This window comes from Pleurodeles waltl, chromosome 8, assembly GCF_031143425.1.
Source record: "Pleurodeles waltl isolate 20211129_DDA chromosome 8, aPleWal1.hap1.20221129, whole genome shotgun sequence".
Classification (NCBI taxonomy): domain Eukaryota; kingdom Metazoa; phylum Chordata; class Amphibia; order Caudata; family Salamandridae; genus Pleurodeles; species Pleurodeles waltl.
Window position 1 is genome coordinate 478,783,101 of NC_090447.1, and position 144,179 is coordinate 478,927,279.

Consider the following 144,179-nt stretch of genomic DNA (forward strand, 5'->3'; position numbering starts at 1 on the left):
CCCTTCACATTCAGGAAGATCAGCCCTTCATGGTGACCAGCTGCATTATTTTGTCTGAAAATGTATACATATGTGTCTAAGGGTGTGTTTGTGGGAGGATATTGCCTTTTTCCGAAGGACAAATTGATAGCTTCAGAGATAATGATGCAGACATTAAGGCGGTCATTCTGACTTTGGCGGGCGGCGGAGGCCGCCCGCCAAAGTCCCGCCGTCAGAATACCGCTGCGCGGTCAAAAGACCGCCGCGGTAATTCTGAGTTTCCCGCTGGGCTGGCGGGCGACCGCCAGAAGGCCGCCCGCCAGCCCAGCGGGAAACCCCCTTCCATGAGGATGCCGGCTCCGAATGGAGCCGGCGGAGTGGAAGGGGTGCGACGGGTGCAGTTGCACCCATCGCGATTTTCAGTGTCTGCTTGGCAGACACTGAAAATTTTGGTGGGGCCCTGTTAGGGGGCCCCTGCAGTGCCCATGCCATTGGCATGGGCACTGCAGGGGCCCCCAAGGGCCCCACGACACCCGTTACCCGCCAGCCAGGTTCTGGCGGTCAAAACCGCCAGAACCAGGCTGGCGGTAAGGGGGTCGGAATCCCCATGGCGCGCTGCCTGCAGCGCCGCCATGGAGGATTCCCTAGGGCAGCGGGAAACCGGCGGGACACCGCCGGTTTCCCGTTTCTGACCGCGGCTGTACCGCCGCGGTCAGAATGCCCATGGATGCACCGCCAGCCTGTTGGCAGTGCATCCGTGGTCCCCGGCCCTGGCGGTAGTCAACCGCCAGGGTCAGAATGACCCCCTAAGTGTCATGACAACATGGTTGTAGATCTGTGACAAGTGTGGGTGTGATCTATTATAGTAGTAACACTGTAGTGTGTATGAGAAGGTATTCATCACCTGCAAAAAATTCACTCAGATAACACACAACAGCACCTTTCAACATACAGTCAAATTTACAAGGAGCAGTGCTAAATGTGAATGAAGTGTCAATATAGATATTGGTAAGTATTTCTGCAGTATCCCATTTGAAATATGGGGATGTTATACCTGTAACAGTACCAGTATATCATACATAACTGCACTTTGTATAGACATTTGTTACAGTATCACCAGGTTAGCAATCACATTGCCATCATTGCACAACAGATAGATGCTGGAAATGTGACAGTAACATCCAAAATGTATGTATATTCTCATAACAACCAATAAACAGTACAATAGATATGTCACCTTGTGTTGCCAGAGAGGTGTGAGATATTTCTATGTCATCCAAATATTCTCTTAGTATAACCACTTACCTGAGGTATAGCTATTGTAATCCTGTCTCAGGGGTGTCTGACCCTCCATCATAGGTGCCCATGTCAGACATATGTAGAATGGAGTGGACCCAGTACACTGATGCCCTGGAGGATGTATGAATGTAGGGCAGCTAATGTATTGATACAAGGTTTGCTTCAAACGCAATAGTTCTCAGTCAGTCCAATGCACATTGTGAGAGTAGATGTCCACATGGCAGGGAACTTGTGCTGTGGCCTAGCAGTTGTAAAGTGGATGTCAGCTTATATATCTCAGTTAATTATGTTTCTGTAAAACACAGAGTAGCAATATCTAGAGGTCACCAGGGGTCGCTTGCCCCTTGCGACCCCTGGCACTGCCTTTGTAACTCCTGGCCTAATCAGTACTGGAAGAACAGTGGTAGCTCGTCCTTGCAAACACCTTAGGCATAAGTTATAGTGTCTTGAGAAACGTATACCTATAACTGGTGGATTTCTCTGGTTTTGTGCATGTGAAATCTGAACCTAACTATAACATCCATGTAACCTTTGTTTTTAATGGATTTCTACATTTTCAAAATGTTGTTTCCTAACTATAACGTCCCTGTAACCTTTGAATTGTTCAGTGAATTCCTATGGCTTTTATTGCTGTTTCCTAACTATAAGGTCCCAGTAACATGAATGGGTGTATGAGTGGTTGTGTGGGTATGTGAGGGTGTGGTGGGTATATCAGTGTGTGATTGGGTGTGTGAATGGTTGTGTGGGTGTGTTTGTTGGTGTGTGAATGGGTGCGTGAGTGCCTGTGTGGGTCTGTGAGTGAATGTGTGAGTGGTCCTCTGTGTCTCTCAATGGGTGTATGAGTTGCTGTATGGCTGTGTGGGTAGGTGTTTGAGTGGGTTCTGGGTCTGTGAGTGGGTGTGTAAGTAGGTGTGGGACTGGATGTGTGAGTGCATGTATGGCTGACTGTGTGGGCGTGTGAGTGGGTATGTGAGTGGAGTTGTGGGGCTCTGAGTGGGTGTATGAGTGGGTCTGTAAGTTATGCTTTGCAGCTGGGCAATCTGTCACTGTCTTCTCTATGGAGATGCAGGGTGTGTTGCTGATTTCATCACATGGGTGACCGTATCTGAGGGGTGATTCACTGTTTTTACTGCAGAGGTGTGGAGACAGTCCCTGAATAAGTGTAAAGAAGAGGGGTCTTGTTCTGAGTCTGTTGTTAGTATGAGAAGGTGCATGTCTACTTTTTCTATGTCTACTTTTTATGTGAGGATGTCCTGAGAGTCTGACTGTGATAGAAAACAGGCCCAGGCACCAAAAGAAACATGGTTCCAGTTAATGAGTTAGAAAGCTAAAAAAGTGTTCCATGTTTGGAAAGTGGAATAGTTTTGAAGTTGCAATGACATGCAGTATGATTGTGTTTTAAGGTATGGAAGGCTGCATAAATTTTAGCTTGCTTCAGGCAATATTTCTGGCAATATTAGGAAAATCAACAGTAAAAACTGTCCCACAAGCCATAAAACAGGCCCACCAACAGCCTGATCTACACTCTGACCTGTCATATTAGCTCTTCGTTCACTGCCTGATTGCCCTATAGGTCACTTCTACCTTGAGGGTCATGTCACTCACACTGGAAATGAGGGGTCTTCCTTTGACTTCATTACAGAGATCAGGTCAACTGTCTCTTGTCTACTACTGAAGTCTAGCCCACAAATGATTACAATCTGTCAATTTCACTACGGAAATGTTGGTTGTGCCCCTGATTACACTCTGGATGAGAGTCCTGCTTACAATTTCCCAGGCTTTGCGTCTTGGACTGCCTACCCCTGCAGAAACCCTGCCTCCTTTTCTCTGATGCATTTCTCAGTGGAAGCGAGCTGCATTAGAATACTTTTGAGGCTTTTCTCCCTATTTGTAACTAACAATATTATGGTTGCTCTTCCTCTCCATTCCCAGTGCTCCAGGTTCTGTCCTTTTACCTTGTTTCCCTAGTTGTAATCAGTTTCAACTATGATAGCATAATTTGCGCTGATGGATAGATGCCATCAAACAGCAGATAAAATCCGCCCTCCTCCTGTTTTCTCGCAATGTTCAGGGTGAGTGGGGGGGTTTGTATAGCATCTGACAGGGCACAGCAACTATATTGAAAGTGAAAAAAGTACCATAAAATCTAAATTACTCCCTCCATTAGCTGTCACCTTAATTTGTTCCTCGGGCCTTGTTCCAAGCAGCAGCACTAAAACATTCCCCACTTCCTTGGAAGTTGGAGTATTCTGTCATGTCACAGGGCCATTTGTGGAGAACGACGTTATGGTTGATTTTCCGCTCAATGCTCGGCACTCCCGGTCCAGTTCTTTACCTTGTTTCCCCAGTTCTAATCAGTTTCAACTACAACAGCTTAGTTTGCTCTGATGGATGGGAGCCATCAAACAGATGAAATCATCTCTCCTGTTTTCTAGCAAAGTGCAGGGTGCACGGTTGGTTTCGACAAGACACAGTGAGCAGCATTAGCATAGTTTTGAGACTTCTCTACCTGTTTGCCGCTAACAATGTTATGGTTGCTTTTCCATACTGTGCACGGTGCTCTTGGTCCTGCCCTTTACTTCATTTCCCCATTTCGAATTGGTTCTGACTATGACAACTTCATTCACTCACATGGATGGGCACCATCAAACGGCAGATGAAAACTGCTCTCCTCCTGTTTTTCTTGCAATACACAAGGTGAGCGTCTGACAGGGCATGCTGACGCTATTGAAAGTGGAAAAACAGTGTAATACATTTTAAGTGACTCTTTCATTAGCTGCCACCTTGACTTATTCCTGAGGTCTTGTTCCATGCAGCGGTGCTGAAACATTCCTTGCTTCCTTGCTCGCTCCCCCTGCCGCTGCAGCTCCTCCAGGTTCCTGAGTTCCTGAGACCCACCTCACAGTAAGTAACCCCCACCTCCCAGTCCCTCGCTCTGCCCCGCGCTACTCACCCTCTCTCCTGCTCCTGCTTCTTTTCTTCTTCTCTGTTCTTCCTCCTCGATCCTCGTCTGTAATCTTCTTCTGTACTCTTCTTTTCCCCGTCTTCTCTCTTCTTCTGTGTGCTTCTCAGCCTCTCCTGTCGCCTCTCTTCTTCCTCATCTTCTTCTGTGTTCTTCTGTGTTCTTCTGTGTTCTACTGTGTTCTTCTGTGTTCTCCTGTTCTTCCGGTCTTCCTTTCTTCTGTTCTTCTGTTCTTCTGTTCTTCCGGTCTTCTGGTCTTCTGTCTTCTATCTTCTGCCTTCGGCTCTTCTGCCTCCTCCGTCTTCTTCTCCCCGCGCCTGCCCTCCTGCTCCTGCTCCTGCCTCATCCCCCTCCCTCACTCGCATCCCCCTCTCTATCTCCCCTATCTAACCCGTTCACTATCTACCTCCCTCACTCCTCCTATCTACCTATCTCTCTATCTCTCTATCCCACTATCTAACTCCCTCTCTCTCCACCTCCTCCTATCTTCCTATCTCTCTATCTATTTCTCTATCTATCGATTTCTCTATCTATCTATTTTCTCTATCTATTTATCTATCTCTCCCCCCTCCCGCCACCCCCTCTATTACCTATCTTCCTATCCTCTCACTCTACCTCTCACCCTCACCCACCTCTACAATCCCCCCTCCCCTATCTTCACAACCCTACTCCTATCTTTCTCCCTAATCTCCTAAACCTCCTAACACTCACCCTCCTCCACCCTTAAACCCCCCTTCCCCAGCTCTTCTCACTCTACCTGTACCCCCCTCCCTCGCGCTTTCCCGCCGCGACCTCCTGCACGCCCCCGCCCCCCAGCTCCCATTCGCCCCCAGCTGACCCCTCCCCCACTCCTACCTCATATGGCGGCCGCTGCGCGACAGTGGTAGCGACCCTTGACCCAAGGGTAGGTCGCTCCCCCTGCCGCTGCAGCTCCTCCAGCTCCTCCAGGTTCCTGAGTTCCTGAGACCCACCTCACAGTAAGTACCCCCCACCTCCCAGACCCTCGCTCTGCCCCGCGCTACTCACCCTCTCTCCTGCTCCTGCTTCTTTTCTTCTTTTCTTCTTCTCTGTTCTTCCTCCTCGCTCCTCGTCTGTAATCTTCTTCTGTACTCTTCTTTTCCCCGTCTTCTCTCTTCTTCTGTGTGCTTCTCAGCCTCTCCTGTCGCCTCTCTTCTTCCTCATCTTCTTCTGTGGTCTTCTGCCCTCTGTTCTTCGTTTTCTGTATCTTCTTCTGTGTTCTTCTGTGTTCTTCTGTGTTCTTCTGTGTTCTTCCGGTCTTCCTTTCTTCTGTTCTTCCGGTCTTCCTTTCTTCTGTTCTTCTGTTCTTCCGTTTTTCTGTTCTTCCGGTCTTCTGGTCTTCTGTCTTCTATCTTCTGCCTTCGGCTCTTCTGCCTCCTCCGTCTTCTTCTCCCCGCGCCTGCCCTCCTGCTCCTGCCACATCCCCATCCCTCACTCGCATCCCCCTCTCTATCTCCCCTATCTAACCCGTTCACTATCTACCTCCCTCACTTCTCCTATCTACCTATCTCTCTATCTCTCTATCTCACTATCTAACTCCCTCACTCTCCACCTCCTCCTATCTTCCTATCTCTCTATCTATTTCTCTATCTATCGATTTCTCTATCTATCTATTTTCTCTATCTATTTCTCTATCTCTCCCCCCTCCCGCCACCCCCTCTATTACCTATCTTCGTATCCTCTCACTCTACCTCTCACCCTCACCCACCTCTACAACCCCCCCTCCCCTATCTTCACAACCCTACTCCTATCTTTCTCCCTAATCTCCTAAACCTCCTAACACTCACCCCCCTCCACCCTTAAACCCCCCTTCCCCAGCTCTTCTCACTCTAACTGACCCCCCCTCCCTTGCGCTTTCCCGCCGCGACCTCCTGGACGCCCCCGCCCCCCAGCTCCCATTCGCCCCCAGCTGACCCCTCCCCCCCTCCTACCTCATATGGCGGCTGCTGCGCTACAGTGGTAGCGACCCTTGACCCAAGGGTAGGTCGCTCCCCCTGCCGCTGCAGCTCCTCCAGCTCCTCCAGGTTCCTGAGTTCCTGAGACCCACCTCACAGTAAGAACCCCCCACCTCCCAGCCCCTCGCTCTGCCCTGCGCTACTCACCCTCTCTCCTGCTCCTGCTTCTTTTCTTCTTTTCTTCTTTTCTTCTTCTCTGTTCTTCCTCCTCGCTCCTCGACTGTAACCTTCTTCTGTACTATTCTTTTCCCCGTCTTCTCTCTTCTTCTGTGTGCTTCTCAGCCTCTCCTGACGCCTCTCTTCTTCCTCATCTTCTTCTGTGGTCTTCTGCCCTCTGTTCTTCATTTTCTGTATCTTCATCTGTGTTCTTCTGTGTTCTTCTGTGTTCTTCTGTGTTCTCCTGTTCTTCCGGTCTTCCTTTCTTCTGTTCTTCCGGTCTTCCGTTCTTCTGTTCTTCTGTTCTTCTGTTCTTCTGTTCTTCCGGTCTTCTGGTCTTCTGTCTTCTATCTTCTGCCTTCGGCTCTTCTGCCTCCTCCGTCTTCTTCTCCCCGCGCCTGCCCTCCTGCTCCTGCCTCATCCCCCTCCCTCACTCGCACCCCCCTCTCTATCTCCCCTATCTAACCCGTTCACTATCTACCTCCCTCACTCCTCCTATCTACCTATCTCTCTATCTCTCTATCCCACTATCTAACTCCCTCACTCTCCACCTCCTCCTATCTTCCTATCTATCTATCTATCTATCTATCTATCTATCTATCTATCTATCTATCTATCTATCTATCTATCTATCTATCTATCTATCTATTTTCTCTATCTATTTCTCTATCTCTCCCCCATCCCGCCCCTCCCACCACCCCCTCTATTACCTATCTTCCTATCCTCTCACTCTACCTCTCACCCTCACCCTCACCCACACCCTCACCCTCACCCACCTCTACAACCCCCCCTCCCCTATCTTCACAACCCTACTCCTATCTTTCTCCCTAATCTCCTAAACCTCCTAACACTCACCCCCCTCCACCCTTAAATCCCCCTTCCCCAGCTCTTCTCACTCTACCTGTCCCCCCCTCGCGCTTTCCCGCCGCGACCTCCTGCACGCCCCCGCCCCCCAGCTCCCATTCGCCCCCAGCTGACCCCTCCCCCCCTCCTACCTCATATGGCGGCCGCTGCGCGACAGTGGTAGCGACCCTTGACCCAAGGGTAGGTCGCTCCCCCTGCCTCTGCAGCTCCTCCAGCTCCTCCAGGTTCCTGAGTTCCTGAGACCCACCTCACAGAAAGTACCCCCCACCTCCCAGCCCCTCGCTCTGCCCCGCGCTACTCACCATCTCTCCTGCTCCTGCTTCTTTTCTTCTTTTCTTCTTCTCTGTTCTTCCTCCTCGCTCCTCATCTGTAATCTTCTTCTGTACTCTTCTTTTCCCCGTCTTCTCTCTTCTTCTGTGTGCTTCTCAGCCTCTCCTGTCGCCTCTCTTCTTCCTCATCTTCTTCTGTGGTCTTCTGCCCTCTGTTCTTCGTTTTCTGTATCTTCTTCTGTGTTCTTCTGTGTTCTTCTGTGTTCTTCTGTGTTCTCCTGTTCTTCCGGTCTTCCTTTCTTCTGTTCTTCCGGTCTTCCGTTCTTCTGTTCTTCTGTTCTTCTGTTCTTCTGTTCTTCCGGTCTTCTGGTCTTCTGTCTTCTATCTTCTATCTTCTGCCTTCGGCTCTTCTGCCTCCTCCGTCTTTTTCTCCCCGCGCCTGCCCTCCTGCCCCTGCCTCATCCCCCTCCCTCACTCGCATCCCCCTCTCTATCTCCCCTATCTAACCCGTTCACTATCTACCTCCCTCACTCCTCCTATCTACCTATCTCTCTATCTCTCTATCCCACTATCTAACTCCCTCACTCTCCACCTCCTCCTATCTTCCTATCTCTCTATCTATTTCTCTATCTATCGATTTCTCTATCTATTTTCTCTATCTATTTCTCTATCTCGCCCCCCTCCCGCCACCCCCTCTATTACCTATCTTCCTATCCTCTCACTCTACCTCTCACCCTCACCCACCTCTACAACCCCCCCTCCCCTATCTTCACAACCCTACTCCTATCTTTCTCCCTAATCTCCTAAACCTCCTAACACTCACCCCCTCCACCCTTAAACCCCCCTTCCCCAGCTCTTCTTACTCTACCTGTCCCCCCCCTCGCGCTTTCCCGCCGCGACCTCCTGCACGCCCCCGCCCCCCAGCTCCCATTCGCCCCCAGCTGACCCCTCCCCCCCTCCTTCCTCATATGGCGGCCGCTGCGTGACAGTGGTAGCGACCCTTGACCCAAGGGTAGGTCACTCCCCCTGCCGCTGCAGCTCCTCCAGCTCCTCCTGGTTCCTGAGTTCCTGAGACCCACCTCACAGTAAGTACCCCCCACCTCCCAGCCCCTCGCTCTGCCCCGCGCTACTCACCCTCTCTCCTGCTCCTGCTTCTTTTCTTCTTTTCTTCTTCTCTTTTCTTCCTCCTCGCTCCTCGTCTGTAATCTTCTTCTGTACTCTTCTTTTCCCCGTCTTCTCTCTTCTTCTGTGTGCTTCTCAGCCTCTCCTGTCGCCTCTCTTCTTCCTCATCTTCTTCTGTGGTCTTCTGCCCTCTGTTCTTCGTTTTCCGTATCTTCTTCTGTGTTCTTCTGTGTTCTTCTGTGTTCTTCTGTGTTCTCCTGTTCTTCCGGTCTTCCTTTCTTCTGTTCTTCCGGTCTTCCTTTCTTCTGTTCTTCTGTTCTTCCGTTCTTCCGTTCTTCTGTTCTTCCGGTCTTCTGGTCTTCTGTCTTCTATCTTCTGCCTTCGGCTCTTCTGCCTCCTCCGTCTTCTTCTCCCTGCGCCTGCCCTCCTGCTCCTGCCTCATCCCCCTCCCTCACTCGCATCCCCCTCTCTATCTCCCCTATCTAACCCGTTCACTATCTACCTCCCTCACTCCTCCTATCTACCTATCTCTCTATCTCTCTATCCCACTATCTAACTCCCTCACTCTCCACCTCCTCCTATCTTCCTAGCTCTCTATCTATCGATTTCTCTATCTATCTATTTTCTCTATCTATTTCTCTATCTCTCCCCCCTCCCGCCCCTCCCGCCACCCCCCTCTATTACCTATCTTCCTATCCTCTCACTCTACCTCTCACCCTCACCCACCTCTACAACCCCCCTCCCCTATCTTCACAACCCTACTCCTATCTTTCTCCCTAATCTCCGAAACCTCCGAACACTCACCCCCCTCCACCCTTAAACCCCCCTTCCCCAGCTCTTCTCACTCTCCCTGTCCCCCCCTCCCTCGCGCTTTCCCGCCGCGACCTCCTGCACGCCCGCCCCCCAGCTCCCATTAGCCCCCCGCTGACCCCTCCCCCCCCTCCTACCTCATATGGCGGCCGCTGCGCGACAGTGGTAGCGACCCTTGACCCAAGGGTAGGTCGCTCCCCCTGCCGCTGCAGCTCCTCCAGCTCCTCCAGGTTCCTGAGTTCCTGAGACCCACCTCACAGTAAGTACCCCCCACCTCCCAGCCCCTCGCTCTGCCCCGCGTTACTCACCCTCTCTCTTGCTCCTGCTTCTTTTCTTCTCTGTTCTTCCTCCTCGCTCCTCGTCTGTAATCTTCTTCTGTGCTCTTCTTTTCCCCATCTTCTCTCTTCTTCTGTGTGCTTCTCAGCCTCTCCTGTCGCCTCTCTTCTTCCTCATCTTCTTCTGTGATCTTCTGCCCTCTGTTCTTCGTTTTCTGTATCTTCTTCTGTGTTCTTCTGTGTTCTTCTGTGTTCTTCTGTGTTCTCCTGTTCTTCCGGTCTTCCTTTCTTCTGTTCTTCCGGTCTTCCGTTCTTCTGTTCTTCTGTTCTTCTGTTCTTCTGTTCTTCTGTTCTTCTGTTCTTCCGGTCTTCTGGTCTTCTGTCTTCTCTCTTCTGCCTTCGGCTCTTCTGCCTCCTCCGTCTTCTTCTCCCCGCGCCTGCCCTCCTGCTCCTGCCTCATCCCCCTCCCTCACTCGCATCCCCCTCTCTATCTCCCCTATCTAACCCATTCACTATCTACCTCCCTCACTCCTCCTATCTACCTATCTCTCTATCTCTCTATCCCACTATCTAACTCCCTCACTCTCCACCTCCTCCTATCTTCCTATCTCTCTATCTATTTCTCTATCTATCGATTTCTATATCTATCTATTTTCCCTATCTATTTCTCTATCTCTCCCCCCTCCCGCCACCCCCTCTATTACCTATCTTCCTATCCTCTCACTCTACCTCTCACCCTCACCCACCTCTACAACCCCCCCTCCCCTATCTTCACAACCCTACTCCTATCTTTCTCCCTAATCTCCTAAACCTCCTAACACTCACCCCCCTCCACCCTTAAACCCCCCTTCCCCAGCTCATCTCACTCTACCTGTCCCCCCTCCCTCGCGCTTTCCCGCCGCGACCTCCTGCACGCCCCCGCCCCCCAGCTCCCATTCGCCCCCAGCTGACCCCTCCCCCCCCTCCTACCTCATATGGCGGCCGCTGCGCGACAGTGGTAGCGACCCTTGACCCAAGGGTAGGTTGCTCCCCCTGCCGCTGCAGCTCCTCCAGCTCCTCCAGGTTCCTGAGTTCCTGAGACCCACCTCACAGTAAGTACCCCCCACCTCCCAGCCCCTCGCTCTGCCCAGCGCTACTCACCCTCTCCCCTGCTCCTGCTTCTTTTCTTCTTTTCTTCTTCTCTGTTCTTCCTCCTCGCTCCACGTTGTAATCTTCTTCTGTACTCTTCTTTTCCCCATCTTCTCTCTTCTTCTGTGTGCTTCTCAGCCTCTCCTGTCGCCTCTCTTCTTCCTCATCTTCTTCTGTGGTCTTCTGCCCTCTGTTCTTCGTTTTCTGTATCTTCTTCTGTGTTCTTCTGTGTTCTTCTGTGTTCTCCAGTTCTTCCGGTCTTCCTTTCTTCTGTTCTTCCGGTCTTCCTTTCTTCTGTTCTTCTGTTCTTCTGTTCTTACGGTCTTCTGGTCTTCTGTCTTCTATCTTCTGCCTTCGGCTCTTCTGCCTCCTCCGTCTTCTTCTCCCCGCGCCTGCCCTCCTGCTCCTGCCTCATCCCTATCCCTCACTCGCATCCCCCTCTCTATCTCCCCTATCTAACCCGTTCACTATCTACCTCCCTCACTCCTCCTATCTACCTATCTCTCTATCTCTCTATCCCACTATCTAACTCCCTCACTCTCCACCTCCTCCTATCTTCCTATCTCTCTATCTATTTCTCTATCTATCGACTTCTCTATCTATCTATTTTCTCTATCTATTTCTCTATCTCTCCCCCCTCCCGCCCCACCCGCCACCCCCTCTATTACCTATCTTCGTATCCTCTCACTCTACCTCTCACCCTCACCCACCTCTACAACCCCCCCTCCCCTATCTTCACAACCCTACTCCTATCTTTCTCCCTAATCTCCTAAACCTCCTAACACTCACCCCCCTCCACCCTTAAACCCCCCTTCCCCAGCTCTTCTCACTCTACCTGTCCCCCCTCCCTCGCGCTTTCCCGCCGCGACCTCCTGCACGCCCCCGCCCCCCAGCTCCCATTCGCCACCAGATGACCCCTCCCCCCCTCCTACCTCATATGGCGGCCGCTGCGCGACAGTGGTAGCGACCCTTGGCCCAAGGGTAGGTCGCTCCCCCTGCCGCTGCAGCTCCTCCAGCTCCTCCAGCTCCTCCAGGTTACTGAGTTCCTGAGACCCACCTCACAGTAAGTACCCCCCACCTCCCAGCCCCTCGCTCTGCCCCGCGCTACTCACCCTTTCTCCTGCTCCTGCTTCTTTTCTTCTTTTCTTCCTCCTCGCTCCTCGTCTGTAATCTTCTTCTGTACTCTTCTTTTCCCCGTCTTCTCTCTTCTTCTGTGTGCTTCTCAGCCTCTCCTGACGCCTCTCTTCTTCCTCATCTTCTTCTGTGGTCTTCTGCCCTCTGTTCTTCGTTTTCTGTATCTTCTTCTGTGTTCTTCTGTGTTCTTCTGTGTTCTCCTGTTCTTCCGGTCTTCCTTTCTTCTGTTCTTCCGGTCTTCCGTTCTTCTGTTCTTCTGTTCTTCTGTTCTTCCGGTCTTCTGGTCTTCTGTCTTCTATCTTCTGCCTTCGGCTCTTCTGCCTCCTCCGTCTTCTTCTCCCCGAGCCTGCCCTCCTGCTCCTGCCTCATCCCCCTCCCTCACTCGCATCCCCCTCTCTTTCTCCCCTATCTAACCCGTTCACTATCTACCTCCCTCACTCCTCCTATCTACCTATCTCTCTATCTCTCTATCCCACTATCTAACTCCCTCACTCTCCACCTCCTCCTATCTTCCTATCTATCTATCTATTTCGCTATCTATCGATTTCTCTATCTATCTATTTTCTCTATCTATTTCTCTATCTCTCCCCCCCTCCCGCCCCTCCCGCCACCCCCTCTATTACCTATCTTCCTATCCTCTCACTCTACCTCTCACCCTCACCCTCACCCACCTCTACAACCCCCCCTCCCCTATCTTCACAACCCTACTCCTATCTTTCTCCCTAATCTCCTAAACCTCCGAACACTCACCCCCCTCCACCCTTAAACCCCCCTTCCCCAGCTCTTCTCACTCTACCTGTCCCCCCCTCCCTCGCACTTTCCCGCCGCGACCTCCTGCACGCCCGCCCCCCAGCTCCCATTCGCCCCCCGCTGACCCCTCCCCCCCCCTCCTACCTCATATGGCGGCCGCTGCGCGACAGTGGTAGCGACCCTTGACCCAAGGGTAGGTCGCTCCCCCTGCCGCTGCAGCTCCTCCAGCTCCTCCAGGTTCCTGAGTTCCTGAGACCCACCTCACAGTAAGTACCCCCCACCTCCCAGCCCCTCGCTCTGCCCCGCGTTACTCACCCTCTCTCTTGCTCCTGCTTCTTTTCTTCTCTGTTCTTCCTCCTCGCTCCTCGTCTGTAATCTTCTTCTGTGCTCTTCTTTTCCCCATCTTCTCTCTTCTTCTGTGTGCTTCTCAGCCTCTCCTGTCGCCTCTCTTCTTCCTCATCTTCTTCTGTGATCTTCTGCCCTCTGTTCTTCGTTTTCTGTATCTTCTTCTGTGTTCTTCTGTGTTCTTCTGTGTTCTTCTGTGTTCTCCTGTTCTTCCGGTCTTCCTTTCTTCTGTTCTTCCGGTCTTCCGTTCTTCTGTTCTTCTGTTCTTCTGTTCTTCTGTTCTTCTGTTCTTCTGTTCTTCCGGTCTTCTGGTCTTCTGTCTTCTCTCTTCTGCCTTCGGCTCTTCTGCCTCCTCCGTCTTCTTCTCCCCGCGCCTGCCCTCCTGCTCCTGCCTCATCCCCCTCCCTCACTCGCATCCCCCTCTCTATCTCCCCTATCTAACCCATTCACTATCTACCTCCCTCACTCCTCCTATCTACCTATCTCTCTATCTCTCTATCCCACTATCTAACTCCCTCACTCTCCACCTCCTCCTATCTTCCTATCTCTCTATCTATTTCTCTATCTATCGATTTCTATATCTATCTATTTTCCCTATCTATTTCTCTATCTCTCCCCCCTCCCGCCACCCCCTCTATTACCTATCTTCCTATCCTCTCACTCTACCTCTCACCCTCACCCACCTCTACAACCCCCCCTCCCCTATCTTCACAACCCTACTCCTATCTTTCTCCCTAATCTCCTAAACCTCCTAACACTCACCCCCCTCCACCCTTAAACCCCCCTTCCCCAGCTCATCTCACTCTACCTGTCCCCCCTCCCTCGCGCTTTCCCGCCGCGACCTCCTGCACGCCCCCGCCCCCCAGCTCCCATTCGCCCCCAGCTGACCCCTCCCCCCCCTCCTACCTCATATGGCGGCCGCTGCGCGACAGTGGTAGCGACCCTTGACCCAAGGGTAGGTTGCTCCCCCTGCCGCTGCAGCTCCTCCAGCTCCTCCAGGTTCCTGAGTTCCTGAGACCCACCTCACAGTAAGTACCCCCCCACCTCCCAGCCCCTCGCTCTGCCCAGCGCTACTCACCCTCTCCCCTGCTCCTGCTTCTTTTCTTCTTTTCTTCTTCTCTGTTCTTCCTCCTCGCTCCACGTTGTAATCTTCTTCTGTACTCTTCTTTTCCCCATCTTCTCTCTTCTTCTGTGTGCTTCTCAGCCTCTCCTGTCGCCTCTCTTCTTCCTCATCTTCTTCTGTGGTCTTCTGCCCTCTGTTCTTCGTTTTCTGTATCTTCTTCTGTGTTCTTCTGTGTTCTTCTGTGTTCTTCTGTGTTCTCCAGTTCTTCCGGTCTTCCTTTCTTCTGTTCTTCCGGTCTTCCTTTCTTCTGTTCTTCTGTTCTTCTGTTCTTACGGTCTTCTGGTCTTCTGTCTTCTATCTTCTGCCTTCGGCTCTTCTGCCTCCTCCGTCTTCTTCTCCCCGCGCCTGCCCTCCTGCTCCTGCCTCATCCCCCTCCCTCACTCGCATCCCCCTCTCTATCTCCCCTATCTAACCCGTTCACTATCTACCTCCCTCACTCCTCCTATCTACCTATCTCTCTATCTCTCTATCCCTCTATCTAACTCCCTCACTCTCCACCTCCTCCTATCTTCCTATCTCTATATCTATTTCTCTATCTATCGATTTCTCTATCTATCTATTTTCTCTATCTATTTCTCTATCTCTCCCCCCCTCCCGCCACCCCCTCTATTACCTATCTTCCTATCCTCTCACTCTACCTCTCACCCTCAAACACCTCTACAACCCCCCCTTTCTTCACAACCCTACTCCTATCTTTCTCCCTAATCTCCTAAACCTCCTAACACTCACCCCCCTCCACCATTAAACCCCCCTTCCCCAGCTCTTCTCACTCTACCTGTCCCCCCTCCCTCGCGCTTTCCCGCCGCGACCTCCTGCACGCCCCCGCCCCCCAGCTCCCATTCGCCCCCAGCTGACCCCTCCCCCCCTCCTACCTCATATGGTGGCCGCTGCGCGACAGTGGTAGCGACCCTTGACCCAAGGGTAGGTCGCTCCCCCTGCCGCTGCAGCTCCTCCAGCTCCTCCAGGTTCCTGAGTTCCTGAGACCCACCTCACAGTAAGTACCCCCCCTCCTCCCAGCCCCTCGCTCTGCCCCGCGCTACTCACCCTCTCTCCTGCTTCTTTTCTTCTTCTCTGTTCTTCCTCCTCGCTCCTCGTCTGTAATCTTCTTCTGTACTCTTCTTTTCCCCGTCTTCTCTCTTCTTCTGTGTGCTTCTCAGCCTCTCCTGTCGCCTCTCTTCTTCCTCATCTTCTTCTGTGGTCTTCTGCCCTCTGTTCTTCGTTTTCTGTATCTTCTTCTGTGTTCTTCTGTGTTCTCCTGTTCTTCCGGTCTTCCTTTCTTCTGTTCTTCCAGTCTTCCTTTCTTCTGTTCTTCTGTTCTTCTGTTCTTCCGGTCTTCTGGTCTTCTGTCTTCTCTCTTCTGCCTTCGGCTCTTCTGCCTCCTCCGTCTTCTTCTCCCCGCGCCTGCCCTCCTGCTCCTGCCTCATCCCCCTCCCTCACTCGCATCCCCCTCTCTATCTCCCCTATCTAACCCGTTCACTATCTACCTCCCTCACTCCTCCTATCTACCTATCTCTCTATCTCTCTATCCCACTATCTAACTCCCTCACTCTCCACCTCCTCCTATCTTCCTATCTCTCTATCTATTTCTCTATCTATCGATTTCTCTATATATCTATTTTCTCTATTTCTCTATCTCTACCCCCCTCCCGCCACTCCTGCCACCACCTCTATTACCTATCTTCCTATCCTCTCACTCTACCTCTCACCCTCACCCACCTCTACAACCCCCCTCCCCTATCTTCACAACCCTACTCCTATCTTTCTCCCTAATCTCCTAAACCTCCTAACACTCACCCCCCTCCACCCTTAAACCCCCCTTCCCCAGCTCTTCTCACTCTACCTGTCCCCCCTCCCTCGCGCTTTACCGCCGTGACCTCCTGCACGCCCCGCCCCCCAGCTCCCATTCGCCCCCAGCTGACCTCTCCCCCCTCCTACCTCATATGGCGGCCGCTGCGCGACAGTGGTAGCGACCCTTGACCCAAGGGTAGGTCGCTCCCTCTGCCGCTGCAGCTCCTCCAGCTCCTCCAGGTTCCTGAGTTCCTGAGACCCACCTCACAGTAAGTACCCCCCACCTCCCAGCCCCTCGCTCTGCCCCGCGCTACTCACCCTCTCTCCTGCTCCTGCTTCTTTTCTTCTTTTCTTCTTCTCTGTTCTTCCTCCTCGCTCCTCGTCTGTAATCTTCTTCTGTACTCTTCTTTTCCCCGTCTTCTCTCTTCTTCTGTGTGCTTCTCAGCCTCTCCTGTCGCCTCTCTTCTTCCTCATCTTCTTCTGTGGTCTTCTGCCCTCTGTTCTTCGTTTTCTGTATCTTTTTCTGTGTTCTTCTGTGTTCTTCTGTGTTCTCCTGTTCTTCCGGTCTTCCTTTCTTCTGTTCTTCCGCTGTTCCGTTCTTCTGTTCTTCTGTTCTTCTGTTCTTCCGGTCTTCTGGTCTTCTGTCTTCTATCTTCTGCCTTCGGCTCTTCTGCCTCCTCCGTCTTCTTCTCCCCGCGCCTGCCCTCCTGCTCCTGCCTCATCCCCCTCCCTCACTCGCATCCCCCTCTCTATCTCCCCTATCTAACCCGTTCACTATCTACCTCCCTCACTCCTCCTATCTACCTATCTCTCTATCTCTCTATCCCACTATCTAACTCCCTCACTCTCCACCTCCTCCTATCTTCCTATCTCTCTATCTATTTCTCTATCTATCGATTTCTCTATCTATCTATTTTCTCAATCTATTTCTCTATCTCTCCCCCCCTCCCGCCACTCCCTCTATTACCTATCTTCCTATCCTCTCACTCTACCTCTCACCCTCACCCACCTCTACAACCCCCCTCCCCTATCTTCACAACCCTACTCCTATCTTTCTCCCTAATCTCCTAAACCTCCTAACACTCACCCCCCTCCACCGTTAAACCCCCCTTCCCCAGCTCTTCTCACTCTACCTGTCCCCCCCTCCCTCACGCTTTGCCGCCACGACCTCCTGCACGCCCCGCCCCCCCAGCTCCCATTCGCCCCCAGCTGACCCCTCCCCCCCTCCTACCTCATATGGCGGCCGCTGCGCGACAGTGGTAGCGACCCTTGACCCAAGGGTAGGTCGCTCCCCCTGCCGCTGCAGCTCCTCCAGCTCCTCCAGGTTCCTGAGTTCCTGAGACCCACCTCACAGTAAGTACCCCCCCACCTCCCAGCCCCTCGCTCTGCCCCGCGCTACTCACCCTCTGTCCTGCTCCTGCTTCTTTTCTTTTTTTCTTCTTCTCTGGTCTTCCTCCTCGCTTCTCGTCTGTAATCTTCTTCTGTACTCTTCTTTTCCCCGTCTTCTCTCTTCTTCTGTGTGCTTCTCAGCCTCTCCTGTCGCCTCTCTTCTTCCTCATCTTCTTCTGTGGTCTTCTGCCCGCTGTTCTTCGTTTTCTGTATCTTCTTCTGTGTTCTTCTGTGTTCTTCTGTGTTCTTCTGTGTTCTCCTGTTCTTCCGGTCTTCCTTTCTTCTGTTCTTCCGGTCTTCCGTTCTTCTGTTCTTCTGTTCTTCTGTTCTTCCGGTCTTCTGGTCTTCTGTCTTCTATCTTCTGCCTTCGGCTCTTCTGCCTCCTCCGTCTTCTTCTCCCCGCGCCTGCCCTCCTGCCTCATCCCCCTCCCTCACTCGCATCCCCCTCTCTATCACCCCTATCTAACCCGTTCACTATCTACCTCCCTCACTCCTCCTATCTACCTATCTCTCTATCTCTCTATCCCACTATCTAACTCCCTCACTCTCCATCTCCTCCTATCTTCCTATCTCTATATCTATTTCTCTATCGATTTCTCTATCTATCTATCTATCTATCTATCTATCTATCTATCTATCTATCTATCTATCTATCTATCTATCTATCTATCTATCTATCTATCTATTTTCTCTATCTATTTCTCTATCTCTCCCCCCCTCCCGCCACCCCCTCTATTACCTATCTTCCTATCCTCTCACTCTACCTCTCACTCTCACCCACCTCTACAACCCCCCCCTATCTTCACAACCCTACTCCTATCTTTCTCCCTAATCTCCTAAACCTCCTAACACTCACCCCCCTCCACCCTTAAACCCCCCTTCCCCAGCTCTTCTCACTCTACCTGTCCCCCTCCATCGCGCTTTCCCGCTGCGACCTCCTGCACGCCCCCGCTCCCAGCTCCCATTCGCCTCCAGCTGACCCCTCCCCCCTCCTACCTCATATGGTGGCCACTGCGCGACAGTGTTAGCGACCCTTGACCCAAGGGTAGGTCGCTCCCCCTGCCGCTGCAGCTCCTCCAGCTCCTCCAGGTCCCTGAGTTCCTTAGACCCACCTCACAGTAAGTACCCCCCCACCTACCAGCCCCTCGCTCTGCCCCGCGCTACTCAGCATCTCTCCTGCTTCTTTTCTTCTTTTCTTCTTCTCTGTTCTTCCTCCTCGCTCCTCGTCTGTAATCTTCTTCTGTACTCTTCTTTTCCCCGTCTTCTCTCTTCTTCTGTGTGCTTCTCAGCCTCTCCTGTCGCCTCTCTTCTTCCTCATCTTCTTCTGTGGTCTTCTGCCCTCTGTTCTTCGTTTTCTGTATCTTCTTCTGTGTTCTTCTGTGTTCTTCTGTGTTCTCCTGTTCTTCCGGTCTTCCTTTCTTCTGTTCTTCCGGTCTTCCTTTCTTCTGTTCTTCTGTTCTTCTGTTCTTCTGTTCTTCCGGTCTTCTGGTCTTCTGTCTTCTATCTTCTGCCTTCGGCTCTTCTGCCTCCTCCGTCTTCTTCTCCCCGCGCCTGCCCTCCTGCTCCTGCCTCATCCCCCTCCCTCACTCGCATCCCCCTCTCTATCTCCCCTATCTAACCCGTTCACTATCTACCTCCCTCACTCCTCCTATCTACCTATCTCTCTATCTCTCTATCCCACTATCTAACTCCCTCACTCTCCACCTCCTCCTATCTTCCTATCTCTCTATTTATTTCTCTATCTATCGATTTCTCTATATATCTATTTTCTCTATCTATTTCTCTATCTCAACCCCCCTCCCGCCCCTCCCGCCACCCCCTCTATTACCTATCTTCCTATCCTCTCACTCTACCTCTCACCCTCACCCACCTCTACAACCCCCCTCCCCTATCTTCACAACCCTACTCCTATCTTTCTCCCTAATCTCCTAAACCTCCTAGCACTCACCCCCCTCCACCCTTAAACCCCCCTTCCCCAGCTCTTCTCACTCTACCTGTCCCCCCGTCCCTCGCGCTTTCCCTCCGCGACCTCCTGCATGCCCCCGCCCCCCAGCTCCCATTCGCCCCCAGCTGACCCCTCCCCCCCCTCCTACCTCATATGGCACCCGCTGCGCGACAGTGGTAGCGACCCTTGACCCAAGGGTAGGTCGCTCCCCCTGCCGCTGCAGCTCCTCCAGCTCCTCCAGGTTCCTGAGTTCCTGAGACCCACCTCACAGTAAGTACCCCCCACCTCCCAGCCCCTCGCTCTGCCCCGCGCTACTCACCCTCTCTCCTGCTCCTGCTTCTTTTCTTCTTTTCTTCTTCTCTGTTCTTCCTCCTCGCTCCTCATCTGTAATCTTCTTCTGTACTCTTCTTTTCCCCGTCTTCTCTCTTCTTCTGTGTGCTTCTCAGCCTCTCCTGTTGCCTCTCTTCTTCCTCATCTTCTTCTGTGGTCTTTTGCCCTCTGTTCTTCGTTTTCTCTATCTTCTTCTGTGTTCTTCTGTGTTCTTCTGTGTTCTCCTGTTCTTCCGGTCTTCCTTTCTTCTGTTCTTCCGGTCTTCCTTTCTTCTGTTCTTCTGTTCTTCTGTTCTTCTGTTCTTCCGGTCTTCTGGTCTTCTGTCTTCTATCTTCTGCCTTCGGCTCTTCTGCCTCCTCCGTCTTCTTCTCCCCGCGCCTGCCCTCCTGCTCCTGCCTCATCCCCCTCCCTCACTCGCATCCCCCTCTCTATCTCCTCTATCTAACCCGTTCACTATCTACCTCCCTCACTCCTCCTATCTACCTATCTCTCTATCTCTCTATCCCACTATCTAACTCCCTCACTCTCCACCTCCTCCTATCTTCCTATCTCTCTATCTATTTCTCTATCTATCGATTTCTCTATCTATCTATTTTCTCTATCTAGTTCTCTATCTCTCCCCCCCTCCCGCCCCTCCCGCCACCCCCTCTATTACCTATCTTCCTATCCTCTCACTCTACCTCTCACCCACCTCTACAACCCCCTCCCCTATCTTCACAACCCTACTCCTATCTTTCTCCCTAATCTCCTAAACCTCCTAACACACACCCCCCTCCACCTTTAAACCCCCCTTCCCCAGCTCTTCTCACTCTACCTGTCCCCCCCTCCCTCGCACTTTCCCGCTGCGACCTCCTGCACGCCCCCCGCCCCCCAGCTCCCATTCGCCCCCAGCTGACCCCTCCCCCCCTCCTACCTCATATGGCGGCCGCTGCGCGACAGTGGTAGCGACCCTTGACCCAAGGGTAGGTCGCTCCCCCTGCCGCTGCAGCTCCTCCAGCTCCTCCAGGTTCCTGAGTTCCTGAGACCCACCTCACAGTAAGTACCCCCCACCTCCCAGCCCCTCGCTCTGCCCCGCGCTACTCACCCTCTCTCCTGCTCCTGCTTCTTTTCTTCTTTTCTTCTTCTCTGTTCTTCCTCCTCGCTCCTCGTCTGTAATCTTCTTCTGTACTCTTCTTTTCCCCGTCTTCTCTCTTCTTCTGTGTGCTTCTCAGCCTCTTCTGTCACCTCTCTTCTTCCTCATCTTCTTCTGTGGTCTTCTGCCCTCTGTTCTTTGTTTTCTGTATCTTCTTCTGTGTTCTTCTGTGTTCTTCGGTGTTCTTCTGTCTTCTCCTGTTCTTCCGGTCTTCCTTTCTTCTGTTCTTCCGGTCTTCCGTTCTTCTGTTCTTCTGTTCTTCTGTTCTTCTGTTCTTTTGTTCTTCTGTTCTTCCGGTCTTCTGGTCTTCTGTCTTCTATCTTCTGCCTTCGGCTCTTCTGCCTCCTCCGTCTTTTTCTCCCCGCGCCTGCCCTCCTGCTCCTGTCTCATCCCCCTCCCTCACTCGCATCCCCCTCTCTATCTCCCCTATCTAACCCGTTAACTATCTACCTCCCTCACTCCTCCTATCTACCTATCTCTCTATCTCTCTATACAACTATCTAACTCCCTCACTCTCCACCTCCTCCTATCTTCCTATCTCTATATCTATTTCTCTATCTATCGATTTCTCTATCTATCTATTTTCTCTATCTATTTCTCTATCTCTCCCCCCCTCCCGCCACCCCCTCTATTACCTATCTTCCTATCCTCTCACTCTCCCTCTCACCCTCACCCACCTCTACAACCCCCCCTCCCCTATCTTCACAACCCTACTCCTATCTTTCTCCCTAATCTCCTAAACCTCCTAACACTCACCCCCCTCCACCCTTAAACCCCCCTTACCCAGCTCTTCTCACTCTACCTGTCCCCCCTCCCTCGCGCTTTCCCGCCGCGACCTCCTGCACGCCCCCGCCCCCAGCTCCCATTCGCCCCCAGCTGACCCCTCCCCCCCCTCCTACCTCATATGGCGGCCGCTGCGCGACAGTGGTAGCGACCCTTGATCCAAGGGTAGGTTGCTCCCCCTGCCGCTGCAGCTCCTCCAGCTCCTCCAGGTTCCTGAGTTCCTGAGACTCACCTCACAGTAAGTACCCCCACCTCCCAGCCCCTCGCTCTGCCCCGCGCTACTCACCCTCTCTCCTGCTCCTGCTTCTTTTCTTCTTTACTTCTTCTCTGTTCTTCCTCCTCGCTCCTCGTCTGTAATCTTCTTCTGTACTCTTCTTTTCCACGTCTTCTCTCTTCTTCTGTGTGCTTCTCAGCCTCTCCTGTCGCCTCTCTTCTTCCTCATCTTCTTCTGTGGTCTTCTTCCCTCTGTTCTTCGTTTTCTGTATCTTCTTCTGTGTTCTTCTGTGTTCTTCTGTGTTCTTCTGTGTTCTCCTGTTCTTCCGGTCTTCCTTTCTTCTGTTCTTCCGGTCTTCCTTTCTTCTGTTCTTCTGTTCTTCTGTTCTTCCGGTCTTCTGTTCTTCTGTTCTTCTGTTCTTCCGGTCTTCTGGTCTTCTGTCTTCTATCTTCTGCTTTCGGCTCTTCTGCCTCCTCCGTCTTCTTCTCCCCGCGCCTGCCCTCCTGCCTCATCCCTCTCCCTCACTCGCATCCCCCTCTCTATCTCCCCCATCTAACCCGTTCACTATCTACCTCCCTCACTCCTCCTATCTACCTATCTCTCTATCCCACTATCTAACTCCCTCACTCTCCACCTCCTCCTATCTTCCTATCTCTCTATCTATTTCTCTATCTATCGATTTCTCTATCTATCTATTTTCTCTATCTATTTCTCTATCTCTCCCCCCCTCCCGCCCCTCCCGCCACCCCCTCTATTACCTATCTTCCTATCCTCTCACTCTACCTCTCACCCTCACCCACCTCTTCAACCCCGCTCCCCCATCTTCACAACCCTACTCCTATCTTTCTCCCTAATCTCCTAAACCTCCTAAAACTCACCCCCTCCACACTTAAACCCCCCTTCCCCAGCTCTTCTCACTCTACCTGTCTCCCCCTCCCTCGCGCTTTCCCGCCGCGACCTCCTGCACGCCCCGCCCCCCAGCTCCCATTCGCCCCCAGCTGACCCCTCCTACCTCATATGGCGGCCGCTGCGCGAAAGTGATAGCGACCCTTGACCCAAAGATAGGTCGCTCCCCCTGCCGCTGCAGCTCCTCCAGCTCCTCCAGGTTCCTGAGTTCCTGAGACCCACCTCACAGTAAGTACCCCCCACCTCCCAGCCCCTCGCTCTGCCCCGCGCTACTCACCCTCTCTCCTGCTTCTTTTCTTCTTTTCTTCTTCTCTGTTCTTCCTCCTCGCTCCTCGTCTGTAATCTTCTTCTGTACTCTTCTTTTCCCCGTCTTCTCTCTTCTTCTGTGTGCTTCTCAGCCTCTCCTGTCGCCTCTCTTCTTCCTCATCTTCTTCTGTGGTCTTCTGCCCTCTGTTCTTTGTTTTCTGTATCTTCTTCTGTCTTCTTCTGTGTTCTTCTGTGTTCTTCTGTGTTCTCCTGTTCTTCCGGTCTTCCTTTCTTCTGTTCTTCCGGTCTTCCTTTCTTCTGTTCTTCTGTTCTTCTGTTCTTCTGTTCTGCTGTTCTTCCGGTCTTCTGGTCTTCTGTCTTCTATCTTCTGCTTTCGGCTCTTCTGCCTCCTCCGTCTTCTTCTCCCCGCGCCTGCCCTCCTGCTCCTGCCTCATCCCCCTCCCTCACTCGCATCCCCCTCTCTATCTCCCCTATCCAACCCGTTCACTATCTACCTCCCTCACTCCTCCTATCTACCTATCTCTCTATCTCTCTATCCCACTATCTAACTCCCTCACTCTCCACCTCCTACTATCTTCCTATCTCTCTATCTATTTCTCTATCTATCGATTTCTCTATCTATCTATTTTCTCTATTTCTCTATCTCTCCCCCCTCCCGCCCCTCCCGCCACCCCCTCTATTACCTATCTTCCTATCCTCTCACTCTACCTCTCACCCTCACCCACCTCTACAACCCCCCTCCCCTATCTTCACAACCCTACTCCTATCTTTCTCCCTAATCTCCTAAACCTCCTAACACTCACCCCCTCCACCCTTAAACCACACTTCCCCAGCTCTTCTCACTCTACCTGTTCCCCCCTCCCTCGCGCTTTCCCGCCGCGACCTCCTGCACGCCCCGCCCCCCAGCTCCCATTCGCCCCCAGCTGACCCCTCCCCCCCTCCTACCTCATATGGCGGCCGCTGCGCGACAGTGGTAGCGACCCTTGACCCAAGGGTAGGTCGCTCCCCCTGCCGCTGCAGCTCCTCCAGCTCCTCCAGGTTCCTGAGTTCCTGAGACCCACCTCACAGTAAGTACCCCCCTCCTCCCAGCCCCTCGCTCTGCCCCGCGCTACTCACCCTCTCTCCTGCTTCTTTTCTTCTTCTCTGTTCTTCCTCCTCGCTCCTCGTCTGTAATCTTCTTCTGTACTCTTCTTTTCCCCGTCTTCTCTCTTCTTCTGTGTGCTTCTCAGCCTCTCCTGTCGCCTCTCTTCTTCCTCATCTTCTTCTGTGGTCTTCTGCCCTCTGTTCTTCGTTTTCTGTATCTTCTTCTGTGTTCTTCTGTGTTCTTCTGTGTTCTCCTGTTCTCCCGGTCTTCCTTTCTTCTGTTCTTCCGCTGTTCCGTTCTTCTGTTCTTCTGTTCTTCCGGTCTTCTGGTCTTCTGTCTTCTATCTTCTGCCTTCGGCTCTTCTGCCTCCTCCGTCTTCTTCTCCCCGCGCCTGCCCTCCTGCTCCTGCCTCATCCCCCTCCCTCACTCGCATCCCCCTCTCTATCTCCCCTATCTAACCCGTTCACTATCTACCTCCCTCACTCCTCCTATCTACCTATCTCTCTATCTCTCTATCCCACTATCTAACTCCCTCACTCTCCACCTCCTCCTATCTTCCTATCTCTCTATCTATTTCTCTATCTATCGATTTCTCTATATATCTATTTTCTCTATTTCTCTATCTCTACCCCCCTCCCGCCACTCCTGCCACCACCTCTATTACCTATCTTCCTATCCTCTCACTCTACCTCTCACCCTCACCCACCTCTACAACCCCCCTCCCCTATCTTCACAACCCTACTCCTATCTTTCTCCCTAATCTCCTAAACCTCCTAACACTCACCCCCCTCCACCCTTAAACCCCCCTTCCCCAGCTCTTCTCACTCTACCTGTCCCCCCTCCCTCGCGCTTTACCGCCGTGACCTCCTGCACGCCCCGCCCCCCAGCTCCCATTCGCCCCCAGCTGACCCCTCCCCCCTCCTACCTCATATGGCGGCCGCTGCGCGACAGTGGTAGCGACCCTTGACCCAAGGGTAGGTCGCTCCCTCTGCCGCTGCAGCTCCTCCAGCTCCTCCAGGTTCCTGAGTTCCTGAGACCCACCTCACAGTAAGTACCCCCCACCTCCCAGCCCCTCGCTCTGCCCCGCGCTACTCACCCTCTCTCCTGCTCCTGCTTCTTTTCCTCTTTTCTTCTTCTCTGTTCTTCCTCCTCGCTCCTCGTCTGTAATCTTCTTCTGTACTCTTCTTTTCCCCGTCTTCTCTCTTCTTCTGTGTGCTTCTCAGCCTCTCCTGTCGCCTCTCTTCTTCCTCATCTTCTTCTGTGGTCTTCTGCCCTCTGTTCTTCGTTTTCTGTATCTTCTTCTGTGTTCTTCTGTGTTCTTCTGTGTTCTCCTGTTCTCCCGGTCTTCCTTTCTTCTGTTCTTCCGCTGTTCCGTTCTTCTGTTCTTCTGTTCTTCCGGTCTTCTGGTCTTCTGTCTTCTATCTTCTGCCTTCGGCTCTTCTGCCTCCTCCGTCTTCTTCTCCCCGCGCCTGCCCTCCTGCTCCTGCCTCATCCCCCTCCCTCACTCGCATCCCCCTCTCTATCTCCCCTATCTAACCCGTTCACTATCTACCTCCCTCACTCCTCCTATCTACCTATCTCTCTATCTCTCTATCCCACTATCTAACTCCCTCACTCTCCACCTCCTCCTATCTTCCTATCTCTCTATCTATTTCTCTATCTATCGATTTCTCTATCTATCTATTTTCTCAATCTATTTCTCTATCTCTCCCCCCCTCCCGCCCCTCCCGCCACTCCCTCTATTACCTATCTTCCTATCCTCTCACTCTACCTCTCACCCTCACCCACCTCTACAACCCCCCTCCCCTATCTTCACAACCCTACTCCTATCTTTCTCCCTAATCTCCTAAACCTCCTAACACTCACCCCCCTCCACCGTTAAACCCCCCTTCCCCAGCTCTTCTCACTCTACCTGTCCCCCCCTCCCTCACGCTTTGCCGCCACGACCTCCTGCACGCCCCGCCCCCCAGCTCCCATTCGCCCACAGCTGACCCCTCCCCCCCCTCCTACCTCATATGGCGGCCGCTGCGCGACAGTGGTAGCGACCCTTGACCCAAGGGTAGGTCGCTCCCCCTGCCGCTGCAGCTCCTCCAGCTCCTCCAGGTTCCTGAGTTCCTGAGACCCACCTCACAGTAAGTACCCCCCCACCTCCCAGCCCCTCGCTCTGCCCCGCGCTACTCACCCTCTGTCCTGCTCCTGCTTCTTTTCTTCTTTTCTTCTTCTCTGGTCTTCCTCCTCGCTTCTCGTCTGTAATCTTCTTCTGTACTCTTCTTTTCCCCGTCTTCTCTCTTCTTCTGTGTGCTTCTCAGCCTCTCCTGTCGCCTCTCTTCTTCCTCATCTTCTTCTGTGGTCTTCTGCCCTCTGTTCTTCGTTTTCTGTATCTTCTTCTGTGTTCTTCTGTGTTCTTCTGTGTTCTCCTGTTCTTCTGGTCTTCCTTTCTTCTGTTCTTCCGGTCTTCCGTTCTTCTGTTCTTCTGTTCTTCCGGTCTTCTGGTCTTCTGTCTTCTATCTTCTGCCTTCGGCTCTTCTGCCTCCTCCGTCTTCTTCTCCCCGCGCCTGCCCTCCTGCCTCATCCCCCTCCCTCACTCGCATCCCCCTCTCTATCACCCCTATCTAACCCGTTCACTATCTACCTCCCTCACTCCTCCTATCTACCTATCTCTCTTTCTCTCTATCCCACTATCTAACTCCCTCACTCTCCATCTCCTCCTATCTTCCTATCTCTATATCTATTTCTCTATCGATTTCTCTATCTATCTATCTATCTATCTATCTATCTATCTATCTATCTATCTATCTATCTATCTATCTATTTTCTCTATCTATTTCTCTATCTCTCCCCCCCTCCCGCCACCCCCTCTATTACCTATCTTCCTATCCTCTCACTCTACCTCTCACTCTCACCCACCTCTACAACCCCCCCCTATCTTCACAACCCTACTCCTATCTTTCTCCCTAATCTCCTAAACCTCCTAACACTCACCCCCCTCCACCCTTAAACCCCCCTTCCCCAGCTCTTCTCACTGTACCTGTCCCCCTCCATCGCGCTTTCCCGCTGCGACCTCCTGCACGCCCCCGCTCCCAGCTCCCATTCGCCCCCAGCTGACCCCTCCCCCCTCCTACCTCATATGGTGGCCACTGCGCGACAGTGTTAGCGACCCTTGACCCAAGGGTAGGTCGCTCCCCCTGCCGCTGCAGCTCCTCCAGCTCCTCCAGGTCCCTGAGTTCCTTAGACCCACCTCACAGTAAGTACCCCCCCACCTCCCAGCCCCTCGCTCTGCCCCGCGCTACTCAGCATCTCTCCTGCTTCTTTTCTTCTTTTCTTCTTCTCTGTTCTTCCTCCTCGCTCCTCGTCTGTAATCTTCTTCTGTACTCTTCTTTTCCCCGTCTTCTCTCTTCTTCTGTGTGCTTCTCAGCCTCTCCTGTCGCCTCTCTTCTTCCTCATCTTCTTCTGTGGTCTTCTGCCCTCTGTTCTTCGTTTTCTGTATCTTCTTCTGTGTTCTTCTGTGTTCTTCTGTGTTCTCCTGTTCTTCCGGTCTTCCTTTCTTCTGTTCTTCCGGTCTTCCTTTCTTCTGTTCTTCTGTTCTTCTGTTCTTCTGTTCTTCTGTTCTTCCGGTCTTCTGGTCTTCTGTCTTCTATCTTCTGCCTTCGGCTCTTCTGCCTCCTCCGTCTTCTGCTCCCCGCGCCTGCCCTCCTGCTCCTGCCTCATCCCCCTCCCTCACTCGCATCCCCCTCTCTATCTCCCCTATCTAACCCGTTCACTATCTACCTCCCTCACTCCTCCTATCTACCTATCTCTCTATCTCTCTATCCCACTATCTAACTCCCTCACTCTCCACCTCCTCCTATCTTCCTATCTCTCTATCTATTTCTCTATCTATCGATTTCTCTATATATCTATTTTCTCTATCTATTTCTCTATCTCAACCCCCCTCCCGCCAACCCCTCTATTACCTATCTTCCTATCCTCTCACTCTACCTCTCACCCTCACCCACCTCTACAACCCCCCTCCCCTATCTTCACAACCCTACTCCTATCTTTCTCCCTAATCTCCTAAACCTCCTAGCACTCACCCCCCTCCACCCTTAAACCCCCCTTCCCCAGCTCTTCTCACTCTACCTGTCCCCCCGTCCCTCGCGCTTTCCCTCCGCGACCTCCTGCATGCCCCCGCCCCCCAGCTCCCATTCGCCCCCAGCTGACCCCTCCCCCCCTCCTACCTCATATGGCACCCGCTGCGCGACAGTGGTAGCGACCCTTGACCCAAGGGTAGGTCGCTCCCCCTGCCGCTGCAGCTCCTCCAGCTCCTCCAGGTTCCTGAGTTCCTGAGACCCACCTCACAGTAAGTACCCCCCCACCTCCCAGCCCCTCGCTCTGCCCCGCGCTACTCACCCTCTCTCCTGCTCCTGCTTCTTTTCTTCTTTTCTTCTTCTCTGTTCTTCCTCCTCGCTCCTCATCTGTAATCTTCTTCTGTACTCTTCTTTTCCCCGTCTTCTCTCTTCTTCTGTGTGCTTCTCAGCCTCTCCTGTTGCCTCTCTTCTTCCTCATCTTCTTCTGTGGTCTTTTGCCCTCTGTTCTTCGTTTTCTCTATCTTCTTCTGTGTTCTTCTGTGTTCTTCTGTGTTCTCCTGTTCTTCCGGTCTTCCTTTCTTCTGTTCTTCCGGTCTTCCTTTCTTCTGTTCTTCTGTTCTTCTGTTCTTCTGTTCTTCCGGTCTTCTGGTCTTCTGTCTTCTATCTTCTGCCTTCGGCTCTTCTGCCTCCTCCGTCTTCTTCTCCCCGCGCCTGCCCTCCTGCTCCTGCCTCATCCCCCTCCCTCACTCGCATCCCCCTCTCTATCTCCTCTATCTAACCCGTTCACTATCTACCTCCTTTACTCCTCCTATCTACCTATCTCTCTATCTCTCTATCCCACTATCTAACTCCCTCACTCTCCACCTCCTCCTATCTTCCTATCTCTCTATCTATTTCTCTATCTATCGATTTCTCTATCTATCTATTTTCTCTATCTAGTTCTCTATCTCTCCCCCCCTCCCGCCCCTCCCGCCACCCCCTCTATTACCTATCTTCCTATCCTCTCACTCTACCTCTCACCCACCTCTACAACCCCCTCCCCTATCTTCACAACCCTACTCCTATCTTTCTCCCTAATCTCCTAAACCTCCTAACACTCACCCCCCTCCACCCTTAAACCCCCCTTCCCCAGCTCTTCTCACTCTACCTGTCCCACCCTCCCTCGCACTTTCCCGCTGCGACCTCCTGCACGCCCCCGCCCCCCAGCTCCCATTCGCCCCCAGCTGACCCCTCCCCCCCTCCTACCTCATATGGCGGCCGCTGCGCGACAGTGGTAGCGAATCCTTGACCCAAGGGTAGGTCGCTCCCCCTGCCGCTGCAGCTCCTCCAGCTCCTCCAGGTTCCTGAGTTCCTGAGACCCACCTCACAGTAAGTACCCCCCCACCTCCCAGCCCCTTGCTCTGCCCCGCGCTACTCACCCTCTCTCCTGCTCCTGCTTCTTTTCTTCTTTTCTTCTTCTCTGTTCTTCCTCCTCGCTCCTCGTCTGTAATCTTCTTCTGTACTCTTCTTTTCCCCGTCTTCTCTCTTCTTCTGTGTGCTTCTCAGCCTCTTCTGTCACCTCTCTTCTTCCTCATCTTCTTCTGTGGTCTTCTGCCCTCTGTTCTTTGTTTTCTGTATCTTCTTCTGTGTTCTTCTGTGTTCTTCGGTGTTCTTCTGTCTTCTCCTGTTCTTCCGGTCTTCCTTTCTTCTGTTCTTCCGGTCTTCCGTTCTTCTGTTCTTCTGTTCTTCTGTTCTTCTGTTCTTCTGTTCTTTTGTTCTTCTGTTCTTCCGGTCTTCTGTCTTCTATCTTCTGCCTTCGGCTCTTCTGCCTCCTCCGTCTTCTTCTCCCCGCGCCTGCCCTCCTGCTCCTGTCTCATCCCCCTCCCTCACTCGCATCCCCCTCTCTATCTCCCCTATCTAACCCGTTAACTATCTACCTCCCTCACTCCTCCTATCTACCTATCTCTCTATCTCTCTATCCCACTATCTAACTCCCTCACTCTCCACCTCCTCCTATCTTCCTATCTCTATATCTATTTCTCTATCTATCGATTTCTCTATCTATCTATTTTCTCTATCTATTTCTCTATCTCTCCCCCCCTCCCGCCACCCCCTATATTACCTATCTTCCTATCCTCTCACTCTCCCTCTCACCCTCACCCACCTCTACAACCCCCCCTCCCCTATCTTCACAACCCTACTCCTATCTTTCTCCCTAATCTCCTAAACCTCCTAACACTCACCCCCCTCCACCCTTAAACCCCCCTTCCCCAGCTCTTCTCACTCTACCTGTCCCCCCTCCCTCGCGCTTTCCCGCCGCGACCTCCTGCACGCCCCCGCCCCCAGCTCCCATTCGCCCCCAGCTGACCCCTCCCCCCCCTCCTACCTCATATGGCGGCCGCTGCGCGACAGTGGTAGCGACCCTTGATCCAAGGGTAGGTTGCTCCCCCAGCCGCTGCAGCTCCTCCAGCTCCTCCAGGTTCCTGAGTTCCTGAGACCCACCTCACAGTAAGTACCCCCACCTCCCAGCCCCTCGCTCTGCCCCGCGCTACTCACCCTCTCTCCTGCTCCTGCTTCTTTTCTTCTTTACTTCTTCTCTGTTCTTCCTCCTAGCTCCTCGTCTGTAATCTTCTTCTGTACTCTTCTTTTCCACGTCTTCTCTCTTCTTCTGTGTGCTTCTCAGCCTCTCCTGTCGCCTCTCTTCTTCCTCATCTTCTTCTGTGGTCTTCTTCCCTCTGTTCTTCGTTTTCTGTATCTTCTTCTGTGTTCTTCTGTGTTCTTCTGTGTTCTTCAGTGTTCTCCTGTTCTTCCGGTCTTCCTTTCTTCTGTTCTTCCGGTCTTCCTTTCTTCTGTTCTTCTGTTCTTCTGTTCTTCCGGTCTTCTGGTCTTCTGTCTTCTATCTTCTGCTTTCGGCTCTTCTGCCTCCTCCGTCTTCTTCTCCCCGCGCCTGCCCTCCTGCCTCATCCCTCTCCCTCACTCGCATCCCCCTCTCTATCTCCCCCATCTAACCCGTTCACTATCTACCTCCCTCACTCCTCCTATCTACCTATCTCTCTATCCCACTATCTAACTCCCTCACTCTCCACCTCCTCCTATCTTCCTATCTCTCTATCTATTTCTCTATCTATCGATTTCTCTATCTATCTATTTTCTCTATCTATTTCTCTATCTCTCCCCCCCTCCCGCCCCTCCCGCCACCCCCTCTATTACCTATCTTCCTATCCTCTCACTCTACCTCTCACCCTCACCCACCTCTTCAACCCCGCTCCCCCATCTTCACAACCCTACTCCTATCTTTCTCCCTAATCTCCTAAACCTCCTAAAACTCACCCCCTCCACACTTAAACCCCCCTTCCCCAGCTCTTCTCACTCTACCTGTCTCCCCCTCCCTCGCGCTTTCCCGCCGCGACCTCCTGCACGCCCCGCCCCCCAGCTCCCATTCGCCCCCAGCTGACCCCTCCTACCTCATATGGCGGCCGCTGCGCGAAAGTGATAGCGACCCTTGACCCAAGGATAGGTCGCTCCCCCTGCCGCTGCAGCTCCTCCAGCTCCTCCAGGTTCCTGAGTTCCTGAGACCCACCTCACAGTAAGTACCCCCCACCTCCCAGCCCCTCGCTCTGCCCCGCGCTACTCACCCTCTCTCCTGCTTCTTTTCTTCTTTTCTTCTTCTCTGTTCTTCCTCCTCGCTCCTCGTCTGTAATCTTCTTCTGTACTCTTCTTTTCCCCTTCTTCTCTCTTCTTCTGTGTGCTTCTCAGCCTCTCCTGTCGCCTCTCTTCTTCCTCATCTTCTTCTGTGGTCTTCTGCCCTCTGTTCTTCGTTTTCTGTATCTTCTTCTGTCTTCTTCTGTGTTCTTCTGTGTTCTTCTGTGTTCTCCTGTTCTTCCGGTCTTCCTTTCTTCTGTTCTTCCGGTCTTCCTTTCTTCTGTTCTTCTGTTCTTCTGTTCTTCTGTTCTGCTGTTCTTCCGGTCTTCTGGTCTTCTGTCTTCTATCTTCTGCTTTCGGCTCTTCTGCCTCCTCCGTCTTCTTCTCCCCGCGCCTGCCCTCCTGCTCCTGCCTCATCCCCCTCCCTCACTCGCATCCCCCTCTCTATCTCCCCTATCCAACCCGTTCACTATCTACCTCCCTCACTCCTCCTATCTACCTATCTCTCTATCTCTCTATCCCACTATCTAACTCCCTCACTCTCCACCTCCTACTATCTTCCTATCTCTCTATCTATTTCTCTATCTATCGATTTCTCTATCTATCTATTTTCTCTATTTCTCTATCTCTCCCCCCTCCCGCCCCTCCCGCCACCCCCTCTATTACCTATCTTCCTATCCTCTCACTCTACCTCTCACCCTCACCCACCTCTACAACCCCCCTCCCCTATCTTCACAACCCTACTCCTATCTTTCTCCCTAATCTCCTAAACCTCCTAACACTCACCCCCTCCACCCTTAAACCACCCTTCCCCAGCTCTTCTCACTCTACCTGTTCCCCCCTCCCTCGCGCTTTCCCGCCGCGACCTCCTGCACGCCCCGCCCCCCAGCTCCCATTCGCCCCCAGCTGACCCCTCCTACCTCATATGGCGGCCGCTGCGCGACAGTGTTAGCGACCCTTGACCCAAGGGTAGGTCGCTCCCCCTGCCGCTGCAGTTCCTCCAGCTCCTCCAGGTTCCTGAGTTCCTGAGACCCACCTTACAGTAAGTACCCCCCACCTCCCAGCCCCTCGCTCTGCCCCGCGCTACTCACCCTCTCTCCTGCTCCTGCTTCTTTTCTTCTTTTCTTCTTCTCTGTTCTTCCTCCTCGCTCATCGTCTGTAATCTTCTTCTGTACTCTTCTTTTCCCCGTCTTCTCTCTTCTTCTGCGTGCTTCTCAGCCTCTCCTGTCGCCTCTCTTCTTCCTCATCTTCTTTTTTGGTCTTCTGCCCTCTGTTCTTCGTTTTCTGTATCTTCTTCTGTGTTCTTCTGTGTTCTTCTGTGTTCTCCTGTTCTTCCGGTCTTCCTTTCTTCTGTTCTTCCGGTCTTCCGTTCTTCTGTTCTTCTGTTCTTCCGGTCTTCTGGTCTTCTGTCTTCTATCTTCTGCCTTCGGTTCTTCTGCCTCCTCCGTCTTCTTCTCCCCGCGCCTGCCCTCCTGCTCCTGCCTCATCCGCCTCCCTCACTCGCACCCCCTCTCTATCTCCCCTATCTAACCCGTTCACTATCTACCTCCCTCACTCCTCCTATCTACCTATCTCTCTATCTCTCTATCCCACTATCTAACTCCCTCACTCTCCACCTCCTCCTATCTTCCTATCTCTATATCTATTTCTCTATCTATCTATTTTCTCTATCTATTTCTCTATCTCTCCCCCCCTCCCGCCACCCCCTCTATTACCTATCTTCCTATCCTCTCACTCTCCCTCTCACCCTCACCCACCTCTACAACCCCCCCTCCCCCATCTTCTCAACCCTACTCCTATCTTTCTCCCTAATCTCCTAAACCTCCTAACACTCACCCCCCTCCACCCTTAAACCCCCCTTCCCCAGCTCTTCTCACTCTACCTGTCCCCCCCCCCTCCCTGGCGCTTTCCCGCCGCGACCTCCTGCACGCCCCGCCCCCCAGCTCCCATTCGCCCCCAGCTGACCCCTCCCCCCCTCTTACCTCATATGGCGGCCGCTGCACGACAGTGGTAGCGACCCTTGATCCAAGGGTAGGTCGCTCCCCCTGCCGCTGCAGCTCCTCCAGCTCCTCCAGGTTCCTGAGTTCCTGAGACCCTCCTCACAGTAAGTACCCCCACCACCCAGCCCCTCGCTCTGCCCCGCGCTACTCACCCTTTCTCCTGGTCCTGCTTCTTTTCTTCTTCTCTGTTCTTCCTCCTCGCTCCTCGTCTGTAATCTTCTTCTGTACTCTTCTTTTCCCCGTCTTCTCTCTTCTTCTGTGTGCTTCTCAGCCTCTCCTGTCGCCTCTCTTCTTCCTCATCTTCTTCTGTGGTCTTCTGCCCTCTGTTCTTCGTTTTCTGTATCTTCTTCTGTGTTCTTCTGTGTTCTTCTGGGTTCTTCTGGGATCTCCTGTTCTTCCGGTCTTCCTTTCTTCTGTTCATCCGGTCTTCCTTTCTTCTGTTCTTCTGTTCTTTTGTTCTTCCGGTCTTCTGGTCTTCTGTCTTCTATCGTCTGCCTTCGGCTCTTCTGCCTCCTCTGTCTTCCTCTCCCCGCGCCTGCCCTCCTGCTCCTGCCTCATCCCCCTCCCTCACTCGCATCCCCCTCTCTATCTCCCCCATCTAACCAGTTCACTATCTACCTCCCTCACTCCTCCTATCTACCTATCTCTCTATCCCACTATCTAACTCCCTCACTCTCCACCTCCTCCTATCTTCCTATCTCTCTATCTATTTCTCTATCTCTCCCCCCCCCGCCCCTCCCGCCACCCCCTCTATTACCTATCTTGCTATCCTTTCACTCTACATCTCACCCTCACCCACCTCTACAACCCCCCTCCCCTATCTTCACAACCCTACTCCTATCTTTCTCCCTAATCTCCTAAACCTCCTAACACTCACCCCCCTCCACCCTTAAACCCCCCTTCCCCAGCTCTTCTCACTCTACCTGTCCACCCCCTCGCGCTTTCCCGCTGCGACCTCCTGCACGCACCCGCCCCCCAGCTCCCATTCGCCCCCAGCTGACCCCTCCCCCCCCTACTACCTCATATGGATGTCGCTGCGCGACCCAAGGGTAGGTCGCTCCCCCTGCCGCTGCAGCTCCTCCAGCTCCTCCAGTTTCCTGAGTTCCTGAGACCCACCTCACAGTAAGTACCCCCCACCTCCCAGCCCCTCGCTCTGCCCCGCGCTACTCACCCTCTCTCCTGCTCCTGCTTCTTTTCTTCTTTTCTTCTTCTCTGTTCTTCCTCCTCGCTCCTCGTCTGTAATCTTCTTCTGTACTCTTTTTTTCCCCGTCTTCTCTCTTCTTCTGTGTGCTTCTCAGCCTCTCCTGTCGCCTCTCTTCTTCCTCATCTTCTTCTGTGGTCTTCTGCCCTCTGTTCTTCGTTTTCTGTATCTTCTTCTGTGTTCTTCTGTGTTCTTCTGTGTTCTTCTATGTTCTCCTGTTCTTCCGGTCTTCCTTTCTTCTGTTCTTCCGGTCTTCCGTTCTTCTGTTCTTCTGTTCTTCTGTTCTTCTGTTCTTCCGGTCTTCTGGTCTTCTGTCTTCTATCTTCTGCCTTCGGCTCTTCTGCCTCCTCCGTCTTCTTCTCCCCACGCCTGCCCTCCTGCTCCTGCCTCATCCCCCTCCCTCACTCGCATCCCCCTCTCTATCTCCCCTATCTAACCCGTTCACTAGCTACCTCCCTCACTCCTCCTATCTACCTATCTCTCTATCTCTCTATCCCACTATCTAACTCCCTCACTCTCCACCTCCTCCTATCTTCCTATCTCTATATCTATTTCTCTATCTATCGATTTCTCTATCTATCCATTTTCTCCATCTATTTCTCTATCTCCCCCCCATCCCGCCACCCCCTCTATTACCTATCTTCCTATCCTCTCACTCTACCTCTCACCCTCTCCCACCTCTACAACCCCCCTCCCCTATCTTCACAACCCTGCTCCTATCTTTCTCCCTAATCTCCTAAACCTCCATACACTCACCCCCTCCACCCTTAAACCCCCCTTCCCCAGCTCTTCTCACTCTTCCTGTCCCCCCCTCCCTCGCGCTTTCCCGCCGCGACCTCCTGCACGCCCCGCCCCCTAGCTCCCATTCGCCCCCAGCTGACCCCTCCCCCCCTCCTACCTGATATGGCGGCCGCTGCGCGACAGTGTTAGCGACCCTTGTCCCAAGGGTAGGTCGCTCCCCCTGCCGCTGCAGCTCCTCCAGCTCCTCCAGGTTCCTGAGTTCCTGAGACCCACCTCACAGTAATTACCCCCCACCTCCCAGCCCCTCGCTCTGCCCAGCGCTACTCACCCTCTCTCCTGCTCCTGCTTCTTTTCTTCTTTTCTTCTTCTCTGTTCTTCCTCCTCGCTCCTCGTCTGTAATCTTCTTCTGTACTCTTCTTTTCCCCGTCTTCTCTCTTCTTCTGTGTGCTTCTCAGCCTCTCCTGTCGCCTCTCTTCTTCCTCATCTTCTTCTGTGGTCTTCTGCCCTCTGTTCTTCATTTTCTGTATCTTCTTCTGTGTTCTTCTGTGTTCTCCTGTTCTTCCGGTCTTCCTTTCTTCTGTTCTTCCGGCCTTCCTTTCTTTTGTTCTTCTGTTCTTCTGTTCTTCCGGTCTTCTGGTCTTCTGTCTTCTATCTTCTCCCTTCGGCTCTTCTGCCTCCTCCGTCTTCTTCTCCCCGCGCCTGCCCTCCTCCTCCTGCCTCATCCCCCTCCCTCACTCGCATCCCCCTCTCTATCTCCCCTATCTAACCCGTTCACTATCTACCTCCCTCACTCCTCCTATCTACCTATCTCTCTATCTCTCTATCCCACTATCTAACTCCCTCACTCTCCACCTCCTCCTATCTCTCTATCTATTTCTCTATCTATCTATTTTCTCTATCTATTTCTCTATCTCTCCCCCCTCCCGCCCCTCCCGCCAACCCCTCTATTACCTATCTTCCTATCTACTCACTCTACCTCTCACCCTCACCCCCCTCTACAACCCCCCCTCCCCTATCTTCACAACCCTACTCCTATCTTTCTCCCTAATCTCCTAAACCTCCTAACACTCACCCCCCTCCACCCTTAAACCCCCCTTCCCCAGCTCTTCTCACTCTACCTGTCCCCCCCTCCCTCGCGCTTTCCAGCTGCGACCTCCTGCACGCCCCCGCCCTCCAGCTCCCATTCGCCCCCAGCTGACCCCTCCCCCCCTCCTACCTCATATGGCGGCCGCTGCGCGACAGTGGTAGCGACCCTTGACCCAAGGGTAGGTCGCTCCCTCTGCCGCTGCAGCTCCTCCAGCTCCTCCAGGTTCCTGAGTTCCTGAGACCCACCTCACAGTAAGTACCCCCCACCTCCCAGCCCCTCGCTCTGCCCCGCGCTACTCACCCTCTCTCCTGCTCCTGCTTCTTTTCTTCTTTTCTTCTTCTCTGTTCTTCCACCTCGCTCCTCGTCTGTAATCTTCTTCTGTACTCTTCTTTTCCCCGTCTTCTCTCTTCTTCTGTGTGCTTCTCAGCCTCTCCTGTCGCCTCTCTTCTTCCTCATCTTCTTCTGTGGTCTTCTGCCCTCTGTTTTTCGTTTTCTGTATCTTCTTCTGTGTTCTTCTGTGTTCTTCTGTGTTCTCATGTTCTTCCGGTCTTCCTTTCTTCTGTTCTTCCGTTCTTCTGTTCTTCTGTTCTTCTGTTCTTCTGTTCTTCTGTTCTTTCGGTCTTCTGTCTTCTATCTTCTGCCTTCGGCTCTTCTGCCTCCTCCGTCTTCTTATCCCCGCGCCTGCCCTCCTGCTCCTGCCTCATCCCCCTCCCTTACTCGCATCCCCCTCTCTATCTCCCCTATCTAACCCGTTCACTATCTACCTCCCTCACTCCTCCAATCTACCTATCTCTCTATCTCTCTATCCCACTATCTAACTCCCTCACTCTCCACCTCCTCCTATCTTCCTATCTCTATATCTATATCTCTATCTATCGATTTCTATATCTATCTATTTTCTCTATCTATTTCTCTATCTCTCCCCCCCTTCCGCCACCCCCTCTATTACCTATCTTCCTATCCTCTCACTCTCCCTCTCACCCTCACCCACCTCTACAACCCCCCTCCCCTATCTTCACAACCCTACTCCTATCTTTCTCCCTAATCTCCTAAACCTCCTAACACTCACCCCCCTCCACCCTTAAACACCCCTTCCCCAGCTCTTCTCACTCTACCTGTCCCCCCCTCCCTCGCGCTTTCCCGCCGCGACCTCCTGCACGCCCCCGCCCCCCAGCTCCCATTCGCCCCCAGCTGACCCCTCCCCCCCTCCTACCTCATATGGCGGCCGCTGCGCGACAGTAGTAGCGACCCTTGATCCAAGGGTAGGTCGCTCCCCCTGCCGCTGCAGCTCCTCCAGCTCCTCCAGGTTCCTGAGTTCCTGAGACCCACCTCACAGTAAGTACCCCCACCTCCCAGCCCCTCGCTCTGCCCCGCGCTACTCACCCTCTCTCCTGCTCCTGCTTCCTTTCTTCTTTTCTTCTTCTCTGTTCTTCCTCCTCGCTCCTCGTCTGTAATCTTCTTCTGTACTCTTCTTTTCCCCGTCTTCTCTCTTCTTCTGTGTACTTCTCAGCCTCTCCTGTCGCCTCTCTTCTTCCTCATCTTCTTCTGTGGTCTTCTGCCCTCTGTTCTTCGTTTTCTGTATCTTCTTCTGTGTTCTTCTGTGTTCTACTGTGTTCTTCTGTGTTCTCCTGTTCTTCCGTCTTCCTTTCTTCTGTTCTTCCGGTCTTCCTTTCTTCTGTTCTTCTGTTCTTCTGTTCTTCTGTTCTTCCGGTCTTCTGGTCTTCTGTCTTCTATCTTCTGCCTTCGGCTCTTCTGCCTCCTCCGTCTTCTTCTCCCCGCGTCTGCCCTCCTGCTCCTGCCTCATCCCCCTCCCTCACTCGCATCCCCCTCTCTATCTCCCCTATCTAACCCATTCACTATCTACCTCCCTCACTCCTCCTATCTACCTATCTCTCTATCCCACTATCTAACTCCCTCACTCGCCACCTCCTCCTATCTTCCTATCTCTCTATCTATTTCTCCATCTATCGATTTCTCTATCTATCTATTTTCTCTATCTATTTCTCTATCTCTCCCCCCCTCCCGCCCCTCCCGCCACCCCCTCTATTACCTATCTTCCTATCCTCTCACTCTACCTCTCACCCTCACCCACCTCTACAACCCCCCTCCCCTATCTTCACAACCCTACTCCTATCTTTCTCCCTAATCTCCTAAACCTCCTAACACTCACCCCCCTCCACCCTTAAACACCCCTTCCCCAGCTCTTCTCACTCTACCTGTCCCCCCTCCCTCGCGCCTTCCCACCGCGACCTCCTGCACGCCCCGCCCCCCAGCTCCCATTCGCCCCCAGCTGACCCCTCCCCCCCTCCTACCTCATATGGCGCCCGCTGCGCGACAGTGGTAGCGACCCTTGACCCAAGGGTAGGTCGCTCCCCCTGCCGCTGCAGCTCCTCCAGCTCCTCCAGGTTCCTGAGTTCATGAGACCCACCTCACAGTAAGTACCCCCCACCTCCTAGCCCCTCGCTCTGCCCCGCGCTACTCACCCTCTCTCCTGCTCCTGCTTCTTTTCTTCTTTTCTTCTTCTCTGTTCTTCCTCCTCGCTCCTCGTCTGTAATCTTCTTCTGTACTCTTTTTTTCCCCGTCTTCTCTCTTCTTCTGTGTGCTTCTCAGCCTCTCCTGTCGCCTCTCTTCTTCCTTATCTTCTTCTATGGTCTTCTGCCCTCTGTTCTTCGTTTTCTGTATCTTCTTCTGTGTTCTTCTGAGTTCTTCTGTGTTCTTCTGTGTTCTCCTGTTCTTCCGGTCTTCCTTTCTTCTGTTCTTCCGGTCTTCCGTTCTTCTGTTCTTCTGTTCTTCTGTTCTTCTGTTCTTCCGGTCTTCTGGTCTTCTGTCTTCTATCTTCTGCCTTCGGCTCTTCTGCCTCCTCCGTCTTCTTCTCCCCGCGCCTGCCCTCCTGCTCCTGCCTCATCCCCCTCCCTCACTCGCATCCCCCTCTCTATCTCCCCTATCTAACCCATTCACTATCTACCTCCCTCACTCCTCCTATCTACCTATCTCTCTATCCCACTATCTAACTCCCTCACTCGCCACCTCCTCCTATCTTCCTATCTCTCTATCTATTTCTCCATCTATCGATTTCTCTATCTATCTATTTTCTCTATCTATTTCTCTATCTCTCCCCCCCTCCCGCCCCTCCCGCCCCTCCCGCCACCCCCTCCATTACCTATCTTCCTATCCTCTCACTCTACCTCTCACCCTCTCCCACCTCTACAACCCCCCTCCCCTATCTTCACAACCCTACTCCTAACTTTCTCCCTAATCTCCTAAACCTCCTAACACTCACCCCCTCCACCCTTAAACCCCCCTTCCCCAGCTCTTCTCACTCTACCTGTCCCCCACTCCCTCGCGCTTTCCCGCCGCGACCTCCTGCACGCCCCGCCCCCCAGCTCCTATTCGTCCCCAGCTGACCCCTCCCCCCCCTCCTACCTCATATGGCGGCCGCTGCGCGACAGTGGTAGCAACCCTTGACCCAAGGGTAGGTCGCTCCCCCTTCCGCTGCAGCTCCTCCAGCTCCTCCAGGTTCCTGAGTTCCTGAGACCCACCTCACAGTAATTACCCCCCACCTCCCAGCCCCTCGCTCTGCCCCGCGCTACTCACCCTCTCTCCTGCTCCTGCTTCTTTTCTTCTTTTCTTATTCTCTGTTCTTCCTCCTCGCTCCTCGTCTGTAATCCTCTTCTGTATTCTTCTTTTCCCCGTCTTCTCTCTTCTTCTGTGTGCTTCTCAGCCTCTCCTGTCGCCTCTCTTCTTCCTCATCTTCTTCTGTGGTCTTCTGCCCTCTGTTCTTCGTTTTCTGTATCTTCTTCTGTGTTCTTCTGTGTTCTTCTGTGTTCTTCTGTGTTCTCCTGTTCTTCCGGTCTTCCTTTCTTCTGTTCTTCCGGTCTTCCTTTCTTCTGTTCTTCTGTTCTTCTGTTCTTCTGTTTTTCTGTTCTTCTGTTCTTCTGTTCTTCTGGTCTTCTGGTCTTCTGTCTTCTATCTTCTGCCTTCGGCTCTTCTGCCTCCTCCGTCTTCTTCTCCCCGCGCCTGCCCTCCTGCTCCTGCCTCATCCCCCTCCCTCACTCGCATCCCCCTCTCTATCTCCCCTATCTAACCCGTTCACTATCTACCTCCCTCACTCCTCCAATCTACCTATCTCTCTATCTCTCTATCCCACTATCTAACTCCCTCACTCTCCACCTCCTCCTATCTTCCTATCTCTATATCTATATCTCTATCTATCGATTTCTATATCTATCTATTTTCTCTATCTATTTCTCTATCTCTCCCCCCCTTCCGCCACCCCCTCTATTACCTATCTTCCTATCCTCTCACTCTCCCTCTCACCCTCACCCACCTCTACAACCCCCCTCCCCTATCTTCACAACCCTACTCCTATCTTTCTCCCTAATCTCCTAAACCTCCTAACACTCACCCCCCTCCACCCTTAAACACCCCTTCCCCAGCTCTTCTCACTCTACCTGTCCCCCCCCTCCCTCGCGCTTTCCCGCCGCGACCTCCTGCACGCCCCCGCCCCCCAGCTCCCATTCGCCCCCAGCTGACCCCTCCCCCCCTCCTACCTCATATGGCGGCCGCTGCGCGACAGTAGTAGCGACCCTTGATCCAAGGGTAGGTCGCTCCCCCTGCCGCTGCAGCTCCTCCAGCTCCTCCAGGTTCCTGAGTTCCTGAGACCCACCTCACAGTAAGTACCCCCACCTCCCAGCCCCTCGCTCTGCCCCGCGCTACTCACCCTCTCTCCTGCTCCTGCTTCCTTTCTTCTTTTCTTCTTCTCTGTTCTTCCTCCTCGCTCCTCGTCTGTAATCTTCTTCTGTACTCTTCTTTTCCCCGTCTTCTCTCTTCTTCTGTGTACTTCTCAGCCTCTCCTGTCGCCTCTCTTCTTCCTCATCTTCTTCTGTGGTCTTCTGCCCTCTGTTCTTCGTTTTCTGTATCTTCTTCTGTGTTCTTCTGTGTTCTACTGTGTTCTTCTGTGTTCTCCTGTTCTTCCTGTCTTCCTTTCTTCTGTTCTTCCGGTCTTCCTTTCTTCTGTTCTTCTGTTCTTCTGTTCTTCTGTTCTTCTGTTCTTCCGGTCTTCTGGTCTTCTGTCTTCTATCTTCTGCCTTCGGCTCTTCTGCCTCCTCCGTCTTCTTCTCCCCGCGCCTGCCCTCCTGCTCCTGCCTCATCCCCCTCCCTCACTCGCATCCCCCTCTCTATCTCCCCTATCTAACCCATTCACTATCTACCTCCCTCACTCCTCCTATCTACCTATCTCTCTATCCCACTATCTAACTCCCTCACTCGCCACCTCCTCCTATCTTCCTATCTCTCTATCTATTTCTCCATCTATCGATTTCTCTATCTATCTATTTTCTCTATCTATTTCTCTATCTCTCCCCCCCTCCCGCCCCTCCCGCCACCCCCTCTATTACCTATCTTCCTATCCTCTCACTCTACCTCTCACCCTCACCCACCTCTACAACCCCCCTCCCCTATCTTCACAACCCTACTCCTATCTTTCTCCCTAATCTCCTAAACCTCCTAACACTCACCCCCCTCCACCCTTAAACACCCCTTCCCCAGCTCTTCTCACTCTACCTGTCCCCCCTCCCTCGCGCCTTCCCACCGCGACCTCCTGCACGCCCCGCCCCCCAGCTCCCATTCGCCCCCAGCTGACCCCTCCCCCCCTCCTACCTCATATGGCGCCCGCTGCGCGACAGTGGTAGCGACCCTTGACCCAAGGGTAGGTCGCTCCCCCTGCCGCTGCAGCTCATCCAGCTCCTCCAGGTTCCTGAGTTCATGAGACCCACCTCACAGTAAGTACCCCCCACCTCCTAGCCCCTCGCTCTGCCCCGCGCTACTCACCCTCTCTCCTGCTCCTGCTTCTTTTCTTCTTTTCTTCTTCTCTGTTCTTCCTCCTCGCTCCTCGTCTGTAATCTTCTTCTGTACTCTTTTTTTCCCCGTCTTCTCTCTTCTTCTGTGTGCTTCTCAGCCTCTCCTGTCGCCTCTCTTCTTCCTTATCTTCTTCTATGGTCTTCTGCCCTCTGTTCTTCGTTTTCTGTATCTTCTTCTGTGTTCTTCTGAGTTCTTCTGTGTTCTTCTGTGTTCTCCTGTTCTTCCGGTCTTCCTTTCTTCTGTTCTTCCGGTCTTCCGTTCTTCTGTTCTTCTGTTCTTCTGTTCTTCTGTTCTTCCGGTCTTCTGGTCTTCTGTCTTCTATCTTCTGCCTTCGGCTCTTCTGCCTCCTCCGTCTTCTTCTCCCCGCGCCTGCCCTCCTGCTCCTGCCTCATCCCCCTCCCTCACTCGCATCCCCCTCTCTATCTCCCCTATCTAACCCATTCACTATCTACCTCCCTCACTCCTCCTATCTACCTATCTCTCTATCCCACTATCTAACTCCCTCACTCGCCACCTCCTCCTATCTTCCTATCTCTCTATCTATTTCTCCATCTATCGATTTCTCTATCTATCTATTTTCTCTATCTATTTCTCTATCTCTCCCCCCCTCCCGCCCCTCCCGCCCCTCCCGCCACCCCCTCCATTACCTATCTTCCTATCCTCTCACTCTACCTCTCACCCTCTCCCACCTCTACAACCCCCCTCCCCTATCTTCACAACCCTACTCCTATCTTTCTCCCTAATCTCCTAAACCTCCTAACACTCACCCCCTCCACCCTTAAACCCCCCTTCCCCAGCTCTTCTCACTCTACCTGTCCCCCACTCCCTCGCGCTTTCCCGCCGCGACCTCCTGCACGCCCCGCCCCCCAGCTCCTATTCGTCCCCAGCTGACCCCTCCCCCCCCTCCTACCTCATATGGCGGCCGCTGCGCGACAGTGGTAGCAACCCTTGACCCAAGGGTAGGTCGCTCCCCCTTCCGCTGCAGCTCCTCCAGCTCCTCCAGGTTCCTGAGACCCACCTCACAGTAATTACCCCCCACCTCCCAGCCCCTCGCTCTGCCCCGCGCTACTCACCCTCTCTCCTGCTCCTGCTTCTTTTCTTCTTTTCTTCTTCTCTGTTCTTCCTCCTCGCTCCTCGTCTGTAATCCTCTTCTGTACTCTTCTTTTCCCCGTCTTCTCTCTTCTTCTGTGTGCTTCTCAGCCTCTCCTGTCGCCTCTCTTCTTCCTCATCTTCTTCTGTGGTCTTCTGCCCTCTGTTCTTCGTTTTCTGTATCTTCTTCTGTGTTCTTCTGTGTTCTTCTGTGTTCTTCTGTGTTCTCCAGTTCTTCCGGTCTTCCTTTCTTCTGTTCTTCCGGTCTTCCTTTCTTCTGTTCTTCTGTTCTTCTGTTCTTCTGTTTTTCTGTTCTTCTGTTCTTCTGTTCTTCCGGTCTTCTGGTCTTCTGTCTTCTATCTTCTGCCTTCGGCTCTTCTGCCTCCTCCGTCTTCTTCTCCCCGCGCCTGCCCTCCTGCTCCTGCCTCATCCCCCTCCCTCACTCGCATCCCCCTCTCTATCTCCCCTATCTAACCCGTTCACTATCTACCTCCCTCACTCCTCCTATCTACCTATCTCTCTATCTCTCTATCCCACTATCTAACTCCCTCACTCTCCACCTCCTCCTATCTTCCTATCTCTCTATCTATTTCTCTATCTATCGATTTCTCTATCTATCGATTTTCTCCAACTATTTCTCTATCTCTCCCCCTTTCCCGCCCCTCCCGCCACCCCCTCTATTACCTATCTTCCTATCCTCTCACTCTACCTCTCACCCTCACCCACCTCTACAACCCCCTCCCCTATCTTCACAACCCTACTCCTATCTTTCTCCCTAATCTCCTAAACCTCCTAACACTCACCCCCCTCCACCCTTAAACCCCCTTTCCCCAGCTCTTCTCACTCTACCTGTTCCCCCCTCCCTCGTGCTTTCCCGCCGCGACCTCCTGCACGCCCCCGCCCCCCAGCTCCCATTCGCCCCCAGCTGACCCCTCCCCCCCTCCTACCTCATCTGGCGGCCGCTGCGCGACAGTGGTAGCGACCCTTGACCCAAGGGTAGGTCGCTCCACCTGCCGCTGCAGCTCCTCCAGCTCCTCCAGGTTCCTGAGTTCCTGAGACCCACCTCACAGTAAGTACCCCCCACCTCCCAGCCCCTCGCTCTGCCCCGCGCTATTCACCCTCTCTCCTGCTCCTGCTTCTTTTCTTCTTTTCTTCTTCTCTGTTCTTCCTCCTCGCTCCTCGTCTGTAATCTTCTTCTGTACTCTTCTTTTCCCTGTCTTCTCTCTTCTTCTGTGTGCTTCTCAGCCTCTCCTGCCGCCTCTCTTCTTCTTCATCTTCTTCTGTGGTCTTCTGCCCTCTGTTCTTCGTTTTCTGTATCTTCTCTTGTGTTCTTCTGTGTTCTTCTGTGTTCTTCTGTGTTCTTCTGTGTTCTCCTGTTCTTCCGGTTTTCCTTTCTTCTGTTCTTCCGGTCTTCTGTTCTTCTGTTCTTCTGTTCTTTTGTTCTTCTGTTCTTCTGTTCTTCTGTTCTTCCGGTCTTCTGGTCATCTGTCTTCTATCTTCTGCCTTCGGCTCTTCTGCCTCCTCTGTCTTCTTCTCCCCGCGCCTGCCCTCCTGCTCCTGCCTCATCCCCCTCCCTCACTCGCATCCCCCTCTCTATCTCCCCTATCTAACCCGTTCACTATCTACCTCCCTCACTCCTCCTATCTACCTATCTCTCTATCTCTCTATCCCACTATCTATCTCCCTCACTCTCCACCTCCTCCTATATTCCTATCTCTATATCTATTTCTCTATCTATCGATTTCTCTATCTATCTATTTTCTCTATCTATTTCTCTATCTCTCCCCCCCTCCCGCCACCCCCTCTATTACCTATCTTCCTATCCTCTCACTCTACCTCTCACCCTCACCCACCTCTACAACCCCCCTCCCCTATCTTCACAACCCTACTCCTATCTTTCTCCCTAATCTCCTAAACCTCCTAACACTCACCCCCCTCCACCCTTAAACCCCCCTTCCCCAGCTCTTCTCACTCTACCTGTCCCCCCTCCCTCGCGCTTTCCCGCCGCGACCTCCTGCACGCCCCCGCCCCCCAGCTCCCATTCGCCCCCAGCAGACCCCTCCCCCCCTACCTCATATGGCGGCCAGAGGCAAGCCCGTCTGTGCCCGTCCGCGCCTGGCCGCGCCCAGCGCCATGACCCCTGGTCCCCAGCTCTCCCAAGCCCCGCTGATCCGCTACGACCCCACCACCCTCCACGCCCTCAACCCAGGACGCTCCAACACCTGCTTCCAAGCTCACCCCAAACGCACCCATGGACCCTTCGCCTGCAACTCCTGCAAACGTATCTTCCACCATGCAACTACCACGACCACAAGCCCACGTGCCATCAACCACCTCAAGTGCATCCTAGTCAACGCTCGCTCCGTTCACAAACACGCCGTTGAACTCTGGGACCTCCTGGACTCCACAGCACCGGACGTCGCCTTCATCACGGAGACCTGGATGAACGCCTCCTCTGCTCCAGACATCGCCACCGCCGTCCCCGAAGGCTACAAGATCTCCAGGAAAGACCGCACCAACCAAGCAGGAGGAGGTATCGCCATCGTCTTCAAAGACTCCATCAGCGTCACCACCTCCACCGAAGACACCCCTCTCGCCGCTGAACACCTGCATTTTCAGATTCGCACCGACCCGAGGACCACCCTCAGAGGATCCCTCGTCTACCGTCCTCCCGGACCACGCGCCCCTTTCAGCGACGCCATCGCCGACTTCATCTCCCCGCACGCCCTCGCCTCACTGGACTACATCCTCCTAGGCGACCTCAACTTCCATCTGGAACAAAACAACGACCCCAACACCACCACCCTGCTCGACAATCTCGCCAACCTCGGCCTCAAACAACTGATGAACACCGCCACCCACATCGCCGGACACACGCTCGACCCTATCTTCTCCGCCAGCAAACACGTCTTCTTCAGCCACACCTCCGCCCTACACTGGACCGACCACAGCTGCGTCCACTTCACATTCCGACGCGAGACCCGCCACCTCCGCACTCAACCTATCCCTCGTCGACAGTGGAACAAGATCCCTGAAGAGCAACTCCTCTCCGCACTCGCCGCCAACCAACCCACCCTCACCACCGACCCCAACGACGCAGCCCTCAACCTCACAAACTGGATCTCCAACTGCGCAGACAACCTTGCTCCCCTCAAACGCAGGCATCGACAGACTAACACCAATAAACCTCTCTGGTTCTTTGACACCCTCAAAGAATCAAAGAAAACTTGTCGCGCCCTTGAGAAAGTCTGGCGCAAGGACCACACCGCTGACAACATGACCGCCCTCAAGAACGCTACCCGCGAACACCACCACCTGATCCGCGCTGCCAAAAGGAACTTTTTCACCGACAGACTGGACAAAAACAGCCACAATAGCAGAGAACTCTTCAGCATCGTCAAGGAGTTCTCCAACCCCAGCGCCAACGCCGTCACGCCCTCACAGGATTTGTGCGAATCCCTCGCCACTTTCTTCCATCGCAAGATCAGTGACCTCCACGACAGCTTCGGACACCAGACCCAACCAAACACCACCGAACCCGCATCCCCGACCATCACCCTCAACAACTGGACCCACATCAACACGGAAAAAAACAAATCCATCATGAACTCTATCCACTCCGGCGCCCCTTCGGACCCCTGCCCGCACTTCATCTTTAACAAAGCCGACGACATCATCGCCCGTACCTCCAGACCGTCATCAACTCTTCTTTTTCTTCTGCTACCTTCCCCGAATGCTGGAAACACGCCGAAGTCAACGCCCTACTAAAGAAACCTACGGCTGACCCGAGCGACCTGAAAAACTTCCGCCCCATCTCTCTTCTGCCTTTCCCAGCCAAAGTAATAGAGAAGACCGTCAACAAACAGCTGACCACCTTCCTGGAAGACAACAACCTGCTCGACCCCTCACAAACCGGATTCCGAACCAACCACAGCACTGAAACCGCCCTCATCTCAGTCACAGACGACATCAGAACCCTGATGGACAACGGTGAAACAGTCGCCCTCATTCTTCTCGACCTCTCGGCTGCCTTTGACACCGTCTGTCACCGCACCCTAATCACCCGCCTCCGCTCCACCGGGATCCAAGGCCAGGCCCTGAACTGGATCGCCTCCTTCCTCGCAAACCGTTCCCAAAGAGTTTACCTCCCTCCGTTTCGCTCAGAACCCACCAAGATCATCTGCGGCGTACCTCAAGGCTCATCGCTCAGCCTGACACTCTTCAATGTCTACATGAGCCCCCTCGCCAACATCTTACGCAAGCACGACATCATCATCACCTCCTACGCCGACGACACCCAACTTATACTCTCCCTCACCAAGGACCCCGCCAGCGCCAAGACCAACCTACAAGAGGGTATGAAGGACGTCGCAGATTGGATGAGGCTCAGCCGCCTAAATCTGAACTCTGAAAAAACGGAAGTCCTCATCCTAGGCAACACCCCGTCCGCCTGGGAAGACTCCTGGTGGCCCACGGCCCTCGGCACCGCACCGACCCCCACAGACCACGCCCGCAACCTCGGCTTCATCTTGGACCCTCTTCTCACCATGACGAAGCAAGTCAACGCTGTGTCCTCCGCCTGCTTCCTCACCCTCCGCATGCTCCGCAAGATCTTCCGCTGGATCCCCGCCGACACCAGAAAAACCGTGACCCACGCCCTCGTCACGAGCCGCCTGGACTACGGCAACACCCTCTACGCCGGGACCACAGCCAAACTCCAAAATCGCCTGCAACGCATTCAAAATGCCTCGCCCCGCCTCATCCTCGACGTACCCCGCAGCAGCCACATCTCCGCACACCTGAGACACCTGCATTGGCTCCCAGTCAGCAAAAGGATCACCTTCCGACTTCTCACCCACGCACACAAAGCCCTCCACGACAAGGGACCGGAATACCTCAACAGACGCCTCAGCTTCTACGTCCCCACCCGCCTCCTCCGCTCCTCTGGCCTCGCACTCGCTGCTGTCCCTCGCATCCGCCGCTCCACGGCGGGTGGGAGATCTTTCTCCTTCCTGGCGGCTAAGACCTGGAACTCCCTCCCCACCAGCCTCAGGACCACCCAGGACCACTCCGCTTTCCGGAGACTCCTAAAGACCTGGCTGTTCGAGCAGCGATAACCCCCCCTTTTCCCCTAGCGCCTTGAGACCCGCACGGGTGAGTAGCGCGCTTTATAAATGTTCATGATTTGATTTGATTTGATTCCTTGGAAGTTGGAGCGTTCTCTCACAGCGTGGAGCCATCATGACTTTCTCAGAATTGCACGACGGGGCGCACCGTACAAGATGGATCTGCTAGCGCTCCCGGTTCTTAGTAAGTAAACTTACAAGGGGACGCGTATAGGTCCATGAACCTTTTGAATCGCATGGTGTATCCTAGTCATGCAGTGACCACTGAAATGGTAGCTAACATCAATAATCAAGGAACATTCTATGAAAAACAACTTTAAACCATGATACTCAAGAATAACCACTACTCAGGAAAAGGGTTAACAAGTTTTATTCCTTATTGCTTATAATTCTAAGTCATCTGTTAGTTCAACCTTTATTCAAATCAATTCTTTATTAATTAATCAGTTAAAAGACATTGGACCTGATTACAACCTTAGGGGATGGGACACTCCGTCACAAAAGTGACGGATAACCCTCCCCCCGTTTTACAAGTTCCATAGGATATAATGGAACTTGTAATATGGCGGACGGGATATCCGTCACTTTTGTGACGGAGTGTCCCATCCGCCAAGGTCGTAATCAGGCCCATTATCTCTTAAAGGAAACATATGCGGCAAAGCAACACCATGAGCTATGAATATCAGCATTAATAATGTAATTCAGCAATTAGGTTTGTCAGTAATTTGTCACCGTCAACGTCACCCCTAACAGCCTACCTAACGAAGATTAGATTTAGCATGTGGGTCTTCATGCAAAAACAATTTAGAGAAAACATCAATTTAGAAAAGTTCTACCTAAGTGAGAATCTCTATAAAACAGTGCAGTTTTTACCTAGAAGAAAAGGCGCAAAATTGTCAGTCACATTTTCATAGCTACCTATCCAGGATGGATCAGCAACAAGTCAATCTTTATCTTCAGGTCATCAATCAGTCAGCTACAGATCAGGCTCACAGAGTTTGAGCCCAGCACCTCGGACAGCGTCTCCTGACGTCATCAATTTCTTCCCAGATTCGCCTAAATTATGAAGTCTTAACCCCTTGTCATGACTTTTTATTAGTGTCTCCCAGTCCATCCCACTAATTGCTAATTGGTCAATCAGTCGGAAGATATGACTCTAACCTATAGATTTTATTTACCAAATCGCATTATTATATTTCACAAAACGCTGATTGGTTCTTCTTGTGATGAGGACATCATCCGGCTCTTCGGGTATCAAAATTGTTGCACATGGTTCTCTAGTCACTGCTTCCATTGCTTAAGTCCTGGGAAAGTACATGTAGCCTACACTACACATAATTGTTTCAAATTGCCTTCTCCATCTCCTGTCCATCGGTACATTGCAGAATATTCTAGCTAAGCGACTTGAACTCTGAGCGGTTCAAGGTCTCTGTCCCCAGTTACCGGTCCTTTGCCAGACGATCGAATTCTCCATGTTCAGCACGAGCAAGGCCCAGTGGAACTAGGCCTCTGGTTCAGCTAACTTAAGACTATTGAATTAATACAAAACATAGGTCATACATCTCATTATGACATTTTAGTAAATTTTTCTCATATGTTTTCATTATTTCGCATATTTTATTTTATTTTAGTACACATGTTGATCATACCCCGAGGGCACATTTTCAAACGCACACATTATTTTCTGTTATTAATTTGTCAATGCATTTTTCTCATTTAGTAAACACACAAATAAGTCATTAATAATTTCTTAATTAACATATCTGCCCCAACAGATCGGACTCAGGGACATTCAGCTGTTGGCTCGGGGATGGTATAGGTTTGTGCTAATCAAAGTTCCAGTTGGGGTGCAATTATACAAGCATACTCCCCCCGAGACCTGCCCCAACCAGGTGGCATTACAAAAAACAAGGGCAGGAGACCACACTTGTTTTTTTTAAAATGTTGTTGAAATTTGCAGATCCTCTGCGATTATCATGTCAAACCTTTTTTTAAAATGATTTTTGGCCCTGTGGGACCCTACCATCAAGCCTTGGGGGTCAGGGTATTCCTATCCTTCCCCCTTCTGATTTGTTTTTCTTTTGTTTTGGGACTAGGCTGAGTCAGAGCCTCAAAATAGCTGGCAACACTTGCTGTTTGAAGTATATGCAGAACAATCTGATCTCAGTATGAGATCTGTTAGATCGCAAAGGATCTGTGTCCCTAAATATGCAAATTTCTTTTTTCTTTATTAGCTCTAAAACTACTGAAGGGATTTACACCAAATCACAAAAAGGACTCTGTCTGGGCCAAGAGCTAGTTTCAGAGGTTCGGGATACAGTCATGTCTAAACCAACTAAGGGAAATTGTACTGGAAAAAACATGATCTGGGACCCCACCCGGAATCTTTTTGTTATTTGGTGTAAATCTATTCAGACGTTTGAAGTTATGATTGGAAACAAAAATGTGATATCTAGAGGCACAGATCCTCCTCAGATCTGGAGGAAAAGTAAGGGCCTGATTAGTTGGCTGCAACCTGACAGAAAAGTTGAGGCCACCATTTTGTTTCTTGCATTTACTGGGGGTGGGAAAAAACTGTGTAAAAACATATAAGGGGTCAGGATACACCCTTCATGTGCATAAAATTCCCATTTTTTTCAGCCCATCAGCATGTGCATAAAATTCCCATTTGTTTCAGCCCATCAGCAGATCCTTGATTCCTCCTTGGATCTTTGGATCTAAGAGAAAACCAGGCCTGATTCACTGGATGGAACATGACAGAAATGTTAACGTGCGTGGTAAAAAGCCATCGAAAATCAGTGAAAAAACCCAAAGGTTACAGGGACATTATAGTTAGGTTGAAGTTTTGCCTGTACAAAACCATAGAAACTCAGCAGTTATAATTCTACTTATAGTTATACTCATCTAAAGATCTACAACTTGTTCTAGAAAGTAACTTTGGGCAACAAGTTATAGTTTCTCAACATAAGTATAACTATAACTTCTGAATTTGTATGGTTTCGTGTGGGTAAAATATCAACTTAGCTATAACTTCCCTGTGATATTCATTTTTTTCAGTGAAAAAATATATGTATATATATATATATATATATATATATATATATATATTTACTAGTGGAGGTCGCCACTAGATAATTATAGCTAGGACCTAGTTTCTTTATGAAAATGTTTTTTTTACTTGCCTATATTTTTGGTGCCGCTGGACGAATCTTCACAAAACTTTACAAAACAATTTGCCAGTCCCATCACTTGCTGCCTGGAAAGTTTCATGGTGATCCATCCAGTGAGGCGGGAAAAAGGGGGGATCCCAAAAGCTGTTTTGACCATTATTTTTTCCATGGGGGTTTGAACAACAATAGCGCAAAAACTACTGGACAGAATTACACCAAATTTGCTGCACTGCTCCTCTTCCCTTTTGTACATGTGAGCCCCAGGGAGGGGGTGGTCCTTCGGGTCCTTTATGGTCCTGGAGGTGGGGCCCTCCCATAAAAATGTAAATGGCTCCGGGGAGCTGGTGGCCCCCAGGCCCCCCTATGCCACAAAAAAACAAAACAAATATTACTTACCTGAACTTACCTTATGTTCCCTGGGATGGGTCCCTCCATCCTTAGGCGTCCTCCTGGGGTGGGCAAGGGTGACAGGGGGTGTCCCTGGGGGCATGGGAGGGCACCTCTGGGCTCCTTCCGAGCCCACAGGTCCCTTAACGCCTGCCCTGACCAGGCGCTAAAAAACGACGCAAAAGGGGCTGGACGTCATTTTCTTTGACCCGCCCACTCCCGGGCATGATTTTTGCCCGGGATTGTAAATACGGCGCACATGCCTCGGAGTCAATTTTTTAGACGGGAACGCCTACCTTGCATATCATTAACGCAAAGTAGGTGTTCACGCTAAAAAGTGACGCAAACTCCATGAACTTTGGCGCTAGACACGTCTAACGCCAGAGTATAAATATGGAGTTAGTTTTGCGTCTAATTTGCGTTAAAAAAAACTATGCAAATCCGGCGCAAACGGAGTATAAATATGCCCCTTGGTATCTTGATTTTCTTCTGGACAATATCTTCGGATACCTGTGTGTGCTGCAGTCTAGGCATAAAATTTACCAGGGGACTCGGAGTCAGGCTCTAAAATCAAGGGAGAATGCTGAAAGCCTATCCCTTAACTTACACAAACTATAGTTATTGACCCAAGTGAGTGTCAGTGGCAGTATACTGTGTTTGAATCTATAGGGGTTGGGCAAACCTTTTTCTTCTTTCTAAGAAAGAACACAAAGCCCACTAACCCACTTGCAAAATATTCTGCTTGTGTGTCATGCCCAGGCCCTACACTGACAGCCCCATGTGTATGCTGAATGTGAATTGTTTGTGTGGTGAGTGCCTATGCTTTAGCTAGAGGGAAACATTATGGAAACCCCCTCCTTTTGACATAGTACATGTTGGAGGTGTGGGCACAGCCTTCCAGTCAGTGGAAGTGCTTTACTTGCATTCCTGAACAGAAGGGACAGATCTGGACTTTGAGGTGTTGAAGGGAAGGAGCAGGGCTGCCATTAATTCGCCATTGGGCTCAGGCACATAAAATGTGGATGCTACTGCTGGCAAAGTAGAGTGTCATATAAACACGTTGGCTTGGCTTTCCAAATCATGTTCTAAAATTATTTTTCTTTGCTTTGATTGAGAAAATATATTGAATCATGAAAACCCATACTCCTGGGACTGAGTTCATGGCACAGTGGTAATTTCTGGGTGTTACTAATTTTTCTGCACCCTTCTCACAAAATATGTCTGCTAATTCTTGATGTGCCTGGAGTAAGTCAGAACCATTCTAATTATCAGCCTCATTACTAGAAATAGTTACAACATGAGGCAACAATGTTACAGACATCTAAGAGAGGAGAAATTCAGTGTCTCTTTGAACAATAAATTGCAGAATTGTGTTGCCAGTTTTTACCTAATAGGATGCTAAAGGAAGGTGCAAAGATGACATCAAAGGAAATGCATGGTGGAAGCTTAGCAGGGAGACCAGGGTGATCTTAGGAGTTGTGAAGGTTTGTCAAAAGACTAACCAGCATTCCATTGGACTGTGTCCAGGAATCCAGGGCCACTGTGGAATCAATTGGGACCATGCTTATCTACCGTGGTGACACAAGGAGTAGCTGATGGAGATTAGAGAGAAGATGAAAGGGTCCATTCATGGAAAATGCCTACTATCAACAGAATTTACAGTAGTTCCGTTTATTATTTAAATGTCCTATGTCAAAAATCAACAGTGCATTCTCTATTGTTGCAACTTGAAGTTCTGAAAATTAATCTTTCTTTAGGTTACCACTCACCTGTTGTCTCAAATTTTAAAAAACATATATTTCACAATTATTGAGTTCAGTGGTTGATATTCATCTTGACTCCTTTTCCTAGATTTTCTCTACTGTAATTTCATAAAGATACTAACAAGTAAATCCTCTTTCAACTCCGTTTCTACTTAAGTAGACCTTCTCATATCACTTGATCATTCTTTTAAAGCCTGCTGTCAATTTGCTCCAGAGCACACTGACCTGGAGTGTGGTTGTTTTTCTAGAAGACCGGAGGACTGAACAGTGCCAGCAAGATGCTGTGAACATATGTTTTAATAAGCACTCTCTCTTGTGGTGAACTAGTATCAAGGCTGAACATCGAATGAGCTTTAGGAGTGGTTTATATAGAACTGCACCCAAAATGGCAGCCAAATCTTGTAGAACTCATGCAATTCATATTAGAGTTTCTGTAAGTTCCCATGAGTCAACACCATGCTCCCTAAGATCCAGGTACAAGAATAACTTTCTACTAAAAGACACCAATGGATTCCTTGACTGTTTTGCCCTGAAATGACTTCCCAGTGCAAATCAGGCTGGTACCCAAACAAGACAATGTTAGCACACATATCCCCGTGAATACCCTCACCTTGCCTGAATGCAGCCCCTGTGATGAGGGAAGGATTTGGAGTCAAGTGGGATCAATGAGATACAAGTCTGTGGGAGTTTGTGTGTAGGATGTGGAAAACACAGACCTAAGCAGTCTGCTGGGAATAGGATAGGCAGACTATGGCAGCAGTCTTGTATCCTGACATGAAGAAGGTTCTATTAACTCCTAAGAATAGTTCAGCTTGTTAGTTCTGAACTTAATGACATGAAGCCATGTGAAGAAGTAATTAGTACAATTACCCATGACCTCAGAGTAAACCAGGAGAGATACAGAGAGTGGTCCTTTTGACAAATGGAGAATCATCTCTATATAAAAATGATTTGATTTTTCAGCCGGTCTGCATTGTAAACCATTCAGTACTAGCATGACGTTTAAGACAGAGTGTTACATTTTTCCAGCTGCTGAAAGCAATGCCAGACAAGCACACTGATTGACCACAATAGAGATGGAGTTGATTTTTCCTTTGCTGTTCCTTTTCCTTTAAACTAAGTAATCTTCTGGTAGTAGTGATCTGCACTGATGTTTCTGCTGAGCTTCCAGTGACTGGGATGAACGAGGACTTTTAGATGTTGAAGAATGAAAGAACATTTTGGAGCGCCAAGTTTCTTGTATCTTTTCTTTCCAGCAGTTAGCTAATTATTGGTCAATCTGCAGAACCAGGTCAAGGAGAGCAATGTAGTAGTGGATCTGTTAACCACTGAAGACACAGCATCTTTGAGATCCTCTCTCAACCTGTGGAGAAGGACTAACTGACTGCTTCATCTATCCATGAAGCCTCTGATAAATACCTTTGAAACTGAGTGATTCATATTCCTGATAACCTTGCCAGAATGCTAATAACTCCAAATGGCTTTCTTGCTTAGTTTGCCATTATCTCAACCCTTCCCCCATCAAAATCAAGTTAAAAAGTCCTCATAACGCATCAAGCAAGGACCATCTTTTAAGTTCAATTGTGATGTCCCTGTTCAATGTATTCTTGATCAAATAAACCAGCATAACAAGACCTTTGCTACACATGTTGAGAAATACAGAAGGCTCTATATAAAATGCAATTCACATTGTGTAAGAAAGGATGAAAATTGTTTCAGACTACCCCATTATTTTTCAGAAACAGCCATGGGTAATTCTGGGATAGTTGATATCTAAAAGGGGATATCCGAATAATCAGTATCATTATTGTGAGAGGGAGTGAATGAACTAAGTGACCAGTCCAATTGAAAGGCCCATTCTGACTTAGGGTCATATTTATACTTTTTTGCACTGCATTTGCGTCATTTTTTGATGCAAAAGTGCCACAAACATACAAAATGTAATTGTATTTTGTAAGTTTGTGCCGCATTTGTGTCAAAAAGTGATGCAAACGCGGCTTAAAAATCGTATAAATATGGACCTTAGTGAATCTGTGTTCCCATAGTATACTTTCTATGATTTGCAGCAGGGTAGCTAAAGAACTATCTTTGATCCAACCTTTTGTCTGGCAAACTGTATGAGTCTAAAGTAGGAGTGGAATCCAAGCAAAAGCCTCTAACTGTTGGTAGTTACATTAGCAACACAAGCACTTGAGATCAGACCCTGAGGAAACAGCATACAATGGACAGGAAGTAAGAACCACTGCAGTACAGGATGTTCAGAGCCTCTCTCATGACCTGTAATCAGGAGGCATTACACAATCATATTATGCACTGGAGGAAGCTGAGCATAGTGGTGCGTGGCTGAGGGGGATGCTGCAGCACAGATGTAGAGACTCAGCAGAAAGCCACAGCAAAGAGACAGCATGGGCAGAGGAAGGGAGCTGGGCAGGCAGACAGCAGGTGGGTAGCAGGTGGTGAATGTGGTGAAACTGTGAGGGTCCCCCATTCCAGCTACACCCTGCCAAGTGCCATAAGTGGAATGCCATGTGCTGCATGTTGACCATGTTGGAGCCGGCAGTTTCATCAGTCAGCTATCGGACGGTGGTGTTAGCATGTTGGTGAGGGCTCTAAGCATGCAGGCTCCTCACGTGGTGCGGGGGTAGCTGGTGTTAGGCCTGTGGGGCTTGTGTCTTTATGAGGAGTCTGTTTCACCCATACCTGCTTGCTGCTCCCTCACTCATCTGCTGCCACATTGCCTAATTGCCTATTACTTGCTGCTCTGTTGCTTTGCCCCCTGATTCCTTGGATACCTTTCCACTGTACTGGCAGTATCGCCTGCTAGTCTAAAGGCACCTAAAGGCTCTGTATGGTCTTTGTTTGGCTTTATATATCTCAGCAAACCCCTGGCATGCAGATCGGACTGCTGGGCATTGATGGTTATTGCTTCTGTTTCGGCACATAGCACAAAGAACAATTACAGCCACTGTCTGTAAGCCCTCAGAAATGTGTGAAGTGCTGAGTTTTTAGGCTGCTTCTCCACTCCTGACCCATTCCTCCTCCTATTTGAACCCTGGATCTCTGGAGGTAACAGGTGACAACTAAGAGGCACACAAACCTCAGGACTATAATTTTGATTTCAGTTCAATAAGCTCATTAAGGCCAACTTGGTCAATCAACATTAACTTTAGCAGGTAGCAGCTCAGGGGAATCTCAAGAACTGTCTGCGTTATAAAGAATCAAATAATGGAAACAAACTAGAATTAATTAAATGTGCATTCCTCTGCAAAAGGTGATCTGTTAAAACCAGGGGACCTGTGGTGAATCAGAACCACAGGAGGAAAAGAGCACAGATGGTGAATGGAAATAGGAATAAAGCACAGATTTTGCCAACCACAAAAAACACTCCACACCAGTCAAGTATGATTGACATACCAGTAATAGCACAGCTCAACCTAGAATCTAGTCCACTGCAGCTCAAAATCACAGCAAAGTTCAAATACTTGAGGGATGCTATGGCAGTAATATAGTCAAGCAAGAAAGATATTACAGCCCTTCCCTCCCCGTTTAGCCCCATTATAGTCACCCACCCACAAAGAGAGATTGAAGGTGACCCTCTTGCCACTGAAGAAGTTGCAGAGATTTCTAGTTCAGAGACTCATAGCTCAGCAGATTTTAAGGCCAAAGGGGGTGGGGAGTAGGAAACAGCAATAAGAGAGGCCAGAAATGTAGGTGGGAGTTAGTTTTCACCCATAATATAAAATTAAAGCATAACACCCTACGATAAATGACTGAGCAAGGAGCCCTAAACTAAAGCTGACTCTGCACAGAAATGGATCAAATGGAGCTGGTAAAGCAGAGCCCCTAGACTTGTCTTTGGGAAATGACAATCTGTCCCACTTGATATGGTGACTGGAGAAAGAGGAGGCCACGTAGCAAACGTTAAATGAAACAAGGACATCAAACATGGAGCTGGGAGGCCTTGTGAATCCCAATATAGACCTGCAACTGACAGTTTTGTGAGGGGAACTGATATCACTAATGATGTAAGAGGGTCCCTGTCCTTGCAAGTCACACACAAAGAGACCTCACAGCTTGTCAACTACACACTTGAGCCAGCAAAATATTTCTCATACTTAAGCACTCGAATGGGAGAACATGGTGGTCGCATATGCAAATGGTAATGCAAACAATCCCCCTTCACACAGAAAAGCCATCAGAGCGACACAAGAGGAGGAATCTGGCCATCCTTTCTCAAAACCTTTCATTGTTCAGTGGAAGCAATGAACTATCAAGCCAATAAAATGGACCTTCAAATTACTCTTTTAAACACCATGGCTGCTTACATTCTGGGGTTCAGGAAAATAGCTGATCTAAACTGTTTGATAAGAATGCAGACAGAGGTTTCTGGCATGAGGTCAATTTGTAGTTGCTTACCAGTTTTGAAAGGACTCACAACTCTTCCAGAGATCCTAAATTTGCTTATTACTGAGATCAAGGAAGTCTCACTACAAAGGAGATCAAACAGCGAGGGGCAAAACTCACGTACTTCAATAGATCTTCCTGCCATTACCACTGGTCCTCCTGTTAAGTCAAGGGAGTCAACACTCAACAAAAACATTGTAGAAGTTGTCTAGGGAGAGAATCAATAGCAATATAATATCAGCAATAGACACAATAAAAGAGAGCTATATGCTCAAGAATCTATGTCAAAGAAGCCAGAAACAACTAAGGCTACCCCAAAATGGGACCTTTCAATTACAGGGACAAAGTGAAAATCAAAAAGAAGTGAGAAAAGAAAACCATACAATACATAAAACCCTAAACACTAACCAAATAGCTGTATACCCCATTTTTAATATGCCCAAAAATGCCCCGCACCCACCCGATCTCCAGAATTGGAATCTGAACCTGACATACCAACTGATCTTGGGCCTTCGGACATGATCTTAGATGAGGTCATGAAAACAAGTAAAGAGTGCAAAGCATCCAGGAATAGGGTGGGATGGGCACCTTTGGGTAATGAAAACACCTCTACCCAATCAATGTCAATGCCTCTCCGGATAGGTCTAAGAAGAGATCATATAGTCAATACAGCAACAAGAGGAACAAGGGATGTGAAAGTAATTGGACAAATGGGTCTTTCAAATCAACTAAATCTCAAGACTCACAACCAGGGGCAAAACTGGTTATCACAAATATGGAAATTTGTGGAAACCAATCCTGCTCTCTCTTTTTATTCAGAAAATTCTACTTTCTCAGAGGCTGACACAGAAGCAAACCTAATAACGGAGGGTGTGGTTGCACTCTATTGCACCCCGAGTATACATCCATGGGGCTTTTTGATGTCTTGAACTGAGGCAATATTTTGAAAATTACTTGACTGATTCCAAACTTAGCTGGAATCACAACTAAGGACATAGCTTTAATTGAGTTTCTTGATCTTGACCCAGGGGAATTAAACACAACCACAAAAGCTACGTGGAGCTCTATTGACCTGCCTTTCAAAGTATTAAATGAGGCTGATACTTTCAAGCAACAGGGCATAACATTAACTGCCCACAACATATATATTATCCTTCCTTACTTGTGTCATCCAGTATAGACGGCAAGTCACTTGGCCAAACAATTAGAGTCTATTCCATTTTGAGGAAAGATCAGAGCATGTCCACAAGAACTATAAACAGAAGGGCCAGAAAGGAAGGTGTTGAACTGTGCAATTCAAACAGTCTTATAGAAGACTGGTGCTGGCTATCTGGTGCCCTCTGCAACTTGAAAGGTCATATAGAAGAGCTGGGCTGCCTATTAGGTTCCCTGAACTCAACAAGCAATCCCTGATGAACTGAAAGTGATCAACAAAATAGGGGAGCAACAGTGACAGAAACATTCCTATTATGTTCTTGGAACCTCAATGGTCTGGTCTGCAAAATGAATGATCTTGAGTTTCCTAAAGTATCTTCAAACTTTCCAAGAGACATGAGCCCTTGATTCAGTGCCCATACAGGGCTTAACAAATTACTTCATTGCTGCGACAAGGCCCTCAAACGTAGACACTGCAAGGGAGGCCTTGCAATCTTTATATTGATCACCCTAGCAGCAGAGAGTAAAGAAATCTAAGGTATGAAAGAAGGCCCTTAATCTATGCAACTTATCATGGATTCATCAGAAGGCTCTTTTAAAATCACCATAATAAGGGTCATGTTTAAGAGCCCCTAGTGCCACTTTAGCGCTGCCATAGCAGCATTTTTTTATGCTAAGGCGGCGCTAAAGTGGCATTTTACCTGCACCATATTTACAAAATGTTGCAATTTATTAATTGCTCCATTTTGTAAAGCCTTCTGCCACATTATGCCTGCACCGGGCATAATGTATACAATGGGGGGATTTCTTCCGTTAGAAGGGGTGAAAAAATCATGCAAGGAAATCTAAGAGATTTCCTTGTGCCATTTTTTCCGCTCTTTTAATGCCTGCTTAGAGCAGGCATTAAAAGAGCTGAAAACAATACAGCGCACACATGGTGGTGGTAGGGATGCATTAAGGGGTGCAAGGAAAGTGGCGCTGCGCTTTTCTTAAATCTGTCCCTGAATATCTACATCCATCCAAACAAAAATGGAGGTATCAGACTTTTAGTATCGGGAAAGTTAATTTCAACGTGCACCATGACATGATCACATATATAAAAAAAATCACATCACTATTAGCTAATCCACCCAACATGAACTCGCCATCAACCCTCTCTCCTAGATACTTGGTCAGGCAGGCTCTAAGACCTATGCCTGAGATTAATGACTGACAGGTCACAGGTGGGGCAGCATGTAGCCAGCAGACAAAAGTGCAAACAGGAAACTCAGAAAACAGATAGACACAGAGACACCACAATGGTCGCAGGAGATTTGCTCCCATAAAACACACATGGCTGGAGGGCTGCTCACATTCCTAAACACCATAAAGTCAGATGCCAAATGAAGTTGTAAACACACAGCCAATCAGACCACAGCATTCATAGAAACACACAGCAATCATGCACCCCTCAGGCTGGACATCTGGACACATTACTGGCTGGCCCACATTGTGTCAATGCAAGGTCGAGGTCCACCTGCATTGTTATCAGGACCTTATTTAGAACTCCATGACAACTGTTCACATTCTTCACCCTAAAAGGAATGCTGTAATTGTTTTATAGTACGCAAAGAAATGTGTAAAACACTGTGCCGATCAAATGTAGTGCGAGACAATGCTCAGATAACGGGTCTGTAACTGTTCTCCAGGCAGTGATGTTTAAATAAACGAACTGTTCGTGTTTTGCCAAATGCCTCTTGCCTTTTGTTTTTTCAAGGCAAATTTGAATTCAAGCAATATTCAGATAGGAGCTGATTGGTTCCTTAGACACGACTGCGACCAAAGGCAGGGGACTCTGCCTGGTAGGATTCACATTTGCGCAACAAGGAAAGGTGAGCAGGTGCCGCTATATAAGTTCTGCTGAATCCAGGGGCACAGATCCATTCTGAAGCCGCTGTCAGGAGGGTAAGAGACTACATCAGAGCCTTAGTCCTAGCATTTGGCATAGGCAAACTAGGAAAAAGCCTGACCCAAGGAAGTCACCATTTTCGATAGAATGCCAGGAAAGCTGAATACTGTTTTTTTTTTTGCTGCTTATACTACTGGCCCTGACACAGATGGTACGCTTGTCCCCTGGGTGTAACACAGGGTTGATTGTTTGGCCGCTGGGCATGACACAGGTCGTAGGCTTGTTCCAGAGGTGTGATACAGGATTGAGGCCTTACCACTTGGATTGTTGGGTGTGGCACAGCTGGTACGCAAAGGCCCTGGGTGTGATATAGGGCTGGCATCTCAATTTTGAGAGGTGTCTATTGCTTGGACTATTGGGAGTGAGTAGGAAAGTACCATCTTGCCTGGCATGTTACCCCCATTTTTCACTGTATATATGTTGTTTTAGTTGTATGTGTCACTGGGACCCTGTTCACCAGGGCCCCAGTGCTCATAAGTGTGCCTGAATGTGTTACCTGTGTAGTGACTAACTATCTCACTGAGGCTCTGCTAATCAGAACCTCAGTGGTTATGCTCTCTCATTTCTTTCCAAATTGTCACTGACAGGCTAGTGACCAATTTTACCAATTTACATTAGCTTACTGGAACACCCTTCTAATTCCCTAGTATATGGTACTGAGGTACCCAGGGTATTGGGGTTCCAGGAGATCCCTATGGGCTGCAGCATTTCTTTTGCCACCCATAGGGAGCTCTGACAATTCTTACACAGGCCTGCCACTGCAGCCTGAGTGAAATAACGTCCACATTATTTCACAGCCATTTTACACTGCACTTAAGTAACTTATAAGTCACCTATATGTCTAACCTTTACCTGGTAAAGGTTAGGTGCAAAGTTACTTAGTGTGAGGGCACCCTGGCACTAGCCAAGGTGCCCCCACATTGTTCAGGGCCAATTCCCCGGACTTTGTGAGTGCGGGGACACCATTACACGCGTGCACTACATATAGATCACTACCTATATGTAGCTTCACAGTGGTAACTCCGAATATGGCCATGTAACATGTCTATGATCATGGAATTGCCCCCTCTATGCCATCCTGGCATAGTTGGCACAATCCCATGATCCCAGTGGTCTGTAGCACAGACCCTGGTACTGCCAAACTGCCCTTCCTGGGGTTTCACTCCAGCTGCTGCTGCTGCCAACCCCTCAGACAGGCATCTGCCCTCCTGGGGTCCAGCCAGGCCTGGCCCAGGATGGCAGAACAAAGGACTTCCTCTGAGAGAGGGTGTTACACCCTCTCCCTTTGGAAAATGGTGTGAAGGCAGGGGAGGAGTAGCCTCCCCCAGCCTCTGGAAATGCTTTCTTGGGCACAGATGTGCCCAATTCTGCATAAGCCAGTCTACACCGGTTCAGGGGACCCCTTAGCCCTGCTCTGGCATGAAACTGGACAAAGGAAAGGGGAGTGACCACTCCCCTGACCTGCACCTCCCCTGGGAGGTGTCCAGAGCTCCTCCAGTGTGCTCCAGACCTCTGCCATCTTGGAAACAGAGGTGCTGCTGGCACACTGGACTGCTCTGAGTGGCCAGTGCCACTAGGTGACATCAGAGACTCCTTCTGATAGGCTCCTTCAGGTGGTAGTAGCCTATCCTCTCTCCTAGGTAGCCAAACCCTCTTTTCTGGCTATTTAGAGTCTCTGTCTCTGGGGAAACTTTAGATAACGAATGCAAGAGCTCAGCCGAGTTCCTCTGCATCTCTCTCTTCACCTTCTGCCAAGGAATCGACTGCTGACCGCGCTGGAAACCTGCAAAACTGCAACATAGTAGCAAAGATGACTACTGCAACTCTGTAACGCTGATCCTGCCGCCTTCTCGACTGTTTTCCTGGTGGTGCATGCTGTGGGGGTAGTCTGCCTCCTCTCTGCACTAGAAGCTCCGAAGAAATCTCCCGTGGGTCGACTGAATCTTCCCCCTGCAACCGCAGGCACCAAAAAGCTGCATTACCGGTCCCTTGGGTCTCCTCTCAGCACGACGAGCGAGGTCCCTCGAATCCAGCAACTCTGTCCAAGTGACCCCCACAGTCCAGTGACTCTTCAGTCCAAGTTTGGTGGAGGTAAGTCCTTGCCTCACCTCGCTAGACTGCATTGCTGGGAACAGTGACTTTTGCAGCTACTCCGGCCCCTGTGCATTTCCGGCGGAAATCCTTTGTGCACAGCCAAGCCTGGGTCCACGGCACTCTAACCTGTATTGCACGACTTTCTAACTTGGTCTCCGGCGACGTGGGACTCCTTCGTGCGACCTCGGGTGAGCACTGTTTCATGCATCCTTGTAGTGCCTGTTTCTGGCACTTATCCGGGTGCTACCTGCTGCTAAGAGGCCTCCTTGTCTTGCTTGACGTCCCCTCTACCTCCTGGTCCAATTTGCGACCTCCTGGTCCCTCCTGGGCTACAGCAGCATCCAAAAACACTAACTGCACGATTTGCAGCTAGCAAGGCTTGTTGGCGTTCTTTCGGCGGGAAAATACTTCTGTACGACTTTCCACGGCGAGAGGGATCCGTCCACCAAAGGGGAAGTCTCTAGCCCTTTTCGTTCCTGCAGAAACCTCAGCTTCTTCTGTCCAGTAGAAGCTTCTTTGCATCCACAGCTGGCATTTCCTGGGCATATGCCCATCTCCGACTTGCTTGTGACTTTTGGACTTGGTCCCCTTGTTCCACAGGTACCCTAGATTGGAAATCCATCGTTGTTGCATTGTTGGTTTGTGTCTTTCCTGCATTATTCCTCTAACACAACTTCTTTGTCCTTAGGGGAACTTTAGTGCACTTTGCACTCATTTTTCAGGGTCTTGGGGAGGGTTATTTTTCTAACTCTCACTATTTTCTAATAGTCCCAGCGACCCTCTACAAGGTCACATAGGTTTGGGGTCCATTCGTGGTTCGCATTCCACTTTTGGAGTATATGGTTTGTGTTGCCCCTATCCATATCTGTCCCCATTGCATCCTATTGTAACTATACATTGTTTGCACTGTTTTCTAAGACTATACTGCATATTTTTGCTATTGTGTATATATATCTTGTGTATATTTCCTATCCTCTCACTGAGGGTACACTCTAAGATACTTTGGCATATTGTCATAAAAATAAAGTACCTTTATTTTTAGTATAACTGTGTATTGTGTTTTCTTATGATATTGTGCATATGACACTAAGTGGTACTGTAGTAGCTTCACACGTCTCCTAGTTCAGCCTAAGCTGCTCTGCTAAGCTACCATTATCTATCAGCCTAAGCTGCTAGACACCCTATATATAATAAGGGATAACTGGGCCTGGTGCAAGTACCCCTTGGTACTCACTACAAGCCAGTCCAGCCTCCTACAGAGTGACACAAATGTTACGCATAGGATCTGGGTGTGATTTAGGGCCCTCATCTCAATCTTATTTTTAGTCTAAAAGGGTTTCTCAGTGCTACCTGTTTCTTTACACTGTTGGGCCCATATTTATCATTTTCTGTGCCCCATTTGCGTAATTTTTTTGACGTAAAAGCTGAGCAAACTTACAAAATATAATTTAATTTTTTTAATTTGTGCCGTATTTGAGTAAAAAATGTCACAAATGTGACGCAAAAAAAGTATAAATATTGGTCTTGGTATCTGAAAGAAGTGAGAGGTGCTGTTCGCTTGGACCACTGGGCGTGACACAGAAGGTATGCATGACCCCTGGGTGTGATATAGGATGTGATTTGGATATTAGGGAAGAAAAAGATTGAAAAATAAGAGATTAGGTGTAACTTGTGTTTTGCCAAGAATCAATCAATCAATCAGTGAATTTGTAAAGCACACTACTCACCCGTGAGGGTCTCAAAGGGCTGAGGGGGGGGCTGCTACTGTTCGAACAGCCAAGTCTTAAGATCTCTCCTGAAGGTATGGAGGTCCTTGGTCTGACGTAGGTGGGTGGGAAGAGTATTCCACGTCTTGGTGGTGAGGTGTGAGAATGATCTGTCACCGGTGTTTGTTCTGCCAATGCATGGGACGGTGGCAAGGGCAAGGTCAGTGGAGCGAAGCTGTTAGGTCGGGTGTAGAAGGAGAGCCGTCTGCTGAGGTATTTTGGTCCGGTGTAGTGCAGTGCCTTGTGAGCGTGGGTGAGGAGTTTGAAGGTGATTCTCTGTTGATGGGGAGCCAATGCAGGTCAATCAGGTGAGCTGTGATGTGGCAGGTGATGTCCAGGTTGAGGCGTGAGGAGTCGCGCGGAGGTGTTCTGGATGCGTTGCAGTCTTTTCTGGAGTTTGGCCATGGTTCTTGCGTAGAGGGCATTTCCGTAGTCCAGTTTGCTGCTTACGAGGGCTTGGGTGACTGTTCTTCTGGTTTCAGTGGGGATCCATTTGATGATCTTCCGAAGAATGCGGAGGGTGTTGAAGCAGGAGGAGGAGATGGCTTTGACTTGCTGGGTCATAGATAGTGAAGAGTCCAGGATGAATTCCAGGTTGCGTGCGTGATCGGTGGGTGTCGGTGCGGTTCCCAGTGTGGCAGGCCACCAGGAGTCGTCCCATGCAGAGGGGGTGGAGCTGAAGATGAGGACCTCAGTCTTGTTGGAAATCAGTTTGAGGCCGCTGTTCTTCATCCATTCGGCGATGGCCTTCATTCCTTCGTGGAGGTTGGTCCTGGCAGTGTCCTTGGTGAGGGAGAGGATCAGCTGGGTGTCATCGGCATATGAGATGATGTTGAGGTTGGGAGATCGGGCGATGTTAGCGAGCGGAGCCATGTAGAAGTTGAAGAAGGTCGGGCTGAGGGATGAACCCTGGGGTACGCCGCAGATGATTTTGGTGGCTTCCGAGCGCAATGGAGGGAGGTGGACTCTCTGAGTTCTGCCAGTGAGAAAGGAGGTGATCCAGTCCAGGGCTCTGTCATGGATTCCTGCTTCGCTAAGGTGTGTGCGTACGGTGTGGTGGCAGACAGTGTAAAGCGCGGCTGAGAGGTCCAGGAGGATGAGGGCCACGGTTGTTGCATCATTCCTTTTTTCTCCCCATAAGTTGTTTTCTTTGCCCCAGAGCTGGTATTGACAAGACTATTAGGCTCACATAGTCCCATGTACCACGCAGATCTTCCCCTGATCATAGGATAGCATACACCAGGAGTGGGCTAGTGTATTTTTGACAAAGTCATCACTTTTCGTGCTTCGTCAGTTTTCTTAGTACCAAAACATGATATTTTGGTATTGTGGCACTGGTAAATTAATGCAACTGTCTTGTCGTAAGTATTGTGTTTTGTTGATGACTCGATGTGCTATACAAAGGCGTTGCTAATTCTCACCAATTGCTATTTGATACCAAAGTAAGGCTCGCTATTTTGATTTCAAATTTCATCAAGTTTGAAATAACAACTGCACTTTCTTCTAGGTTGTAAAGCTTTAAATGCTTCATATGCTTTGCTATTTGTTTTTGTTGAATGTTTATGTTGATGCATCCGTAAATAATGCTGTAAATAATGCTGAACTCATTAAATGTAGCAACTTATGTGTATATATTTCCCCACTACCTGAGAAAAGTTATACACGTATAACTTATGATACCCTAAAAATCATAAAAGCTAGAAGTGTAACTAGCACCTAAAAAACTGTCCTACTTATTATGGAGTTGCCACTAAAGCACATTCAAATCAACTTTCCCACAGAAGCCAAAAATACTTAACATGTTTTGCCACAAATGGCACACACACACTAAAGGTAGATGGGTTTGCCTGGCCATAAGAGGGAACATTTGACACTAACATAATTGAACACACAAGAACACACTTGCAGACTAAATATGCAGGTCAAAGAAAGGACATCTGAGAAACATTATTAGAATTATGGACCATCTTCGAGGAGGCCCAGACCAATAACACTATTCCACAGCCAGCAAGAAGGGTGTCCACGCTCTCCCCAATGCCTGCTATCCCCACATTATGTCACACCAACCCACTAGTCGAGGGACCCAAATAGGCCTGTACCACACAACAAACTGTTAGATCTAGGCATGACAAACTAACAGGCCAGTAGGCCAAGGCAATTCCTGCATCACAACAGTGCAGCACTAGAGTTCCCCTAAAGTTCAACCCCCTCCCATCGCATTCAGCCCATCAAACCCCCATGGCACAGAGAATATGCACTCCCACTGGTCCTGGTGAACATACTGGAGTGACAGGGAGATTCATAGCAGTTCTGGACAGCGATACAACTATTAGGGATGAGGAGAGAGGTCCCAGTCCTCTGGTTTCCCATGACAAAGGGGGAGCCACAGAGTATGCTCAGGTAGATGAGGAAGCAAAAGAGAGCGAGTTTGAAGGCAGGTCCCGAACAAAAAGAACAGTGCATAGCTCAGAACGATGGAGGCAATCTAGGTGGGATTTGGAGGAAAGACACAAACTAAGGAAGGAGAGAAAGAGAGAGCTTGCACCTTGGAAGCACAATGACAAAGTAAAGCAGCGTGCCGCCCACCCAATGAGAGCAGTGTTAGGGACGGAACCACATTTGAGGAAGAGTCTGAGGAAGAATTATAGGAGAAGCTTTTGTCTGGGGTCTGAGCCTCACAAGATCATCAACGTAGGAGAGGGGCTGACCAGGAAATAAAAGACCATGGTAGCCTGGTGCAAATTCAACTTAGACGCAGGAGAACCAAGATGGCACCTTTGTGTACGCACGAAGGGAGCAGCAACGGAGATGTCTGCTGTCCTCCTGAGCACACATGACAGACAAACCCGCCCCAAGAGAGACAGTGGCTCAAGAGGAAGGTGAGATCTTTGCATAACCATTGTGTCACCTGTTAGCCTACAGGACCATTAAAGTGCCAGTATGATAGACCCTGGCAGGAGGAAGGCTCCTTCAAACCAGGGGGCATAGCTGTTGCTGAAGACTGGATCCAGCACAGAGGGAGAGATTCAAAGTGGAACTTTCTCTACATGCAGGATTGTCTTTGAAGATGGGAACACTATACTAGGGAGAAATCAGTGGAGCGACCCAAAGCCAAGATATGCCGCTACTGCAGAAGGGCACGTAAGGGATCATCTAAGTGCCATGGGCTCAAATGGATAAAGACAGGCCAAGGACCAAATTGCCACCATTGTTGGATGGGGTGGGAAAATAAATCTCATGTTTTGAGAAGAACACCATGTAGGAGGCTGGACTGGCTTGTAGTGAGTACCAAGGGGTACTTGCACCTTGCACCAGGCCCAATTATCCCTTATTAGTGTATAGGGTGTCTAGCAGCTTAGGCTGATAGATAATGGTAGCTTAGCAGAGCAGCTTAGGCTGAACTAGGAGACGTGTGAAGCTACTACAGTACCCCCTAGTGTCATATGCACAAGATCATAAGAAAACACAATACACAGTTATACTAAAAATAAAGGTACTTTATTTTTATGACAATATGCCAAAGTATCTTAGAGTGTACCCTCAGTGAGAGGATAGGAAATATACACAAGATATATATACACAATAGCAAAAATATGCAGTATAGTCTTAGAAAACAGTGCAAACAATGTATAGTTACAATAGGATGCAATGGGGAAACATAGGGATAGGGGCAACACAAACCATATACTCCAAAAGTGGAATGCGAACCACGAATGGACCCCAAACCTATGTGACCTTGTAGAGGGTCGCTGGGACTATTAGAAAATAGTGAGAGTTAGAAAAATAACCCTCCCCAAGACCCTGAAAAGTGAGTGCAAAGTGCACTAAAGTTCCCCTAAGGACAAAGAAGTCGTGTTAGAGGAATAATGCAGGAAAGACACAAACCAACAATGCAACAACTGTGGATTTCCAATCTAGGGTACCTGTGGAACAAGGGGACCAAGTCCAAAAGTCACAAGCAAGTCGGAGATGGGCAAATGCCCAGGAAATGCCAGCTGCGGGTGCAAAGAAGCTTCTACTGGACAGAAGAAGCTGAGGTTTCTGCAGGAACGAAAAGGGCTAGAGACTTCCCCTTTGGTGGACGGATCCCTCTTGCTGTGGAGAGTCGTGCAGAAGTATTTTCCCGCCGAAAGAACGCCAACAAGCCTTGCTAGCTGCAAATCATGCGGTTAGCGTTTTTGGACGCTGCTGAGGCCCAGGAGGGACCAGGAGGTCGCAAATTGGACCACCATAGAGAGGGGACGTGGAGCAAGACAAGGAGCCCTCTCTGAAGCAGGTAGCACCCGGAAAAGTGCCAGAAACAGGCACTATGAGGATGCGTGAAACGGTGCTCACCCGAAGTCGCACAAAGGAGTCCCACGTCGCCGGAGACCAACTTAGAAAGTCGTGCAATGCAGGTTAGAGTGCCTTGGACCCAGGCTTGGCTGTGCACAAAGGATTTCCGCCGGAAGTGCACAGGGGCCGGAGTAGCTGCAAAAGTCTTGATTCCCAGCAATGCAGCCCAGCGAGGTGAGGCAAGGACTTACCTCCACCAAACTTGGACTGAAGAGTCACTCGACTGTGGGGGTCATTTGGACAGAGTCGCTGGATTCGATGGACCTCGCTCGTCGTGCTGAGAGGAGACCCAAGGGACCGGTAATGCAGCTTTTTGGTGCCTGCGGTTGCAGGGGGAAGATTCCGTCGACCCACGGGAGATTTCTTCGGAGCTTCTGGTGCAGAGGAGAGGCAGCCTACCCCCACAGCATGCACAAGCAGGAAAACGGTCGAGAAGGCGGCAGGATCAGCGTTACAGAGTTGCAGTAGTCGTCTTTGCTACTATGTTGCAGGTTTGCAGGCTTCCAGCGCGGTCAGCAGTCGATTCCTTGGCAGAAGGTGAAGAGAGAGATGCAGAGGAACTCGGATGAGCTCTTGCATTCGTTATCTAAAGTTTCCCCAGAGACAGAGACCCTAAATAGCCAGAAAAGAGGGTTTGGCTACCTAGGAGAGAGGATAGGCTACTAACACCTGAAGGAGCCTATCAGAAGGAGTCTCTGACGTCACCTGGTGGCACTGGCCACTCAGAGCAGTCCAGTGTGCCAGCAGCACCTCTGTTTCCAAGATGGCAGAGGTCTGGAGCACACTGGAGGAGCTCTGGACACCTCCCAGGGGAGGTGCAGGTCAGGGGAGTGGTCACTCCCCTTTCCTTTGTCCAGTTTCGCGCCAGAGCAGGGCTAAGGGGTCCCCTGAACCGGTGTAGACTGGCTTATGCAGAATTGGGCACATCTGTGCCCAAGAAAGCATTTCCAGAGGCTGGGGGAGGCTACTCCTCCCCTGCCTTCACACCATTTTCCAAAGGGAGAGGGTGTCACACCCTCTCTCAGAGGAAGTTCTTTGTTCTGCCATCCTGGGCCAGGCCTGGCTGGACCCCAGGAGGGCAGATGCCTGTCTGAGGGGTTGGCAGCAGCAGCAGCTGCAGTGAAACCCCAGGAAGGGCAGTTTGGCAGTACCAGGGTCTGTGCTACAGACCACTGGGATCATGGGATTGTGCCAACTATGCCAGGATGGCATAGAGGGGGCAATTCCATGATCATAGACATGTTACATGGCCATATTCGGAGTTACCATTGTGAAGCTACATATAGGTAGTGACCTATATGTAGTGCACGCGTGTAATGGTGTCCCCGCACTCACAAAGTTCAGGGAATTGGCTCTGAACAATGTGGGGGCACCTTAGCTAGTGCCAGGGTGCCCTCACACTAAGTAACTTTGCACCTAACCTTTACCAGGTAAAGGTTAGACATATAGGTGACTTATAAGTTACTTAAGTGCAGTGTAAAATGGCTGTGAAATAACGTGGACGTTATTTCACTCAGGCTGCAGTGGCAGGCCTGTGTAAGAATTGTCAGAGCTCCCTATGGGTGGCAAAAGAAATGCTGCAGCCTATAGGGATCTCCTGGAACCCCAATACCCTGGGTACCTCAGTACCATATACTAGGGAATTATAAGGGTGTTCCAGTAAGCCAATGTAAATTGGTAAAAATGGTCACTAGCCTGTTAGTGACAATTTGGAAAGAAATGAGAGAGCATAACCACTGAGGTTCTGATTAGCAGAGCCTCAGTGAGACAGTTAGTCACTACACAGGTAACACTTTCAGGCACACTTATGAGCACTGGGGCCCTGGGTTACCAGGGTCCCAGTGACACATACAACTAAAACAACATATATACAGTGAAAAATGGGGGTAACATGCCAGGCAAGATGGTACTTTCCTACACACCACAGGAATAATCCTACTGATGGGCAATGTCAAAGGTCTGCTAAGTAGTCTTATCAGAGAGCAGACTAACACAATGTTCACCCGAGCCCGCATCCCAGCAATCACACTGACAAACACGGAGCATGACGGGGCCACCTTCCACGTATCGACGGCCCTGAGGGAAATGTTCCCTGAATGCCCAGATGTAGGAGGCTTAATGGCAGAAACCTTGAAACTTTCGGAGACCATAACCAATTTTCTAGATAGGATGAGAGAATGATGTGGATAAGAGACAGGACAGCCACGGACTGATATGCACCCCCAGGTCACATTCTTTTACAATATCTTCAAAAAGGGGCTGCCCACCGAAATGCAAAGCTGATTGGACAGTGTCATGGAGCTGGACACCAAACCCTGGTGGGAGATACAAGCTCACATATTACACTATCACAAAAAGAATCAAGAAAAGGACAGGAAAAGACAGGAGCAAGCTCAGAAAGACACTGCTAAGCTGGACCAACACAAATTGAAAAATACAGCCCTCAAGGGGCCTGGGACGGTCGCAAGTGTGCAAATGGCTTCAGTTATGAAGGGAACTCAACACCAAAACCTCAGAGGGCTTCAAACTAGTTACAACAGCAGAAACCCGGGAGGTTGCCAGCAGCCAGAACTCATAGAAGGTTACTATTTTCACAGAATGGGTCACATGACTTACAGATGCAGGTTAAACGGCATTTCATGACCACAGGTCAATAAGTTGGGTCAAGCCCTACCAAATTTTAATCCACAAAACCAAGTCCAGCGAAACCAGAATGCACCTTATACTCAACCGCAGGCCACACCACTGCAACAGGGGTCAGCTAGTTGGACCAACATATGGCATCTGCAATCACAGACAGGAAACCCAGTCCAATAAGGAATGGGGCCATAACCACGGCAGGGAGGTGTAACTATTTGGGGAAGTAATGCCTTCACACAACCACAGAACCCAAATATGCAGTAAGTTAAAACCCCAATGCAAAGCATCCATTTCACTCACGCATTAGAAATCACTGTACGAAAGCTCAAAGGAAGGACAAAACAAGACAACATTAGGGATTTAAGCCTTTACTTGCGTTCAGAAAACTCAGGGCTGCTGTATGTGTTCTGTCGATTGGGTATCCTCAATAGATTCCACGATTCGGGGTGCCAGCGGGAATATAAGCCCTACTCTGCTGCTTATCCCTCCGGGTGGGGTTGGCTGGCCACACTCCAGGTGGAGGGCAGTTTGATGAGGGGAGCAAGGCAGCTCCCTGGCCAGTGCTTAAAAGCAGGCACTCAAAGACCTTGCACCCACAGGTCAAGTGGGGTGGCTTCTAATCACCAAACTGATCGGTCCCCATTCTCGGGGTTCCAGTCCCGGACAAAAAATTCCTTCATGGTACATGGTCCCAACAGTGCCACCAGAAAGTTAACAGCCTCCACCCAAATGCAGGTATCCTTTTTGTCACAAAATGAAGCTGTCCTCCAATGTCAGGAGCTAGACTTCCTGTATGCTTGGGATGGTGAAGACACCAATTTGGAGATGGACCTTCCTGGGGGATTTCCCTGAATCTTTTAGCATTTTACTCCAATCATTTGCTGCCTTTCTTTGCATGGCCTTAGGTCTCTAGGCACCTTTCCACTGTACATCAATGGTAAAGTATGCATGCCCTGCCGACACATGGTATGAGGGGATGCTTATATGATTGGTGCAGGTGCTGTTACCTGGAGTGTTCTGTACAAAGGTACAACACACACATGGAACAAGTATAGCCTTGGCTACTAGTGGGATGTTGCATTGAGTGTGCCATCCACTAGAATAGCCTGTGAAGCATGTAGTATTCCTTCCAAGGCAGGCCTAAGGAGGTGCAGTTGCACTTGGACTTAGGTTGGCACTATTAACATCACAGCCAATCCTGAGGGGACCCTCCTCCATCCCTAGAGCACCCACTAAAGGTGAGGCAGGTGTTAGACAAGAGGTTGGGGAGGTACACATGGGTGCCCTATGCCCGGTAGGGAAGGACCCCATGTGGGTACTCCCTATCTAGGGGGGTTCAGCTCTTCCCATAGGCTTTAGCCAATTCCCTACCTGGTGGTCTTAAGGCCCTGGGCCCTTTCTCCCATCAATACAGTCTGGAAGTGGTTGCACCTTCCTACACATATGAGGAAATTGTGCTGGCCAGTGTGTGCATATGTGCAACTGGTGTACCAAACATGTGCTGGGACTGTCATGGCAGGCCTGGGTGTGCACTTGCTGCTATGGCGTGTTTGTATATGTATCCATCCTTGCATAACTGGCCTGGATGTGGGTACAAGCATCTATGGTGCTTTAAGCCTGTATCCAGCTTGTGGAAGAAGGCCCATGCATGCGCCTGAGCACCTAGGTGGTCTTTAATTTGTATCCAGCCTGTCATAGCTCGCCTAGCTGTGCGCACTAGCACCTATGGTGCTTTAAACATGCAACTCACCTGACTTCGAAGTTTGGTGTGCACATTTGCAACCTTGGTGCTTTTAAAAATTTGTTCAACCTTCCAATCCAGGCTTGCATGGGCGCAAGGGCATGTATGCCCAGAGAGGGAACAATACCCTCGTGTGTTTTCACTGCCCAGAGTTTAACATGGGATAAGAGTTCAAATCACTCCTAACTGCATCAGTGGATTGCATGAGAGCAGCCTCACATTCTTTACTGTCATTGGAGTCATCCTGATGCACCCCTTTCTATGGTAAAGGTGGATTATTTGTCAATAATCATGGAGAAATGCCACTTCTAGAAAGTGGACATTTCTCTGCCCCAAAAGGCTTTGTGTGCCTTTTAATTGAACTCAAGTCAACATTGAAGAATGGAGGAACACATTTCTGCATTCCCCAGCAACAGCTTTGAGACTTGGGTACACAACTGGACCAAAGGCCTCTGCCATTTGTGGGCCTGGCTGGATATATTGGAGGGAGAGTTTCTTGCACTTGGTCTCTTGGATACAGATCATGCCCCCACTGAAGATTAAGATTTGCATTCCACAGCCCCATGGCAGACAGGATGAAATGTAAGGGAGACATCTGTAGTTCAAAGGGGGATCCCACTGACCCTCCACCAACTTCAAAGGCACATTACAGTATAACTACTGGTGCCCCACTGCAGCAAAATAGAGATACACTTGCAGGAATGTTGTGCACACTGCGAGAAGAATCTGTTGTGCACAAGGAGCAATTCCTGCCCTACGAAAGAGCTGTGCACCCTTCCTCCATTATGGCTGGCCTGGGCAATCTGGTTACTGCTGCGTGGCACTGTGAAGTGTATGCTCCAAAGGCTTATTGGCTTGCTGCCTGTTCTGAGGTAGAGGTCTCAGGGGCATCATAGACCTCCTGTGAGGGCTCTACACCTTCTACCTTTGTCATCTGGAGAACGTTGCCCTCCTAATTGCCTACATCGTCTGCTGCACAACACCTGGTAGCAGTGGCATGGGCATTGAACTGAGTATTGTGCCTGCAGACCAGATTTGCCTTGTACAGAGCCTTCAAAGTACTGCCTGCGTACAAGGAGTGTGACCCTTCAGAGTGTGGCCACGGCACATAAGCGTCTAGTTGGTAGGGAGCAGATTTATCAGTTGTGGGACCCCGTGTGACCCACCTTTGTCAAGCATGCCAAATTTCTCTCATGCAACACTCAACTTCATGCTCATTTTTTGTGGTGTCCGATGCATTGGTTGTGACCTTCGGAGGTGGGTGTGTACTTGGAGCAGGATTGCATTCTACCTTGTGCAGCACCACTAAACTTGCATCTGTACATATGTGACCGGAGTTGTCTGGTGCAACTCAAGTCACCACAGACTAGATGTTGTGCTCATTCCAGGGAGGTACGGCACTAATAACTTTCAGTGTGTGATCGGATTTGTCTGGTGCGACTCAAGTCATCATCCACCAGATGTTGTGCCATATTCTAGGGAGGTACGGCATTGGTAACTTTCAATGTGTGATTGGATTTGTCTGTTGTGACTCAAGTTATTGCTCACCAGATGTTGTGACTCATTCCGGGGAGGTACAGCATTGATAACTTTCAATGTGTGATGAGATTTCTCTGGTGCAACTCAAGTCATTGCACACCAAACCTTTTGCCTCATTCCAGGGAGGTATGACATTGGTAAATTATTGTATGTGTCTGGATTTGTGTGGTTTGACTCAAGTCATAGCGCACCAGAAGTTGTGCCTCATTCCAGGGAGGTACGCATTGGTAACTTTTTCTGTGTAACCGGATTTGTCTGGTGTGACTCAAGTTATTGTGCACCAGACATTGTGCCTCCTTCTAGGAAGGTGCAGATTTGGTACCTCTTTGTGTGCAACCAGGACAGTGCGGGCGACTTAAGTCATTGCACCCAAGACATTGTGCCTTCTACCATGGAGGTGTGGAATTGGTAACTGTCTTTATATTGGAGCGCCTGTCTGGGTGCCACTGTGAACAGTGTGTGTCTCAGTAGGACCCTTACCCTGTGCTTGACAGAGTAGGGCCCATGCCGGTAGGCACGGTGTGGAGTGCCTGGAGTGAGCTCCCGAAGTGGTGGCCAGATCTCCATTGTCGACTATTGCCTCCCATCTTTGCCCTGGGATCTGAAAAAGTATAATTCCGGCCATGAGTGGCCTAGTACAAGGAGAAAGGGTGCAATCATCTCCAGCTCATGGGGTGGCGGGGAAGCAGGAACTGGTTGAAAAGTGGAGTAAGGTATGGACCCAAGGGGATGTCTGCAAGTGCAGTGACCACTAGCCTGCCGGATATCAGTGCACTGCATTAGGGTCCTTGGACTGAGTTTGAGCAAGTGCATGTTATATTAGCCTACCTGATATCTGTGGCATGGTGTAGTGGTGTGGAGCAAGTAAGTCGGAGTAACTACCTGTGACTAACTACACCGCACAGCGGTGTGGCGTACACGTTGTTTAATGGTCTGATGACTAGGTTGACATTGGGTTTTTCCGGTGTGGCCTTGGCCTTTGAACTATGTGAAAGTGCTGCTGTTTTCTCGGGTACATCCTAGAATCTTGTGGCATTGAAATAGGGAATTTGCTAGAGTGGGTCTTGTGCTGACAGCATGTCGGCACTGCATGAGGGTACTGTGAGGGAAAGTATTATTTTTCTCATGTGTAGATACTGCTATTGTTTTTGTAAAACTGTTGGGCCTAGCACTGCTAGTGATATTTCTAATTGTGATTTATACCCAGATTTACATAATGTTCATGTTTTGTTAAATAATGTGTGTTTTGCATACACACTTTATTTACATGCACCTCTCCTGAAGTCTCTTTTGTGATGCTCAGTGCATTTATTTTATGGTAGTGCTGTGTCAATGCTTTACACATTGACCTTGTGATAAGCCTCGCTGCTCTCTGCAAAAATACTCAAGGGTGAACGTAGGTTATACAGTGAGTGTAATCACCTTTCTAGACAGGAGTGGTAGGTTCTGGCTGGCTGTGGCCTCGCCTCACCCAACCAGAATGTTTCACCTCAAAACACACCCCATAACCTCGACACACATTGAACAAATCCACAAATTGTGAACGACTACATGGCGGTGATTCACTAGGGGGGGTTCACCAGAATAACCAGCTGTTCAAGCCCGTAACCATCATTTGGACAGCCTTCGATGAGTTCTTTGCATTGAACTGGACTCTCCATCCAGCAATATTTTTCCTTCTCCCTTTCCCCCAAAGTTTTCCAAGTAGCAGCTGGGAACCGCAATTTTAATATGTTCATGAACAATGATCCACTTTTTTCAAATTAAATACCTTGAGTGGGGCCACCTTCAGGTGCCTCATTGAAATGATGAAAACCCAGAAATTCCTATGAAATGATTGGTGATGACACATGTAAGGATGCAATGTTTTCTAAACTAACAAACAAAACCTAGCTGTTATCCAACAGGTCTGCAATTGAGTCTTCAAGTGAACCACGTTTACAGTGGACCATCACCTCTTCAGCGACCACAGCAATAAGCCCAACAGGACCACCTTACTACGAACTGCATTGTGAACTTTTTCCTAAACTATAGCACAACAACAATCCCAACAGCATCAAGAACCGTGGACTGCACCATGAACTTTTTGAACGGACAAAGCTAAGAAACTCCAACCACCAGAAGGCTATAAACATCTCCCCTGGGACGCATCTCAAGATGTTAAAAAGTTGTGTATTTTTGCACAAGTGCATATCCTCTATTTGTTATGGATACTGAAGCAAAACGGAAGCCCCCAAGAATGTGATTGCCATGAAGCATGGGTTAGAGGGAGTAACTTCAACTAGAGGGGGGAATGTGAATATTGGGAAAATTCATGTTGATATGCACCATGACACAATCACATATACCAACAAAATCATATCAGTATTAGCTAATCCACCCAAAATGAACTCTCCATCAACCCGATTCATGATATGTGGTCAGGCAGGCTCTGAGACTGACGCCTGAGATTATTCGCTGACAGGTCAAAGGTGGGGCAGCACATAGCCGGCAGACAAATGCAAGAACAGGAAACTCAGATCACAGATAGGGACAGTGACACTACAATGGTCCAAGAAGATTGGCCACATAAAACACATGTGGCCGGAGGGGTGCTTGCATAACCAAACACCATAAAGTCAGATGCCAAATGAAGCTGAAAACACGCAGCCAATCAGAACACAACACAAACTGTAACACACAGCGATCATGATCTCCTCAGACCAGACATTTGGACACATTACAGGCTGGCCCATTTTGTGTCCATGCACGGTTGAGGCCCACCTGCATTTGTTAAAAGGACTTTACTTATGACTCCATGACAACTGTTCACATTCTTTACCCTAAAAGAAAATGTATAAAACAGTGTGCAGTACAAATGTACTTTGAGACAGTCCTCAGACCCCGGTTCTGTAACTGTTCTTCCCGCAGTAATGTTTATTTAAATGGACCATTCCTGTTTTGCCAAACCTCTCTTGTCTTTTGTTTTTTTCAATGTAAATTTACATTCGAGCAACAAGACAATCTGGCGGATGAGATAATGAAACTGCAGAATTAAAATGTCAGGTAGAGTTCATAGTTTCTGGTGACTTTAACATGTTATTCATAGGCTCATGAGAACTAGATGACATTTTGGAAGCAGAGGAATCCTGGAATATACCGCCTCAGCGAAGAATGGCTCTGCCATAAATTGAACAAAAGGCAAGATACTGTTAGGAAATTTAGAGCACCTGGGCCTTTGAGTAATAAAAGACCCATATCGTCCTGACATACCGCCTGGATTCTTGTATCATTCAGAGAATGGAGTCTCATTGATTGATTAAACCCTGCTGAGTTTACCCTTACTGAAGCATGTTTATTCATTCAGGTTAGGGGAGAACACCAATAGTAATCATTTTCCTAAAGAATTTGAACTGTGAATCAGAGATAGAGGCCACGAGTGTTCAGCTGTCTAAGCTCTTTCAATCTACACAATTGACAACAAGCTGATAAAATGCAGGCTCTCCTCTCTGCAAGTCCTCTCCAGTGATGCAAAGTTATTAGCACAGGATGTCAAGAAAGATGAAGGCAGTGCCACAAGTAGATAGGAAGATTCCATCTGTCAGTTTTCAGGGAAACATTCCAAGTTGGTAAAATTAAGCAGGCAGGCGTCTGGCCACAATACCACTCAGCAAACCTCCTGGGAGGGAAAAATATTCATTAAAACTTTCAAAACTGGATAGACCCTGGAGGGCATTAAAGAAAGTGCCAAGTAACCCATGGGTACTATTTGAATTTAGAAAAAATGAAGAGAGAATTATAAAAACTGAAGTGGGATTCAGTAAGGAATAAGAATGATAACTTGTGGGAAAAGTTGCTGTGGGATACTCAATCTGTTTTTGGTGGATCGTAAACAACATTAACAGTCCCTCAACTGCAGTGCTAAATTCGAACATCTCTGATTCCACTTGGATGATCTAATTAACCGAGCATTTCAACATGAAGAATAAAAACCATGTAGGAATACACTTTCTCCCTTGCACAAAGGTTGGAGAATCTGAACTCCCTGGCAGTAAACCATCAAAATAGCATTCATGAAGACAAAGGTCTTGTTACAGGGCACAGGCCCCCCTAAAATCAAGAGGGAAAGAAGTCCACTGCTGATGCTAGTTGTTATGCCATCTATAGCTTTGTTGGTACTTGCAGTAGATATTTTCTTATCTGTCAGGGTGATATTCAAAAACAGATATCTAAGTGGCGACGAAAAGGGGCTACAGGACCTGATTTGATTCCCCCTATGATTTATAAAGAAGAGCCCACCTATTGGGTAGATCTACTGGTCCCACTTTTCAACTACATTTTATGCAAAAACAATATTCCTTCCTTGTAGAATGGCTCTACAATGTCCCCAATTTACAAAGAAGAAGATGAAAGCAAACCAGGAAATTATCGTCTGATAGCCCTCATATATAATGAGGCAAAATATTTCACTAAGACCTTAGTGGAAAGTCTTCAGTCCTGGGCCAAGGATAATGCCAAAATTCCACTTAATCAAATGGACTTTACTAAACATACCAGCACATCAATTATTATTGTAGTCCTTTCCCTCATGATTGACTTTACAATCTCATACAACCAACTGTTACACCTATGCTTCATAGGATTCTAAGCTGCTTTCGACAGAGTGAACATGAACAAATTGTAGTCTAAATTAGCCAAAAATAATATTTCATTGGGCCTATTAAGGGCAATACAGATGGTCCATAACAGCACCAGATTCTGGATGGAATTGTGAGATGATTCCTTTAATATTTAGGGGTCATATTCCACACCAACAGCAGCTTCAGTAATTGACTGGCAGATGTCAAAAGGAAAGGAAACACATTTGTAGCAGGTTTTGGAAGATGCATAAAATACTGATGGGCCCAACCTTAACACCTTGTTTGCAAGTTGCTAAAGCAAAGAATGCCCCCACTTTGACCTATGGAAGTGTAGCTCTGAGAGGACGGGACAGCGCCACACTGGATAAAAAAAAAAACAATAATGAAGATCTATAGCAGTATCTTTAAATTACCAACATAGATTTCCTGCCCAGATTAGGCTGGAGTTTGGATTCTGTAGGCAGTGCCTGGCACGCCAGTCAGCTTTCATGAACTTCTGCTATAATATTAAACTAGCAAGCGTGGATTCACTAAATAACCACCTTTGGCTAGAAATACATGGGAGGGCCTGGTCTCCAACAAGAGCTATTTTGAAATCAGACATAAACAATGTGGGCCTTTTGTCGGCATGGGATCTATCACTTAGCAGGTCAGAACTCAAATGCACAAATGCCCTGTTATTTTTGAAAGACAAAATGACCCTCCCTGCGTGCAGTCATGGATGGCTAACTCTTAATAATTATACAAATCTTGAATCCCAGGGCTATTTTTGAGAACTCTATAAGAACTGAATTAAGGAAGAGTTTTTAGAGTACATGTTGGGATTCCTGCCATCACTGAATCATGCTCCACCAGGCAAAAGAGCAGGTGACCACAGCAACTACAGGCTATGTGGACAAGGAACTGAAGACATGGTTCAGGTGCGATGCCTGTTTAATGCCACTTTGGGGGAGCACCGAACACTCCTTTGCAGGAAATTCAATGAATGAAAAATAAGGACCTGCAGGGAGGTGGTTGTAGTGAGATTCAATGCAAGCGTTCCTCTGCTGAACTGTTCGATGGTAAAATATCTGTAGAAGGTAGAGAAGAAAGTATTGTTGCTGGCAACAGAAGTGGGAGCTGAGTCATAAGATTTACTGTTAAGATGCCAAACAAACATCAATGCAAAAGGTCTGAACATTATAACACATGATCTATTCACGGCCTGACCTGAAAGCATTAATTATTTGACCAGACTGGAGCACTTTGGCACAATAGCACCATAAGCTTCCTTTACACTATCATATGTTTTGTATGTCTTTTCTATGTATAAGTCACTTTAAATATAGGATCAGAAAGTTGCAGTTAATGAGTGACCTTACTGCAAGATCTTGGTTGATGCCAACACACTAACACAATGTTAGATCGTTGTCAGGCACTGAAACACTCTAATTGTAACTAACCTTTGCACAGTATGGTATCTGTACTCTCATTGCTCATCAAGCTTTAAAATGATTTAGTTAGTCCAGGAGTGAGAATTGTCTAAATTTTCGGTAGCCAGCACTGTTAGCATATGAAGTAAGCAGACAAATAGACTTTACCTGTCATATATTCTATTAACAATGCAAGGATTATACGTCTATTAGCTAGTTTATAGAGCTATTATGGACGTGTGTTTATCTTGTCTTGTGCATTTATACCTTTTGGAAATATTTATTTTAAAGATTTTAATATTGATTATTGTAATGAAATCACAGTTTTAAGTGTTTTGCAATGTTTTTATTAATCAAGGAAATAAATAACATTATTCATCATATTATAAATTGTTTCTCCAGCTGTGTGACTAGAATTGGAAGCTAGGGCATTACTTCCCTAACAGGGTGAATCCACGATTTCCAGGATGAATGGAGTTGAGTAAGGAAATGCTGAGAATGAAGGCTAGAGCTACACCTCTTACCCCAGGCTGACGTGACTCTAAGGGGCAGCTCACTGACCTCCCGTTTTGAGCTACAGGGACATTACAAGCCCTAGAGGCCTCCCTGCATCTATGCAGCTGACCTGCTGCTAGGACTTGAAACTGGAACTGTCTGATTCCTGCTGGTCTCTGCTGGAGTGAGTTCCAGAACTCCAAGACGTATCCTCCAGTTCCTGGACCCTTGGTATGGCATCAGTAAAGCTCCTTCTTGAAGAAAGAAACAAAACTCAGGTTCTGGGTTCTTCACACCTGCAAAAGGGATTGTTCATGCCAAGCTCTTTCCAGCCAAACTGAATACCAACACAAGTTCCATTGAACTCTACTCTTCTCACTACAGTGATCACCAGCAACGACTGGCATATGCAAATCTGCACTTCCCTCTATAGCACCGACAGCATGCATTGACCAGCAACACAAATCTCCAGAAAAGAAAGTCCACAACACCTGACAAATGACGCCTGGCCTGCTCTTCGCGCTACAGCAATGGCCATCAGCAAATCTATCCCTGCTCCTCACACATCATCCGCTGTGAAGGGAACTTTCCATCTGGATGTTAGAACACAATGTTTTCAGTGGGAACAACATGGTCCCTGTATCTGCCCCATGCTCAATCACAGTCAGCCTGACTCTGCGACTTTCACCCAGTCTTGCATTACCAGATAACCATAAGTGGTGCTCTGTGCTTTTGGTTGCTCAACTTAACTTAAATCTTTAAAATGGCATACATCCAGTTCTACTGATTACATTTTTTTCATTTTGGCATCAAATAATTTTAAATGTACTGTATATTTGTAAATTGGTGTGGGAATTTTCTTATGTTGTTTTTCACTTTATTGCTGTTTGAAGTGGTGCGTAAATGCTTTACATATTACCTGTAATTTAAGCCTGACTGATTTTGTGCCAAAGCTACCAGAAGGGTAAGCACCGGTTAATTTGGAGTTTACTTGTGTTTCACACTGACAAGAATTGTGATTGCTGCTTGAGTAGGGTTTCACCCCCTTAACCAGTAACCCAATTTCCTACACCAGACCATTAATGCTCCAGGAGGTCAAAGATGACAGCCATTTCTTCTGGAAAAATCAGTTTTTCCTTCCTTTTGATAAATAGTCCTCTCTGGTTCTCATTATAAGTGGCTGAATGTTTCATGCACCCAGTGCTAAGATCAGCTTAGGCAAGGCCTAAGCAAATGTCATTGCACTCACACCCTTTTCAATTTCAACAGGTCATAGCTCAAAGCATTTAACAATCGAAAGATTCCTGGTAAATACCAGAGCATGCAGGTTTTAGGGCAGCAAACACCAAAATCCACAAGTTATTTCCCATTAATGGTAGGGGGAATTGCACTAAGTGCTATTTATTGTACCCTCCTCTGGTCCACTCATAATGAGAGCCTATGTCAGTAATGCAGTTTCTCTTCAAATGAAAGGTGTGCCTTAGTGTTCATTGAAATGCAAAACGTCTTACTTGAATGCCAAACAGGGAGGCATTTATCAGAAAAGGCTTTGAATCTGGTGAGCTAGCCTGCTCTTTCAAGGGATATTGAGTTGTGAAGAAACATACTTATAATTTAGCTATAGGAGGTCCAGTTAGAGGGAATAGATTTAGCCTTCATTTCAGACTGGACAAAATCTAAAGCATTAATCTGAAAAACTTAAACCTAATAAGCATTACATTTTAATAAATTATTTGACACCAAAATGACAAATATCTGCTCAGTAGAACTGGACATATTGAACCAATGCATTGATTGGTTTAATTTGTTTCATTTGCTGTAGATTAAATGCTCTAAAAATGACATTTCAATTAATTTCCTAACAGAAACCAACAAATATAGCTTTTTAGCCCAAAATACTGCTGTTGAAACTGCTACTTAAACAAGCAAAACATAGAAACCCACGTAGGATAAAATGTATATTTTTTAGAGTTGAGCACTGAATACCAAATAGCTGTATGTAAGTATTAGTGGAATCTTACACCTGGCATACCTTACAGTAAAATCTGGTATTTGCATTTCTTTTACTTTTGACATTCACAAGGCCACACTTAAAACTATGCTGCATCTTTGTTCCGAATATGATTGGAGACATTTTCCTAGTAATGTTCTGGTTTGGAATTATGTTGTATGCGTCTTACATCATATGTGTGCATGTTACATCTGAAATACAAAAAAGGGTCAAAGATGACAAATTAGCTTAAAGCAGCATCAATATTGACAGAACATATTCATTGTGAAGAGTCAGAAAACGAGTTATTTTGAGGAGCAACATAAGGATTATTTGGATTTCCAGAAGGTAGATGGAGAGGTTTCTAGAGTTCTAGTTCAGAGCATTATTCTAATTCCTTGACAGTGCTGATATTTGCCAGTGCTGACAAACTCTCTACATAGTTTGCTGGCTTTAGGCAATTTTAAGATAGAGATTGGTTATTTCAGATAAATGTTTTTGTAAATTATTCATTGAAAACACAGCTGCTCATTATGTGTCGTTGTATCTCATCATGAAAGAAATATTATTGTTTAGACCTTGAGATATTTTAATTTAGTATAGTCAATGTCTACAAGCTTCCTTACCATCATTCTACTGATTTTGTGTTGATCCAAGGCATGTAGCATAACATTAGCAAGATGGTCATATTTCACACTAATAGTTGATTACAGTTAACCTATGAGGACACAGGTAAATATTGCAACTTTGATGGTATTTTGCTTGGAATGCCTTCCCTAAAGGCTCATAAGAAAATCCTTCAACCCTGCTCAAAATCTCTAACTGCAGCTATCCACAGACAGCTAAATGTATTTTAAAAGGTGGGTCTTCTACATTGCGGCTTATAGTCAATTTGATCAGAGTATTAGAAAGTGTGAGACTCTATTTGAGAGACGAGCACCACATCAGATATTAAAATAACAGATTTCCAAAAGTAAAAATTGATTTCTTGGTTCCCTTTGAAGTAATAGGCCAGAAGGGCATTTCATATAAAAGGCTATATAGAAACCAAATAAAAACAAGCAAACATACGTAAGATGAGTACTTTAAAAACAAATCAAAGCTGAGAGGTAATTCTGACTTTGACATTCAGAAGTGAAGAAGTATTTTGGTGACACTTGATATTGTACATGGCAAAAACCAACATCTAAAATACCCAACAAATTTTTGGACGCATTTGCTATGAACTCACTAAAATATTATCCTGATAAAAATAAATGAACAAACTGTTTTTTTACCAACCAAACTCACTGAATGGTGTGCAGTAGAAAGTCACACAAATTTCTTAGAGGGGTAGCTGTGAAACTAATCCAGGCAGTATGGTTTCTAAATAGTACTGAGGATTGCAAGCACTTCTGAAAGATCCTGGTCTTCAAGGGGGCAAAGGGCTACTGCAGAGATACATTTTAAACAATATTCTTCTCCTTTTTATGATAACCCTCATAAGTATCCTCTAAAAGCTGGAGAGATGGAGGAATTTTTAATCACTGTCTTGATTCTGAGTCTCAAGTTCCATCACATACTTCCATGGGGTTATGCAGCAAAAGACCTTGATACCCCTCCCATGTGATATCAATGTAGAACAGCAAGGAGATGTGTAGGGAAAATTATGAATAATGTTATGTTTCAGATCAAAACCAAGCAACAATACAGTTATGAAATGAAGAACTTACAAGTCCACAACATGTTTAAATAGAAAGATAAACATGTTATACAACAAAAGTAAGCATAAAGTAGTTTGGTCAAAAGGCTCTGAAGTTCAAATGAAAAGAAAAGTTGGAGTGTGAAGTGACAAGTAGTGAAAGTGATTTTGGGCCCTGTGTGTCAAATCAGAATAAAGATCCTATTCAAAGTTGAATTTGGAGTCAGCTTATTGCTGTTACTGTTACAAGATGCCAAACTTACTCCTCAAATGCATTTAAGTAGCTACCATGTCTGTAGCAGGAAACTCTGACTGAGCAAAGGATCCTTCTGAAGTCATTGAATGATGCTGGACCAACAATTAGCATTTTAAATGTATCAACCTGATGGAAATGTTGGTTCTGTTTAAAAGATTAAAAAAGTTAAAGACAAATTGACCATAACTCAGTTGCTCTCATTGTTTTCATCAAAATATATTCAGTCGATTTAGAGATTCTCTGGTCAGTACTACACTTATGTCAAGCATCAGAAAATGATCTTGTAACAGACAGGAAGTATTCATCTCCTTGCAGTGCTAAAGTGCTTGTGCTATCCCCCTAAAACATGGTAAAAATGGCCTTCACCTGATGGACACATTTAATTTACTTATAAGTTCTGAGTATATAGTAGTACATGTATCCTGTATATGTAAATTAAATGTTGCTTGTGATTAGTAGCACTCACTGTGCCACCTACTAAAGTAGCATTTTAAAGCATGTCTCAGGCCTGCTGCTTTGAGCCTGTAGTGCAGTTTTAAACTGAAGTTTCAATCTGGTAAACTTAACCTATTGCCAGGCCTAAATCTACCTTGCTCATAGGGCAGGGTACCTTGTATTTAAAGGTAGGACATGTGGGTGTATGTTATGCAGGTCCTAAAGTAATTTTTCATTACCGTAAGGCCTATCACTCTCATTGACTAACAGTGGGCTACCTCATTGCATTTAATAAGTGCTAATTTTAGATTGGGGGCAAGTATAGATGCCATGTTTAGACCCAAATAATTTTCAATTTAGAATCCTTTTTTAATGGTAAAGTTTGATTTCAAGTTACAATTCTGTAATTGTCACTTACTTAAAAATGAATTAAAGCTGCTGTCGTGACACGAAGGAACTACGACACATGATGTTGGAATAATTTGAGGTCATCATTGCCACTTTTAGATGGTTGGCATTTTTCCTTTCATAACCATTTTGTGTCTTTGTCAGTGTCCTGCTTCACATGACTGTGAATGGGTTTGTTGTTCGGCTTTGTGCATTCCTCCCAGACAGTGACACAAACGGGACTAGTTGTGGGCAGGATGGGGATTATTCTTCCGGGATGGCTATGGGCAGAACTGTGCCCTGCTGAACTTTAAAGGGCTTGCCTCCAGCATACACAAAGGATCCTCATACCAACCTTTTGTCATCCTAGATTTTATGGAGTTTTGGAGTGTTGAAAGGGGAAGGGAAGAACTTTTCAGAACCAAATGTGGGGACAAGGCATCCTCCACACACACGAAGGCTGACACAAGGTATAAATATTGGACCCTCAGACCAACTCTCCAGAACTATCCTGGACCTGCGCACATTCTAAAATAAGGAATGCCTTGCTGCCATATGAGTTCCCTGCTGCTAAAAGACTATTTTTCTGTCGAGACGAAGACGAAGACAATGATGACTGCACCTACTTCCAGCTGACCTGCTGCAACTGGACCTGCACTCTGTTCCACAGCAACAACAGCCAGCAATGATCACAAACATGAAGCTCCAGCCACGGTAGTCCAAGACACCCAACCAGCTTTTCGGACTACGGCAATGAACCATCCGCACAACCAAGCCTGCTGTTAGTGGTACAGTGACAACCATTCACAATGCCCTCCCTGTCCCTCGCTGTCACCTCCACTTTTCACTGAACTTTAAAAAGGTAACTCAGCAGGACTAACCTGGTCCTTGTGCATGACCCAAACTTCATTGCGGTTGGCTTGAACTTTTGAGTTTACCCCGGTCCAGCATGACCAGATTTCTATGAGTGGCGCTCTGTGGTTTTAGACGCTATGGATACTCTAAACTAAAAAAAATGGCTATCTCCAGTTCTGCTGTTTGCATTCATGTCCTTATGGTACCATTTTATTTATGAACACTCACTCTAATTTGTTTACATTAGTTTGTGATTTGTCTTGTGTTATGCTTTCACTGTATGCCTGTTTGGGTGCTGCATAAACAATTTATGCATTGCCTCTACATTAAGCCTGACTGCTTTGTGCTAAGCCACCAGAGGGTTAAGCACAGACTAATTTAGTGCCTTTTGGGTAGGCCTGTGCAGAATTATAATTCTGCTTGCAGTAGACAAAGATGACTGCAGCTAATTTCAGTTGACCTGCTGCAATTGGACCTGCACTCTGCGCTACAGCAACAACAGCCAGCAGTGATCGCCAATGCAGAGCTCCAGCCCTGGCTGTCCATGACACCCAACCAGCTCTTTGCACCACGGCAATGACCATCTGCACCACTAAGCCTGCTGTTAGTGGTACAGCGACAACCATCCACAATGCCCTCCCTGTCCTTCACTGCCACCTCCACTGTGAGTAAAACTCTTTTCACTGGACTTTAAAAAGGTAACTCAGCAGGACTAACCTGGTCCTTGTACTTGACCAAAACTTAATTGCGGTCGATTTGAACTTTTGAGCTTTCCCTCGTCTAGCATTAAAAAATACCTGCAAGTGGTGCACTGTGATTTTAGATACTATAAGGGCCATATTTATACTTTTTGACACAAAATTGAGCTAACGCAGTTTTGCGTCAAAAAAATTAGCGCCGGCTAACGCCATTCTGAAGCGCCATGCGGGCGCCGTATTTAATCAATGACGTTAGCCGGCGTTAGCCGCCGGCGCTGCCTGGTGTGCGTGGAAAAAAACGACGTACACCAGGCAGCGCCGGCGTAGGGGGATATGGGGCTTGGGCGTCAAAAAATGGGGCAAGTCAGGTTGAGGCAAATTTTTCGCCTCAACCCGATTTGCGCCATTTTTTTCGACTCCCAACCCCCATAGAAATGACTCCTGTCTTAGCAAAGACAGGAGTCATGCCCCCTTGCCCAATGGCCATGCCCAGGGGACTTCTGTCCCCTGGGCATGGTCATTGGGCATAGTGGCATGTAGGGGGGCACAGATCAGGCCCCCCTATGCCACAAAAAAAAAAAAAAATGACTTACCTGAACTTACCTTAATGTCCCTGGGATGGGTCCCTCCAGCCTTGGGTGTACTCCTGGGGTGGGCAAGGGTGACAGGGGGTGTCCCTGGGGGCATGGGAGGGCACCTCTGGGCTCCTTCAGAGCCCACAGGTCCCTTAACGCCTGCCTTTTCCAGGCGCAAAAAAACGGCGCAAAAGCGGCCGTACGTCATTTTTTTTGACCCGCCCACTCCCGGGCGTGAATTCACGCCCGGGAGTGTAAATACGGCGCACATGCCTCGGAGTAAATTTTTTAGACGTGAACGCCTACCTTGCATATCATTAACGCAAAGTAGGTGTCCACGCTAAAAAATGACGCAAACTCCATGGACTTTGGCGCTAGACGCGTCTAACGCCAAAGTATAAATATGGAGTTAGTTTTGCGTCGGAATTGCGTCAAAAAAAACGACGCAATTCCAGCGCAAACGGAGTATAAATATGCCCCTATAAATACTTTAAACTAAAATATTGAATATTTTCGACTCTACTGTTTGTATTTTTGCACTTATTGTAGCATTACACTTATTGACACTCTATTTTTCTACATTGGTTTGTGATTTGTCATGTATTATGTTTTCCCTTTATTACTGTTTATAGGCTGCATAAATACTTTATACATTGCCTCTAAGTTAAGCCTGACTGCTTTGTGCTAAGCTACCAGAGGTTTAAGCACAGATTAATTTAGTGACTTTTGTGTAGACCTGTGCCGAATTATAATTCTGCTCATGGAATTGGTGGAATCTGGGTAATTCCACATTACGCTTTTAGCGTGAAGTTACTGCTAATCAGCACATGGCAGAATTTGTTTGCCGTTTACACCTCACAGGAGCAATGTGATACTCCACAATGTGCCCTTGTGAGTGCGAGTGAGATTTGCCGGTTCCTGGTGTTATTTCCAGTCACCAATGAGCCTTCTGGCTCCATTTTATAACTCTGGAGGATGTGGTCAGAGAGGGCTGCCATTCAAGTAGATTTGCTGCCTGTTGAGATGACTTTCTACTTGAGCAGCAGCAAAATCAGCTCAAATGGCTGCACGCTCTTGCACAACTCATTGTGCAGTGTGTGCTGATTTTCAGGGTTGCACGAGCTACTGGTGCTAAGTTGCAGCGCAAGCAGTGTATTTTCTGCCCAATGGCGGAGTTACAAGAATCTTGCAAAGTTTTTATGTTACTCCGCTGAATTTCACGGAGTGAAACTCCTTGAGTTCTGTTCAACCCTACTTTTTTGCTTCACCCTGACAAAGAATGTGGTTGCTGTCTAAATAAGTTTTCCATCCCCCACAACCAACAGTTCAATGTAGTATTATGTTCATACTTGGAAACTGAAGTATAGCATATTGTGAGATATATAAATCTGACGTCAACTATCTTTAGATAAAAATGATAAGGTGTACACAAGATACATTTTAAAAGACAGGGATGACTTCTGAATCCCTCTCTCCGATCCGCTTCTCTCCCCAGTCCTCTTGTCTTTAATTGGTGAGTGTGCAAATGCCTACAGTAACGGTTGAATTGATGGGATGTCCCGTAAGTTCATGCAAACATGGATTTCAACTTCTATAACCTGCACGCCTCTGCAAAGAAAATATGAAAATGGATTCCCTATCATCTATTTAGAGAAGACAGTGAGGCCGATATTTAACAAGGTATTATGTCACCCTTGTGCCATGCAAGTGGATGCAAAGGTGAGGCACAACCTAAATGAAATTTATCAAGCCATGCAAGGCCACCTTGTGTGGCCCTTTGTGTCTTGATAGATTCCTTGAGTTATTCTGCAGCAGGGATGCATGCCATGGGTATAGCATTTGTGTTCCCATACTTTCTCATTCATTCCCAGACTTAAAAGCACTGGTAGTCCTGGGAATGTGTCAGAATGGTATGCCTCACCACCAGAGGAGCAACAAGGGGAAATATATTTTCTCTTGCCTGCATTCTACAGCACACTTACAAACAAGAAAATTACTCTCAGAATTGTTTCTGTGCAGGGAGGTGCCCCTTCCTGCACAAGACAATCCCGTCTACAATGCAGGCATCGGTGCACCATGGATCACTGGTGCTAGGCAGCAGTTTGTGCACCTGTGCAGACAGTGTTCAGGAATGTGCCATAACACGTTAAATATTGTGCATTCCTGTCCTCTCCCTTTCACGCAGCACAGCAAGGTGTCTTACTGCATTTCAGTGAAATATTGATAAATATGGGCCTCATGGTATAGTTTGTGCTAGTGATCTCAAGTGGAGGGCACAGACACTTATTTTTGAGGCCCAGGACTTATTTTACGTCATCAGATTTGATCTAGTCGACTTGCGGGGAGGTAAAAAAGGAAGCAAGGAGGAATAGGAGTAAGATCGATAGAAATGACAAAAGGAGAAGGCAACGATGAAAAATAATCTCCAACAGTCAGATAAACAGTTAGGTGAAAGAAAACTGTATGAGGTGAAATCAAGGCTAAGCATCCTTGGTATTTGGCAAATCTAGCATTTAGAAGCACCATCTTGGGAGGGCAGAGTCCTTGCAGTTTTTTCTTAGGAATTAGGCACTGGTGGTAGTGATCCAGGAGTCCTTTGATATGTACATTTAATGTCGCTGAATTCACAAGGGTAAACCTTCACTAAAGAATTGTACATATTGCCCTGTGGAGCATAAAGCTCTGTGGATAAAACAACATCTACGGGAAAAATACACAACATCTAAGTGATGTCTATGAATAAAGATGAAAACAAAATGCTATTGCTTTTGAAAGTTATAATGGCACTACAGATAATTTCCTGTGTCTTCAATATGAGTTCATTCACGGCATGAATTATGGCATCAGAAATTCTTTCAGAAATAATGTCATATGTAAAGATGATAAATAGAATGATTGGTAACGTTTTGTTCAGCAGAAATCCATTGGTTGGCCTGTTCAAGTATTTGCATCATGTTTGATAAAGTGGCACTCACAATGGGCGTTGAGCCACATTTGCTGAGTGTAGGGTCAACTTGGGTCTTTGTGCACAGATGCTACAATGGCCATCTTCCCTTACAAATGTCCCTGCTCACTTTCTATTGTCAACCCCAGTCTCAACAATTATTCTGTTTGTGATATTTTGAATAAAAGACAATGGCCCTCATTACGAAGTGGTCAGAGCAGAGGGTGATATTTAACAAAACCAGTAAATACTTTTACGCTGGGTGAGGTATTTACCAGGTTAGGTAAATACCTCCGGTTTCACATTTTTCACCTGGGAATGAGGCATAACAAACTAAATAAATATTTAGCACAACTAATTCCAAATGGGTTGTGTTTTTATTCTGGGCTTAACTCTGCTAAAAGTTGGTGGCTTTACCCTACCAACATTTACCAAACAGAACAGAGGGTCACTGATAATTACTGCACAGCCCAGATTTGTGATTCCCGTGCAATCTCCTGTTTTCACAGTTATTGCAATCAAACCTGTAGCTCGCTATCGTTGCCAATATGTGGTGTGAGCATTTAATGCTTGTTTTTTTCTAGCTCTTATGGACTTGTTTTCTATAGCAGATTAAACCATCGATTGACTCTGCGTCTCTAATTAGATTTAAGTTCACTGTTGACTGTGATTTCATTATTTCTAATTAGTTGTTGTCTGCCATGCTTCACAATCAGAATATTTGCGAGAGAGTACTTTTAATCATATACAGGAATAGTTAAGTCTGACAAAACATAATGTCAAAGAAGAAGGCAGCAAGTAAAGCAATAAACTGGACAGGAGGGTAAGGATGTGGATTCACTCTAGCTTGACAATTTATAGTTTTTTAGCACTGACCACGTGAAGCTCTCTGTGTGACAGTCATAGTATTAGGTGCTTCTAAACAACAGAAATAAAGTAGCTTTATTTCTAATAGACTACGAAGAAATTGTGCATTCCTTTCAGTCATAAAAATTATGACATTTCAAAATAGCAACGCTCTGTATCTCTGACACAAGATGGCCAAAGCAAAATGATGGCTAATTTTAAACACAAGATAATGGTTGTCTGCAATTGTTACAGTGTGTTGGCACTGCTAAATAAACTAGGGGTGTATATTTTGTTCATCTTCGCCCACGTTTTGAAATATTGCCCATTCTCCTTCTCCTATGCGCCTGATTATTTTTCTCCATTTAGCAAGATAGTTTCCATGGTAAAAGACTTCATCTGACTCAAAAATGACCACATAATGCAATTCACAGCAGTTGTAAGTTTGCCAGTATATTGACTATTTTGTCTCTACCAGTCTACACTTTAAGATCTTTTCAGGGGTGTATTGAACGGTCTACAATCCCTACAGCGCAGGAGGAACAGAGCCCCTTAGAGGCCCCAAAGCCTTCAGATATCCTCCTATTTAGCCGAATTTTAGTGAATATCCTTAAGAAATAGGAGTCTCAGAGGCCCCATCATCGTACTTTTCAGGAGGTCCCATTATTTGAGTTACATAACTAGAGCTTTTCTATGCACTGGGGATTATGGAGTATAAGAACAACACATTTGCTAATGTTTACGGTGGTGCAACACAATGTTTCACTGCACCTGCACCCCTTTATAATGCTTAGTATACGGGCACTAAACTTTGGCCCATATTTATACTCCGTTTGCGCCGAAATTGCGTCGTTTTTTTTGACGCAATTTCGACGCAAAACTAACGCAAACTAACGCCATATTTATACTATGGCGTTAGAGGCGAATAGCGCCAAAGTTCCCGGAATGTGCGTCATTTTTTAGCGTGAACCCCTTCCTTGCGTTAATGATATGCAAGGGAGGCGTTCCCGTCTAAAAAATGACTCCCAGGCCTTTACGTGGTATTTATACTCCCGGGCAAAAGAGACGCCCGTGAGTGGGCGTGGCTAAAAACGGCGCATTTGCGCCGCTTTTTAACGCCTGGGTCAGGCATGGCGTTAAGGGACAAGTGGGCTCAAAATTAGCCCACAGTGCCCTCCCCTGCCCCCAGGGACCCCCCCTGCCACCCTTGCCCACCCCAGGAGGACACCCAAGGCTGGAGGGACCCACCCCAGGGACATTCAGGTAAGTTCAGGTAAGTATTTTTTTTTTTTTTTTAAATAATTTTTTTTGGCATATGGGGGCCTGATTTGTGCCCCCCTACATGCCACTATGCCCAATGACCATGCCCAGGGGACAGAAGTCCCCTGGGCATGGCCATTGGGCAAGGGGGCATGACTCCTATCTTTACAATGATAGGAGTCATGTTGATGGGGGATGGGCGTCGAAAATAAATGGCGCAAGTCGGGTTAAGACGATTTTTTCGACGTAACCTGACTTGCCCCATTTTAAGACGCCCATACGCCATTTTCCCCCTACGCCGGCGCTGTCTGGTCTACGTGGTTTTTTCCCACGCAAACCAGGCAGCGCCGGTCTGATTGCGCCGTCTAACGCCATTCCATAAATACGGCGCCCGCATGGCGCTTCAGAATGGCGTTAGACGGCGCAAAACTTTTTGACGCTAAACTGCGTTAGCGCAGTTTAGCGTCAAAAAGTATAAATATGGGCCTTTGTGTTCCATAGTGCCACGGAGCACCCTCACAAAACTACCCCTCATATGTTTTACAAGTATCTTTTAAATAATCATTTTTTAGTATTAAACAAGGATGTAGCCAACAAACACTGTCATACAAGTCACGATTTAAAAAAGATTGTCTAAAGGCAAGAAATATTACAACCTACAAAAACCTGAATAGTTTTTCACGGGAAAGTTGCAAAATTAAATCTGTAGCCTTGCGGGCCTCTATCAAAATGAGGGTTTGATTTGCAGATATTGTAAACACTGTTGAAAGGTAGAGTCTTCGAAAACAATCCAAGAGGAGACATAACCTGCTTAGCAACATTATTTCTGTTTTCTAATCCCAACGAGCAGTAGTAGTTCATGCTGTGCCTATTATATCTGAATACTGCCCGTCGCAAATTCAAATGGCGAATTCTACTGACACAGCTTCATGGCTGTGTACAGGATTGGGGAGGCAAGCCTCGCGAGAGGCAGGTCTTCATCACCTTGACCACGGCCCAGGGCTGGACCACTTGCCTCGAACCCCGCTGCAAACTTCTACACCGGACTGTAACATCATTCGTGCCCACGGTGAAAGTCAACAGGGTTCACGCGTTGATGTGCCTTCTGCCAAATGAAAATTGACTGCCCCGCAGGAAGCCGAAGAGCGCGGGAAATGTGGGTTAAAGTATGTCAATAATGTTTCACAAGAACATTTTCTCTCAAGAATTGTAGCTGCTGGAATGTTTTGACATTTATTCGGTGGAGAAATGTACCATGTTTTGTGAAGTACTTCAAGAGAGCTGCTGCTAACTGCTCCGGCGTATTGATCGCCCTGTTAAATTGCATGGGCACACTTGGGAGATCATTGAGATTCAAGCAGCTAGGCAGAAAGGACCGGCTGCACCCAATGGTCACTAATGGTAATTGGTTTCGATCCTTGCCCTTGGAGAAGCCATGATTTACTTGGTTCACAGATGAATTGTAGACACTAAATATTTAGAGAAGGAAAAAATATATAGTGCTTTCTATTTTTGTCAGATAAATGATACCACCCCCTCTAGAAAATGTTAGACCCCTGTAGATCAACAGTAATTAATATATCAACATACTTCACCCACTAAGCAAGTTTATTGTTAATTATTTCCTTTAAAACAAATTGAAGATAGAGTTCCACATTGATTAATAAAATATTAATACCTAATTACCTACACCATAACTATTTTTTATTATATTGTGGTTTTGACATATCAATATGCTTTGCTTAAAATTTAGTAAAATAACTTTGCTATTTTAAGTATACCTATTGGTACCTGCGAAGGTGATGTGATTGTGCAGTGGAGAATCAGAAATTACAGCTATTAACGCTCACAACCTGACAGAAAAAAAAATAACAAAACATGATTGTTGAAAACAAAAGTCCCACATAATTCCTTTAAAGCAGTAACATATATTAAAATCATGTGCAGTCTTGTTGAGAAAATATTTTCAAAGTGATCCACGTGTGAACGAAATTGTATTGCATTGTATTGTGTTTGCATCTATAGCGCATTCAACTCTTGACTGGCATTAAAGTACCATGTCATTTCAGATTTCAGAATCCGTGGCAGTCCTCTAATTGTGGTCAGCAAATAGCATTGGTTTTCAGCAGAGAATCCTGGTGAAGAAGTTGAATAATTTCAGTTAAACATCCCTTAAGGAATTTTGGATACCGGTTCTTGAAAGAATGACCTAATACTCTGTTGGAAAAGAGTAAGGGAAAACCTTAATTTTTGTGATCACGCGATTTCCCACCTTACCGCCTTATACATGAACACATTCTTTGTGCCTTCTTTTAAGAAATAGTAACTTTACAGTTGAGCATTTATTGAAACACTCACAGCCTAAAGCATATATTATGCCCGGCAACACAGGAATGTAATTGCTGTGCATTTCTTCTAAACCTTTTAATGACTTATTGCATTTACTGGGGCATGCGGCACTCTGAACTTGTCTCTCAAACTTTTGAATTTCTCTGTGAAATCGAAAACTACTGCACCCTTTTTAAGGACCTGATTCAGTGCCGAAACTTACACATTTGAGTAAGTTTACACTCTATAGTATGTTTGCTAATTTCGGTATTGAGAAACTTTGAGTGTGACCTTACTATAAAAGTGTGAATTACATATCTCCATAACGAGAGTTATACAATTGGGTAACTGTTGTGTGGATGAGTGATGTTCCTCTTAACACCTGTCCCTGACCCTCCCTAAACCCCTCTTGTTCCTTCCTACAGTCACCTGTGCAACTACTACTAAAATCAATACTTGTGCGTAGGCTCTGCAGTCGAGCCTGAACACTCTGCACATTTGAGTATAGGCACACTTATGCTTTATAGTACGTTTTGCAGTACTACAAAACGTACTGCAAAGTGCAGTTTGTGAATCAGGCCCTGTAATTCTATTCTGCATAGTGTGCCTCAGCATAGCCCAAGTGGGTGGATGTAAGAAAATGGGTTATTCATTGAGGAGTGTGTGAGCCCTTCCCCTGTAATTGGTCACAAAATACTGTCAGGTTAACATTGTTCTATTTAACATACAGAGAACTACTCACAAAAGTAACTTACACTTGTTAGTAATTTACATTTGTTAGTTTATTATTATACCTTGCATTAATTTTTCCACTTTAGGCTATTCACAAAATCAGAGTGTAGAATTACTACAAAGACTAGCTTTGCACATTGCCACCCCCTGAAAAAAGGAAGGAGTTAAACATACAAGGGGACATTTACTGCTGCCAAAAAGGAGCCCAGCACAACACATGGCCAGCCACTGATACTGTACCAACCTCTTATAGAAAACAATAGATTTAGGGTAATAAAACCCCATAGGAAATAATGTTAAATTAAAATAAATTGTTTAAATCACATAGCTTTAAATAAATACAATTTGTTGTTAAATAATATCTCAAACTATCTAAAATGAACATTTTTGTTTTATTTCAATATATTTGAATACAATTTTCAAATTAAAAAAACTAATGTGACAATATGTGACAGAGGAGCTGAGGACGAGGTGTAAATTTTGTATGATTAACTAGCTAGTGGATGCAGGTGACTCCTAGCAATTTCCCAACCAATGGGAACAAAGATCCCTTTTCCTGTTTTCTTAACTGCAAACTATCTCACAGCGTACTAGTGACAGTGAAATTCATAATGGCAGAAGCCTTCTGTCCATGTAGGAGGCAAGTGACACAGGCAGGGGTGTATCCAGCAATATGAGTAGTCCGTTCCTCCTCAATAACACTAAACAAATCAAAGGGCCTGTGTTCCCCAGGTCTCACATTACACTCAACCATGAATGGGCAGGCTTCAGCCTGGTTCCACTCATGTTTATGACATTTCTGAGCCCTCCTTGATTTCCTTTCTGAGAGATACCACACAACATGACACACAGTCAGGTTTTCCTATCAATCAATCAATCAATCAATCACAATATTTATAGAGCGCACTACGTACCCGTTAGGGTTTCAAGGCGCTGGGGGGGGGGGCTGCTGCTACTAGTCGAAGAGCCAGGTCTTGAGGAGTCTCCTGAAGGTGAGAAGGTCCTGGGTTTGTCGCAGGGGGTCGGAAGGGCGTTCCATGTTTTGGCGGCGAGATAAGAGAAGGATCAGCCGCGGGAGGTCTTGCGTAGGAAGTGGGGAACGATGGCGAGGGCGAGGTTGTGGGAGCGGAGTTGGCGGTAGGGGACGTAGAAGTTGAGTCTGTTGTTCAGGTAGGCTGGTCCGGCATTGTGGAGTGCCTTGTGAGCGTGGGTGAGGAGCTTGAAGGTGATCCTCTTGTCCACGGGGAGCCAGTGGAGGTCCTTCAGGTGGTGGGAGATGTGGCATCGGCGGGGTACTTCGAGGACCAGTCGGGCGGAGGCGTTTTGGATGCGTTGGAGGCGTCGGATGTCTTTTGCTGGGATGCCTGTGTAGAGTGCATTGCCGTAGTCTAGTCTACTGTTGACGAGGGCCTGGGTCACTGTTTTTCTGGTTTCCGTCAGGATCCATTTGTAGATTCTACGGAGCATGCGGAGGGTGTTGTAGCAGGAGGAGGAAACTGCGTTGACCTGCTTGGACATGGTGAAGGAGGAGTCGAGGACGAAGCCCAGGTTGCGTGAGTGGTTGGTTGGTGTTGGAGGGGGTCCCAGTGCAGTGGGCCACCAGGAGTCGTCCCAGGCCGAGGGGGTGCGTCCGAGGATGAGGACCTCCGTCTTGTCGCAGTTCAATTTCAGGCGGCTTTTTCTCATCCATTCGCCGATGGACTTCATTCCCTCATGGAGGTTGGCTTTGGCGGTGTGTGGGTCTTTGGTGAGGGAGAGGATGAGCTGGGTGTCGTCGGCGTAGGAGAGAATGTTGAGGTTGTGCTGACGGGCCAGTTGTGCGAGGGGGGCCATGTAGACGTTGAACAGCGTCGGGCTTAGGGAGGAGCCTTGGGGTACGCCACAGATGATGTTGGTGGCTTCGGAGCGGAAGGGAGGGAGTCGGACCCCCTGGGTTCTGCCGGAGAGGAAGGAGGAGATCCAGTTGAGGGCTTTTTCTTGTATTCCTGCTTCGTGGAGGCGTGTTAGTAGGGTGTGGTGGCAAACCGTGTCGAAGGCTGCGGAGAGGTCCAGGAGGATGAGGGCTGATGTTTCGCCATTGTCCACATGCTGTCTGATGTCGTCTGTAGCGGCGAGGAGAGCAGTCTCGGTGCTGTGGTTGCATCTGAAACCGGACTGGGAGGGGTCCAGGATGGAGTAGTCCTCGAGGTGGTGGGTGAGCTGAGCGTTGATGATCTTCTCGATGACCTTCGCCGGGAAGGGGAGGAGGGAGATCGGGCGGAAGTTTTTGAGGTCGTTGGGGTCTGCCTTGGGTTTCTTGAGGAGGGCGTGGATTTCGGCGTGCTTCCAGCTTTCTGGGAAGGTTGCGGTTTCAAAGGATAAGTTGATGATCTTTCGAAGTTGGGGGGCGATGGTAGAGTCGGCTTTGTTGTAGACGTGGTGGGGGCATGGGTCTGAGGGGATCCTGAGTGGATGGAGTTCATGATCTTGCAAGTTTCCGAGTCGTCTACGTGGGTCCAGGCGGTCAGGCGGTTGGTGTAGGTGGAGCTGTCGGAAATGGGGTCTTGCGGGGGCGTGGTGTTGAGGCTGTCGTGGATGTCGGCAATCTTCTGATAGAAGAAGGTGGACAGGGCGTCGCAGAGTTCTTGGGAGGGTGGGATGTCGTTGCCGTTGGCGCTGGGGTTGGATAGCTCTTTCACGATGCAGAAGAGTTCTTTGCTGTCGTGTGCGTTGTTGTTCAGGCGTTCTGTGAAGTGGGAGCGTTTGGCGAGTCGGATTAGCTGGTGGTGCTTGCGGATGGCTTCCTGGCTGTCTGGTGTGCGTTCGAGGAGCCATTTCTTCTTTAGTTTCTGGCAGGTGCGTTTGGAGGTGATGAGTTCGTCCGTGAACCAGGCGGCTTTTTTTCTTACCTTGATTGTCGGTGGGCCTTTTGAGAGGTGCGAGGGTGTTGGCGCAGTCGTTGATCCACTGTCGTAGGTTGATGGCGGCGGTGTCTGGGTCAGTGGGGTCGGTGGGTGGGTTCTGGGCGAGGGTGCTGGTCAGTTGGTCTTTGGTGACTTTGCTCCAGTGGCGGTGAGGTGGTGGTTGGGTGCGGTGGTGTTCAGTGTGCTTCTTGAATGTGAAGTGGACGCAGTGGTGGTCGGTCAGGTGGAGTTCGGTGGTGTGGCTGAAGGTGACGTGGTTGCTTGCGGAGAAGATTGGATCGAGCGTGTGGCCGGCGATGTGGGTGGGTGTGTTGACCAGTTGTCTGAGGCCGAGGTTGGAGAGGTTGTCGATGAGAGATTCGGTGTTGGCGTCGTTGTTATTCTCCAAGTGGAAATTGAGGTCTCCAAGGAGGACATAGTCCGTAGAGGCGAGGGCGTGGGTGCTCGTGAGGTCGGCAATAGAGTCGCTGAAGGGTGCTCGTGGTCCTGGGGGTCGGTAGATGAGCGTTCCCCTGAGGGTGGTGTTGGGGTCAGTGTGGATCCGGAAGTGCAGGTGTTCAGCGGTCTTGAGGGTGTCGTCCGTGTGGGTGTTGATTTTGAGGGTTGATTTGTAGGCGATGGCTATTCCTCCTCCGATTCCGTTGGGGCGATCTCTTCTGGTGATCTTGTAGCCGTCCGGGATGGCTATGGCGATGTCAGGTGCTGAGGAGTCGTTCCATCAGGTTTCGGTCAGGAAGGCTACGTCTGGGGCGGTGGTGTCGAGCAGGTCCCAGAGCTCGATGGCGTGCTTTCGTGCGGAGCGTGTGTTGAGGAGTATGCAATGGAGGTGGTTTGTGCTGGTTGTTGCAGGTTTTCTTGTTCTGTTGCAGTTGAAGTTGCAGGCGCGGCAGGAGAAGGGACCTTTGGTGTTCTTCGGTGTGGCCTGGAAGCAAGTTGTGGAGGAGCCGGGGTTGAGGGCGATGAGTTCGTTGGCTGAGTAGCGGCGTCTGTTGGTGCAGGGGTCGCGCGGACCAGGGGGTGTGGCGCTGGGCGCGGTCCGGGTGCGGACGGGCGCAGACGGGCTTGCCTCTGTTGCGCCTCTGGCGCGCCAGTGGCGCTGACGCGCAGCGCCAGCCATTAAGAAGGGAGGGGGGAGGGGGGAGAAGGGAGGAAGGAGCAGCTGGGAGGTGGGAGGGAGTGGCGAATGGGGGTGCGAGGGGGGCGGGCCGCAGGGAGGCAGCGGCCTGGAGAAACGGCAAGGGGGAGCGCACAAGGGGCGAAAAGCGGAATAACAGTTAACTAAAAAGGCACAATTGGAAGCACAAAGCACAAAAAAGCAAGGCACTAGATACTGAATACAGACACAAATTCGATGAACAGCGGCACAATGCACACGAGTCAGGCGACAAGCGGCAGGGGGGCACACAAGGGGCAAAAAGCAGATTACAACAGTCTAAGAAGGCACAAATGAGGGCAAGAAGCGCAAAATAGCAAGGCACAGAATACAGTACAACAGTCACAAATACGGTGAAATACGGTGAAAACGGCACTATGCACACGAGTCTAGCGACGCTTACCAGAAGCCCACTAGACACCAGGGATGAGGCGCAGGGGAGGCCTGCGGGAGGAGGAGGGCCTCGAACACGCTAGCAGCAGCGTGGGCGAGGTTCAGGGACACGGACACAGCAGGGTGGTGCTGCGGATGTCAGGGTGCGAGCTCTTGACCGAAATCAGGTCAGAGGTCGCTCACCCTCGACGCGCAGCGCCAGCAATTAAGAAGGGAGGGGGGAGGAAGGAGCAGCTGGAAGGCGGGAGGTGGGAGGGAGCGGCGAATGGAGGCACGAGGGGGGCGGGCCGCAGGGAGGCAGCGGCCTGGAGAAACGGCAAGGGGGAGCACACAAGGGCGAAAAGCGGAATAACAGTTAACTAAAAAGGCACAATTGGAAGCACAAAGCACAAAAAAGCAAGGCACTAGATACTGAATACAGACACAAATTCGATGAACAGCGGCACAATGCACACGAGTCAGGCGACAAGCGGCGGGGGGGCGCACAAGGGGCAAAAAGCGGATTACAACAGTCTAAGAAGGCACAAATGAAGGCAAGAAGCGCAAAATAGCAAGGCACAGAATACAGTACAACAGTCACAAATACAGTGAAATACGGTGAAAACGGCTTACCAGAAGCCCACTAGACACCAGGGATGAGGCGCAGGGGAGGCCTGCGGGTGGAGGAGGGCCTCGAACACGCTAGCAGCAGCGTGGGCGAGGTTCAGGGACACGGACACAGCAGGGTGGTGCTGCGGACGTGGGGGTGTGAGCTCTTGACCGAAATGTCCTAAGCCACTATTTATGTTCTAACAACTATTTTCACATTTCATCAAGGGGAACCACTGACAGGGAGGGCAGCTGTAGAGAGGGTAATGCTAATTGGCTTTCTGGACCTTAAAACAGGCACAGTTTAACTCTTTAAAAGTTACTTTTACTGCCCATTTATCAAAAATTCATCTTCACCATTGAACTGGCTTGTTGATAAAGATGAACAATTGTGAGTGGCTAGATTCTGCACCTTATTCCAACCTGAAATTACAAAAAATAGTATTTCAATGCTACTTTAGTTTTTCTGATAGGAACCACTGTAGCCCTATCTGGTCAAAATAGCTTTAGGGTCTAGCCACTGTTAAATTATGCCCATCTGAGATGCTCAAATGTTGCACTTTTAAATACTAGGCACCCTACTTTGTGAGCACCAGATCCTACTAAGGGATTCCTTACTGAAGATTTAAAAATAGAGTCTAATTTTGTAAAATAGGTTATTTTGACATTTATACCTGCAGGTTTAAATGCTACAACAGTCAGATACACATGTGGCCTGGAGACATGCTTTACCAACCAGCCCTGCTTATGTCAAAATACTTGCTAGAGTCCATAGATGAGATTCAATGCCAGTAGTTTATTTCCTGCGCCATATACTATGTCGTTATTGGAAATATTTTAATAATCCTGTTATGAGATAGCCAATTCTGTTTTTCATGACTCAGAGCACATACAATGGGTACTGGACATCATTGTCTCTGTGTGCAGAGTTACAAAATGAGCAGTACCAGGTCACAAACATTGAAGGTGAGCACCCAAAAGAGGTACTTTATCATCATGTGGAAATGTTCTCACATGTGATGTGACCAGGTTGTTCATTGCTAGCTGCTTTTTGCTCTGAAGGATGGTCCTGGACAATCTTTTTTTCTGCTACACCTCCTGTGGTTAGAACTGTACATGTGGTTGACAAACCCATGAAACTATCTTTAATGCCTATTGCATCTTTGGAGAGTTGGAGCTTCTCTCTTTTATTGTGGTATGCGCCACTGTCAGCTGAGGCTCTTCCCAAGGGCTAAAGGAGGTGGTGAGTGTGAAGATGTCATAGTCACCCACCATCTTTTCTTCTATTTAACATGCAACAGTGAGTGATATTAAAATCTAGTCCATTTTCATTTTCTATTTTACCTGATGTATGTATAACATTTCAGAGTCCCTTTCCTGTGCCTTTTGGCTGTATTTGTGCTATAGATATTGTAGAGCCATTATTGGGTTGTCTGTGGGCATGTTATTTTAGCAATTAGGCCTGCTGCTTGTGCCCTTTAGCCCAGTAGTATTTCATTTTATTCTTTTAGAATCAGCCACATTCCTAGTGGTGTCTATTTCCCTTATCTTGGTTGTCCTAAGAAAGCATTATGACCCTCATTACGACCCTGGCGGTGGGTGATGAAGTGTCGGTAATACCGCCAACAGGCTGGTGCTAAGTACCACCAAATTATGACCATGGCGGTGAAAAAACCCATAGACAGCCAATGTAACACACCAACCGCCAGGGCGGAAACAACAGCCACCAAGACGGTAGCCGCCAACAGCCAGGCAGGAGACAAAGTACCGCCCACCAAATTAAGACACACAAAACCTCCACCTTTTCTGGGGCGGTACCAACACCAACAAAAGCCTGGTGGAAACAGAGTTCAGAAGTGAAAGGACTCACCATTGGAGACACAGAGAATAGCCACGCCGCCATGGAACCCGAACTACTTGTTTTCCCGATGATCTTCTACGTTATGCTCCACCTGGAACACCAACGCCGACGAAGACGACGATGGTGAGTACAGCCACCTAGCACACAAGGGAGGGTGGGAGGAAAACAAGAGTAACACACACGCACAACACACACCCGACACACACACACCACACACACAACGAGATGCACACGAACAACAATTTGTCCCCGAGAAAAGGCAGAATAATGCAAGGACAACAGGAATGGATGAGAGTGATTGTAATCAAATAAAAATAAAAATCAATAATTCGATTTGTTAATGAAACAGATATGTACACATGTACACAAAGGGACACTGCCCAGTCCATCATTCAAAGGGCCCACATGGCCAGAGGGCACAGTCTAAGGCCCAACTCGAGTCCTGACCACATCCGGATAGTACACTGCAGGGGCATCAATTTGCAAATAGGCAGGTACCTCAGGGGAGGGGAGGGCACTTCAGCCGGATGCGGGAACAATCCCACTGGCTCTGGAGGGGGCAACATGCCCATTGCTTTGTCCTGGGAGTACAAGGCCACAGTCTCTGGAGTGGGTGCTTTCCCACTGGTTCTGGAGGGGGCAACATGCCCATTGCTTTGTCCTGGGGAGTGCAAGGCCACATTCTCTTGAATGGGTGTCTTTTCCACTGGTTCTGGAGGGGGCTAAATGTCCATTGCTTTGTCCTAGGGAGTGCAAGGCCACAGTCTCTCGAGTGGGTGTCTTTCCCACTGGTTCTGGAGGGGGCAACATGCCCATTGCTTTGACCTGGGGATTGCAAGGCCACAGTCTCTCGAATGGGTGTCCTTCCCACTGGTTCTGGAGGGGGAAACATGCCCATTGCTTTGTCCTGGGGAGTGCAAGGCCACAGTCTCTCAATTGGGTGCCTTTCCCACTGGTTCTGGTGGGGGCAACATGCCATTGCTCTGTCCTGGGGAGTGCAAGGCCACAGTCTCTCGAGTGGGTGACTTGCCCACTGGTTCTGGAGAGGGCAGCTCTCACAGCAGCCCCTGGAGGGTAGTCTACATGGCATCCGCCGGCGGTGATGGCTGCACTGTGGTGGTAGTTGGAGGAGGCTCCTGAGCAGTCCCTGCACTCACTGATGGCTGCATGGTGGTGGTTGTTGGAGAAGGCCCCTGGGTAGGCCCTGCACTCACTGATGGCTGCACTTCCACAGCTGGTGGTGGGGTCCCAGTGACAGCTGGTAGTGGTGGTGGTGTTTGCCTGACAGCTTCCGCTGGCGTAGAGTGCCCCGTCTTCTCCTGTTCATGGGTTGGGGATCCCTTACCCTTCCTGGCAGGGGTGGATGGGCTCTTCCTCTCTCTGCCTGGTGGTGCAGGCTCCTTCCCCTTCCTCACAGCTGGTGCCGGCTCCTACCCCTTCCTCATAGCTGGTGCAGGCCCCTTACCCTTCCTCACAGCTGGTGTAGGACTCTACCCTTTCATCCCTGGTGGTGCTGGCTCCTCCCCCTTCAGTGTCTTCGGTCTGGTATCCTGTTCAGCTTGAGTAGGTGGTGCTACCACTGTCCCCGTGGACTGTTTGGCAGAGGTGCTGGGTTGTGTCCTTGGAACCCTGCCCATACGTGCAGGACGAGGGGTAGGGAAGAGGTGAATTTGGGAAACAAAAAGCTTTTTAGGGATGTTGGGGTGGGAGGAGGGAGGAGTAATACGAGTGGAGGATGAGGGAGTGGGTGTTGGCGGTGTATGCTGGATTTGGGTGCAGGTGCATGGGCTGTATGCTGATGTGAGGTGGATGGCTGTTGGGTGTCTGAGGGCTTGTGTTTGTGTCCTTTGGGGGGACAGACACGTTGGGTGAGGACACAGGGGATGTGTGCAGGGATGTTGTGGAGGTGTCTGCCTGTGTGGTGTGTATTTTCTTTGGTGTGGTGATGCTGATAGTGGATGTAGAAGTAGTGCATGCAGGTGTGAGTATGGACGTAACTGGGAGGGAGGTGGAGTAGGAGGAGGGGAGACAGTGGAGGCTGTGGATGTTGTGGTGTCTGCAACGGTTTGTTGTTTCTGTGAGTGCCTGTGGGATGAAGTTTGGTACTGGTGTTTGCCTGAGCCACTCTTGGGTGTTGCCTTGTGTGCATGCTCTATTGTCTGTGTGCTTGGGATGGGTTGGGGTTGAGGAGAATGGGACTGGGAAGTGGAAGTTGGGGGGGCGGGAACAATGGCTGCCATCAGAGAGGAGGCCAGAGCCTCAATCAATATCTGTTGGGCTGCCAAACCACCATGAATGCCCTCCAGGAATGCATTGCATTGTTGCATCTGGGATGCCATGCCCCGGATGGCAATTCACAATGGTTGACTGCCCTATAGAGATGTATCTCAGGAGGTCAATAGCCTCCTCACTCAGGGCAGCAGTGCTCACTGGGGCAGGGCCTGGGGCGAAGGAGATGCCCACCCTCCTGGGTGAGCAGGCACGGGCAACCCACTTAGGGGATGCTGGGAGGGCGGTGCTGGTACTGGGAGTGGCAGCTGCACCTGCAGCTGGGGTGGCCACAGAGGTGTCCGCCACCACCAGGGAGCTCCCATTGGATGAGGTATCAGAGTCTGTGTTGTCCCATCCAGTCGCTGCAGTGGTGCTCCCCTCTCTCTCCATCCCACATGTTCCCTCGGCGTCCGTGGACTCTGCCTCCAAGGTCCCTTGGGATACAGCTCCCTCTGTCGCCGGGCCTCTGCTCCTCAGCCAGATGATGCTAATGCACACAAGGACAGGATGACAAAACAAGAAAGGGGGGAGAGAGACAAAGGATACACTGGGTCAATGACTGCACCAACACCACCGTTGGCATACACAGCACCCTCACACACATGTAAGAGGCCTACGCACTATGCATTGCACTACCAGTGAAATGGCTAGTCACCAAGGCATGAGAAGGAGCACACACCGCCAACTGCAGCACACCTGGGACCCACGCAGCCCTGCCTAGAAGTGAATACTAACAAGCTAGGTTACCTGTATTTGCCATGCAACCATTACCCTGCTGAGGTCCTAAGCTGCTATGTCTGGCCTGGCCTTAGGGGCACCCACTAACACACAACCACCACCCGGATGCCAGTCCACCAGCCATAAGTTGTAATGATGCCCACTGTTCTCAACCCCTTGTGGCTGCTGTGATTCCCTCAAGCGTCCATCCAGCTCAGAGTGGGCCACTGCCAGTATGCCGGCCATCAGGGGTGTCAGGGTCTGATGGGCGCCCCTTCCTTGTTGGGAGGCTATCCTCAGCTGGGCCTCCACTGTCTTCCGTGCCCACCATCTCAGATCCTCCCACCATTTCCGACAGTGGGTGCTTCGCATTCCAGAGACCCCCAGGGTCCGCATGTCCTGGGCGATGGCACTCCATAATCCCTTCTTTTGATGGGCGCTGACCTGCAGAGTTAATACATACAGGAGAATTCCATGAAACAAACAGTACAGCCTGTCACACACATGGCCCACCATACCCGATCCCATCACCATTACAACACACATGGGTCGGCTCACAACATGGACACTGCCAACAGACATCCCCTCACCCCCTACCCACCCTTACACAATGCCTTCACACACATCTCCATGAATTAATGACACATGCATCGTGCCCACAGTGTACTCACCTGTTGGTCTGGAGGCCCATATAGCAGTCCGTACTGGGGTAGGACCCCATCTACCAGTCACTCCAACTCCTCTGACGTGAAGGCTGGGGCCCTTTCCCCAGTCACGCAGGCCATGGTAGGTTCCAGACATAGGTCACAGCAGCACATGCAGTGTAGGTCTTCACCTGTGGAAGGTCAGGAAACAAGTCATGATTGAGATAGAAAATGACGGTCACATCCGCGGCGGTGTACACCGTCACCGCCGGTGTAGATCTCCATTTGTCACTGTATCCCATAGGGCCCTATATAATCCAATGAGGAATTGCACGGCTGTTCACAACCGCCTAAAGCCACGGCGCACAACATCAGCGGAATTACCTCACTTCCACCTGTCCCTCCACACAGGACAGGCAGTTGCCATTTCAGGGGGGGTGAACAGGAGTATCGATAATTTCTGCATCACAGGATAAATAGGCACATACTTTTAAATTACACTGTCCCAAAACATGATTGCACAATGTGGATTGCTGTTGTGGTATAGTTGTTCAAATTGTGACAGCCTACTCACTTTTGTGTCCCTTAGATTCCTACCGCTTTAGATGGAGACATACCCCCGTGTACAAACCCCTGGTGAACTTAGCTACACTGGAGGACAGGCACATAATACTCACCTATAGACTGGACAGAGCCACAATCACAGAGCTCTGTGCCCAATTGGAATCTGACCTGATCTCAGCTATCCGCCATCTCACTGGGATCCCCCCTCTTGTCCAGGTTCTATCAGTGCTCCATTTCATGGTGACAGGTTCTTTCCAAGTGACAGTGGGCTTGGCAGCAGGAATGTCACAGCCAATGTTCTCAATCGTGCTGGCAGGTGTCTTGTCTGCCCTGGTAAAACACATGTGCAGCTACATTTCTGTTCCCCAAGTGGAAGATTTGGCCACTGTGAAGGCCGGATTTTATGCAATGGGACATATCCCCAATATCATTGGGGCGATTGATGGTACACATATTGCGTTTGTCCCTCCCTGCCAGAATGAACAAGTGTACAGGAATGGTAAGAGTTTCCACTCCATGAATGTGCAGATGGTGTGCCTGGGGGACCAGTACATCTCACACGTCAATGCTAAGTATCCTGGGTTGGTGCATGATGCCTTTGTCCTGAGGAATAGCAGCATCCCAAATGTCATGGCCCAACTACAGAGGCACAGGGTGTGGCTTATAGGTGAGTCTTAGTCCCCACCCAGTGTATGTTGGTGTATGCCTCCGCTGTTAGCCAAATAGGATAGTGTGTGGGTAATTGTCGTCCCTCAATACTTGCAGGTGATTCTGGCTAAACAAACATATTGTGGCTGCTGACCCCTATGAGGAATGCCAGGACAATGGCTGAAGAACGTTATAATGAGGCACATGGGTGAACCAGAAGGATAATTGAGAGGACCTTTGGCCTCCTTAAGGCCAGGTTCAGGTGCCTCCATCTGACAGGTGGATCCCTGTGCTACTCCCACTAGAATGTCCGCCAAATAGTAGTGTCATGCTGCATGTTGCACAACCTGGCCCTCAGATGCCATGTACCTTTTCTGCAGGAGGAGGACTGGAGATGGCCCTGTGTCAGCAGTGGACCCTGAGGACAGTGGGATGAGGAGGCAGAGGGCGAGGATGTCAGAACATTAGTGATGCGTCAGTACTTCCAATGACACACAGGTTTGACAGTGTAACTTCACATTTCTATTAGTATTGTTGTATTCTGTGTGGCACTGGCATGCTGGCAATACCCACTTGTTTCCTCTACTTACTGTCACCTATGGATTATCATTTTACAGATGTTGGTGATATGACAACAGTGTCGTGATGTGAACACAGAAGCCAGCAATAGGTCATTCATTCTATGCTCTCATTATCTACAGTTCATTTTCAATGGATGTAGCTGTTTCAATCAATACAAATTTTCAACACATGAAATACTAGTAGTTGAGTTTTATCCAAGGGTGTTTATTGTAGTGCTAATAAATTGAGGGGAAAGTGCAATGGAATGAGGTGATGATGGTGAAAAGTCCAGGGTATTGTTCCTGTCTGTTTGTAGCACAGGTGCAGTGTCCAAGGGGACATAGGAAGGGGAGCAATGGCAGTTCAAGGTGGTCATGGTGACAACATGGGACACAAGGGTGACAATCAGGAGAGTCTCATTTCCTGGCAGTGGTCTTGGTAAGTGTCTCTGGTTTCTGTCTGGGTCGCAGGGAACATTTGTGGGGTGGTTCACCTTCTGCAGGGGGAGGGGTGCTGGTGACCTGTTGGTCTTGTGGCGGGGCCTCCTGGCCACTACAGAGCAGCAGCGCAAGTGGAGGGCTGTTCAGTTGACTGGCTAGTGGTAGGGGCCCACTGTTGTGACACTGCCTCCCTCATGATGTTGGCCATGCCTGCAGCACCCCTGCAATCGAGATCAGGGTGTTTGTTAATGGCCTGCAAGTCCTCCCTGATCCCCTGATACTGTCCCTCCTATAGCCGCCTGTTCTCCTGCATGTTGTCAAGGATCCGGCCCATCATGTCCTGGGAATGTTGAGAGGCTCCCAGGATCTTGGAGAGTGCCTCCTGGTGAGTCTGTTCCCTGCTCCTGTCCTCCCCCTAGTGCAGAGCAGTCCTTCCAGTGTCCCTGTTGGCCTGTGCCCGTGTTCCCTGAACGGTATGCTCACTACCACTGACCTCAGGTCCCTGATTGTCTTGTGGGCGAGGTGTGGCCTGGGGTCCATGTACAGGTTGGCACACTGCTGATTGACGTGTCCTGGGGACAGAGGTGTGGGTATGCTGGGTGGGTGATGTGGTGTGGAATACTGAGGGGGGGCTCTGTGGTGGTCTGTGAGTGGGCTTGGGTGACTGGTTGTCCAGTGGTCCCTGATGGTCCAGGTTGGTCCTCCAGATCCAGAAGTCCGGAGTTACTTTTATCACTTGGGGCCTCTTCTGTTGGGGGACTGGATAGTGGTGGCACCTCCTCTCCACTGACATTGGCTGGGGTACCGGTGGGGATGTAAATGATGTATTGTCCTTCATGTGTGTGACATTTGTACTTCCACATCTTCCCCTCTATGGTTGATGTTGTCCTGCCAGTTTTTGCTTGTTTATGGTGATGTAATGTGGGTATGTAAGTTCCTCTATGCTGTACATGCTTTAGTACTGGGTGTCCAGGCATGGCTGGGAGGGCTGTCCATGCATTGGTATGGCATGCAGGGCTGGGCATTTTGATTAATCAGATGTGTAGGTGCAGTGTGTGAGATGTTTTGGAGTGATGGGAGTGAGGGTGAGAGGGTGTGATGGCATGCAGGTATAGGGGGTGATAAGTGTTAAATGTTGACTTACCAGTGTCCAGTCCTTCAGCTACTCCAGCAAGTCCCTTAGGATGCAGTATTGCCAGTAACTGCTCCTCCCATGCTGTGAGCTGTGTGGGAAATGAGGTGGGGGTCCACCGCCAGTCCTCTGTATAGCGAGCTGGTGTCTTGCTGCTATGGAATGTACCTTCTACCGTAGGTCGTTCCACCTCTTCCTGATGTTGTCCCTTGTTCTTGGGTGCTGTCCCACGGCGTTGACCCTGTCCACAATTCTCCGCCAGACCTCCATCTTTCTTGCTATCGATATCTGCTGTACCTGTGCTCCAAAGAATTGTGGCTTTACCTTAATAATTTCTTCCACCACAACCCTTAACTCCTCCTCAGTGAAACGGGGGTGCCTTTGTGGTGCCATGGGTGTTGTGTGATGTGTGTTGGTGAGGGTGTGTTGAGTAATGTGGTGGGGTGTGTGTTGTGGAGTGAGTGAGGGGTATATGGCTGTATGTGGTGTGTTTGTCTAGTTGTCTCTGTGCTCTTCTTCTCTGTCTCCTGGCAGTAATTGTTGTTGGTAAACAGTTGTGGGAACTGTGGGTGTGTGTTTTATAGTGGTATGGGTGAGTGGGTGTCTGCATGGTTGTCAGGTGTGTATTTTTCGTATTGACCAATGGAGTTTTGTTTTGTCTGTGGGTGTCCATTCTGAGCACGGCAGTAGGTACCGCCAATGGTTTGCCGCCTTTGAATGTCCGCCGTGGTGTTTCGTGGGTCATAATGTGATGGGCGTTGTTTTGTTGGCGTAAAGGTATGGGTTTTGGTACTGCCAGTTTATCACTTACCTTTGGTCTGGCGGATATGTGTATGTGGCTGTATTCTGTCAATTGGTGTGTGTGTGTGTGTCATAATATGGTGAACAGATATCCGCTATCACAGCGGTAAGGTGACAGTCATCACCGTGGCGGTAAGTGGGATTTTCTGCCAGTGTCATAATGAGGGCCTTTATTTCTTAGCATGACATTCTTTCACTCTGTGCTTTCTTTAAGGCTGTGGCGAGATAGGATTGTCGGCACAAGTGGTACACTGAGTCTCTAACATTCACAGAAACATACATATTTTTCATGGGGACGCTTTCTCAGAACATCGGATGTTTTATTCTAAAAACATTTTCCTGTCCCATGCACGCTAGAGGGAGGTTCCAGCCAGATGACCACCATCATATGCTGTCTGACTTCATTACATTTGAGACTACCGGTTCCCTGTCCCACAATGTGATGGTGTCTCCAGAGATAACAGGCTTCTTCACTACTGTCATACTCAAGTATGGTAGATGATGTCCTCCCAGGGGGGAATTATGAAGGAGGAATTAGGGCTTATCCTGCTGTGCTTTAACAAAGCTAAGGTAGTAATTATATATATTATGAATAGGGACAGTATGGTGGGACTTTTCCTTTGTTTCACCTTTCTTGTCACCATTTTGCTTCTAGTATGTTTTGTCATTCTAATTATTGCATTCCATGTTATTTTATCTAAGACGCAGCTGATTCAATAAATCTTATTGAACCATGTCCTGCCTCTGTTTGTCTTTGCACGTATGAGACTAATGTAACTGAGACTAGGATGAGATCTGATCCACTACAATTTCCCCGAAAAGTCATAATGTCATGCTCCCGGTTGCCACAAATCCTCCTTGCTCTTGGGCAGAGATGGGACACTGCTAGCTGGCTGGACATTGATCATAGAGGGACAGTTGTCACATGGTCTGGGTTTGGACTCAGTTCTCCACAATTCAGGTGATGCTGCCACCCAAATCCAGCAGCATCATTGGCTTAATGAGAGTCAACATGTCATGGGACCGCCAACGTTTGGTCAGGCACTGATTTTCTGATCTTCCTGAGTATCTGTCTCACTACGTGCTGAAGGTACCTCAATACTACTTACAGAGACATCAGTGGTGTTGGTGATTTCCTCCTCAGCTAGATAGGTAGTACCTATTCAATGCAGTAGGTTGTTCAAGCTTGAACCTTAAAAGGATCGATCCCCATTTGGTGTCCATATCCCCATAGGGAACCCACAATGGGTGGTAATTGCAGAAAACATGTGACCTCCCCTCACTGCTCATTTGTTAACTAATGGCCTTGCAGCCCAGGGGTGTCCTTTAACATTTGTAGTTGATGCTCATCCAGCCTATAGAACAGAAATGTTTTATTCTTGGGTCAACTTTCCAGCTGTCGATGGGAACACTAATAAATTTGATCATTATATACCTGCTAATATATCTGCACAATACAGAGCATATGCATACATAGGATTACCTCTATCTTTTCAAGACCATAATAACTGGCTTGATGGCACCCTACCCTACACAATAGTACACATTAGGTAAGGTCCTCTGAGCAATGGTGGTCCTACCTGTCCTTTATTGGCCACATATACACCGCATCCTGATGGAGGCACCTTGGTGGTAGCTGAAGTTCGCCTCTTATATGTTGAACTTACAGCAATATTTAGTGTCTTAGTACAGTTTGTAATGCAAACATTAAATAGCCACCCAGTACAAGGTACCCCAGGACAACGCATGCAGTCACACCAGGCATTAAACCTGCAACTGTATATTCGATCATGGGTAAGGTACCCACCAAAAGGGAAGTTTTGGTTAGGTCAAAACATAAATGTGCTGGAAGCTGTTTTCCCCATATGGGATAAATATAGAATTCTCACTATGTGCTTGTCATTTGGATGGTTCCCACAGTAGATAACTGCACTACTTGGGGCACGGTATTTTCCACACTCTATACTACTGCACACAGTACAGCAACACTTGCTAATCTTCCAGAAGTGTTAAAACAAATTCAAAATGAATACGAGGCTGGCCCGGCCCTGGATTTGGGGATGCAATTAATGGGCAATTATGTCACTGTGTCTTCAATAATATTAAGCCATCTTGAAGGGGAAGCAGTAGCACTAGCAGTTCGTGTGAGGCTCTGGGATGTTCGTGTACAGGAACAAGATTGTGAGCTGCCAAAGATTACCGCTGAGACCTACTCTAGTATTGGTTGAGATAATCTGGGAGCCAGACCTCGTAAACCACAATTACAGAGTAAATCCCATAAGGCTTCTACCAAGCAAACACAGGAAGGTTCTAAAAAAAACTGGGACAAACAAAAACAAACACCTAAAAGAGAAAGGGGAGAATCTCCACATTTGGAGACCCATAAAAACTGCTATAATCGTCGGAATAGAGAAAATATAAAAACCCATTATAAATATCAATATACTGATACATGCCAATCTCGTTCCTTTCAGGACTCACTGGATAAACGTAGTGAGCGAGGTTATTCGAACAGCAAACTGGGTAAGTGAAACTGAGAAAGGAGTCACAATGCCTGTCAAACGTTTCCATTAAGTAAGAAGGGAAACTTCCCCAACAAAAACCTCAATTCAGAAAGCAAAATGTGGCAGCAATTTCTATATGAAATGCTACTCAGGATGTGAGCTTTACTGAAGAACAGAAAGTGGGCACTGGCCCTGCTAGACAGCGTGGCAGAGGTCACAATAGTTCACTGGAATCTTCAAGAGCAACTGAAGGTGAAAGTAAGTAACGACTTTTTACAAGTTGAGATTGCCGACATGGGCGTCTCCACACCTGATAGGGTGTATAAACTAAAAATACAATTAGAAGGAGACATTGGGCGCACAATAGACACTATCTTTTGGGATCGCGTAACCACTATTGATGATATTTTATTTGCCGAAAAAGATTGGCCACCAGAATTTGTCCGTAATATTCCATATTGGGAAAAGTTAATTGAACCATCTTTCCTGTCCCTTGTTCAAAGAGAGCTCAGGGAGGCTTGCACTATTGATTGGTTATTGGCACAGGCACCCATGTTATATCACAACCATGTAGGGTTGGATAAAGATTCTCCCTTTCATATAATATCAATTATGTCCCAACCAAAACCTCAACCACACTAACCAATAAAACATTAAGCTAGAGCACCAATGAGGAAAGATTCTCATGCAACTAGAGTACCAGGGGGTAATTGAACCCTGTGTGTCACCAGTGAACAACCCATTGTTCCTCGTAGCTAAACCAGATCATTCATATAGTATAGTCTTGGACTAAAGAAATGTAAATAGTCATACATGCATATTTGCCATTCAAAATGCACAAGTTACAGCAATTATTAACAATATAGTGTGCACAAATTACAAAACAACCTTAGATGCTTCCAATGTTTTTTTCTGCCAAAATATAGCATCTGAAAGTAAGAATTTAACAAAAGTTTAGTGCTCTAGGCTCACAGTTTATTTTTTGCTGACTCCCACAGGGGTATGTTTTCAGCTCATGTTACTTCAATTTTACACGACATTGACCCTGAGGCATTGTCCTATGTAGATGATATCTACCTTACGGATGATGATCTCATTCAACATATAAGACGGGTGAGATGCTTTATTGTGGGATTTGCCAAATTAGACTACAAACGTAATTTTAGGAAAACAAAAATAGCCTTCCTTAGTGTCCTATTTTTGGGATAAGAATTATCAGATGAAGACAAGAGCCTAGTGCCCCAATTTCTTAAAAAATGCACACAATTGCAACCACCAAACACCATCACAAAGCTCCAGTCATGTTGGGCTTTTTAAACTTTGGCAGAACTTACATTCCAGACTATGCACAATGCATTAAACCATTAAATAGTCTAATATATCCTGACATTTTAAGCAAATATTGGACAGTCGAATCCACACGCATCCTCAGAGCATTGCAACAAGACATGCTTGCACCTAAACATTTACACACGAGAAACAACAAAACACATTTGGTCATCAGAGTAATTGCTGGTGTCATTGGTTTCACCTATATAACATTCAATGAGAGTGATACTGTTCCTATCGCATACAAATCACATTTGTATTCCATAGCTGCCAACGCTTTGCTTTCACATAAAAAAGTCTGAATGCTGTTCAGATGGCTGGCACAGGGGAAACATGTTATTGTTGTATGCCTGATCCAAGCCATGAAGGCTGTCACAAAAGCCAGTGTTCCTAATGCCAAGCCACTACATCCACATTGGATTCAATGGGCAATGTCTCTGGCAGCCAGTGATATTGATTATGTTTTTGACCCTAAATTACAAACTCAAGAATTTCTCCAATATAAACTAGAATACCCAGTTCTAGCAAACACTTTGCCTATTGAACAATATCAAATAATTATGTACACTGATTGCTCAGCCCAACCATCAGTAGGCACCAAACATAAATACTCAGCTGCTTGTGCAGTTGTGAGTGGCTACATGAAGGATGGTGAATTCCATCCACAACACACCTATACACAGACCTTAGAGGACTCCACTGCACAATTAGCAGAGCTCAAGGCTCTGTTGATGACACTGGAATAAACAGATCCAGGACAGTTAACATTGATCATCTGTGACTCGTACTTCTGTGTCCAGTCCTTCAATAAATACCTGCATTAATGATGCCAGAATGGGTTCAGAGGTTCAAAAGGCATAATCATCAAACACAGACTACTGTGGGGGAAGTATCAGATCTGAAAGAAACACTACCCAATTGCCATGTAGTTCAACATTGGGAAATCCACATGTTGGACTACATGTTACAGGCAATACCTTGGCTGATGAAGCAGCCAAGTCAGCAGTGTCTATGGCTTCTGTTGCTGCAATAACTCATTCTCAGACGAGGTTGGTTGATGAAGCATTGACTGCTGTGAAAGCTCTAGATGAAAGTAAGCCCTGCCAAAGGCTTGTCTTGCCAAATATTCCTACCACAAATCTAGCCTAAATACTGCCCTAGTAACAATACCAGCGATGGGTGATCATGTGATCCAACCAGGATGAAAGACCTGAGATGATTAACGCAGTGCACGAGGGAGTTGCTTTTGCCCATGCTGGTGTGGCAGATACAATTTCATTATTACAAGCATCTTACTGGTGGCTAGGTCTACACAAACAGACCAAGCAGATTAAAGCGTCCACCGTCAAACGCCCACTACTGACGCCCTTCCTAATTTCCAACAAACTTCTACAATGTGTGTACCTGGACCATTGTGGTCCCTTGACACCTGACAGTGCATACAAATACATCCCAGTCACTGTTGACTCATGCTCCAGATTTCTATGGTTATGGCCACAACACTCAGCTGATGCTTGAACTGATAATAAAGATTTGCAAGTCTGTATCAGCACATATGCAGTTGCGGGTTTCCACTCTGACCAAGGCCCTGCTTTCTCCTCAAGGGCATTCAGGGAAACCATGGCTTTGTTAGGAGTCCAACTGTATTATTTGTCTCTGTATCATCCTGAGGGAAACAGTGTTGTGGAGCTAATAATCCAGGACTTAAAATAATCCTTAACAGCTAGAGTATTAGGCACGGGTTGTAGTTGGCGTATTCATCTGTATGGAGTCCAGAGAGCACATAATAATCTGCCCTGAAGGTTCCTGGGAGGGTGTATGCCATATGAATGCCTGTTTGGAACACAATATGTTCCAGATCTTGATGGTTCTGGCGCGGAGGTGGCAGTTACACCTTTTGACATAAATGAACGTGTCACTGTCTTGCAGGACTTACAAGAGTTCCATGATGACAATGCATCTGCCAATGCCACCTCCTTGGGAAAAAGGGATGCACCAATACCATATACCGGCACAATTCCAAAAGTTGGGGATCTAGTGCATGAAAAGATTGCTGTGAAAAAGGAGTTTGATCCTTCTTATTTTGCACCAGTTCCAGTCCTGGGAATATACGGTACCAGAACTGTTATTCTACCACCGCTGCCTGGTTATAAAGAAAACTGCTTTGTCTCCATTGACAATGTCAAGCTACACCATATGGCCGATCCTGCATTGCCGACCTAGAGGACGCCTTGGTAGTCCCTTACTCCCTTTCACTACAGACCAGGATGTTCCTCTACAGGTTTTGAGCAGCAATGCTCACACCTCTCCGAGCTTGGCAAGGGTGGCAAATGATCTCTCATTAGTCCCACTAACTTCTTCTGTTACAAGCAATGTAAACAATATTGAGTGATTTTACTCAAATTCAACTCAAATGGATGGAATCGTTTATTATTAACCACCAAGGGAGACTTCTGCAAGTTCTCCTTTCCCAAACACGGCTCCAGTTTTTGCACAAACTGTTTCTGGGTATTTTGCTAACATCAATGACACTTTCCCTGACTCATCTGCCTCTTCTGTAACCGGACTGTGAAGAGCACATAAGCTGATAAATTGGTCCAAAATTAACTATTTCATATGTCCATGGAACTATCTGTGGCTATTATTAACCGTACTTGCCTTGCTTCTTTGGAGTGGGTGTGTCATTGTCTTTTTTCTTATTAATAGTTGGTCATTACCTTCCTGAAAGCTCTACAGTTGAACTGCTGGATAAGGTCCTAAAACCACACTTTTCATCTCATAAGCTCCACACAGACTTTTCCCTAATGAACATATCAGCTATACCAATGTCTGATAGGATTGTTTGGGATAAATTATCTTTTGATGTATGTGGCCCAATGGAGGTTATTCAAATTCCATATGTATTTAAACTTTAATTGAATGATGTAGTAAAACCTGGAGTTGTTTCTGATGATTGAGATGTAAAAACAGTTAATTCTATGTTATCTGAACTAGAGTATTTTACTGTATTTGAAAGTGAAGATGTTTATCAATCCTGAGTTGCTAATGTTGTTTTACGGTCACAAATCATCACCTGTTGCGGTAACATCCCCCCCCCACGCAACAAACAAAAGTAGCAGGTATTTGGCCCCACATTGCTTCTTCAAATGTGAATTTTAGCAAGTTAAGAAAGCTTCATTGTTTCAAAAACACGTGGCGCTGACATCTGCATGCAAGACATATGCGCTCCAATTGGCAAGGTCATCTGCGGAAATATAGTCCCTTTTAAATACAAACATTCCGAGACACTTTGGTGAACTTGTGGGATGGATTTTTAACGTGTCTAGTACTACGGGGATTGTTAATTGTTAAAGGCTGTTGGTTCTGGTTTCCTTAACAATTTCTCCTCTATATTAGACATAATACTTTCAGTCATACAATATATATTTTTGAGTATTTTCAGGGCATTTCCAAATACTTTGGCTATAATAGGTGAAATCTTGCTCTTGCTGTTTTTTATTCGCAATGGCTGCCCCTTCGCAACAAGGAGGACTCATAGCACTTCCACGAGCACAACTGTGTTGTGAACTCATAATGCAATATTTCAGAGCACCACTCCTGAAAGAATTGGAGTGTAACTGGTCTCCATCATTCAGAGCGGTTCTGGATTGTGTGGAGCCTGTGTTTCAATGTCTCTGGTGCCTTTTCGAATGTGCACTAAAAGTTTGTCTTTCTACCAGCGCTTACTTTCATTTGTAGCTGATCTGTTGATGTTCTCGCTAAGAGTTCATTACCAGCCCTGCGGGTTGAGCATGCATTTGCTATGGGAAGCCATCTATGAGCTGCCCTTCGTGGATCATGCAGCTCCTACTTTAACACTGGGCACAACTGATAATGCTGCTGCCTCAGCTGGAGCCGAGTCTTTAGAACATGAGTGCTCCTTGGGTTTCCTTGGCACTGATTTAGTCACATTACCACCTTCCGAAGTTGAACATTTCCTTGCTTCAATTGTCCCTGCTGTAACTAGAGGTTTTCCAAATTACACTGAATTTTAATTTCAGCTCCATTGGTGCTACTGCTGAGTTTTCAAATTGACCACTTCTTCATATGCTCCGGTGTGTTTTAGCTTGTCACAATTGATGTTTATGTATGTATGTTTTACAGCATTGCCTTTTAGTTGCTTTTAACTTAGGAATTAGGCTGCTTTACCACTTTTGAACCAAGAAGGGAGGGTGTTGTACAGCCATTATTGCGATGTCTATAGGCACGTTATTTAAGCACTTAGGCCTGCTGCTTGTGGCCTTCAGCCTAGTGACGTTTCATTTTATTTCATTTTATTCTTTTAGAATCAGCCACATTCATGGTGATTTTTTATTTCCCTTACTTTGTTGTTTTTTCACCCAGGAAAGCATTGTGGCCCTCATTACAACCCTGGCGGTTGGTGATAAAGCGGCAGTAATACCGCCAACATGCCGGCGGTAATAAACATGAAATTATGACCACGGCAGAAACCTGCTCAGACAGACAGCCACTTTAACACACCGACCACCAGAGCGAAATCAACAGGCACCACGGAGGTAACAGCCTACAGCCAGGCGAAAGACAATGTTACGCCCACTGAATTATGAGACATCAATCCGCCACCTTTTCCGGGGTGGTACCAACGATATCAAAAGCTTGGCGGAAACACTGCACAGAAGGGAAACGACTCACCATAGGAGACTCAGGAAAGAACCACGCCACCATGGAGCCCGAGTTGCATGTGTTCCCCATGATCTTCTACCTTCTGCTCCATTATGAACACCAGCGCCGGCGAAGATGACCACGGTGAGTACTGCTGCCTAGCACACAGGGAAGGGGGGAGGAAAAAGAGAATGTCACACACACACAACACGCAACACCCCCACCCCGAACACCATACACATGAGCAGATGCAATAACATTACATATTCACCCCGTACCCCTCAGGAATAATGCAAGGAGAAAAGGAATTGATTAAAGTGAGTGTAATAAGATGAAATAGTATAAATACATGCATCCAAATCCAAAAGTGTATACATATTTACAAATGTAGGGTCACTGCCCAGTCCTCAATGTCCGTGGGCCACAGGGCCATATTACAAAGTCCACAGCCTCACCTTACTCCTGCAACAACATGGAGAGAACACTGCAGGGGCATCAGGTTGAAAATAGACAGGCACCTCAGGGGGACGGGGGATGGGGGGGCACCTCAGCCGGAAGATGGTACAACGCCATTGGTCCTGGAGGGGCCAACATGCCCATCACTCTGTCCTGGAAAGTGCAAGGCCACAGTCTCTCAAGTGGGTGATTTGCCCACTGCCTGGTCCTGGGAAGTGCAAGGCCACAGTCTCTCAAGTTGGTGATTTGCCCACTGCCTGGTCTTGGGGAGTGCAAGGCCACAGTCTCTCAAGTGGGTGATTTGCCCACAGATTCTGGAGGGGGTATTGTGTCCAGTGAGCTTCGTCTTGTGCCGGATGGGGTTCGAGGATGGCTTCTTCCACTGGTTCTGGGGGGGCATTGTTCCCAGTGAGCTTCTTCCTGTGAAGGATGTGGTGAGTGGATGGATTCTTCCACTGGTTCTGGAGGGGGCATTGTGCACAGTGAGCTTCTTTCTGTGGAGGATGGGGTGAGTGGATGGCTTCTTCCACTGGTTCTGGAGGGGGCATTGTGCCCAGTGATGCAGATCTGGGGAGTTCAGGGTCACAGTCTCTCAGCTGGGGGTCAGACCCACAGGATTTGCAAGGGGCAGGCCGCACAACAGCCCATGGCTACAGGACTACACACTGTCTGCTGGCGGTGACGGCTGCTCAGTGGTAGCAGTGGTGCTGCTAATTGCGGTGCTGGCAGTGGTGGGGGGAGGCTCCAGCCCTTCTCCTGCAGCCTCAGATGGCTGCCCACTGGGGCTGCTGCTGCTGGCAGTGGTGCTGGTGGGGGTGCTGGCAGTGGTGGGGGAGGCTCCAGCCCTTCCCCTGCAGCCTCGGACAGCTGCACCACGATGGTTGTTGGTGGGGGCTCCGACGGAGTTCCAGCACTAGGCCTCTTGTTCTTTCTGCCTGCTGGTGCAGGCCCCTTGCCCTTACCTTCAGCAGCCGGGGATTGCTCCTTGCCCTTCCATTTAGCAGCTGGGGGAGCCTCCTTGCCCTTCCTTTCAGCAGCTTGGGGTGCCTCCTTGCCCATCTTTTCAGCAGCTGGGGGTGCTTCCTTGCCCTTCCTTGCTGCAGCTGGCGGTGCCTCCTTGCCCTTCCTTGCAGCACTTGGTGCAGGCACCCTTTCAGTGTGGCTGCCTAGTGACCGGGATCCTCTCCCACCTGGAGTAGCTGTGGAGACAACTGTGCCCGTGGACTGGGTGGCTGAGGTGCTTGCCTGGGTTTTGACCGCCCTGACATGAGGGACGGGGGAGGGGTAGGGAAGAGGTCAATGGCAGAGAGGAAAAGCTTCTTAGGGACATTGGGGAGGGAAGAGGGAGATGGTTTGGGAGTGGAGGAAGGAGGTGTCTGTCTGCTGTGTTTGGGTGCAGGTGCATGGGCTGCATGCTGTTGTGAGGTGGATGGCTGTTGGGTGTCTGAGTGCTTGCGTTTGTGTACTTTGGGAGGAGAGGGCATAGACACAGTGAGAGAGGACACAGGGGAAGTGTTCATTGGAGTGGGGGTTGTGACTGCCAGTGAGGGGCGTGTGCTGTTAGGTGTGCTAGTGATGGAGGAAGTGGATGAGGATGTAGTGCATGCAGGTGTGAGTGGCAACACAACTGGGAGGGAGGTGGACGAGGAGGAGGAGGGGGCCACAGTGGAGGCGGTGGATGTTGGTATGTTTGATTCTGGATGGTGTTCGTGTGAGTGCCTGTGGGATGAAGTGTGGTGTCTGTGTTTGCCAAGTCCACTCTTGTGTGTTCTCCTGGGTGCATGCCCATTTGACTGTGTGCTTGGGATAGGTTGGGGTTGAGGGGAATGGGACTGGGTAGAGGAAGTTGGAGGGGGGGGCTAGAAACAGGGACAATGGCTGCCATCAGAGAGGAGGCCAGAGCCTGGATTGATCTATGTTGGGCTGCCATGTCAGTGTGAATGCCCTCCAGGAATTCATTTGTCTGTTGCATTTGGGGTGCCAGCCCCTTGATGGCATTCACAATGGTTGAATGCCCAACAGAGATGGATCGCCGGAGGTCAATAGCCTCCTCACTCAGGGCAGCAGGGCTAACTGGGGCAGGGCCTTAGGTGTCTGGGGCAAAGGAGATCCCCACCCTCCTGGGTGAGCGGGCACAGGAAACTCGTTGAGGGGCTGCTGGGAGGGCTGTGATGGTACGAGGGTGGCAGCTGTACCTGTAGATGGGATCGGCACAGAGGTGTCTGCCACCACCAGGGAGCTTCCATCGGAGGGGGAATCTGTGTCCGAACTGTCCCCTCCTGTCTCCGCCGTGGTGCTCCCCTCGCCCTCCATCTCTCTGGAGCCCTCACCGTCAGTGAATTCAGCATCCAGGGTCCAGTGGGATGCAGCTCCCTCCGTCACTGGTGCCTCTGCTCCTCCACCAGATGATGCTAATGCACATAAGGACAGGGTGACAAAACAAAAAGGAGGGGCGATACACAAAGGATACACTTGGTCAATGGCACCAACAACACCACTGTTGGCGTACACGACAAACTCACACACAGGGAACAGCCCTACACACTAGGCAATGCACTACCAGTCACAATAGTAGTCACCAGGCCATGGATAGGGACACCTAACACCAATTATAGCATACCTGAGACCCACAGACCCCTGCCCAGTAGTGGATGCTTACTAGCTTGGTTGGAGTACTTTCACATCAGAACCCTGCTCAACATGGGACCAACCCTGCTATTCCAGGCCTGGCCTAGGGGCACCCACAGGGCCTACACCCCCCACCCGGATATTGGGGCATTGTACTCACCCCCTTGTGGCTAATGTGATGCCCCCATGCGCCCATCCAGCTCCGGATAGGCTACTGCCAGTATGTGTGAAATCAGGGGGGGTCAGGGTTCGACGGGCACCCCTTCCTCATTGGGAGCCCATCCCCAGCTGGGCCTTCATGGTCTTCCATGCCCAGCGTCTCAGGTCCTCCCATCGTTTACAATAGTGGTTGCTCCGCCTGCCGTAGACCGCCAGGGTACGCACATCCTTGGCGATGGCATGCATTATATCCTTCTTTCAATGGGAGGTGACCTGCAGGGAAATAAGCACAGGGAAAGTTATTAGTCCGACCATCCTAACATGGCCCACCATGCCTCTGGCCTTCCTCAGTAGCACAGACATGGCCCACCATGCATGTTGCATGCTGCCCAGGGCCCATCCACCACCCAACCCCTACATGAGGCCTTCACATACAGCACTCCATGCATTCATGCCACATGCAACGTGTCCACAGTGTACTCACCTGTTGGTCTGGAAGCCCATACAGCATTCAGTAATGGGGTAGGACCCCATCCACCAGTCGCTCCAACTCCGCCTAGGTGAAGGCAAGGGCCCTTTCCCCAGTCACACAAGCCATTTACAGTCACAGAAGCACATGCAGTGTAGGTCCTCTCCTGTTGATGGTCAGGTAGCAAGTGAGTGAACAGATCGAAAATGGCGGTGACATCCGCGGCAGTGTATACTGTCACCGCCGGCGTACAACACTGTACCCCATAGGGCCCAATGTTAACAAATGAGGAGTTGCACAGTGGTTTTCGACCGCCTCCCGTAACGGCGCACAACATCAGCAGAATTACCTCATATACACCAGTCCCTCCATACAGGACAGGCGGACACCCTTTCGGGGGGGGCAGGGCATGAATCTTAACTGCGTCACAGTACACAAATGCACCATTTGGACATCTCCAACAAAATAACGTTACAATCACAACATGCATTGAACTGTAGTGATTGGGATTAAGAAATAATGACCAGCTGCTCAACATTTTACCCCCTAGATTGCAACCTCTGCGGATGAATAGGAGATGGAGACATCCCCCTGTGTACAGACCCCTGGTGGACTTGGCAACAATGGAGAATAGGCACATTATCCTCACCTATAGGCTGGACAGGGCCACAATCACAGAGCTGTATGCCCAATTAGAGCCTGACCTAATCTCTGCTATCCGTCACCCCACCGGGCTCCTCCCTCTTGTGCAAGTGCTATCAGTGGTCATTTCCTAGCAAATGGCTTCTTCCAAGTGACAGTGGGCTTGGCAGCAGGAATGTCTCAGCCAATGTTCTCAATAGTGCTGACCAGAGTGTTGTCAGCCCTGATTAAACACATGTGCATTGTTTTCCCCCAGGTGGAGGATTTGGCCACAGTGAAAGCTGATTTCTATGCAATGGGACATATCCCCAACATTATTGGGGCAAATGACACATTTTGCATTTTTCCCCTCCGATGAAATGAACAGGTGTTCAGAAATCGAAAGAGCTTTTTACTCCATGAATGTGCAGATGGTGTGTCTGGCGGACCCGTGCATTTCCCACGTCAATGCAAAATATCCTGGGTCTGTGCATGATGCCTTTACCTAAATGTGATGGCTCAACTCCAGAAGTACAGGGTGTGGTTAATAGGTGAGCCCTGGTTCCCACCCAGTGGATGTTGGTGTATGGGTTTGGTGTGTGCCATATAGGATAGTGTGTGGCTAACAGTCGTCCCTCAATATTTGCATGTGACTCTGGTTACCCCAACCTCTCATTGCTATTGACCCCTGTGAGGAATCCCAGGACAAGGGGAGAGGAACGCTACGATGAGGCACATGGGTGAACAAGAAGAATTATAGAGTGGACCTTTGGCCTCCTGAAGGCCAGGTTTTGTTGCCTCCATCTAACAGGTGGATCCCTGTGCTACTCAGTCAAGAAGGACTGCCAGATCATGGTGGCATGCTGTATGTTGCACAACCTTGCCTTGCATCGTGAGGTGCCTTTTCTGCAGGAGGAGGAGGCTAGAGCTGGCCGTGTGGCAGCAGTGGACCCTGTGGACAGTGAAAATGAGAAGGCAGAGGATGAGGATGAAGACAAAAGAAGTGCAATAATTTGTCAATACTTCCAATGACACACAGGTAAGACAGTGTAAATTTAGATTTAATTGACAGTTTTGTTTTTGATATTGTCACTGGCAGATTGTTTTTCCCACTTCTATGGCCACCCACTGTACCCTTTGGCATCTCTACTTGTAGATATTTGTGACACACTATCGCTCCTGGTGTGTTGACTGCAGCCAACTACAGGTCTTTCCTATGTATACATTACTGTACAGTTGAATTGCAATGTTTAAACAAATACATACTTGAATCATTTGACATACTCCATACTTGTATTTTTTGAAAGGGTGTTTATTTAAGTGCTAAGAAGTAGAGGGGGTATTGGAATCGGCTGGGTTGATGATGGAGGAAAGGATGGAGTCCAGTCTATTTGTGTCACAGGTGCATTGTCCAAGGGGGCATAGGCAGGGGAGCAATGGCAGTTCAAGTTGGACAGGGTGACTCCTCCCTGCTCCCCAGGTACTATCCCTCCTGCAGCTGCCTGTTCTCCTGAAACTTGTCCAGTATCTAGCCCAGCATATCCTGGGAATGTTGGTATGCTCCCTGGATCGTGGTGAGTGCCTCCTGGAGAGTCGGTTCGCTGGGCCTGTACTCCCTCTGTCGCACAGCAGTCCTCCCAGCTTCCCTGTTGTCCTGTGCCTCTATCCCCTGAACTGTGTGCCAACTGCCACTGACCCCAGGTCCCTGATCGTCCTGTGTTTGTGGGGTGGCCTGGGATCCCTGTAGTGGTGGACACACTGCTGATTGAAGTGTCCTGGGGACAGAGATATGGGCCTGCTGGGTGGGTGCTGTGGTGGTGTTTCCTGAGGGGGAGACTCTGTGGTGGTGTGTGACTGTGGCTAGGTAACCGACTGTCCGGAGATCCCTGTTGGGCCAGGTTGGTCATCCAGATCCATGCGAGCAGAGCTGCTGTCATCACTGTGGGCATCTTCTCGGGGGTACTGGATGTTGCTGGCACCTCTTCTCCAGTGACATTGGCTGGGGTACCTGTGGGGATGTGAATGCAGTGTTATTGTTTCTGCATGTGACATATTGTGCATGGGTGTGTTGCCCCCTATGGTTGTTGTTCCCCTGGCAGATTTGCCTTTGTGTGATTTGCTATTTGGTGGGCTAGGTGATTCTCTCCAGTGTGTATGCAGTGGTGATAGGTGTCCATGCAGGTCTGTGAGGGGTGTCCATGCATTGGTGTTACATGCAGGTCTTGGCATTGGGATGAGTGGGTTGTGATGGTGGGGTATGTGGGAGGTGGTGAAGTGATGGGAGTGAAGGTGAGGGTGTGGGTTTGTGATGGCATGCAGGTCGAGGGTGATGGTAATAGATATTTGACTTACCAGAGTCCAGTCCTCCTCCTACTCCTGCCAGGCCCTCAGGATGCGTGATTGTCAAGACTTGCTCCTCCCATGTTGTTAGTTGTGTGGGAAGAGGTGGGGTCCACCGCCAGTCCTCTGTACAGCTAGTTGGTGTCTTGCTGCCACGGAATGCACCTTCTTTTGTAGGTCATTTCACTTCTTCCTGATGTCATCCCTTGTTCTGGGGTGCTTTCCCACGGTGTTGACCCTGTCCACAATTCTCTGCTATAGCTCCATCTTCCTAGCAATGGATGTCTGCTGCCCCTGTGATCCAAATAGCTGTGGCTCTACCCAGATGATTTCCTCCACGATGACCCTTAGCTCCTCCTCTGAGAACCTGGGGTGTCGTTGTGGTGCCATGGGTGTAGTGTGTGTGGTGTGGGTGAGGTTGTGCAGGGTGATGTGTTGGGGTATGTGATGTAAGGTGACTGGATGGTGTATAGGTGATAATGTTATGTGGCTCTGGTTGTGTGGATGTTCTCTGCTGTATGTCTCTCTGGTGGCAATTCTTTTTAGTCGTAAAGGGTTGTGGATAATGTGGGTGTGTGTTTTAAATTGGTGTGGGTGTGTAGGTGTGGTGTGTGTATGTGTGTCAGGTGTGTGTAGTTTGAATTGTCCAGTGTGGTTTTATTTTGTTTGAGTGTGTGTATTTTGAGCGTGGCGGTATGTACTGGCAATGGTTTACCGCCATTGAATGTCTGCCGCGGTGATTCGTGGGTCATAATGTTGTGGGTGTAGTTCCGTTGGCGTAACGGTGTGTGTTTTGATTCCGCCAGTTTATTACTGACCTTTTGGCTGGCGGACTTGTGTGTGTGGCTGTATAGTGACGGATTGGTACGTGTGTGTTATAATATGTTTGGTGGTTATCCGCTGCAGCGGCGTTATGTTGGCAGCAGTAGGCATGGCAGTAAGTGGGATTTGCTGCCAATGTCATAATGAGGGCCTACATTTCTTAGCACAACTTTATTTCCCTCTGTACTTTCTTCAAGGCTACAGCGAGATAGGATTATCGGCACAAGTGGTACACTGCATCTCTAACATTTACAGAAACACACATATTGTTACGTGGGGACACTTTCTCAGAACATCAGATTTTTTATTATAAAAACATTTCCCTGTCCCATGCACGTTAGAGGGAGGTTCCAGCCAGAAGACGACGACTGTATGCTGTCTGACTTTGTTACAGCTGCCCACTGAGACTACCAGTTCCCAGACGCACATGATGGTGGTATCTCTATAGATGGCAGGCTTCTTCACTACTGAAATACTCAGGAATGGGAGTTGATGTCTTCCCAGGGGGAATCCTGCAGGGTGGATTAAGGCTTATCCTGCTGTGCTCTAACATAGTTTAGGTAGGAATTACATATATTGTGCATAGTGACAGTATGGTGGACTTTCGAGTGTTTCACTTTTCTTGTCATCATTTTGCTTCTAGTATGTTTCATCATTCTAATTATTACATTCTATGTCATTTTATCTGTGACACCGCTGATTCATTAAACCTTATTGAACCATTTCCTGCATCTGTTTGTCTTTGCATGTATGAGGCTAATGTAACTGAGAGAAAAGTATGAGATCTGATCCACCACCATTTCCCTGAGAAGTCACAATATCAAGCGTCTGGTTGTCACAAATCATCCCTGCTCTTGAACAGTGATGAGGTGCTGCTAGCTGGTTGGAAATGGATTAGGCGGACAGTTGTCACATGGTGTGGGATTGGACTAATTTCCCCACAATTCAGGAGATGCTGCCGCCCAAATCCAGCAGCCTCATTGGTACATTGAGAGCCAACACAATACAGACATACCATATACATACATGCGTGCATAAATTGAAACACAAAATGCAGCTTATTTTTCAGCAGTAAAGCAGTAAAGGTAAGCACAGAAAATACTTTGCTCTGCAAACAAGAACATTATATTGCCACACTCTATGAGAATAAGATTATATTTTCCAAATACGTTCGATGTAAATTTTACAGTGTAATTGGAAATGCTTTAAACATTTTAAATAATAAATCACAAAACGATGCACTCACTATTCAGTTTTCATCATGTCTAGCACATTTATATTACTATCCATTGTACACCACATCTACTTCTGGGACTGAGCAAATAGTTTCACAGTTAATGATTATACAATATAATATTCTCAAGCATGTAAACTTTCTATTTTTGGGGGTGTGTCACTATATGCTTCCTGCAGTTTTAGATTCTTGTTTTTGCTACACTGCATTTCACTGTTTACAAGCCACTTCTCAGCCATGCAGTTCAATCCAAGTACTGTATCCAAATTATCTTCAAAACCAGAGTGATGTGCTCATTATATCCAAGAATACAACAAAGATCAACACTTCTCAAAGTCATCACTCCTCTTCAAGTAAAAGCTACAAGTGAATCAGATTTAATTCATGCAAATGTGTTCTAAGCACTTTCATGTTTGGCTAGTTCAAGTCTATACTATTGTGAAAAATGTCCAGAAGCTAATGGAGCCTGCAATCCTCATGCATATTCTGAAAAAGATCAATAGTTAAATCTAGGTAATTAACAAATAAAGTCACCTACATCACCTTGTTAGAAATACTATACAAACTAGTATTAAAATTCCAGATGGTTTAGAAGTAAAGTGTACACGTAATACTTAGTTGACATGTTGTCCATAACTACATACTTAATTAGCTTACTTAAGGCTTAAACATATATACCTTGGATAGAATCTGACCCTTAAGCAAATAAGCTGTAAAAAATGAATCCTAGTATACAACTTGTAGAGGATATTGAATTAATTATTATTAATTATTTGCACTGGTAGATTTATGGACTCAAGCTTTAATTTACAGAGTAATGAGAAACTAAGAGAAACAGTGGCAACTGAATAATATGAACATTAAAAGGGCCTCCTTTCATCACCATTTTAATCCTGTTGCATTTTTGACTTTCTCAAATGTTTATTTTGAGCTAATTATTGAATTATAGATTTGTATTGTTTTTGTCATCAGCAAACTTGAAATTAAACTAATTAATACTAATTGTAGAATACAATAAATAGATATTAGTGTGAACAGTTGCCATGAGTCTTCCTGGGCATGAACAATGTTTCTTAAAACTTTCAGTGATAACATCTTGCAAACTATTCATTCATGTCTAATATACACTATCACATGATAACGAGCACATGAATTACCTTTTAAGGCCAAAGGCTTATACACAAGTACATTAAATCATATTTTCTGGACCTGGCCGTTTTACAGGGTCATTCCCTAAACTTTTTTGATTTTTCCTTCTTATTTTTCCGACCCTTGTTGGCTGACATTATGACTCTGAGCACTTTACTTTTTTACTGCTACTCAGTGCTAAATTGCATGTGCCCTCCTGTGTAACCTTGGTATGATTGGCTTATATTATACCTAATTGGCATATTTAATTTACCTATCAGTCCCTTGCAAAGTGATCTCTCTATACCTAGGGCCTGTAAATTAAATGCTATTAGTGGGCCTGCAGTGCTGCTTGCTCCACCCACTGATGTAGCCTTCCAAACCTGTTTCAGGCCTGCTAGCGCAGGGCCTGTTTGCTCAGTTTTCTGCCACAGGGACCTGGCATCTAAATTTACTTGCCAGAACTCCCCTTTAACTACGTGTAAGTCACCCCTAAGGTACGCCCCAGCTAGCCCTATGGGCAGAGTGCCATGTAGATAGAAGGCAAGACATGTGCCTAGTAATGTGGCCTGTCCTGGTAGTGACAGACAGCCTGTTTGGTTTCTCACTGCTGTGAGTGCTGCCTTCTCATAGGATTGCATTGGAAATGCCCTGCCTTATGTGTAAGGGGTATTCTCTAATTTATGAGGGGTAGCATAGGCATGTTTGGTATGGTTGTAATAGTGGCAACAAATGCTGCTTACTGGTGTAGGTGTATTTTTATTACTATTACAGAAATGCCAATTCTAGAAAGTGAGCATTTCTCTGTGCTGATGACTTTGGTGTTTTGCAGCTTGACTCCAATCCACGTCTGGGCAGAGTGACAGTTGGGCTTTGTCCATACTTTTCAGACAACCTGTACACAGTGAGGGTGGAGGTGTCACAGAGGTGCACACATATTGAATGGTCTTCCTGGGCTGAGAGAGTGAGAGGCAGGGCACATATGTATTTGTAAAGGCTGTGCCCTGGCCTCACACAATAGGGTCGTTTACCCCCAACTTATGTTTGGAGCCTGTGCTGCAGGAGAGAGGGGGCACTCCCAGTACCAGTTGTAACTGGCTGGAACCTCCTCTCCCCTCCTGTTGAAAAAAAACACTGTAAATTGAGTATAAGTACAGGGGAATTTCCCCCACAATTTAGACATTCTTAGGACTCCAGAGACTCTGCTGGAACTGGACACAGGACACTGCTGAATGGACTCACCAGGAACCACCTTGGACTGCTGCTGCTGTGCTGACCTGTGACCTGCCTGGTCACTAGGAGGAACTGTCACCATCTGCATCCCTTGTGATGGCCTGTTGTTGGGCCTGCTAGCCCTGTGCTTCTCCCCTTTGTTGTCTCTATGGGCAAGGTGTCATGGTCCTTGACCCTTGCAACTATCCAATATGAAAAGTACTGCTTTTCTATATATATAATGCCTGGAGAGCGCTTTTTCTGTGTGTCCTGTGCTTCCTAACGCTTTGCAGCGTGGTTCCGAGGAAGGGAATCACTGCCGGGAACCAGGTCAACTATAAACTCAGAGCACGTCCGAAAACGTGCTCCCTCTGGTGCCCCTGGAGGACAGGGAAACAAAGACCGGAGCTTGCATGCTCCTCGTGGTGCCTCCAGGGTGACAAGCACTGCGGAGAGTGCCCCAGGGCACCCACAAGCTACAGCTTCTGTTCCGCCTTCGTCGCCACTGTCGGGAAGTGAAGCAAGTCGCCTACCGAAAAAATGGGTCAAGTCAGGTCTGAGGCAAAATTCAGGCCTCAAACCGGATTTGTGCAATTTTTTTTGACGCCCAACCTCCATTGACATGACTCCTGTCTTAGCAAAGACAGGAGTCATGCCCCCTTGCCCAATGGCCATGCCCAGGGGACTTATGTCCCCTGGGCATGGTCATTGGGCATAGTGGCATGTGGGGGGGCCCAAATCAGGCCCCCCTATGCCACAAAAAAAAACCGAATAAAAATACTTACCCCAACTTACCTCAACTTCCCTGGGATGGGTCCCTCCATCCTTGGGTGTCCTCCTGGGGTGGGCAAGGGTGGCAGGGGGTGTCCCTGGGGGCATGGGAGGGCACCTCTGGGCTCCTTCTGAGCCCACAGGTCCCTTAACGCCTGCCCTGACCCAAGCGTTAAAAAACGGCACCCATCAGGCTGTGCGCCGTTTTTTAAGGCCTGCCCCCTCCTGTGCGTCAAAATGACGTCAGAGTATAAATATGGGGCACAGGCCTTAAAGTCATTTTTTGGAAGGGAACGCCTACCTTGCATATAATTAACGCAAGGCTGGTTCCCCCTTCCAAAAAATGACGCACATGGTGGAATTTTGACGCCCGCGGCATCGGATGTCAAAGTATAAATATGGGGCAGGGTTTGCGCCGATTGTGCGTCAAAAACTTTGACGCACATTCGGCGCAAACAGAGTATAAATATGCCCCCCAATTGTTCAACACAATTTTGGCATTTTACTGGGACATGACCACTTATACTATTTTTTGTGCTTTCAGCCTCCTTCCCCTTAGTGACAGGAATGGGTGTGAAACCAATGCTGGATCCCAGAAAGCTGAACATTTCTGAAAAGTAAACAACATTCTGAATTGAGCAAGGGGTCATTTGTGTAGATCCTACAAGGTTTTCTTACAGAAAATAACAGATGAAATAAAAAATATTGAAATTGAGGCCATTTTTCTCAATGTTTTACTCTGTATCTTTTTCCTGCGAAGTCAGTTTTTTAAAAACAATATACCATTACATCAGCCAGACTCTTATGGTTGCGGGGAAATATCAGGCTTGTTGGTTCATCAAGAACCCTAGGTACCCAGAGCCAATCAATGAGCTGCACCTTGCAGTGGGCTTTCATTCTATACCGAGTATACAGCAAGTCATTTGGTGAAATATAAAGACTGAAAAATAGGTATCAAGGAAACCTTTGTATTTCCAAAATGGGCACAAGATAAGGTGCTGAGAAGCAGTGGTTATTTGTACATCTCTGAATTCCGGGGATGCCCATACTAGCATGTGCATTATAGGCATTTATCAAATAGCCGTCTTTTTTACACACTGTCTTACATTTGGAAGGAAAAAATGTAGAAAAATACAAGGGGCAATAACACTTGTTTTGCTATTCTGTGTTCCCCCAAGTCTCCCGATAAAAATGGTACCTCACTTGCGTGGGTAGGCCTAAAGCTTGCGACAGGAAACGCAACATGGACACATCACATTTTTCCATTTCAATCTGATGTGTTTTTTGCAAAATGCCCAGCTGTAAATTTTGGCCTCTAGCTCAGCCGGCACCTAGGGAAACCTACCAAACCTTTGTATTTAAAAATGAGACACCCAGGGGAATCTAAGATGGGGTGATTTGTGGGGCTCTCATCAGGTTTTGTTACCCAGAATCCTTTGCAAACCTCAAAAGTTGGCCCAAAAAACACTTTTTCCTGACATTTCAGTGACAGAAAGTTCTGGAATCTGAGCAGAGCCACCAATTTCCTTCCACCCAGCTTTCCCCAAGTCTCCCGATAAAAATGCTACCACACTTGTGTCTGTAGGTCTAGCGCCTGCAACAGGAATTGGCCCAAAACACAACGTGCACACATCACATCTTCCCAAAGAAAACAGACGTGTTTTTTGCAAAGTGCTTGATTGTGGATTTTGGCCTCTAGCTCAGCCGCCACTTAGGGAAACCTACCAAACCTGCACATTTTTTAAAACTATACATCTAGGGGAATCCAAGATGGGGTGACTTGTGGGGCTCTCATCAGGTTCTGTTACCTATAATCCTTTGCAAAACTCAAAATACTGCCAAAAAAACACTTTCCTGACATTTAGGCGACAGAAAGTTCTGGAATCTGAGCGTAGCCACCAATTTTCTTCCACCCAGCGTTCCCCCAAGTCTCCTTATAAAAATGGTACCTCACTTGTGTGGGTAGGCCTAGCCCCCGCAACAGGAATTGTCACAAAACACAACGTGGACACATCACATTTTCCCAAAGAAAACAAACCTGTTTTTTGCAAAGTACTTAGATGTGGATTTTGGCCTCAAGCTCAGCCAGCACCGAGGGAAACCTATCAAACCTGCGCATTTTTAAAAACTATACATCTAGGGGAATCCAAGATAGGGTGACTTGTAGGGCTCTCAACAGGTTCTGTTACCTATAATCCTTTCCAAACCTCAAAATTTGGCCAAAAAAACACCTTTTCCGCTCATTTTGGTGATAGAAACTTCTGGAATCTGAGAGGAGCCACAAATTTCCTCCCACCTAGTATTCTTCCACGTCTCCCGATAAAAATGGTACTTCATTTGTGAGGGTAGGCCTAGAGCCCGTGACAGGAAATGCCCCAAAACACAACGTGAGCACCTCACATTTTCCCAAAGAAAACAGAGCTGTTTTTTGCAAAGTGCCTAGCTGTGGATTTTGGCCTCTGGCTCAGCCGGCACCTAGGGAAACCTTGCAAACCTATGCATTTTTTAAAACAAGACAACTAGAGGAATTCAGAAATAGGTGACTTGTGGGGCTCTCACTAAGTTATGTTATCCAGAATCCTTTGCAACCCTCAAAATTTGGCCCAAAAACACTTTTTCCTGACATTTCGGTGACAGAACGTTCTGGATTCTGTGCGGAACCTCAAATTTCCTCCCACCTAGTGTTCCCCCAAGTCTCCCGATCAAAATGGTACCTCACTTGTGAGGGTAGGCCTAGCGCCCGTGACAGGGAATGCCCCAAAACACAACGTGGGCACATCACATTTTCACAAAGAAAAGAGAGCTGTTTTTTGTAAAGTGCTTTGATGTGGATTTTGGCCTCTAGCTCAGCCGGCACCTAGGAAAACCTACCAAACCTGTGCATTTTTTAAAACTAGACACCAAGGGTAATCCAAGATGGAGTAACCTGTAGGGCTCTCACAAGTTCTGTTACCCAGAATCCTTTGCAACCCTCAAAAGTTGGCCCAAAAAACACTTTTTCCTGACATTTCGGTGACAGAAAGTTCTTGAATCTGAGCAGAGCCACCAATTTCCTTCCACCCAGCTTTCCCCAAGTCTCCTGATACAAATGCTACCACACTTGTGTGGGTAGGCCTAGCGCCTGCAACAGGAATTGGCCCAAAACACAACGTGCAGACATCACATCTTCCCAAAGAAAACAGACGTGTTTTTTGCAAAGTTCTTAGATGTGGATTTTGGCCTCTAGCTCAGCCGCCACCTAGGGAAACCTACCAAACCTGCACAGTTTTGAAAACTATACACCTAGGGGAATCCAAGATGCAGTGACTTCTAGGGCTCTCACCAGGTTCTGTTACCTATAATCCTTTGCAAACCTCAACATGTGGCCAAAAAAACACTTTTTCCTCTCATTTTGGTGATAGAAAGTTCTGGAATCTGAGCAGCCACAAATCTGCTTCCACCCAGTGATCCTCCAAGTCTCTCTACAAAAATGGTACTGCACTTGTGTGGATAGGCCTAGCGCCCGCAACAGGAATTGCCCCAAAACACAACGTGGACAGATCACATTTTCCCAACGAAAACAGACCTGTTTTTTGCAAAGTGCTTAGATGTAGATTTTGGCCTCTAGCTCAGCCGGCACCCAGGGAAACCTACCAAACCTGCACATTTTTGAAAACTATACACTGAGGGGAATCCAAGATGGGGGGACTTGTGGGGCTCTCATCAGGATCTCTGACCGAGAATCCTTTGCAAACTTCAAAATTTGGCCAAAAAAACACTTTTCCTCACATTTTGGTGACAGAAAGTTCTGGAATCTGAGCGAACCCACAAATTTCCTCCCACACAGTGTTCCCCCAAGTCTCCCGATAAAAATGGTACCTCACTTGTAAGGGCACGCCTAGTGCCCTTGACAAGAAATGCCCCAAAACACAACGTGGGCACATCACATTTTCCCAAAGAAAACAGAGCTTTTTTTTGCAAAGTGCCTACCTGTGGATTTTGGCCTCTAGCTCAGCGGGCACCTAGGGAAACCTACCAAACCTGTGTATTTTTGAAAACTAGACACCTAGGCGAATCCAAGATGGGGTGACTTGTAAGGCTCTCATCAGGTTCTGTTACCCAGAATCCTTTGCAAACCTCAAAATGTGGCCAAATAAACACTTTTTCCTTACATTTTGTTGACAGAAAGTTCTGGAATCTTAGAGGACAACAAATTTCCTTCCAACCAGCGTTCCCCCAAGTCTCCCGATAAAAATGGTACCTCATTTCTCTGGGTAGGCCTAGTGCCCACAACAGCAAATGCCCCAGAACACAACGTGTACACATCACATTTTCCCAAAGAAAACAGAGCTGTTTTTTGCAAAGCTCCTAACTGTGGATTTTGGTCTCTAGCTCAGCTGGCACCTAGGAAAAACCTACCAAACCTTTGCTTTTTTGAAAACTAGACACCTAGGGGAATCCAAGATGGGGTGACTTGTGAGGCTCTCACCAGGTTCTGTTACCCAGAATCCTTTACAAACTTAAAAATTCGGCTAAAAAAACACTTTTTCTTTACATTTCGGTGACAGAATGTTCTGGAATCTGAGAGGAGCCACAAATGTCCTTCCTCCCAGCATTCCCCCAAGTCTCCTGATAAAAATGGTACATCACTTCTGTGGTAGGCCTAGTGCCTGCAAATGGAAATGCCCCAAAACCCTATGTGGACACATCAAAATTATGAAACACAAAACAAATTGTTTTTTGAGGGGGGCACCTGCGTTTTTGGTCCTGGGCTCATCAGCCATATAAGGAAACCTACCCAACCCAAACATTTCTGAAACCTAGACACCAAAGGGAGTCCAGGGAGGTGTAACTTGCGTTGATCCCCCAGTGTTTTCTTACCCAGAATCCATTGCAAACCTCACAATTTGGCCAAAAAAAACTCTTTTTCCTCATATGTTGGTGACAGAAAGTTCTGGAACCTGAAAGGAGCCAAAAATGTCCTTCCATCTAGCATTCCCCCAAGTCTCCCGATAAAAATGATATCTCACTTGTGTGGGGACCCAGGTGCCTGCAACAGAAAAAGGCCAAAAACCTGTAGAGATTGAGGGGACAGCACAGCTAGTTGATAAGCACATATTTTTCTTTTATGCATCTTTAGGCTGATTCTGCTTTGGGGACCCACACAAGTGAGGTATCATTTTTCTTGGGAGACTGAGGGGAACGCTGGGGAGTAGGAAATTCATCCCGGAGCAGTGATCCTACTAAGAAAAGTGATGAAAATATGCTTTTTTAAGCAAATTTTGAGGTTTACAGAGGAGTCTCGGTAAGAAAATGTTGGGGGATCCACGCAAACCACACCTCCCTGGACACCTTGGGGTGTCTAGTTTAAAAAAAATTCTGGGTGTGGTTATTTTCCCTAGATGAAGGCAGCACCTTGGACCAAAAACATAGGTGCCCTCACCCCCCCAAAGACAGGTAGTTTTGTAATATATAATTTTGATGTGTCCACGTACTTCTGTGATTTTCCAAATACTAAAATTGTGAAAAGAAATGAACTTAGGAAATGTTAAAAAGACCCCTCACCCACCGACCAATTTGGTGGCATGCTTCATCATTGGGGTCCCACCTGAGACACCAAGCGTGTCATGGGTGTGCTGCGACGCCTGATTACAGCAGAGAAGGTTTTGTCATTTTTACCACACATACTGGTTTGATTTGGCATAAGGGTGAGTGATGGTTCAGTATATCAAATTTTATTAACAAGACATTTCACAAAAATGAAATGCACTGCTAATAATTGAAAGGTCAAAAAACTGAACCAATGACTCACAGCTTGTGAGCTGTAAAGCTGTGTCAAGGCATCAACCGCTTTACACTCCATTCACACACCTTTCATACATAACATGCAAAAGACCATTCAAGCCGCCAGCCACAGGCCCAGCACATTACACCACTTGTATCGACAGACAGTGCCACTCAAGGGCCCATCACTTACATACGCCCTCATGCCTGATACAGCAATCACACTAGCTGATGGAAGTGTGTGGACTGACGCTTGGCTGGCACTGCCAGCCAGCACCACTCCACACACACTGCCAGCCAAGCGCCACCCCACCCACACCGCCAGCCAAGCACCACCCCATGCACACCGCCAGCCAAGTGCCACCCCACACACACCACCAGCCAAGGCACTCCACACACACTGCCAGCCAATCGCCACTCCATGCACACTGCCAGGCAAGCGCCACTCCACACACACCGCCAGTCAAGCGCCACTCCACACACACCGCCATCACTTTTTGTTGTTTATAATCAACAAAGAAACCACTAACTAATTATAAAATATGTACAAAACAACAAACACAAAAGCTCTAACTGAAAACATGACAGAAATGTGAAACTGAACCACTGAAAATATAAAGCAGTTTACGCTCATGGTATTTCCCCAATTTTTTTTGTGGTGTGGTAACTCCTGAAATAGCCGGCCACACACAGCCCAGGCTTTGAAGGGCAATTGGGGCAGTAGATCCCACTCTCCCTCTGGATACCTCTTCGGGCACATACTCTTCATTTCTTAGTGGGCAAGTCTTTTTTGGGAGTGGGAAGAATGTGATCTGGAAAGTGTTGATCTTTCAATCTAGCCACATCCTCCACCACTGCTACTCTAGGAACTCTTTCCTGTTCCACCACAATAAGGCTCTCTATCACTGACTCATGAAATTTAATACATTTCATCCTTGACTCAGGTGAACAATCCTTGAACACAATAAAAGCATTAAAAGTTGCTAAATGAAATAAATGTATAACCAACTTTTTATACCACCCGTAAGACTTACAAGGAGCAGTTTAGGGTTCCAACTTCTGATCTACTCTATCAACACCACCCATGTACTTATTGTAGTCCAAAATGCACACAGGTTTGTGCACTTCGGCAACCTGACCCCAAACAGTCACAGGGGAAGTACTCTCATCGTGGATGGTAGTTAGCATGTACACATGACTCCTGTCTGAAAATTTCAGAACTAGCAGCTCATTATTCCGCAAGGCACTGCACTGTCCCCTCTCAAGATTTTTACAGACAAGCTCCCTTGGATAGCCTTTCCGGTTAGAATGGCTGCTCCATGTTTGGGGCAATCCAGGTGTCAGTCTTCCAATGGGAAACCCTTCATCCCCAGGCTGCTGCACTCTTAGCACACCAATGTCCTCCTCTGAAATAGGCCCTTCATCTGCACTGAGAGTGGCTTCCTCATCAGAAGAATCCTCTCGGACAGAAAACTCACTGCCAGAATCTCTCACTTCCTCCTCTGCCTCAGATGCAGAGTCAGTCTCACAATCATGGTCAGAAGATGACTCAAAAAGCATGCCAACAACCTGCTGAGCGGTCACTCTGCAGCTAGCCATGATCCTTTCTAACAATAAATTGGTTGCCAACAACAACCAGCACTTCCTAAAATAAGTAATAAACAAAGAATAGCTTTATCACAGAGAGTTATGTACTAAAAAAAACTACACCGCTCACTTTCCTGAAAAAGCTAGACTCACCAGCAACTACTCTGCACAGACACAGCAATCACCAACGATATCCCACTAAAATAAAAAATAAAATAAAAAATTAGACATAAGACAACACAAACATCATTGTGCACACATCTAAGGACAATTTCACACACAATCCTACATTTAGTACACCTCCTATAAATATGTAATTCATGCATGTTAACAACACTCCTTTGGAGTAAATTACTTTTACTTACCTAAAACATGCAACTATGCAAACCGCAGGACAACTACTGTCAAAACCACAAGGATCCACAGCAAAGGAAGCAAAAGCTTTGAACTAGAACAAAAAGAAGAAATAAACTGTTATAATCACAAATAGAAATACTTCGCCAGTTGACAAACACCCCACCACCAAGAACTTACAAATTTCCCCTGGTGCCTAAGTGGCTTCTGCCCCCCCTTGGGGACAGATGGGCCTAAGAAAAATAGGCCGATCATACAAAACACACACACACAAGATCCCTGGTGACTAAGTGGATTAAAATAAATAGGCCTATCTGCCCCCAAAGGGGGGCAGAAATGGCTAACAGCTCTTTGCCCCTTTTGGGGGGCGACCCTTGCCAAAGGGGGCAACCCCCAGCCCAAAAAAACAAAGGGAAACAAAACAAAAAAATCTCCCTGGCATCTTGGTGGCTTCTGCCCTCCTTGGGGGCAGATGGCCCTATACAAATAGGTCCATCTGCCCCCAAGGGGGGCAGAAATGGCCAAAACTAATTTCCTCCCTTTGGGGGGTGACTTTTGCTCAAGGGGTACCACCAAGACACAAAACACACACACACAACACACAATCCCTTTGGCCTAGTGGGTTTCGACCCCCCGGGGGCAAGATCTGCCAAAAACATGGCCGATCTAGCTCCAGGAGGGGCCAAAACATATAAAAAAATATTGCCCCCAAGGCAGTGACCCTTGTCTAAGGGGTCGCTGCCCTAAAACATCATATAAAAACATAATCCCTAGTTCCTAGTGGGTTTCGACCCCCCCCCCCCCCCAGAGCAGATCTGCTGAAAAAATGGCTGATCTGTCCCCAGGGTGGGCCGAAAGACAGATTAGATATTGCCCCCGGGGAACGACCCTTGCCCAAGGGGTCGCTCCCCAAAATAAACAAAGATAAGATCCCTGGTGCCTAGTGGTGGATTCCTGCTCCAGGAATCTATTGAAAACAGGCACAGGGGAAAAGGTAAAACTCTTTTCTTTCCCCCTGTGTCTGTTTTCCCCCAAAAAACCCCAAAGAGAAAAACTCACCTTTCTGCTGTCCTCTCTCTCCACACACTGGAAGCAAATAGCTTTCAGCATGTCCTTGGCAGTATTTGATGACTTCGGTGCGCTGTGAGCATGCTGACTTCATCAGATTGCCAAGGGGGGGATCGGGGTGGAAGTGGAAGCAATTCCCCTTCCATCCCTGACTAGGGGGTGTGGGAGGGAGGCCCACGATGGGAGCGCTAGCACTCCCCGTGGGCAGGATGCAGGACGAGCTGGTCTCATCCTTGGCACACGGGAACCGTGTGCGAGGACGAGACCAGCTCGCCCCAGACACCCTGGGAGTTAAAGGAACAGCCAGCAAAGGGGAAAGGGACCCTCGTTGGAGGTCCCGTCCCTGCAAGGCCAGCTTTGGGCTACACCCCATGCAGGAAGAGCGCTGGGGCTCCAGTCCGTGGACCCAGGAACTTGGCAGGTACTCAGTAATAAATGTCTCCTGATTAATGTGCATTCTAGGTGTTGTAAGGATATCTGCACCAGCTGATTCGCCCGGTGCCTCACATGAGACAGTTTCTACCCTGTTTCAATGATAATCTGTGTACCTGGATGTAATAAGCTGATGGTTCATGTTGCATATATCATGATAGATTTCCATGACTTGCCGTAGATGTTCCGGGTGTACCTTTTTATGACTTGCCATATGTGCTCTAATGTTCCTTTTATAAATATTTATGATGTGCTTATGAAAAGTACATATATTGCTTTATTGTGATTCTTGACTACTGCTTATGTTGCAGAATCCTGAGTACTTATGTGTACTAATGTGACAACTGCTTATTCCTGCAGAGTATTAGTAACTTGTGTAACCTTCTGACAACTGCTAAGGTAGCAGGGTATTACTGACACGTAATGTTTGGTCTAATTTTGTTTTATGCAATACAGTTTATTTTTACATAGCTCAGTGTTGTGTTTACTTTGTGGTGTACATATTGCATCATGTGTGTTGTGTGTGTTGTGCAAATGCTTTACACATTGCCTCCGGGTTAGGCCTGACTGCTTGTGCCAAGCTACCAAGGGGATGAGCAGGTGTTATCTTGGACGTGTAACTCCCTTGCCCTGACTAGAGTGGGTGGGTTCTGCCTAGCTTAGGTGCATACCCTAGCCAGCCAGAAACCCCATTTCTAACATTGGTTGTCAGCAGTGAGGATAGGACTTGCGCTTGCACAATACCATTGTGACTCATTTTTGCACCGCAAATTGCACTTAGACCATTACATGTTCTAATTCTCTTTTATCTAATTACTCTCCTGTTCTCTCAAACTAGTCATTTTTATTTTTAGTCCTGTGTTGTATACTTGCACTTTGGACTCTTGTTGGTGTACACCAGTGTTTGTGCTCTCATCAAACTAGAGTCTACCTTTGACATCGATGAGTTGTGGTATTACGCTCTAGGAGAGTGAAAGGGATTCTTCAGAGAGAGACACATGCCAGTTATATGTGGAGAAATCAATATAATTGTCCTCAAAAGAGCCCTTTTTGATTATGAGGAGGCAGACTGGATAACAACAGCAAAGGAGTCCAAAGGGGGGATGGTTCTGAGGGAGAGCCTAGAGAGACCCATGAGAGTAGTGAGTACTCTGAGAAGGAGGGTCCCCAGTCCACACCCCAGGGGGACAGTGACCCCACAGAGTTAGAAACTAAGGGAGAAGATGATTGGCCAGGGATGCCAGTAGAGAGAAAGGACCCCATAGATGGGGAGTCCCTTACTGGGTCCTTGCCTAGCAGCACCACCACCTCTCATTCCCTGTCACCTGAGGAGCTCAGAGATAGGCGGGAAGAGAGGGACTTGAGGCTACAGCTAGCCAGGCTGGCTGTAGAAGAGAGACAAGCTGAGGTGGAAAAGACCTTAGTCCAGGAGAGGATGGCAAAGGCTGAAAGGGCCTTTGCCAGGGAAAAACTCGCTCTAGATCGCAGTCTGACAAATCTGGACTCACCAGCACTGCAGGTGGAGTCCAGTGGTGGCAGCATTGATTTTAGTGTTAGGAACAATCCTTACCTACCCATAGACTTGGTGCCTGGGTTCAAGGAGGGGGACAACATACGTCAGGGGCTGAGGGAGTATGAGGAAGCTCTAGTTGCATGCAAGATCCCTCAGAGGGATTGGAGAACTGTCCTAGAGAGCTATATTCCTGAGCTGGAAAGGGATGCCCTACTGGCCCTAGAAGGGAGTGACAGGAAGGGATATCCCCACATCAGAAAGGCCCTGATAGAAAAGTATGGTCTCACCGCTGAAGACTACAGGTTGAGGTTCAGAGGCAGCAAGAAGCTGTCTCACCAGTCTTGGGAGGATTTCATGGGGAACTGTTGCAAAGCACTAGAAGGATGGGTGGATAGTAGCACAGCAATCACTTATGAAGGGCTGTTCAATCTCATTATAAGGGAGCACATGTTCCATTGCTGTTTTTCAGAGCTACGCCAACACCGGTCACACTGTGAGTTCTCTGACCCCAGGGAACTTGCAAAGGAGGTCGACCGCTGGCTTAGTGCTAGAGGAACTGGTCAGGCATTGAGGGCCATCTTAGGTTCACTCCGGCAAGGGGTGGGGAAGGTTCTGGGTAATCCAGGCCAAGTTCTGAGTGGGGGGAGTGCAGGATCTAGAGGGACCTGTCTTCTTACGCATGTCTTAGGAAGGCACCCAAAAGGGGCCCCAAGGTGGGAATTTAACCAACCCTGTCAAAATCCGGCATGGGGATGGTGCAGGATCCACAGGGACCTGTCCTTTTACGCTTGTCTTGAAGGCACCCAAAAGGGCCCCCATAGCGGGAAATTAGCTCTATCAAAGGCCAATCCTCTGAAAGGGATCCCCTAGTGTCTGAAGGAGTGGGAGGAACAACTGGAACCAGTGTACCGCCAGCTCTGGATACCAGCAGCACCACCCTGCAAAGGGGGGTGCGGACACTTCCTTTGAAGAGTTTGAGGGAGTACTCTCCCCTAACTCATGTCCAGCCCAAGGGTACCATCCCTAGGTTGGAGAACCAGGTCATGGGCAACCCCCTAGATCTGGGAGTAGAGACTGCTGTACCCAGCATCCCTACTGTTTTGTTCCCTATGAATTCCACTTCTGAGGGGAAGGGTTTGAGGGAGAGGGAGGACTCTCTCCTAACTCATGTCCAGCCC